The following is a 121,896-nucleotide window of genomic DNA, read 5'->3' on the forward strand; positions in this document are numbered from 1 at the left end:
CTGCCCTCCCTGTCCTTTTCTATGACATACGCCACCTTCTTCCCTCCTGCTTAGCTCACTGAGCATTTAATCTCCAGTGAATTTAGTCGAAAGGGACTATCACTTAGAGCAGGATGGATGCAGGGTGTGAGGCGGCCCTGGAAAGCCATGAGGTTGGGGGACAGTTTTGGAGAAACATCCAGGGATTAACTTCCTCTCTGAGAGGCGGATGTGGAAAACAGGGTGAAATGAGAGTGAAGAAGGTTCCCATCTTCAGGCAGGATTCCAGACTTCCAAATGCACTGGCAAAGACCAGTGTCCTGCCATGGCCCTGGGTTGGAGACCAGAGATTCTAGCCAAACGACAAAGAATGATAGGGACAACCAACAGAGAAATCCCTCCAGTTCCTGAGAAGGCTCTTTGAACTGAATCTTAACAAATAATACCCTAAATTATTTTGGCCTTGAAACTTCAGAAGCAGCATGAGGAAAAAAGTAGAGAGGTCACTAATAGAGGGTTGATGCACATTCCATAGTAAGAGATGTACTTTCTAGTGCAGGCAAAGTTTAACACAGCACAGGAAATCTGGAAAAAGCTCTGAATCACTTAAAAACGTTGATGAATTCTTACCAAAAATAGCTTACCTGGTTCTCCAGATCTGAAACTACTCTGGGGAGAAAGCCAAACAAATTCAAAATGCAAAAGCATATGGGAATGAATAAATTGAACAGACTCGAAGGTGTACTATCAATGTTCTTCAATATGGTTCCTTTATTTTTATTTTCTTCCAATTTTATTGAGATATAATTGACAACACTATTTAAGGTGTACGGCGTAATTATTTGACATTCCTACATGTTATGAAATGATTGCCACAATGTTTAGTCAACATCTATCACCTCATCCAGTTATAAATAAAATTTTTGCCTTTGTGATGAGAACTTTGGTGGTCTACTCTCAAAGTACCACACTGCATAGTGTTAACTGTAGTCATGTTGTAGATTATATCCCCAGTACTTATCTGTCTTATAGCTGGAGGCTTGTACTTATGACCACTTTCACCCAACTCTCCTGTACCCTGCCTCCAGTAACCACAAATTTGATCTCTTATTCTATGAGTTTGGGTTTTTTTTTAAGATTCCACATAGAAGTGAGATCATATGGTATTTGTCTTTCCCTGACTTAGTTTACATACTGTAATGCCCTCACGGTCCATCCATGTTGCCACAAATGGGAGCATTTCCCTTTTTATGGCTGCATAATATTCCATCATACATATATCACATTTGTTTTCTCATTCATCCGGCAATGGACGCTTAGGTTGCTTCCAAGTCTTGGCTGTTGTGAATAATGCTTCAGTGAACAATGGGTGTAGATATCTCTTCAACATAGTGACTTCCTTTTCTTCAGATGCATATCCACAGGTGGAATTGTTGGATCACATGTAGTTTTATTTTTAATGTTTTAAGGAAACTCCATATTGTTTTCCATAGTGGTTTAAATTCTTTAAAGGCAGCTATGGAGTCCAACGAGAATACCTGCTGTCTGACGACATCAGCTCATATGGACACGAGGACCGTGGAGTGTGGAAAGCGAAAGGCTACTTTCAGAAAGAACTAAGAAAGGAGTTAAGTCCTACATGGGAACAATTCCTACGTCTGCAATACAGCATCTCTCAGCCACTTGAAGACGTCATGTCCTACATACCAAGAGTGGCCGCTATTGTGGGGCTCATAGATGAGGATGGAGAAGAGGGAAGAAGGTATCCCATTGAGAAAAGGGTATTCTGATGCTAACAAGTTTCCCTTAAGCAAATCTGGATATGGCAGGCAGTAAATATGAAATGCTCCCCCAGATTTTTACTAATCCATGAGGTGGCCTAATTGGATAAATTATGGGGCCTTTCATGAATATAGGGACTAGAAGAAGAAGGAGAAGAAGAAGAAGAAGAAGAGGAAGAGGAGGAGTTTTGTGGAGAAAAATAAATTCTATTTTAGACTTACTGAATTCACTTATGATAGGCATCAGCAACTTTTTTTCTGCAGAGGGCCAGATAGTAAACATTTTAGCCTTTGTGGGCTGTAGATGGTCTCTGTCACGTGTGTGTGTGTGTGTGTGTGTGTGTGTGTGTGTGTGTGTGTTTACAACCCTTTAAAATTGTAAAAAAAAAAAATTTTAAGTGTTCTTAACCTGAGGGCTATACAAAAATAGACAGAAGACTGGATTGGGGCCACAAGGTATAGTTTGCTAGCTCCCAACTTATGATTACTCCAGGTGAGGATGGCCAGTAATCTATTGAAAGAATTTCTTGAGTCTGAGGTAAACATTTTCAGGCAGATTGACAGATAGAGAGGGAGACAGATAGATAATTAGTTAGATGGATAGATGATAGATAGATAGATAGATAGATAGATAGATGATAGACGATTGAGATGTAAATATGTATATAAATATCTGTGTATCCATATATTTTTACACATGCATCTTTATTTATAAAGATACATATTTATACATCTCCCTGTCTTTCTGTCTACACACATACACTCTTAGTTATCATCAATAGTTCAGTTAGAATGATAATGATAGGTAGGTAATTCCACACAAAAAAATGCCTTCAATCTAAACACTATATTTCCAAGTTTGCTCAGCAAGCCTGGTTCTACTGGATGGGAGCTCAGAAAGAAACACAGACTGTAAGCTAACTCTCCTCATTTGGGCAGGCTTTGTCTTTACCGCCTCTCTCTGGGAGCACCTTCTTAACCAACTCACCCCCTCAACTCTTAGCAACTTTGGAGTCTACAATACAGTGTTGTTGACTATAATCACAATGCTGGGCATTAGGTCTCCAGAATATATTTTTTGACTTGGCTGCAGGTCTGTACCCTTAAACAACACCTCCCCACTCCCTCCACCCCTCCAGCCTCTGGTAAACACCATTCCACTCTCTGCTTTTATGAGTTCAGCTTTCTTAGATTCCACATATAAATGAGTTCATACAGTATTGGTCTTCCTCTCTTTATTTCACTTAGCACAGATGCCCTGAAGGCCCACCAATGTTGTCACAAATGGTGACATTTCTTTCTGTCTTATGGCTGAATAATATTCCACTGCGTGTGTGTGCACGCGTGCATGCACGTGTGCACATCACGTTTTCTTTATCCATTCATTGACAATGGACACTTAGGTTGTTTCTGTATCTTGCCTACTATGAATAATACTGCAATGAACATAGGTGTGCAGATATCTCTTGGAGACCCTGATTTTGATTCCTTCAGATATACATCCGGAAGTAGGATACCTGGGTCACATGGTCATTCAATTTTTAACTTTCTGAGGAAGCTTCATGCTGTTCTCCACAGTGACTGCACCAACTTACATGCGAGTAAGTGAACCGTGCAGTTTAGCTCAAGAGACTCTCTGCTCATAAGCCTCACAATCAAACGAGTGAGGTTTAAAAGTCTGACAGACCTGGACTTGCCTCCTTGGGCCTGTTGCGTGAGCATGCCGAGTCTTTTTTCATTCATCTGGGAAATGGCCATCTCTCACATGGCGGTCAAAGGCAGTAAACTGGCGCTACAAAGCCCTGAGCAAAGCTTCTCCGTCAGTACCAGCTAGTGGTGGTGTTACTGGGGCCACAGTCCTCCTGAAGCCGCACAAGTGCAGCGGTCACTTAGATTTCTAGTTCTCTGACTGCTACACTGTGGGTCCTCCCTCCATTAAATTTTCCTCCACCTCAAACTTCCTTACATGTGCTTCCTCCAAAGTGCTTCCTCCAAAGCATGCCGTTCCAGTTGAGTTCCCCCATCAGAAAGATCAAAGCTCTCCTGCTGAAGTCTCCCCTTCCCCCAGCAGGAAACCAGCAGGGCTGAAGTCAGCTGTGCTCACCAGGATACACTTCCACGCCCTATTTGCAAGTACAAAGGCACCCGTCAGCAGCAGCACCCAGCGACTCGTCCTCAGCAACCTGTGGCCGACAAGTTTGGTTGCACGTTGCTCCAAAAGCCCATCCTTAAGATTCGAGTTTTGAATGGAAAGGAATATGAGCTTTATTCTGTTGGCTGGGGGAGAAGGTGGACTCTTGCCCCCCAAAGGCCAACTCCACGGTTTCTGCCTGGCCCAGAGATTTATAAAGGGGGTTAGGGCAGCTACATCAGTTAAGGGAGTGCAGTGGTCTGTAACATCTCTTGATGACGTGCAGGCACCATGGTGCCAGCCACAGATGTCATTTCGGTGCTTAGAAGTTTCGACAGAGGGTCTGGTTCCTTGGTGCCAGTGGGGGTGGGGAGGGGGAGAAGGGGGCGGGTGGCCCGGGGCAGGTTCAGAAGCTCTGGTGAGAGGCAGAAACGCTCTATTCTTTCTATCAAGAATGCATGACCTATTGCTATAGGAAGAAAGGTTTAGTTAATCAATCATGCAGGCTAGGAGGGTTTGCTAAAGACTCCTAGGTTGGCCAGAGGAGCGGAGGCCAACGTCTAAGCAGTAAATCTGCCGTTGCCAGAACACTGCAGGAGAGATGGGCAGCACTCAGCCTCCAACCATGAGGTATAGGTTTTTTTCTTGCATTGATGTCTTGAAATTGTGCCTAGTGTCTCTGAAAATCTCAAGATGGATTTTTCTTAAGTGCCAGATTTCGGTGTTTGCTTAAATATTTAATATACCTTAAATCTTGATAATAATTGTTTCAGGCATCTTAAATTTTGCAGCACTTTCAGACACACACAGGCTCTCCCCAGGGGAAGACTTTAGAAATCCTAAGCAAGAAGTAGCTAGAGCCTGGAGCGGGGAAGAAAAGGTACAGAAGGCTTTGGGGGAAGGGGGCAGGGTAAAGGTATTTCATTCTGTGGCTGGTGAATTTTCATCAGTGAGGGATGCGGACCAGATGGAAATGTTCTTACAAGCTTTTGTTTTTCTGTTTTTCATTTGAGAGGAAAAATCAGGAGCTTGGGGTTTTTTGATTTTATCATTTTTAAGGGAAGCACACTCTTTATAAGCTCAGCACTGGATGTCCTAATAAAGGATGGGCTGAATTTAATGAATTCTTTCCTGAAGAACCACAGTTGGGTACTAAACCAGAATCCACATCTCTGAGGTTCCCCGGAGCCTCCAGAGAAATTGGCCTTGATCCATCTGGTACCCAAGCTTTCTTTTTCTGTTTGGCTTGTGGTCTTTGGCTTGTGGTCTCGGTGGTCTTAAAAAAACAAACAAACTGGGGTGCCTGGGTGGCTCAGTCGGTTAAGCGTCTGACTTCAGCTCGGGTCACTATCTTGCACTCCGTGAGTTCCAGCCCCGCGTCGGGCTCTGGACTGATGGCCCAGAGCCTGGAGCCTACTTCCGATTCTGTGTCTCCCTCTCTCTCTGCCCCTCCCCCGTTCATGCTCTGTCTCTCTCTGTCTCAAAAATAAATAAACGTTAAAAAATTTTTAAAACAAACAAACAAACAAACAAAACCAACTAGAATCATGAAGGACTTTTTTCAGGGTAGAGATACTGTGAACATACTAAAGAACTTTGGGAAAATGCCAGTTAGTCTAAGGGAAAAAATTCAATCTTATACCACCTAACCAAGCAGAAATAAAATACTTCAACACTGGATATATATGTACTTTATTAACAGATTTGGGGGAAAATCTTTTCAAAGTTTCATCTTACCTTTTCACTTAGCACTATATTGTGTTATTACTATTAAAACAATTTCACTATCATGAGTATTGAGGCTTTCAAATAATGCTGCAAAATATAGATGTATCATGATTTCTTCCTTGTTTTCCTTGGTTCTTTCTTCCCTCCTTCCATCCCTCCTTCCTTCCAGATTCCTTACTTTATAATCAAATTTATGCATTCACACCATTTAAATAGTCACCGTGATCTACAAGGAGGGAGGAAGAGCAGTCCCCACCCCCACCATCCCACCTTATTCCCACACCTCAGAGGCAACCAGTAATTATTTCAGTAACAACTGTGCTATTTATCGCCATATACTTAAATAATATGCTTCCACTGGAAGTTCCCGATTTTTTAAATTTTAGTCATTTTCTATGTTTTCCACCATAGATTCCCCCCCAACACCAACACACACACACACACACACACACACACACACACACACACACACACCTACACACCTTTCCTCTCATCCATTCTCCCATCCCAATATCACTTTGTGACTTGGGTTAGACTGATCTTCAGTATTTGGATTATCACAACCACATAAACCCTGTTCACAAATGAGCCATGTCTTGTTCTGCAGTGCCCTCTCTTTTTCCTGTTTTTTGGTTCATTTTTTCTGAAGTTAAAGGAAACAAAACAAACAAAAGTTGTTTCGTTCTTTGTTTCTTTTACTTTGGTTTCTAAGTACTTACCACCATCTCAGCCCCAAGTTCCATTCTAGTTGAATAAACTTCCTCTCCATATTTTCAAACCTTAGGCAAGCTCTCATTGTCACATTTCTGTGGAAATCACTCACACGACCTTTGACCTGCTCCTGTCTACCCTGGCGGTGAAGTATAGAGATTTCCCTTCCCCCACATCGGGGTTTTCCCTTCACCTCCCTCTTATGGAAGACCTTCTCTTACATCGGGTCCTGTGTTTCCTAAATCCCATTTCTTTGTTTACTACCTGGATTTACTCCTAATTGTGATGAGGCATCTCCTCCCAGCTTCCCGAGGAACAGTGTCTGTAACATAAATTTCTTGTTGCCAGGTGTGGAAGGGTCATCACACTTTCTTCACATTTAAATGATTATTTGGCTAAGTTTAGAATTCTAAATTTAAAATTATTTTCTCACAGTTGTTGGAAGGCATGTCTCCATTGCCTTCCAGCTGTTCGTGCCATCACGGCCTGGTTTCCATGCTTGAGGAAAGAAACAAAAAACCCTCACTACATGTTACAACTCACCTCCCATACCATTCTCCAATTGCATTTCTACAGAGAAATCCCCTCCTTCGCCATAGGGGCTCCAGGACCTCTGTGCACATGCTTCTCTAACACAAATGGAAGTGGGGTGTCCCTTTTTTCTGGGCCATCCCTTCATCTTCATCCATTGAGCGGCTATGACAAAATACCACAGATTGGGTAGCTTATCAACAATAGAAATTCGTTCTCACATTTCTGGAGACTGGAAGCCCGAGATCAGAGTGCCAGCCTTGTCTGGGCATTCCACTCAGACGTGGTCAAGTAGCCAGGCCCTAAACCTGTTGCTGTGTACATCTGTTCGCTCACATCCCCCAAATGTTTGCTTTTCTTCCCTGACAGTGAAATCACCAAACCTTCTTCGGAAAATACCTTACTACAACTGAAATACCATTTCACCTGGAATTCATGTGACAAAGTGTGTTCCTTAGATGATTTGGAAAACAGAGTGTGTGATCATCTACAGTTTCTAAACCAAGAATTCAAAACAATCTGTTTGTCTATGTTAAATACCTCAGAGGCCAGCACAAGGAGGTTCCGGAATACTCACAGCAAGCAGAAGGGACAGGCCCGCCAAAGCAAAATCAGAAGTCTGCTCACCTGGGGAAACTATGCCTGGGTCTATTATCACATGAGCAGGCTTCCAGAAACTCCGTCTTATGTTGACAAAGTGGGAAATGGCTCTGCAGTCCATGCCAAACAATGTCTATCAACATCTGCAGATTGGATGCCACTACAGGGCAAAAAGCAGACAAACACAGAGGTCAAGGAAGTATACCAGGAGCTAGATAAGAGGAGCTGCGGGGGGTGAAGCGTCCTGCGTCACTTTAAGAAAGTTGTGAGTTGAATATCAACCTTCCTCAAGCCTGCTCGGACCTTGTCTGCCTCTCTGGCATAACGGGGCAGGACAATAAGGCAGAGTATTACTTCCAGAAGGAATTCAGCAAGGATCTGCCTCCAGCTGAGAGACAAGTACTCCACCTGTGCTACAGAAACTTCTGGCAATACCAGAGGATGCCCGAGGATGACGCCATCCACCACCACCTGGATGGCTTGAACATCAACGGGACCTCGACCAAGAAGGAAAAGCTGATCATGAACCTAAGAAAAATGGCCAAAAAAACCAACTCTCTGAAAACACCTCTGACGCCGTGGGTTGGCAACTGTCCAGATTCATCCGTGAGCTGAACGGAAAGCGGCGCCCGCTGGTCGGTCCACCCTCGGACCCTGGCAGATCAGTGCCCCCTGGTCCTTGGGCTGAGAAGAGCAGTAAGGAAATGCCAGAGGAGCAGAAGGCCCTAGAGAGAGTCCATGACTGGGCCTCAGGCCTTCAGATAGAGAAGACAGAGAGCAAGAGGGGAGGGGGATAGGAGGCCTGCTTAGGTGGTCACGCAGGGGAGGGGAACGGGGACACAGGGAGACACAAGAGCTGCAGCTCGTGGGAGCCCGGCCCGATGGCTGGGCCTCTTCATTTTGCTCTTTTGCAAATGGGGTCTCCCAAATTCTCCCATCCAGACCTGGAAATTCAGAATCACCTTGCCTCTGTCCTATGGATATTTTGAGCAAAAACTTCTTTGAGGGCAAGTGCTTGCTTTGAGACTGTGGGATTCTGGTTTATTCTCAGTTTGCCCCACCCAAGTTCCCCAGCTCTTGCCCAGCACTTTGCACACGGCCTCGCATACAGTAGGCACTCAACATTGCTGAGGGAAGGAGTAAAGACAACATCATTGAGGCCTGGTCTTCTTTCCTCACTCGTTAAGCTCCAAAATGAATTCCATACAGGTCACAGTTTTAAATGTTTAAAAAATAGAAATCACACAATTTCTACAGGAATTCTCAAGAGGATGTTTTAAATCTCAGGGTCTGGAAGTGGTAAGTATGCAACAAAACACAAAAGGCAAAAAATATTAAGAAATTCAACCATATTAAAAACATGTTTCATAGAAGAAAGGCCTTCAGAAAGTCAAAATCAATGATAGACTTAAAAAATACTGTTTTAGGGGCACCTGGGTGGCTCAGATGGCTAAGCATCCAACTTCACTCAGGTCATGGTCTCGTGGTTCATGAGTCTGAGCCCCACGTCGGGCTCTGTGCTGACAGCTCAGAGCCTGGAGCTGCTGCAGATTCTGTGTCTCCCTCTCTCTCTGCCCCTCCGCCACTCACACTCTGTCTCTCTCTCAAAAAATAAACATTAAAAAAAATTTTAAATACTGTTTCAATACATTACCAAGTAAAGAATTTCCTTCCCTAATGTTAAAATAACTCCCGTTGATCAATAAGGAAAAATCAACTCATTGTGAAAATAAGCAAAGGTCAGGATATTAAAATGACTTCAATAACGTGAAATGATTGCCAATGGCACTCTTATTAAGAGCAAAGCAAACCAACACTATGCAAGAGACCATCTCAGGTCAACCGAAGAAACACCTTTTGTAAGAAGGTGCTAACATGGATGTGGGCAACCGGCTCCATCATGCATCACCGCTGAGATTCTAAATTGCATTGGTGGAGAGAATTTGCTGACGGCAGTTAAGCATACGTGAATCTTCACCCCAGCAATTCCCCCCATTAATTTATCCTGTATTTGCACATGCATGCAAAGACATATATACATAGATACTCAGGAAGCTGTGTTTATAATAATAAAGGACTGACCGCGACCCATCACTAGGGACTCATTAATTCAATTTCAATATTTCATATACGGAACAGCATGCAGCTATTATGAAAAATAAGGCAGTTCTAAATGTAAAAATATAGAACACTATCTGAGATATATTAAAAAATAGAAAAATAAAAGTTCAGAAGAGGCGTACAGTGTGCTAACATTGTTCAAAGGAAGGAAGGAGGGGTTGGAGGGAAAAAGGAAAAACTGCATATCACATTGTGCATAGAATATTTGGGAAAGGGTATATTTTGTGTAGGGTAGCTGCTAGAGAGGGAACGGGTTGTCTGGGAGTCTGTGTGGGAGGAAGACTTACTTGCAACTATATATATTTTTAAATTTTGAATTTGATACCCAGAGCATGTATCACTTAGCCAAATAAAGTATGCAACAAAACAAAAGATGGTCATGCCAGAGTGCCATGACCACCCCACTGGTGTCCATTCTGCAAACCATTCTTACTGAGTACAAGCCACACTGATCAATGTTTGAAAATCTCTGCACATAATCGACTGGTCTCTGTTTCCAGGTTTTCCTCCACGTCTTCATCTCTACTCCCACCACCCACCACTCACCCCACCGCCAACAACTACAGCGTGTTCTGTAGCTCTCCTCACCAATCCGTCATGGCGTCCATCACAACCAATCTTTGAGAGCGTAACCATCTCCTGGACGTTTGCTCGGGCTGCTCTCCTCCACCTGTCCCTCTCTGCTGTCCCTTTCATCATCAAGTGTCCAGGAATGTACTTTTCATGCAACGAACTCTTCTCGAGCTCCCAAAAGGCATCAAGTAACGTGATGAATGAGAATGCACCGAGAGGAAAGGCGCGGCTCCTCGGCAGTTCACGCTGCTGCACCCGTGCCTCTGTCACCGCCCGCACCCCCGCAGTTGTCCTTCCGGGTAAAGCAGGAAGAGCTTCATCCAAGCCGCGTGCTTTTCCGCATTGCGGCTTTCCCCTCTCTGCCACTAGAGGGACGAACTTCAACCTGTGATAGGATGGTCAACCCCAGAAAGGCGGTGGCCAGGGTTCATGTGAGGCTGTCCTGACACGGAGCGGCAATTTTAGCCTGTGTCGCTCGGCCTTGCGTGTTACGGGCATCTCTGCCTGTGGCCCTTTAGTAAGCGCAGGAGGAGTCCGAAGGATGGTGCAGAGTCTGGTTGGAAACCTTGAAGTAGCCACAGGCTTTGCTTCCAAGAGACCCAGCAGAGCAGCCGGCCAGAGACATGGCAAAGCTCCCCTGCTGCTAATTTGCGAAAAGAACCAGAAATCGATACACACGCAGAGAAGCATTTCCACACGTTTCCTCCGATGGCGCCTGCTGCCCCCTATACCTTCGTGTGGCCTTTTCATCTCTCTTTTCACCTACCAATGCTTCCACGAAAATCGACTTTTAAAACTTCTTATTCTCAGAACCAGACCCTGACAGATATTTGAGGCATTCTTTGAAGGCATTGTGGCTTTGGATAAATGCTCTCCTTCGAGGGATACTATGGGGGATAAGCTTAGGAATCCCCGGGGCCTACAGCAATGGGTTAACAAGGCATAAACACAAAGTCATAAAATGCTCACACCCGAGTTTGGGTAACCAGATTGGCACTCCAAGAATAGGGAGGCACAAAGGTGCTGAGAATAGGGAGGTGCAAAGGCACCCCAAAATAGGGAGGGGGTGCTGAACCCCCCAAAATAGAGAGAGGCAAAGGCCTGAAATAGAATCGGCGCCAAGGTGCCCAACACACAGGAATAACGAGATTAGAGATTCAGGGTGAAAGCACCCCAAGTTTGGTACTACAGCAGAAAGCTGCTTTCATAGGAGAATAAGGCCAGGTCAGGTAAATTGGTGAGTTGGACTTTGGACCACTGCGCTGCAGGCAAAGCAGCCCGGAGTGGAGATGGTTAACAAAAGAAAAGGTGTCTTGTCAACCCTGAGGTTATTCCCTGTCTGTCTCATCCCCTAGGCTGGCAAAGATAAACAGGCACGGTGCCTCCTGTCTGCTGTTAACAGCCATCTACCCATCTGCCCGGCGCCTGGATTTTGTTTTATAATGACCCAAACCCCAAACACTGTATATCTTCAAAATCCCCTTTTCCCCCTCACATCCACAAGTTAATGTTCCTAGGTTCTTTGTCTCTTTGTACACACCCATCACGTTTGCAAGCCTTCTGATCTGAATAAATATGGGGCAAGGACCCTTATTCGGGGCTCTTGTCTTTTTCCTGGACATTAGCCATCTCTCTTTTTAATCCTGTGTCTGCTCTTTTGCTAGACAAGAGAGAACTTTAGACTTAGAGTCTACGACAGGATACCATCTGCAAAGGTTCCACTTGAGCACAGGAGTCTCTGGAGCCAACAAGGTGAAAACAGAACCCTAGCCCATGGCAGAGGACGTGGGGACAAAAGAGTTAATGTCACCAAGAGCCTCCCAGGGGGTGGAGCCAGGGATATGGAGAATGATGGTAAGGATCCCATCAGGGAGCAGAATCTGGGGCTGAGGAAGAAACTGCCACCATTTTCAGTTTAGAGAACCTCCCAAGTGCCTGTCCAGCAGACTTACGTCATTGCTTCTGACTCGTCACCTCTAGGCTTACTTCGTGTTCCCTTTCTTCAATTGGGACTGTTTACCAAGGCTATCGGGCCCCATCATTTGCACACAGCACACAGGAGTTATATAATCTTTTTTTCTAATTTTTTAAACTGTTCATTTATTTATTTTTGAGAGACAGAAAGACAGAGTGTGAGCTGGGGAGGTGTGAGAGAGAGGGAGACACAGATTCCGAAGCAGGCTCCAGGCTCTGAACTGTCAGCACAGAGCCCAATGCGGGACTCGAACTCACGAACCATAAGATCATGACCTGAGCCAAAGTTGGACGCTTAACTGACTGAGCTCCCCAGGCGCCCAGGAGTTATCTAATCTTATCTAGTCCTTTAGGTTTTTTTCTCACCAGACCACAGGAAGTCACATCCCATCCATTGAGAGCAATGGTGCATCACTGAGAGATCCCTGAGTATAGCTGGGCGCAGTGGTTGCCTTGTCTCTGGGCTGACTCTCTTGGGAAAGGCCTGAGAATGTTCTGTGTTTGGGAAGAAGGGTACATTGTGGATATTCGGGGTGTGAAGAGTCCTCTAGCAGTCCTCTGTTGAACTAGCTACCACCTCTTCTAGGTGGACAAAACTTAAACATTCTCTACAGAGACATAGAATGAAAAAGAGGGCCTTTTTTTCTTTTTTTTTAAATCTCAAGAAAAACCTATAGAGTTTGCCTTATGGAATTAAAAAGTATTTTTAGTATTTTTACTTACAGTCAAAACAGTATGTAGTTCTCAGACTTTAGCATGAATTAGAACTATCTGGAAGGTTTACTAGCTCGGAGATTGCTTGGCCCCACTCCCAGAATTTGTGATGCGTTTTGTCCAAGATGGAGCCTGCGAATTTGCATTTGTGGCACATCCCAGGGTGATGCTGATACTTTTTTTTTAGTTTCTTTTTTTTTTTTTTTTATTGGTTTCAAGAGTAGAATTTAGTGATTCAGCATTTACATATAACACCCAGTGCTCATCCCAACAAGTGCCCTCTGTAATGGCCATCCCCCATTCAGCCCATCTGCCATCCACCTCCCCTCAACAATCCTCAGTTTGTTCTTTGTGTTTAAGAGTGTCTTATGGCTTGCCTCCCTCTCTGTTTTTATCTTATTTTGTTTTTCCTCTCTTCCCCTACGTTCATCTGTTGTGTTTCTTAAATTCCACATATGAGTGAAATCATATGGTATTTGTCTTTCTCTGACTTATTTCGCTTAGCATAATACCCTCTAGTTCCATCCATGTCATTGCCAAGATTCCATTCTTTTTGATGGCCGGATGCTGGTACTTCTTGTGTCTGATGGCAACATGGGAACTAGAGTATTATACCACTTTGCACTTGATGTAGCCACTCAGGTGGCCCTCCCCGCTCTCAGAATGGCAAACAAGGACTCTCTCTTAGTCTAGGCTGAGACAGGGACAGCCCTGACCCTGTATTCTGGACACAGACACATCAATAGTTGTAAGAGCCAGAATAATCGCAACTCTCAGGGAGTTCAGTTTCATTTTTCTCAAAATAGAAATATTACCAGGAGAGAGTTGGGTTTTCTTTTTCAGTTTCTATTTTGCATCCACACTGCATATTCTGACACTACCCCGGCTGCCAGAGCAGCTGGTACATCGTGTCATGAACCCATTATACAAAGCCACTGGCCGGATAGATTTCCAAAGAGTAGAACAATAGTTCCGGGCATTTCACAACACAGCTATAGCCTGCTTGCCCCCAACCTGCTACCTGTATAATAAGATTTAAACACTTCTGTCCAATAGTTTTCTTGAATGCAGATTCAGTACAAACAACAAACTCTACAATGTTCCTAGTTTCCTTCTGCAGTGGTTCCTGTACATCTAACATGCATTTCTATAAATACGTACTAGAACTGGTAACTCCTGAATGACACCTAAAAGTAAGGGTTTCCAACTGGGATAGCTTTGGCTGTGTGTCCCGATAAAAGGGCAGAGGATTGTCAACGAACCTAGCTGTTGCTTGCACCCACCCCTATGAATACAAAGCCTACCATAAATAATGCCATCTCCAGGATGGAACTACCTGTCGTGGAGAATAGGTTTCACTCGTGCTGTGTGTAATTTCCCGGCCTCAGCGACGCCCGGTGCTGTTACCTCTTGTCCTCTTGGGTCTAGGCACACGGTAACCCCTTTGCGATCAAGGGTTTGAATAAGGAAAAGGCAAAGAAAGTAGCTGTCCTCCATCGTCACGAACCTCCGTGGCTGCGCATTGCAATGTGCGGGTGCTGGATACCGGGGCGACCTGAGGGATTTTAAATGTTGCAGTGCTCGGGGAAGCCCACAACTTGCACGGGTTTGGCTTAGGTTAGTGATCATGATGGGCGGATGGTGGATGGACAGAGGAGCTAAAGCTCCAGAAAAGGCAACATCAAAGATTTCCCTTCTGGTCTCTTTGGTTAATGATTTCAGCTCTCGAGTATGATAAAAAACTAGTGTGTACTTATCACGTGCCAGGCGTTATTCTGAGGACATCTCATGCTTTCACCCATTTGATGCTCACAACACCATTACGAGTTGGTAGGAGTAGTGGGACCCCATTTCACAGGAGAACAAACTAATGCACAGGAAAACGTTCAACAATTTCCAGCATCACGGCATATACGTGGAGCCCGGGTTCAAATCCAGACAGGTGACATCAGAGCCCACAGTTCCAATCATTTAGTCATTCGTTCAGCCTCTACCCTTTGAATGCCTGCCACGTGCTGGGTATTATTGCAGGGACTGGAGATTCGGTGGTGAAGAAAACCAACACAAACCCCAACCCTTACAGGGGTCTGTGGGCCGCACTGGTGATAAGGGCGGGCAGAGTGAGGATGGGTTAACATTACAGTAATGAAGCAGGGTGCTTGGTGCTTGATACGTGTAGGCATCCTTCTCCACGCTGGGCTGCCTTGATGTCAGCTGATCTAGGACATCACAACAGTCACAAAGAGGAAGTTCTGACTCACTGCAGGGTGGGGCCGCGGGGGTGCTATAGGCTTGGCCCTTACTCAAGGTTCATTTTCCCTAGGAGTCTTGCCAGTTTCACTTTCCAGTTTCAGTTTCTCTTTCCTCAAGCCAACTGCGGGAGAAAGCGAGGTAAAGGAACCAGGTGATGCTTCCATATATAGGTCTCCTTAGCATCTCTCTGGGGCAGAGGAGGAAGATTTCTGGAGAGCACAGTGGCCTGAGCTGCAGCCTTTCAGAACAGTTGAGAAGTGCCCCGTGATCATGAGGTAAAGATTCGCCTGCTCTGATCGTGTTGAAAATGTCCAATCAATCTCGTTGTGGAATGCAAATCCTATACAGCCATGCTCCTGAAACACGAGTTCCCGATTTGTTTTGCTTTAGTGTTGCCTGTAGCCTTGCTGCGCACCTGTCTGTAGTCGTGTGTTTGTCTTACCGAAGCTGGCTGGCTTATTTCTGTTATTTTCTGCCCCATGCAGTCAAGCTTTGTTAGGGCGTCTCTCCCAGGGAAGCTGACAGCTGAGGTCCGGAGGAGGGAGGGAGTGGGGGAAAGGCAGAGAGAGAGAGAGGCTTTATCAGGCAGGTGCTCATGTAAAGATGGATCTGGGGGAATTGCTCCTGTAGACTCTCTTTTGTTTTGAAAGGATTAACTGGGGGCTTTTAATAGGGTTCTTATTTAACGAACAATCTCTTTTGGGCAGATATTGTTAAAATGTACTCTGGGTAGCAACCCCAGCTCATGCGAAGCTAGATTTTACTTTTAATGTGCTCATTCATCTCAGATTTGTATTAGGGCTGGTAAAATGTATTCATTCACTCAATAGAAATATATTTTACCTCCAAATGCTACTGATTAGCTAGAGTCCTTCTCTCTGAAATATGAATTGGAGGCAGGGTGCTTGGAGAAAATAGCCCCCACCTCAAAAATGCTCTCACACCTCAGAAACATAAGATTTCCCGGGAAGGAAGAAGGGTAGGAAGGGAGATTTCTGTTTTCTCCAGTGTGAGGGTGGGGTGAACAGACTAGATGCCTATGCCTCAGGCCTGGGAGCTCCAGAATCTGGAGACACCCACCCCGGCACTTACTTCCTAGGGGATACATTGCCCTCCTTCTATAAGTTTCCTGCTCTCTCTTCTTGAAATGATATTTTTTCTGCTCCTCTACATGTGTGTCTGATAAGAAAGAGAAAGATTTGATCTATTTCCAGATGTCTGTTTGAGAGTAACTCAGAATATTTAGAAATATTTCTTATGGGGCGCCTGGGTGGCGCAGTCGGTTAAGCGTCCGACTTCAGCCAGGTCACGATCTCGCGGTCCGTGAGTTCGAGCCCCGTGTCGGGCTCTGGGCTGATGGCTCGGAGCCTGGAGCCTGTTTCCGATTCTGTGTCTCCCTCTCTCTCTGCCCCTCCCCCGTTCATGCTCTGTCTCTCTCTGTCCCAAAAATAAATAAACATTGAAAAAAAATTAAAAAAAAAAAAAGAAATATTTCTTAGAACTTCAGCGTGGTCTCTCTTAGAGTCTTCCCCTTAAGAACACAGACCTATCAGTATCTCTCCTAATTGTCTTTGGTCCCTTAGCTATGGGCACTGTCACCAGCACTGGCCCTGCACTCTAAGGTAGTGGTTCTTTAATTTGAGCATGCATGAGATCTAATTGGAGGGCTTGCTGAAGACCATTCCTGGGCTCAAGCCCCCACTTCAGATTCGGATTTGGTAATCCTAGGTTGAGGTCCAAGGATGTCCATTTCTAACTGCTCTAAGACACTGGTAACGGCATTGGCTCTGAGCCCAGTAAACAACCATCACCATGGCTTTCATCCAGACCAGAAGCAGGGGAAGAAAGTGTTGTGTGTATACAGTTGGTGCTTCTAGAGGTATCAGGAGCATAATTTTCACAAGTCTGAATCCAGGAAGCAAGTGTCTGGAACCAGCTTCTGATTCACTGGTAGAAATAAAAGCCCATAATCACACAGTGAAATTGGATGCTTTTGAATGGCTGCTCAAAGGGATTTTACCTAAGTGTGTATAGTAAGTGCCTCTCTCCTGCAAATGCACAATTGACCGTATGTTTTATATGTTGGCAATAATTTCAACTGTATTCACTCTGTTTCTTTTATAGAATGAGAAAGCTGCTAAAGAGCTTACGTGCTAAGGGAATCTTCCTGAAACCTTATTGAGAAGGAAAATAGATCAGGTCGGATGTGAACTTTTCAAGGGGAGGCTGCTGTCATTACAGTGACAGAAACCACACCAGGCACTCTCCTGGGCTCACACATATATACATGTGTGCGTGCGCGCGCGCGCGCGCACACACACACACACACACACACACACACACACACACACACACCAACCCCCATATTACATCAAGAGGCTCAGACATCCTGGCTTTTCACTAAGACCTATCCAGGGCTTTGAAAGGACAGAGGGTTCTTCCCCAAGCAGGAACTCCTACCCATTTTCCTTCATCTCTTCTGTTTATTCTACCTGGGGTAGTTGAGTCTCCATCTGATTCAAGTAACAGAAATGAACAGGGACTGATTTATTTTTTTATTTTTAATTTTTTTTTTCAACGTTTTTTTATTTATTTTTGGGACAGAGAGAGACAGAGCATGAACGGGGGAGGGGCAGAGAGAGAGGGAGACACAGAATCGGAAACAGGCTCCAGGCTCTGAGCCATCAGCCCAGAGCCTGACGCGGGGCTCGAACTCACGGACCGCGAGACCGCGAGATCGTGACCTGGCTGAAGTCGGACGCTTAACCGACTGCGCCACCCAGGCGCCCCGAACAAGGACTGATTTAAAGTTCCTGGAAGGGCTCACAGGACCCACACACATGACTAGAGCCAGCCACTGTTCTAGAGGGCCAGAACAGGACAAAGGAGAGCTTGGGAGCCCCGGAGTCTCTGTCCTGTGCACGTGTATCCAGTCACAGCCACTCCATTGTGTGCTGCAGATCGTGGACGCCATGACACCTCCAGTGTGCACGGTGCTCTCTTTGACTCCGGAAAACCAGCTCCCTTGCACTTCCATTTCCAGCTTCCACTTGAGTTTGGGTGCCCAGCCCTGATCTAGTCATCAAATTGGGGGGTGGGGGTGGGGGAGGGTATCAAAAGTGAAAGATAGGGGACAGGAAGAAAATGGAGGAATATAATCTTCCATTTGGACAACATTTCAACAGCGGTATTTGCCACATTATGTAACTTCCCAGATATCTACTGCTTGTCTATGTCAGAATTGATAACATTTAGAATATCAGCTCCTCATAAAAGGGTTAATTAACATACACCCTGAAGAAAAAAATTTTTTTAAGTGAGAAAGAGCAACATTTCAGGGACTCCAATACATAGGCAATGCAGAGAAACGATTTGGGGCAGTTGATGATTTTTAACCTTCTTATCGCTGAAGTTATCTAAGATGGGGTTTTGGGGTGGAGAGTTTTTATTTTATTTTATATTTTATTTTATTCCATTCTATTCCATTCCATTCCATTTGAAAGAACTAACACTGAAGCGAATGGAAAATTCTTCCAGAAGAGTTTCAAGAGTACCTTAAGGGAAAAGGAGCATTTCCCATAACAGAAGATGCTAGCTGTCTTCTTAGCCTCCTCCCAGAGCTGCACTTCTAACACCATGAGTGAAAGCAAACCACAGGAGAGGACAAATAAAATTTCCAAAGATAATTAAAGCCACAAATGCAAAATTTTTAATAGACCAACACAATGGGAGATGTTAAGAACAGAAATCTCCAGACTAAGAAATAGAGGTGGGGGTGGAGGGGAGAAAAAAATGATTATAATTTATTCCAAAATAAAAGTTTAAAACATTGCTAGCATATATAATAAAATTAAGGGGTAGAATAATACAAAAGCAGAAGAAGTAAGAATTTAGAATTATTGAAATACAATTTAAATGGTTAAAATGTAAAAGTGCAGAGAAAATGAGGACAGAGAATGCTGAATTAATAAAAAGACAAGACAGGGGCACCTGGGTGGCTCAGTTTGTCAAGCATCTGACTTCAGCTCAGGTCATGATCTCACAGTTTGTGAGTTTGAGCCCTGTGTCGGGCTCTGTGCTGACAGCTCAGAGCCTGGAGCCTGCTTCGGATTCTGTGTGTCTCCCTCTCTCTCTGCCCCTCCCCTGCTCATGCTCTGTCTCTCTCTTTCAAAAATAAACATTAAAAAAATTGTAATAATAGTAATAATAATAGTAATATAATAAAATAAAAAGACAAGACAAAGCCAATGGGATTAAAAAAAAAGTTTGGATAAACAAAGAAAATCAATTAAGGATATATGGAAAACTTAAATAATAAGATAGGCTATAGAAAGGAATAACGCTAAAAAGGACAGACGAAGAACTAAGGAACTAAAACTACAGGGGACAAAATGCAGCTGAACTTCAGAGGGATAATAAGATAAAAATCAAGCCGGCAAAACATTAAAAGAATAGTCCATTCTAAAGCTAACATCTTCAAAACACGGAAGTAAATGCTAGGTAAGATGAACAGAAACATAAAGTAATCAAATAGCCTTTCTTCAAAACCGCATCAGGTCCACCGTGGGCTGGAATCCCTTCCCCCAGGCTTGACCCAGCACTACCTGATGGAAACCACCTTGTTCAGGGAAACCCAGCCCCGGGCTCAGAGCATCCCTCCCCCAACTCCACCACTGCCCTCTCCCTAATTCCTCTGCCGCCCAGTCACCCAATCCCTGAGTCTCTGTGCATTTAATGCATAGGCCAAAATATAGAAAGAAACAAACAGGAAATATTGTTCTCTTTCGAACGGGGTGAACACCCTTGAGGAGGAGAGGAGTTGTGTCTGCCCTGCTCCTGGAGAATCCGTGCTGTGTCTCAAAGTGTCCATCTCTCTGTTTCGCCCTCCAGTGAGACCACCAGAAACACCTTGGAGAGTTGTCTGCGGCAACTTAAATGCCATTTCACGTGGAACTTGGTGGAGGGAGGAAAGTCCTTGGATGACTTTGAAGACGAGGTATGTAACACGACGGAGTTCCAGAACAACGAATTCAAGGCCACGGTGTTCAACATACTGGCCTACATAAAACACCGCAGAGGCCACGATGAGGCTGCCCTGGAGTGCCTACAGAGGGCTGAGGAGCTGATCCAGCAGGAGCACGCGGAGCAGGCAGACATCAGAAGGCTGGTCACCTGGGGAAACTACGCCTGGGTCTACTACCACCTGGGCAGACCCGCAGACGCTCAGATGTACGTGGACAAGGTGCGACGGGTATGCGAGAAGTTCCGCAGCCCCTACAGAATCGAGAGTGCTGAGATGGACTGTGAGGAGGGGTGGGCCCGGCTACAGTGTGGAGGAAAGCACAACGAGAGGGCCAAGGTGTGCTTCGAGAAGGCTCTGGAAAGGAATCCCCAGAACGCAGAGTTCAGCTCTGGCCTGGCCATCGCGAGCTACCGTCTGGACACCTGGCCGCTGCCTCAGGATCCCGTCGACCCTCTGAGGCGGGCCATTCAGCTGAATCCTGACAACCGGTATGCGAAAGTGCTCTTGGCTCTGAAACTTCAGGGGATGAAGGAAGAAGGTGAAGGAGAGAGGCTTGTGGAGGAAGCTTTGGAGGGGGCCCCGTGTGCAACTGACGTGCTTTGTGGAGCAGCAAAGCTGTTTAAAAGAAAAGGAGCCCTAGACAAAGCTATCGAACTGCTTCTAAAGGCTCTAGAAGGCATGCCCAACAATGCCTACCTGCATTACTACACTGGGTGCTGCTACAGGGCAAAAGTCCTCGATATCCTACAGGACGCAGGAAAGAATGGCATGTCCTGGAGAAGAGAAAAGTTACAGGAAGCCATTGCGCAAGCTGTGTATCATTTGAAGAGAGTGGAGGAGGCCGATGCAAACCACCCCTGTGTCTGCTCCTATCTGGCCTGCCTCTATGCACAAGCAGGTCAGTACGACGAAGCAGAGTGCTACTTCCAAAAGGAATTCTGCAAAGAGCTTTCTCCCGTAGCCAAACAAGTCCTCCACCTGCGCTATGGCAACTTCCAGCTCTACCAGCTGAAGAGCGAGGACAGAGCCATCCACCATTTCATACAGGGTGTGAAAATAAAGCAGGACTCAAAGGAGACAGAAAAGATGAAAAATAAGCTGCAAAAAATTGCCAGTGTCAGGCTTTCTAAAAACGGGGTGGATTCTGTCGCTTTGCACCTCTTGGAGTTTCTTCAGGAGCTGGGTACAGAGATGCGGCCAGCAGAGGAAAAGTCTGAGAGGCATTTGGATTCTGGAAGCTTCCTCCCTTCAGCATCTTCCCCTGAGGAATGAGGAATCAGGATATGGTGCCCATGGGATGGTGACGGGAAGGGAAGCAGAAACCCCTCCACCAAGTAGTTTGTGTTCAAGATACTTCTCAACTGGTATGGCGTAGGCCTGGACCGAGCCACTGGCCACCAGTCTGGACCAGGTTTACAGAGGAACCCACTGCGTAGAGTGTTTACACATGGATCACTCAGGCTTTTCTGAGACAGGGACTAGATTGGAGTAGGGGGGGTGGCCCTGGGACTTGGTAAGAGGGCTACTTCCGAATTGACCTCCTGGGAGCACTATGCATTGTGACATTCCCTTAATAATCCTCCCTGGGTGATGCTTTGGGTTTGTCTTTATGTTTATATAAAGCAGCCAGATTCCTCACATCTGTAACACTGTGGTCCATTTTTTGTAATGTTTTTCCACCCTTAGATCCTATACGGTTTGGCCCTGCATAGACACCAAAGTGCTGTTTCCATTCAAAGGCTGGGGCACCAAAGCCTACATAGGGCTGGGCGTGTCTTCTCCCCCACTTCTGCCTCCTCCCCCCAGACAGTCTTCCATCTAGACTGTCCTATACAACCTGAGTTCAACTGTCCCATTAACTGAATTGGGAATGTAGTTTGAAGAAAAGAGAGCAGAGAACAGGGTGAATTTAGAAGGAACACACCCAGGACAAGCCATGGGATCAGGCAATCACAGTACAAGGGTTTTGGGAGGCACGTGGGGAGGTTTTGCCTCCATTCCACCCTCCCTGTAACACAGCACGTGAAGAATAAAAAAGGGGATTGTGCTCAAATGCTAGAAACCAAAATAATACATTTCTCTAAAACATGTGGAAAAATAAATATCACACCAGTAGGGACAGGGATCGAGTAGGCAAAAGAGAGAAAGAGAGAATGCTGGTTTGTCACTGTAGACCGTAATCCTATGGAGAAAATTTTCATTTTCTTGGCCATTATTTGGAAAATGTCCTTGTAAGATGAAGACGTGCTTCGTTCAAAAGTGCCTGGATAAGCCCAGGTTCAAGGTGATGGGAAAGTAGCAGAACAGAAGGTTCCTTTGGAAGCCAAGGACCTAGAGAAAGGTCTTGTCAGATGACATCAATAATGGAGGGGTTTTCCCCCGACTAGACGTTTTTATATTAGGTGATATAAAACTGCTTTTCACCCTGAAAATCTTCAGGGAAACCACAAAATTCATGATTTGCTTGGGGTGACTGGGGTTTTCTAGGTAAATACTGAATGCCCCATGACATCAGGGTCCATGTGAACCAAAACAAAGTCGGTTGACCCAGCCTGAGACCATCAGTCACCCTCTGGGTTGGAAAAGATTTGCCTGCTCCAATTAATTTAAATTTAAATGGCAGTTACCAGGGGTTGGGGGTTGGGGGAATAGGAGAGATGTTTAAGGGTACAAACTTACAACTGATTAATAAGAAAGTACTGGAGATCTAATGTGTAGAATAGTGACTATAGATAACAATATCGTATTATAATCATCAAACTTGCTAAGAGGCTAGATCTTGATTACTCATACCACAGAAAAGAAATGATAAATATATGACATGATAGAGGTAGTAACTATTGCTACAATCATATTATGGTATATAAATGTGTCAAATCAACCTTAAAGCTGCAGTGTTATATGTCAAGTATATTTCAATAGATTTAAGTATATTTAACATTTTTACTAAGAAATGAAAACATTATATAAACCTCAAGGTTTTTTTAAATGAAAAATTACAACTTTGGGTGATGGGCATTGAGGAGGGCACTCGTTGGGATGAGCACTGGGTGTTGTAGGTAAGCAATGAATCACGGGAATCTAGAGCACGCTCTATACACTGTATGTTAGCCAATCTGACAATAAATTATATTTTAAAAAATTGCAACTATATAACAACACTTTTCATGTTTTCTTTGCATTAAACACAGTGTTGTGGGGGCACCTAGGTGGCTTAGTTAGGCATCCAACTCTTGATTTCAGCTCAGGTCATGATCTCACAGTCGTGGGATTGAGCCCCGTGTCGGGCTCCGAGCTGAGCACGCAGCCTGCTTGGGATTCTCTCTCTCTCTCCCTTTCTCTCTCTGTCCCTCCCCCGCTAATGCTCGCTCACGAGCTCTCTCTCTCTCTCAAAATAAATAAATAAATTTAAAAAACAATAGTGTTGTGTGCACTTGAGATCACTGGTATGCAGAGCATCGATTCTTGAATAAAGCAATAGACTTAATTAATAAATAGCTTAGAGGTGATGGAATATAAAGGGGGGGCGGTTTCTGGGTTTTTTTCGAAATTTGCTGCACCTTAAGACTTCCAGACCCAGCTACTGATTAACGGAATGTCATGCGGGTTACGAACTATATATAACCCAGATTGGTCTAACATTCTAACCACTGAATAGTACAGGCTTTTTTCCCCTCCACCTTAAGAATCCAGGACTTCAGCTTACACCCTGACCCCCACCACCATGCACCCTCATGCACACAAACACCCCAACCCCACACTCTGCCAGACGGTGGGCTCCCTCTCTTCTTTCCGTTATATCTTGTTAACACCACGTGCTGCCATCCGCATTCTCTCTCCTCTTCTGACCTCCGATACGGGAAGTGACTGTCGCCCATTCTCTTTTATGCCCCATCCTGGAGGCAATCTAAATGCCTGTTGGAGAGGTTTTCCTATTAATTAAAGAATAGAAAGAGACAAAAGGCCCCGAAGTCTCTTGTTTTCCAAGAGGCCTCTAGTGGAAAATACAACTCACACCAGCTGCAACGGTAAACTCATTCCACTGGACTGAATTGAACAAGCATACATCTCAGGGAAAGGTTTAGCTTCCTTATTATTGGATCTGGTGCTTGGGGAGGAAGGGCAGGGGTGCTCTGAGCGGAAGGTAAGATGGGCAGGTAGGCCAACCTTGAGAGAGAACCACTGGCATCTGTGGAGTGCCAAAGAAGGTATACGGGGTGCACACCATCTTGTCCAGGCAAGTGACGCCAGCAAAACCAGTGCTTGGATCCTTTCAGGATCCTGAAAGGACACAGGTGGAAAGAACAGGGAAGAGATATAACGAGTTATACTCAATTTTTATTTGAGGACTTAACGCTGACAGAAATGATTAGAAAACAATAGACAAAATTATGTTGGGCGCTCATGTTTCCTGAAATCTCGCTATCCAGGGACAACAAATGGAGCCATGTTATTTGGAATGAGTCAAAACTCCCTGACTCTTAACCACATTTCTCAGTGCAGGGCATGTGACTCCCCTCGGATACCCACCCAGCTAATTCGAGGAGGCATCTCACGGGTGTCGAGGAACAAGCCTGACAGAATTTTCTAATCACATCTGTTATTCATATTGTTCCCACCTACATGCACTAACGTCCTCTGCTCATAAAACTGCCTCGATATATCGCCTCTGGTTGCCACCTTGAGAGCTTCCTGATACCCTGCCAAAGATGTTCTCACCTGTGTTAGTGCCCGTGAAGGAGTAAGGAGAATTCCTCTCATCCGTCTGGGTGTTAAGCAATACTGAGTATTTGCCAGCATTTGAGTCTTCAGTGGAAGGTTCGTGAGCTTCTGCTCACAGCCGCTTTTTCCATAGAGCTGAGAGACAGCCCCCAGGGGCAGCAGACCTTGAGTCATGCTCCATTTTTATCTTCCTTCCTACCTCATGTCAACAGATTTTCACAACCTGCATCCAGTGCAATTAGAAACATTGGAAGGGTCCAAATACTGAAGATAAACTCAGGTAAGGGTGTAAGGTCCCTACTGTGTGCACAATCGACCTTGGACGCCAACCTGGGAAATGTGGATTCCACCCAGAGACGATATGCTCCTCTCTCCCCCCTTCCTCTACCATTTCCCTCATCACTTAGTTTTAGGAAGGGAGTAATTAGGATTGACAAGTAAGTATGATTTACAGTGTAATTGTTCATTGCTGGTGACCTGTAGCTTCTTGGGAGGCTGTGACACACTAAGGGTGTCTGGGTGGCTCAGTCGGTTAAGCAGCTGACTCTGGATCTCAGCTCAGGTCTCGATCTCAGGGTCTTGAGTTCAAGCCCTGTGTTGGGCTCCACACTGGGTGTGGAGCTTACGTGAAAAAAGAAAAAAAGAAAAGAAAAGAGAAAAAGAAAGAAAAAAGGGAAACTAACTAAAATCCTTAGTATAAAACAGTACAGCGACTCGGACAAACAGTTCCACAGTTCCTCAAATGGTTAAACATAGACTTAGCATACAGCCCAGTGATTCCATTCCTATATACCCAAGAGAAATGAAAACACATTCACATAAACTTGGACGTGAATGTTCATGGCAGCATTATGCATAATAGCCAAAAAGTAGATTCATCAAGTGATAAATTGGCATATTAAATATGGTATATCCCTACAGTGGATTATTACTCGGCAATAAAAAGTGTGGTACTTATTACAATTATTGCAAATAAATGTAGTACTGATACATGCTCCAACATAGATGAACCATGAAAATATTATGGTAAGTGAAAGAAGCCAATCACCAAAGGTGTATTAATATGAAATGTTCACAGAAGGAAAATCTATAGAGCTAGAACGTGGATAGTGGCTGCCTAGGGCTGGGGTGAATGGCAGAATCACAGGTGACAGCAAAGGGGCATGGACTTTTCTTTTGCAGGGAATGAGAATCTTCTAAAATTTACTGTGGGGATGGTTGCACAGCTCTGTGAAATGGTGAAAGCTTTTGAACTGTACCCTCTAAGTGGGTCAGTTGTACAGTATATGGATTATGTTTCAATATAACTGTTAAAAATTTCATAATAGCCAAAAAGTAGATTCCTTAACTGATGAATTGACTCTTGTTCCAAATGAATAGAAAGAAAGCAAGCTTTTCTTTCATTGTGTTCTATTTTTAGCCACTAGGTTTGTTTTCATTGTATTGTACCCTTCGTATGACTAGCACTTTAAATACTGTTGCTGCCTCACTGCTTTTGTACTCCACAGATATGTTGGGAGAAATCCTCCAGCCTATTGTCTGAGTAGAGTATGAAAATCTAGTCTTTATCATTTTAATATTTCTTTCTTTATTTGTTTATTTATTTAGAAAGAGAGCATGAGTGGGGGGCCAGAGCAGAGGGAGAGATTGGATCCCAAGCAGGCTGCATGCTGATGGTGCAGAGCCTGATGCAGGACTTGATCCCACCAACTGTGAGATCCTGACCTGAGCCGAAATCAAGAGTCAGATGCTCAACAGACTGAGCCACCCAGGTGTCTTTATTTATTTATTTATTTATTTATTTATTTATTTTTTTTTTTGGAAAGTATTTTACATTGTTTTTAAGTTTATTTTATTTTGAGACAGAGAGAGACAGAGCGCGAGCGGGTGAGGGGCAGAGAGAGGGGGAGAGAGAGAAACCCAAGCAGCCTCCATGCTGTCAGTGCAGAGCCTGAGGTGGGGCTCAAACTCATGAACCGTGAGATCATGACCTGAGCCAAAATCAAGAGTCAGACGCTTAACCGAGTGAGCCACCCAGGTGCCCCAGAGACCATTTTACTTTAAAACACCTGTGCCAAACAACCATTCATGGGCAAACTGGCACAAAAGAAGGGTCCAAATGGAGAAGGCAATTTGACTTGGTGTAGAAATCTAGGTCTACATGGGTACAGATTTAAGAGGACTGTGATTTTCTTAATATGCAGGATGTTATTCAACCATATGCGATGGGTACAAATACTGTACTGCTTCATAAGTACTTCTTGAGCCGGGAATTAGAATAAGAAAGAGAAGAAGAAGGTAGGCAGCCGGCACCACTGTACTTGGAAAATAACTCTTTCTTAGATAAGAGTCTATTGTATTCAAGCTGACAGGAAGGCTTTGCCCAGAAAAGGAAAAGTTGCCTTTTCCCTAATCTAACCACTTCATTGCTCAGCCCCTCCCAGCCCCTCCACACCCATGTGCGGCTCTCAAGTCAGCACCCTCACAACACGGAAACTTGCACCGTACAACCTCCCTTCTCTTTCAGCAAAGAAGGTAAGACACAGAGACCCGTTGCTCCTGGGCTGGATGCTTAGGGTGTACAACCCTAAGCCAGGGTTAAGATCTGCCAGGGTTAAGCACCACATTCTGAGCAACAGAGATGCTATGTGTTCTCTTAAAAATTTACATTTTTGGGGGCGCCTGGGTGGCTCAGTCGGTTAAGCGTCCGACTTCAGCTCAGGCCATGATCTTGCGGTCCGTGAGTTCAGGCCCCACGTTGGGCTCTGTGCTGACAGCTCAGAGCCTGGAGCCTGTTTCAGATTCTGTGTCTCCCTCTCTCTGACCCTCCCCCGTTCATGCTCTGTCTCTCTGTCTCAAAAATAAATAAATGTTAAAAAAAAAAAATTTAAAAAAAATTTACATTTTTGTTTGTCTATGACATGTGAGGCCCTCTAAGGCACAGGGCTGAAGCCAAGGGCCCCTTCTACCTGGGTGTAAGGGTATGACACCTCTTATCGTATCACAAGTATTTGTACCATTTATAAAGGTATGCCACTTTATTACTACCAGGATAACAGATTGTTAAGGAAGACAACCAATCAGAATTACAGACTTTTCCAAGTTGCAGGTTACTTTCCCTAGATACAACAATAATCTCTGGGCTCGAGATATCTCCTGATATGCCTGCTGTTGGAAAAACCGTATGCCAGCTTTGTTACGCAAGCATCTCTTCTTTCTGTAGTTGCAGAATGGAGGGAGCCTTTCTCCTATCCAACTGACCATTCTTTCATCAAATCAGCCATAAGAACTATGGTCCCTAGGTTTTTATGTATATACACATCATGACCAAGAAATTTTAGAAAAACTTTTTTAAAATCTCTCAGGATAATATCACTCCTTCAAGACTTGAAGCATAAATACACGAACTTATCAGACAGCCATGACACATTATTACATGGGTCACTATTCCCATTTTACAGCTGAGAAAACTAAAGGATTGCCTGAGATCTCAGAGAGCTAAACTGCACTCCCAGGCGTGGCTTCCTGTATTTCGCGTGGGGCAAGAAGGAAATTCAGACTCAGTGATTTGACTAATGGATAATCAATCCCACAGCTAGTAAACTGAACACACAAAATTAACCCAGGTCTCCAGTTGCAAATTGTCTCCCAGGAGTAAATTTACTGGAAGAAACTACTTTTCACAGAATATTTCTGGATAGTCTTTAGCATCATGTGGTCCCAGAAATCCCTACATCAGAATCTCCTGCACACTGCTACTAAAAATGCAGTTTCTGGGAATTCTGGTCCAAGATGGCAACGTAGGAAAACCCCGAACTGGCTTCTTCTACCAGGGCACACCAAATCACACCCATCAATAGAACAATTTTCCCCGGAAGTACTGAGGGCTGACTGAACAGCTACTGAACAACCAAAGATAGAGAAAATGGCCAGAGAGACGGAGACATCATTAGGAAGGGAACCCTGACCACCAACGCTGCCAATGGCAGTGGGGAGGGAATGTACCGAAGGACTGAGAACAGATCCCCCTGTCCTGGGGCTTAGTCTCTTAACATATAAGAGACAACACAAGAAGACTGCCAAGTAGGGGAGGAGCTGCAGGAACACTCTCCAGGTAAGAGGGACTGGATAACGACACGGTCTATGTTCCCATCCACCTTAAAAGCCCAGATCAGAGTATGGACACCATAACAGGCAGGTCCAGTGGTCACAGGGAGTTTGCAACCTCAGCAAGCACAGGATCCACAAGCCCACACCAGCCCTGGTCTCACTGGGGCAGAAAATAAGCCAGAGGTGAGAAAGGCCAAGTTGGTTAAGCGTCCGACTCTTGATCTTGGTTCAGGTCACGATCGCATGGTTCGTGGGTTTGAGCCCCACATCAGGTTCTGTGCTGATAGCACAGAGCCTGCCTGGGGTTCTCTCTCTCCCTCTCCCTCTCCCTCTGCCCCTACTCCGCTCGTGCTCTCTCTCTCTCTCTCTTAAAAACAAACAAACAATAGATAAAAAGGCTGAGCAGCTGTGGGGATGCTCCCTCCCCTCCACCTTACAAGCCCAGAGTGGAACAGAGTCTGGAAAGCATAAGTGGTGTGTCCAGTCATCACAGAGAGCTTGTGACCTCAGCAACCCCAGTGTCCACAAGCCCACATCAACCTCTGTGGTGCTGGGAGACAGAAAATAAACCATGCTGTATTTTTTTAAATTTTGTTTTGGTTTTAATTAATTTTTATTTTCTTATTTTTTATTTTTTTTAAATTTGTCCCATTTTGTTTTAATTTTGTTCTTTCTGGTTTTGTTTTTTCCTTCTCATTCATTTTTTTCTTTTCTGCTTTTTTCTCTATTTTGTTTTCCTTTCTTTTATTTTATCTTTCCATTATCATCATCATCATCATCATCATCATCATCAATCATCATTATTACTATCATTACTTTCTTCTTTCTGTAAAAAGCCACTGTTTAAAAGAATAACTAGCATTTACAGCCACAGCGCCAGCCAGCCAGCAGTCACCACATACACAATCTACACAGGGAATACCTTTCACAAGACAAATTTAGGAGAAGTAGCCATTCAACCTAATCCACAGAAATAAACACAGAAAGCCAACCAAAAGGGGGAGCCTGAGGAATATGCTGCAAAAGAAAAAACAAAAGGAGAACAAGAAAAAATATCAGAAAAATAATTAGATGAAACAGAGATAAGAAATATGCCCGATAAAGAATTTAAAGTAATGATCATAAAGATGCCCACTGGGCTGGAGAAAAGAGTGGCAAAACTCAGTAAGACCTTCAGTAAAGAGATGGAAGATATTAAAAAGAACCAGTCAGAGCTGACGAATACAAGAACTGAAATAAAACACACATGAAAACACTAGAGGGAATCAGCAGTAGATTAGAGGAGGCAGGAGAGTGTATCAGCCATCTGGAAGACAGGGTAATGGAGAACACAGGGGCTGAACAGCAAAAAGAAAAAAGAATTTTAAAAACAAGGAATCAATTAAGAGATCTCTTGGACAACATCAAGTAAACAAACATTCACAGTATAGGGTTCCCAGAAGAAAAGAGAGAGAAAAGTGTAGAAAATTTACTTGAAGAAATAATAACTGAAAACTTCCCTAACCTAAAGATGGAAATAGACATCCAAATCCAGGAATCACAGAGAGTTCCAAGCAAGAGAAACCCAAGAAGGTCCACATCACCATATGTAATAATTAACACATCAAAGATTGAAGATAAAGAGAGACTCCTAAAAGCAGCTAGAGAGAAAAAGGTACCTACAAGGGATAAACTATAAGGCTATTAACTGATTTTTCAGTAGAAATTTTGTAGGCCAGAAGGGAGTGGCATTATATATTCAAAGTACTGAAAGAAAAAAACCCCTACAACCAAGAATACTCGGGGCGCCTGGGTGGCGCAGTCGGTTAAGCGTCCGACTTCAGCCAGGTCACAATCTCGCGGTCCGTGAGTTCGAGCCCCGCGTCAGGCTCTGGGCTGATGGCTCAGAGCCTGGAGCCTGTTTCCGATTCTGTGTCTCCCTCTCTCTCTGCCCCTCCCCCGTTCATGCTCTGTCTCTCTCTGTCCCAAAAATAAATAAACGTTGGAAAAAAAAATTTTTTTTAAAGAATACTCAAGGTTATCATTCAGATTTGAAAGTGAGATAAAGAGTTTCCCAGACAAACAAAAGATAAAGGAGTGTATCACCACTAAACCATCCTAAGAGGCAATGTTAAAGGGACTTCTTTAAGTGGAAAAGAAATGGGGGCACCTGGGCGGCTCTCAGTTGGTTAAGTGTCTGACTCTTGGTTTCAGCTCAAGTCATGATCTCCTGGTTCATGAGTTCAAGCCCTACAGTGGGATCTGTGCTGACAGTGCATAACCACCTTAGGATTCTCTCTCTGCCTCTTCCTCATCTCTCTCTCTCTCAAAATAAATAAATAAGCTTTTTTTTTTTAAGTGGAAAAGAAATGGTCATAATTAGACATTAGAAAATTCTGATTAAAAGAGGTAAAACATGACAACATATACATAAAATGTGGAAAAGGGAATAAAAGAGGAAGAGAAGGTAAAATAGAAAAAGAAAGTTTTTTTTTCAGAATGTGTTTGAATTTAAATGACCATCAAATTAATATAAAATGTTATTTACTTAGGATGTTATACATGAACTTCATGGTAACCAGAACCCCAAAACCTGTGACAGATATGGAAAAAATAAAGATAAACATAGCACAATAGAAACTCATCATCCACAAAAAAAGAGATCAAGATAAGAAGAAAGGTAAAAAGCAAATCTACAAAAACACCCAGAATACAAATTTTAATATGGCAATAAGTAAAGACCTGTCAATAATTTTTTTAAATGGAAATGGCTGAGGGGCACCTCTCTGGCTTAGTCAGTGTGACTAAGCATGTGATTCTTGATCTCAGGGCTGTGAGTTCAAGCCCCATGTTGGGTATAGAAATTACTTGAGTGTAAATGGCCTAAATGCTCCAATCATAAGACATGGGATGGGAGAATGGATAAAAAAAAATAAAAAACAAAAACAAAAAAAAAAAACAAAACAAAAAACAAGACCCATCTATGCTGCCTATAAGAGACTCACCTCAGACCTAAAAACACATACAGACTGGGGCGCCTGGGTGGCGCAGTCGGTTAAGCGTCCGACTTCAGCCAGGTCACGATCTCGCGGTCCGGGAGTTCGAGCCCCGCGTCGGGCTCTGGGCTGATGGCTCAGAGCCTGGAGCCTGTTTCCGATTCTGTGTCTCCCTCTCTCTCTGCCCCTCCCCTGTTCATGCTCTGTCTCTCTCTCTGTCCCAAAAATAAATAAACGTTGAAAAAAAAAAAATTAAAAAAAAAAAAAAAACACATACAGACTGAAAGGGAAGGGATGGGAAAACATTCACCTTGCAAATGGAAGAAAAAAAAAAGCTGAGGTAGCAATACTTCTATCAGACAAAACAGACTTTAAAACAAAGACCATAACAAGACAAAGAAGGGTATTACATAATGATAAAGGGATCAATCCAACAAGAGGATACAATAACTGTAAATATCTACACACCCAACACTGGAACACCTAAATACATTAAGCAAATATTAATGGACATGAAGAGAGAAATTGATGGTAATAAAGTAACAGTAGGGGACTTTAGTAACCCATTTACATCAAAGGATAGAACATCCAGACAGAAAACCAATAAGGAAACAATGTCTTTGAATGACACATTGGACCAGATGGACATAACACATATATAGAAGGTATTCCAACCAGAAACAACAGAATATACATTCTTTTCAAGTGTACTTGGAACATTCTCCAGAATAGATTACATATAAGGCCATAAAACCAGCTTTAATCAGTTTAAGAAGACTGAAATCATACCATGAATCTTTTCCAACCACAACGGTATGAGACTAGAAATTAATCACAAGAAAAATACAGGAAAAAACACAAACATGTGGAAACTAAATAATATGACACTAGACAATGAATGGGTGAGCAAAGAAATTTTAAAAAGAGATAAAAAAAAATACATGGAGACAAATGAAAGTGAAAACACAATGGTCCAAAATCTTTGGGCCAAAATGAAAGCAGTTCTAAGAGAGAAGTATATAGAAATACAGGCCTACCTCAAAATATAAGAAAAAAAACAAACAAACAATCTAACCTTAGACCCAAAGGAACTGGAAAAGGTGAGTAGAAGAAAGGGAATAATAGAGATCAGAGAAGAAATAAATGACACAAAAGCTAAAACAATAATAGAGAAAATCAATGAAACTGAATAGTTGGTTCTTCGAAAAGATAAACAAAATTGACAAACCCTTAGCCAGACTCATCAAGAAAAAAAGAGAAAGGACCCAAATAAATAAAAACAGAAATGAGAGAGGAGAAGTAACAACTAACACCGCAGAAATACCAAGGATTGTAATAGAAGAGTACAAAAAATTATATGCCAACAAACTGGACAACCTAGAAAAAATGGATAAGTTGAATTGGTAATCAGAAAACTACAAAAAGATAAAAGTCCAGGACCAGATGGATTCACAGGGGAATTCTAACAGACATTTAACAAATGTTATTATTCTTATTCTCCTCAAATTATTCCAAAAAATAGAAGAGAAAGGAAAGCTTCCAAATACATTCTATGAAGGCAGCATTACATTGATACCAAAAACAGACAAAGACACCACAAAAAAAGAAAACTACAGGCCAACATCACTCATGAACACAGAAGCAAAAATCCTCAACAAAATATTAGCAAACTGCCTACAATAATAAATTAAAAAGATCGTTCACCATGATCAGGTGGCATTTATTCCAGGAATGTACGGATGCTTCAATATTCACAAATAAATTAGCACCATACACCACATCAACAAAATGAAGAACAAAAATCATCTGACCATCTCAACAGGAACAAGACAGGGATGTCCACTCTCCCCAGTTTTGTTCAACATAGTACTGGAAGTCCTAGCCACAGCAAATAGACAAGTAAAAGAAATAAGAGGCATCCATGTTGGTAAAGAAGTTAAACTGTCACTATTTGCAGACAACATGATACTATACACAGAAAATCCTAAAGACTTCACCAAAAAACTACTAGAAGCAATAAACAAATTCAGTAAAGTGGCAGGATACAAAATTATTACTCAGAAATGGGTAGCTTTTCTATACACTAATAACAAAGTAGCAGAAAGGGAAATTAAAAAACAAAACAAAACATCTACAGTTGCACCAAAAATAATAAAATACCAAGGAATAAGCTTAACCAAAGAGGTGAAAGACCCATACTCCAAAAACTATAAAACACTGATGAAAGAAATTGAAGATGACACAAACAAATGGAAAAATATCCCATGCTCATGGATTGGAAGAATTAATATTGTTAAAATGTCCATATTACCCAAAGCAATCTACAGATTCAATGCATTCCCTATCAAAATATCAACAGCACTGTTCACAAAACTAAAACAAATATTATATTATAGAACCACAAAAAGACTCCAAATAACCAAAGCAATCCTGAGAACGAACAAAGCGGGAGGTAGCACAATACCAGGTTTCAAGATCTAGTACAAATCTGTAGTAATCAAAAGAGTATGGTACTGGCACAAAAATAGACACGCAGATCAGTGGAACAGGCTAGGGAGCCCAGAAATAAGGCCCCAATTTTATGGTCAATTACTCTATAACAAAGGAGGCAAAATATACAATATATAAAGACAATCTCTTCAACAAATGGTGCTGGGAAAACTGGATGGCTACTTGTAAAATAATAAAACTGAATCACTTTCTTATACCATACACAAAAATAAACTCAAAATGGATTAAAGTCCTAAATGTGAGACCATAAACCATAAAAATCCTAGAAGAGAGCAAAGGCAGTAATTTTTCTGACATTGTCATAGCAACATTATTTCTAGCTATGTCTCCTACTACAACGGAGACAAAAGCAAAAATAAACTGTTGGGACTACAACAAAGTTAAAAGCTTTTTCACGGCAAGGGAAACCATCAACAAAACAAAAGACAACATACTGAATGGGAGAAGATAGCAGCAAATGATATATCTAATAATGGGTTAATACCCAAAATATATAAAGCACTTATAGAACTCAATACCAAAAAAACACACAATCCAATTAAAAAAATGGGCAGAAGACCTGAACAGTTTTCCAAAGAAGATGTAACAGATGGCCAAGACACACATGAAAAAAGGCTCAACATCACTAATTACTGAAATGCAGATCAAAACCACAAAGAGATATCAACTTACACTAGTTAGAATGGCTAAAACCAAAATGACAAGAAATAACAAGTATTGGAGAGGATGTGGTGTGGAGAAGAAGGAACCTGCGCACTGTTGCTGGGAATCTAAACTGGTGCAGCCACCATGGAAACAGTATGGAGCTTCCCCCCCAAATTAAAAATAGAAATACTATGAGATCCAATAATTCCACTAGTGGGTATTTACCGAAAGAAAATAAAAACACTAATTTGAAGGGCGCCTGGGTAGCTCAATCAATTGAGTGTCTGATTTCGGCTCAGGTCATGAACTTGTGGTTCGTGAGTTCGAGCCCCACGTCGGGCTCTTTGCTGACAGCTGGGAGCCCGGAGCCTGCTGGGATTATCTGTCTGTCTGTCTGTCTGTCTGTCTCTCTCTGCCCCTCCATCACTTGTGTTGTCTATCTCAAAAATAAATATTAAAAAAAAATTTAAGTTGTTTTGTTTTCAAACAAGAATAATAAAATATTCACTTGCAATTTAAAAAAAAAAAAAAAAAAGCTCTTTCCTGGGACTCGCCCTGGACTGATGGTCAGATTCCTGCGAGCGCCTTCACGTTCTCTCAAAGCATCGTTAAAGGATGCTTCCACTGAGTTACCAGAGATTTCGACCCTCAGTCTTCTTTTCCTGGAATTTGATCAGTTTCACTTTCCAGTTCCCTTCCCTTTCACGGAGGCACTGGCCCGGAAGCAGGGAGAAAACATCAGCTGACGCGTCCCCCGCCCTCACGCCCCTTATATAGCTCCTTCAGCAGGGACTCGGGGCACACTCGGGACGTTTCCCAAGAACGGATCAGCTTGGGGACCAGATTTTCAGAACGGAAGAGGAGCAGGTTGCAGACATGAGGTCAGTGACATAGAAATACGTAAGCGCCCCTCCCCTGACCTTGAATGCAAATTGTAAACGGAGCTGCTCCTGTGTTGTCCCGCGGCTTTTGGATGAACCGTGCGTTTATCGGTGTGGGCGCTTTTTATTTCCGGGTCTTTTCCCCGGTGTACACACACTGAGGCTTCCGGAGCTTCTAGAACTGCTCCTCTAGCTGGGAGCCCAGAGGAGGGAAGGGCTCAGCAGGAGTGTTAGACCCACTCAAGCACAGTTTGTGGATTCCAAGTTGGACCTGGGAGGAGTGATGGAATTACTCTTTATGGGCTTTTTTGTTGTTGTTGTTTTCTTTGCAGCGACTGAGAGGCTTTTTTTCTTGTCGTTTTAAAAAGAAGCATTTCTTTTCAGCAGATATTATTAAAGATGGAATTAGTAGTACAAACTCCACTCGTGTGTTGAGGAATTTTGCCCTGAAACGTTGGGTCAGTTCGAGGTGGGAAGTGGAAGAAATAATTCTTCCAGATGGGCATTTTTCCATTTCTTATATCAAAACAAAACCAGAAGCATAGAGTGTGTTTTTATTTCTGTGATGAGAGCTGGGGAGCAGCAAACAATTTGCTCTTCAAAACAGAATGACCTAATCTCTTTTTTAGTGACAATCTAATCTCTAGTGATGGAAAGCAGGTCGGTGGCTGCCTGGGATGGTGGAGGGGGCTGGGGCTGGGTAGAAAGCAGAGTGGGGAATCTTTGCGAATGGTGTCAATAGTCTGTAGGGAGATAGTGGTGCTCGTTGCTTGTCAAAGCTCAAAGCTCATCAAACTCTACACTTAAAATGTGTGCATCTTATTGTATGTAAAGTATAATCTTGGCAAATTTGGGTTTTTGTTGGTTTTTTTGTTAAAGCATGTGAACATGCTTCAGTTCTGCCATTAGAGCCTCGGGAAAGATAGAGTTGAGAGAAGGAGAAGCCATTTTCACTCAAACACCATGGGGAGGGAGGATCCCAGTGACCACACCCTGGGAAAGTCCCCAGGGCTCCTATTTGGGAATGGGCCGGGTAAGAGGAAGTCACTGCCAAGTGCCTCAGGTTACCCTTTGCTATGTAACAGGTTCCAAGTTATATATGTGTCTCCATGAGTGGGGTTAACCAGAAAGCCTGGCCCTGCCCAGCGCCCTGTTAGCCAGTTTGCCCCAAGAGGTTTTCCAGTGGCCTGTGCTTAGGTGTGTCCAGAGTCACTGACTTGAGGAAGTCTGGGGGGCGGGGGTGGTAAGGGGTTCTCTGGACTCTGCTGGACGGGTGCCCATATCAAGTTGCCCTGTTCCCAGAGGCTATATAGGGCCAGGGCCAGGTGGGTCTGCTCCTCCCTGGCAGGGCTAAAAATTGCCAAAGGGGAAAAACCACCTGGGGAAACACCTACTATCTTCGGGCTGGCTGATGGGCGCCCTCCTCTGCCCCACTCACTGAGGAACTCTGTTGCTGCCCCGTGCACTAAAACTTCTTTTAAAATTGTAACACTAATAGACCAGCGATTGTGAGGGTAACTCTTTCTGCGTGGTCAGCAGTTGGTAGTACGCTCTGTTGAGGGCTTTCCGTGCGTTATTTCATATCACCTTCCCAATAGCCCTACGAAGGAAGAACTGTGATTTTTATCAGCCTCATTTTCTATTGTTTGTGAATACAATTTATTGTCAAATTGACTTACATACAACACCCAGGGCTCCTCCCAACAAGTGCCCTCCTCAATGCCCATCACCCATTTTCCCCTCTCCTCCATCCCCCATCAACCCTCAGTTTGTTCTCTGTATTTAAGAGTCTCTTGTGCTTTGCCTCCCTCCCTCTCTGTAACTATTTCTTCCCCCTCCCTTCCCCCATGGTCTTCTGTTAAGTTTCTCAAGATCCACATCTTGAGTGGAACATATAAAACATATAAAATCTGTCTTTCTCTGCCTGACTTATTTCACTTAGCACAATACCCTCCAGTTCCATCCACATTGCTGCAAATGGCATGATTTCATCCTTTCTCATTGCCAAGTAGTATTCCATTGTATATATAAACCACATCTTCTTTATCCATTCATCAGTTCGTGGACATTTAGGCTCTTTCCATAATTTGGCTATTGTTGGAAGTGCTGTTGTAAAAATTGGGGTACACGTGCCCCTATGCATCAGCACTCCTGTATCCCTTGGGTAAATTCCTAGTAGTGCTATGGCTGGGTCATAAGGTAGTTCTATTTTTAACTTTTTGAGGAACCTTCACACTGTTTTCTAGAGTGGCTGCACCAGTTTGCATTCCCACCAACAAACAGGACAACCTGGAAGAAATGGACAAAATCCTACACACCCACACACTACCAAAACTCAAACAGGAAGAAATAGAAAATTTGAACAGACCCATAACTAGTGAAGAAATTGAATCAGTTATAAAAAGTCTCCCAACAAATAAGAGTCCTGGGCCAGATGGCTTCCCAGGGAAATTCTACCAGACATTTAAAGCAGAGTTAATACCTATCCTTCTCAAGCTGTTCCAAAAAATAGAAATGGAAAGAAAACTTCCAGACTTAGTCTCACTTTCTAGATGAGGAAAATGAGGCTCAGCAGGCAAGAGAGTAGGTGTCAGAGCAGAGTCATTAGTGAGGTACCAAACTCTAGGGCCGAGCATCTTCTAATTCTGTGGACCAAATCCAAGAGGGTGGAGGGTCTTAATGCTTTTAATTGTGCTCACACTAGAGACAAGGGGCAGGAGTTAAAGGACTGGGCCTTCGAGATCCCTATTTGGAGAATGAGGACCACTCTCTTTGATGGAAACTCTTGGAGTGCACAGAGCCACACATTAGAGGAAGGTAGAAGCAGACCTCCCCAAGGCATAGTTTCCTACAATTTGGATGGAAGGAAAAAGGAAGATCATTCAGGACCATTTCCTCATAAGGAAATGAGGCTAAATAATGTGATTCCAGAAATATTCCAGACTAGGTCAAAGAGGTAACAGAACTCCAGGTATCTTGTGGTCATTTTCCCCTCTTCTAGATGGTCTGCCTCGCTCTTTGATATGCTACATTATCTCTGACAAGTAAGTGGGAAACTGCTTTTCAAAATCCCTCTAGAATAGTGCTTCTCAAAATGCGGGACAGGGGCTCCTCCAGGTACACAATTTCCCTGGTGCTTGTATGAATGCAGATTCCTGAGCCCGAGCCCACACCCAGATTTCAACAGAAGCTCTGAGAATAGGGCCTATATATATATGTATAATGCCTTTTTCCAAACCCCCAATGTGTGTGGAACCCTGTTCCCGGTGGGAATGACCTCAGCTCTGACAATTAGGTTTCAGTTTCTCCTCAGTGGGAATCCTGATAGCATTGTATTGGTCTCATTGTCCTTTTCTGTTTGATAAAAGCATAGATCTCAGGGCTAGCTGGCATCCTGGTTGGAAGGCCCTTCAGCAGTTGCTTCTGATCCACAAGCAGAAAATAAAATCAGCCTGGACCCCAGCTTTTCAGAATTGAGGGAAATAGCCATCATGAGGTAAATGTTCCCTACTTTTCTGATAGGAAGTTGAGAATTTCCCACAAATCTTCAGCCTTGCATGCAACTTCCCGAAGTATGTTGGTGCAGTGCTTGCTTATACATGAAATACACAATTATCTAATTCGATCATAAATCTCTCTTAGTTTTGTGGCCATTTCTGATTTACAGACACCAAGGGAAGTGCTTCCAGGAGAGCCGGGGGGGGGGGGGGGGGGCGGGGTGGGAGGAGAAGAGACTGGCAGGTGGAAAGGGGCAGAGGGCCTGGAGGGCACCACTGTCCCCCAGGAGAGTTCTGGAGGTCCCGGTCCCTCTTTTGTTTCTTTTGTGAAAAGACTAAGTCAGTGAATTTTGTTGTGGTTGTTGTGGGTTATTTCAAAAGTGTGGTTACTTCTTTGCTAATGACTAAGCCAGCACTGCATTTCATAATGAGATTGCTCTTACCCAAAGTTTGCTCTTTCAGAACTGAGAAATATAGTGAAGGGACAGAAAATACGCCACCCCAAAATGTGCCGCTTTGGCACGTGGGTTATTTTGAGCCGAAGGCAACTGAGACCCAACAGACTCAAGAAAACGTTTACCTCTCTGTTAACTGCCTGAAAGAATTTAGATACGGGGCCTGACCCCAAGGGGAGCTGTTACCAGAGATAACTTTTTATCTGAAAGACTTACATGCACGGCAGGGCAAAGGGCTGAGAATCAACCGTCTACACTCATCTTTTTGGGAATTGCTCTCCACCACTTTGAAATTTCAGGACCCAATCCACTAGTTAGCTGAAGATAGCATTTGAGCCTCAACTGCCTGACTGCCTTTGGGCCTCATGCTTTTATGGGGCTCCTACACCTACAAAATTAAATTTTTCTTCCCTGTTCATCTGTCTTATGTCAACTTAATTATTAGACTGGCCGAAGAACCTAGAACAGTGGAAGGAAATTTTTCTAAGCTGACAATGTCTACCTGACACGCCCTCTTACTGACCTGCTAGGCGCCCCCTGTGGACTACGAACTGTCACAAACTGTAGCAAATGTCCTATATCACAACTAACCTGAGTGCCCAGTTAGAATGCAAATTAGCAGGCCCTGCATTCAGAAATCCAGATTGAATAGATCAGAAATAAGGCCTAAACTTCATACATATACATATAAAGAGTGTTTAGAGCAACTTTCACAAACATATACAAGCTAAATTAGTAAGTGAGGAAGCCATGGCATATGGGGTATTGGTTTTTAAAAAGGGAATTGTATTTTTTATATGTTTTAATCAGAATTATCTTCAAATGTTTTATTTTGATCTACTCAGTTAATGATGTTAACATTATCATAAATATGTAATTACAGTGACATGTGTAAATATGTGAATTAACATATAAAAATATGTAATAAAAATCCAAAGAGGGGAGTGAGGAACAGAGTGTTTCATGTACCTAAACTACACAGAAGAAAAGGGATAAGAATTGCTAAAGTAATTCTATTCTTTTCTTTCAGCTTTATTGGGGAATAATTGGCACATAAAATTCTAAGATATTTAAAAATTTTTTTTTTCAACGTTTTATTTATTTTTGGGACAGAGAGAGACAGAGCATGAACGGGGGAGGGGCAGAGAGAGAGGGAGACACAGAATCAGAAACAGGCTCCAGGCTCTGAGCCATCAGCCCAGAGCCTGACGCGGGGCTCGAACTCACGGACCGTGAGATCGTGACCTGGCTGAAGTCGGACGCTTAACCGACTGCGCCACCCAGGCGCCCCTAAAATTCTAAGATATTTAAAGGATACATCATAGTGATTCAATATACAAACACACTGTGAAAGGGCTCCCTTTTTCCATTAGGTCAGTTATCACCTCACATACTTGTGTTGCTTGTTTGTTTATTTTTGGTGAGAATATTGATGTTCTACTCTCTCCACAAATCCCAATTATATACACAATACCATGTTATTAATTATAATCACTATGTCATACATTAGATCTTCAGACCTTATTTACCTTACATCTGAAAGTTTGTACTTTTGGCAACCTCTACCTATTTCCACACTCCACCCCCCACAACCACTTTTCTACTGTTTCTATGAGTTTGACTTTTTTTTCCTTTTTTTTTTTTTTGTTTTTTTTTTTTTGTTTGTTTGTTTTTAAGAATCCACAGATAAGTGACATCATGCAGTATTTGTCTTTCTCTGTCTGGTTTATTTCACTTAGCAAGATCTCCTCATATTCCTTCCATGTTGATGCAAATGGCAGGATTTCTGTGTTTGTTTGTTTGTTTGTTTGTTTGTTTATGATTGAGTGATACTGATCAGAAAAGATGCCTGATATGATTTGAGTCTCCTTAAATTTTAAGATTTTTTTTGTGGCCTAACATATGATCTGTCCTAGAGAATGTTCCATGTGCACTTCAGAGGACTGTGTATTTTGTGCTGTTGGATGGAATGTTCTGTAAATGTCTAAGTTCACCTGGCTAAAGTGTTGTTTAAGTTTGATGTTTTCTTATTCATTTTCTGTCTGGATGATCTATCCACTGTTGAAAAGGGATAGAGAAGTCCCTTATTATTACTGTATTACTCTGTATCTCCCTTCAGGTCTATTAATATTTGCTTTATATATTTAGATGCTGGTGTGTTGGGTGCATAAACATTTATAAACATTATATCCTATTGTTGGATTGACCACTTTGTTGTTAAGTAATGACTTTCTTTCCCTCTTTAACTTGAAGTCTATTTTGTCTAGTATAAGTATAGCTGCCCCTGCTTTCTTTGGCTTTCATGGAATATCTTTTCCATCCCCTCACTTTCATCTATGTGTGTCCTAAAAGCTGAAGGCAGCATGTGTTAGGTCTTCTTTTACATCCATTCAGCCATTCTGTGTCTTTTGATTGGAGAATATAGTCCATTTATATTTAAAGCAATTGTGGATAGTTATAGACTTATAGCCTATAGACTATAGACTATTGCCATCTTGTTCATTGTTTTCTGGCTGTTTTACAATTCCTTTATTTCCTTCCTTTTCTCTTGCTCTCTTTCTTTGTGATTTAATGCTTTTCTGTAGTAGTGGTGTGCTTCTTTTCTCTTTACCTTTTATGTATCTGGTACAGGTTTTTTCTTTGTGTTTACCATGAGGCTGAAATAAAACATCTTATATTTATAACAGACCATTTTAAGTATATAACTTAAAAGTTTGAATGCATACCTTTTTTACTCCTCCCTCCCCCTACATTTTATGTTTCAGATGTCACAATTTATATCTTTTTAACTTGTCTATACATTAACAGATTATGGTGGTTATAGTTATTTTTAAAAAAAAAAAAACTTTTGTTTTTAATCATTATACTGGATTTATAAGCAATTTACCTATCAAGGCAATAGTGTTTTAAAGCAAATCTCCTGGTCTCTAGTTCCAAGTTTCATGTTTCTTCTTATCAAGATATCAGGACTCATGGTCCAATATACTTTTCTCCAAATCTTACTTCAAGGGGGTATCAGGTGTCAAATATATAATCAAATTGGAAATGTACAGAGGAAACCTTATGAAAAGTCAACAGAACTTAATTAAAATTTTCAATAAGTCTTATAATCATGAAGCCACTTACACAGTTGGCTCTCTTCCTGAACAAACTGCCCTTTGTTAGCATACATTCCTTAGCATGGCTAGCTCTAGCATTTGGTGAGGTGGTGGTAGGGATGGAGTATCCCTAAGTGTTCCATCTTTGGGGCTGTCTCTCAGGTTCAGGAATATAGAGGGAGCTTTTCTACTTGCCCTACACTTCATGAGCCACTGACATCTCCCAAAGCTTATGTATAACAGGATTGGAATGTGTTTCATCTTGGAGAGTTGATGGAATATGTTTCATCTTTATCAATAAGTGCCTAAAATTTTAGTCTGGTAAGATCTCTCTGGTTTACTAATATTTCAGCCTGTGTCATCACCACGGGAAAAAAAGATAGCGAGATAGTGTTATCAAGCTGGTGTTATAGCAAAAACAACCAAAGTCACCTGCTATTCTGCAGGCTCACTGAGAAGTTGGATGAATACACTCTATGGCTGATAGAGTGTTCACCTATTATTTCCAGGCACCTATATCGACAGATACATTCTACCGATCTGAAACTCGTGCCTTCCTCCAATGCCCTAATTGGGAAGTCAGCAAAGTTAACTAATGCTGAAACACAGAAATGCCTTTATTATGCCTTAGTTGCATAACAGTTATAAACATATTTGTTCAGTGATCATCTTTACAACTTGCTCTTAATGTTTACTTTCTAATACTTGCTACCTTGAGTTATGATCTGTGTAGTCCTTCAAACAGGGCAGCTAGAATCACCACATGAAGCCAAGCTGGAAAACCCTAGAATGGAGATAAAAGACACTGGCATTGTGGTGCTCTAGCCAGGGACCTAGAGAATGATAAAGATGGCCAGGAATAGAGGTATGCACATAAAAGGGTATCTAGATAGACAGCAACTTCCCCCTTTTTCCTTGTCTTGGGGCAATTGCCTTGCCTCTGTGTCTTTCACTATAAGGCATTTCACATGTGATCACATTGGGTCCAGAAATGGCCTAGATGAGCATTGCTGGAGAGACAGAAACTAGAGCAGCAGCAGTAGTGTGTGGACTGGTGCTGGTCCTTGGGAAAGTACAAATAAAGTCAGTGGCTCCTCAGTGAGCAAAATGTATTTTGACAAGTTAAAGAGCTTCCCTTTATTCTCATTATATCTTTCTTATTTCTTCAGGGATAAAAATGCTTCTTTCTTTTTGTTTTTTAATCCAGTGTTGGCAAGCATAGGTGGTTGGTGTCTTTTGGAATACATTTTCTCCCATTGTCATGATTTTGCCAAATTTAAGTTGGCAGCCCTATTTGACTCAACTTCTTTATGAAGTTGTGCTAGTCTGTGAAACCCAAAACTATGGACAACAACTGGGTTTAATGATTTCTGGAGGTTCTTAACTATCTTGTGGTGTCAAGAATCTACTGGTAGAAAAGGGGAGCACAAATTCAGTGAAACATCCTCCGAGTCCCGGGCAAATAGTGATAGGAGAACACTTTGAGAACCGGGTAGTTTATCCAACTGAATAAGGCCAGTGATCTCCCTTGGCATCCTCCATCTACAAAACTCAGATTTGTTGATTTTGCTTGTTTGTTCCTCAAAATTAATTCATTCTGTCTGGGGATCTGGCCTGTGACGGGAAAAATGCCCCAATCAGACTGAAAGTGAGCGCCCATGGGTCTGTGTGAGTGACTGTAGGGAGACGGTGAAGATGAAGGGAAAGGGCTCAGTCTCCACAGCATGGTGTAAAACACCCCTGGGCTTCCGTCTCTTTATGTGGCTCCTTCTAACCAGTCTGTGGGCTTCTAGGCCAGAGAGAGCAAGGATAACTGACTTTACTTTGTCTTGGCACCCTTCAAAACTAACAAAGTGACACAAAGGAGTAGCCCTGTAAAGGGTCATTGGATCCAGCTTGCCCAGCATGTGAGGACGGAGCCCTGACTTCTAATGGAGCAGGACAAGAGATCCAGGTCTTCTCTCTGCAGTGCTCTCCTCCCACCTGCCCACCTCACCTTGCAGATCTGCCCACACAGTGGGAGGGACGTGCTCCATGGGCTCTTGCACAGAGCACAGCTACAGGCGGGTGAAGCTAGGGAGCGTGAGGAAGGTACCTCCTCTTCCGTCGAGGACAACATAGGGTGTGCATTAGTCAGGGCTCTCCAGACAAACAGGACCACTAGGAGATACATGTATGTCCATGTAAGCTGCTGGGAGATGTCAGGCCCCACCCACCAACGCTGGGAAGAGGCAGCAGGCATTTGCTAAAGGCAGTTGTTCCAGGCTCTTCCGTGCGTTTGCTGACCAAGAAGTCAACCGTTCAGAGCACCACAATAGAGGAAACTCGGGCAGCCAACTATGGAGCTCAGACTGCACGAAGGGCTTTTTCTTCAGCTTCTACGTGAAGGTTAGGGCAGGATGGACTCCTGGATGGGGGACTCTTGGCTGTCCCACCATCAACTCTGCCCTGAACTGTAGTCATCGACTTCGCTCAGATCATGAGTAGGCTCAAGTAGTGGACTCACAACGTTTGAACTCAACTATTTTTTCTGTTACTTTGTCCATTTGCCAACAGCGAAAACAAACTGGATCTTCAGCTTTATCCCCATTTCTTGAAAGGGAAGAGCCTTTATACAACCGGACATATTTTTTTGGTTTTCCTCACTGAGAATTTTAACCCTCTTTTTTCTTCTTTCTACAACAACTTCTGAACATGCTTATTTTTACCTACTCTTTTCTCTACTTTCAGTAAAATAAAGATTAAAGATTCTTACCTACTGCTGGTTTAAAATATATATGTGTGTATGTATATATTTATATATACATATATACAAAATATATGTGTATATATATTTATAGATACATACCATATTATAAATATATATTACAAATATAGTATTTATATATAGCATACTATACATACACACACACACACACACACACAAAATGAAAGAGATTTATTCTCAGGAATTGGCTCACATGATCATGGAGGCCGAGGACCATAATCACAGGTCACTCACTGTCCACAAGCTGCAGACCCAGGAGAGCCAATGCTATAATTCCAGTCTGGGCCAAAGGCCTGAGGGCTAGAGGGACAATGCCATAGGCTGAGGTCCAAGTCTGAGGGCCCGAGAACCAGGAAGGCCGATGTACAGGCTCCAGTCCAAGGGGAGGAGAAGACACATGTCCAGCTCACACAGCCAGGCAGACAGAATTCACACTCCCTCTGCCTTCTTGTTGTACTCAGACCCTCACCAGACCGGGTGGTGGCCAGCCAACACTGGGGAAGACAGTCTGCTTTACCCCGCCTCCTGAGTCAGATGCTGGTCACAGACACACCCAGAACTGATGTTAGACTCGAAGCCTGGGCCTCCCACAGCCCGGGCAGGTTGACACACAAACTTAACCTGTAACTGCATCCCAGGACGCGGTGCCTGGCAGGTCCACATCACAGTGACCGTGTCTATTTTCTCCACAGTGAGGTCAACAAGAATTCTCTGGAAAAAATCCTCCCACAGCTGAAATGCCATTTCACATGGAACTTACTTAAAAAAGATGGTGTCTCGCGTGATCTAGAAGACAGAGTGTGTAACCAGATTGAATTCGTAAACGCTGAGTTCAAAGCTACAATGTACAACTTTTTGGCCTACATAAAACACTTAAATGGTCACAACGAGGCCGCCCTGGAGTGCCTACAGCAAGCTGAGGAGCTGGTCCAGCGAGAACACTCTGATCAAGCAGAAATCAGAAGGCTGGTCACCTGGGGAAACTATGCCTGGGTCTACTACCACCTGGGCAGACTCACAGATGCTCAGATGTATGTGGACAAGGTGAAACAAGTATGCGGGAAGTTTTCAAATCCATACAGTATGGAGTGCCCTGAGCTTGACTGTGAAGAAGGGTGGACACTGCTAAAGTGTGGAGGAAAGCACAACGAAAGGGCCAAGGTATGTTTCGAGAAGGCTCTGGAAGAGAAGCCCAACAACCCAGAATTCTCTTCTGGACTGGCCATTGCAACATACCGTCTGGATAATAAACCACAGAAGCCATTCTCTGTCGGTGATCTGAAGCAGGCCCTTGAGCTGAATCCCGACGATCAGTATGTCAAAGTACTCTTGGCCCTGAAGTTGCAGAAGATGAATGAAGAATCCGAAGGGGAGCGGTTGGTCCTAGAGGCCGTGGAGAACACTCCTTGCCCAGCAGATGTCCTTCGCAATGCAGCCACATTTTACAAAAATAAAGGTGATCTAGACAAAGCTATTGAACTGTTTCTAAGGGCATCGAAATCCATTCCAAACAGTGGTTACCTGTATCACCAGATTGCGTGCTGCTATAGGGCAAAAGTCAAACAGATTCAGAGTGCGGGAGAATCTGAAGCTGGCAAGAATGGAGAGAAGATTGAAGAACTAAAAAAACATGCTATTGACTATGTGATCAAAGCTATTGAGAAAGGAGTAGACCCACTGTATGCATATTCTGATGTCACCGACCTCCTGGAAAGAGAAGACTGTTTTCAGACAGCTTTCAGTAAGGAGCTCCCCAACACTGGGAGGCTACAACCCCACCAGCACTATTGCGACTTTGAGGGGCATCACGGGAAGTCTGAAGACACTTGTGTCCAACGTGATTTAGAGGGTGTGCCCACAAGCACAAAACCAGCTGAGAAGGGAAAGATGAAGTGCCCACCACAGAACATAGCTGGAAATCAGCTTCCACAAAATGCACCCAATTCTTGGTATCTCCAAGGATTAATCCACAAGCTGAACGGAGAGCTGCTTCAGGCAGCCGAATGTTATGAGAAGGAACTGGGCTACCTCTTAAGGAACAGCCCTACCGGCATAGGCAGCTTTTTCCTGCCGTCCCCTGAGCTTGAACAAGGCAGCGAGGAAGCAGGCCAGGGCCCACACAGCCCCGTTCTCAGAGCTCCCCCAACCCTGAGCTGAAACACAGAGGAGGGACGGGAGCACAGTCAGGGAGCGTGGGGTGCTGGTCTCGCTTATTGCTTTAGGGCACATCTGAGGAGTTGTTTCCTCGTGTCTGTCTCCCCTGTGCATATCAGCCACACACACTTCCCTAGTCCGCAGGTCTTATAACAAAATTAGCAGTGGAAACAGTGCTTCAGGCCTGCATGCTGCTGAGTAATTCTGCTTGCACTCGGTTCACCAGATAGCCCCCATTTCTGCCCTTCTTGCCAAGAGTCTTAGCTCGCCGCTGCCTGCTCCCAGGTCTCCCGCCCTCTGCCCCACTGCTATCTAGCCTTCTGGACCCCCGGAAAGACCACCTTTTGACTAATCCTGGAACATTCCTTCTGTCTGACTCTTGGCTTCAGCCACGTATATATATTCCTGATTGTGATACTACAATAAATATGTATTCTTGATAGCGATGCTACAATAAACCTTAAAATTTTGACTCAGGATAAAGCAGTTGTGTGCTTTGCGTGTGTGACTGAGAGTAATATTAATTCCCAAAGTTTCTCTTCGGGACACTGTCTAGGGACAGTGGGTAACTGCTACAGCCATACCATACTACTGTCAACGTGCCCTTGTTAGCTAACACTCCCCTGTAGCCGGCCTGCCCGTGGCCATGGGAACTCTCTCTCTTATTCCAGTCCAGGGGCCCCAGCGGAGTGCAGTGCCCAGCCAGCAGCTTCTGCAGGGTTCCTGTGCACCCAGCAATGCCTGGACAGTTGCCCTCCTGACGGCGTGTAAGAGGTGCCAGTACTAGGCTGGCTATAGAGACAGAGATCTTCACCCGCCCGACGGTATGAAAATATTCAAGTAGTCCCTCCCAGCTGCAGAGACCCACAGGCTTGTGCACCATGCAGCTAGGAGATGTGCCGAGGACCCTGTCCACCTCTCCTCAACCCATTACAAGGCCTGCGTCCGTATGCTTCTCTAGTGGTATCATCTGATTGTCTGGGGTGCAGAGGAAGATTGTTAGGCACCAGATCCCAGACAAGACAGAGGGACTGGCAATCCCACCTCCTTTGTGAGTGGGCAGTCAGAAATTTGACTCTTTCCTTGTGCAGAAGGGGAGTTCTGGGAAGGAGTTTCATAAGCCACATTGGCTGTAAAAGCAGCAGACTTCAGTGAGGCTGCCCCCCACCCCTGAATTATCTGTTGGCTCCAGCAAGGCTGGGAGAGCCTCCAAGTGCCCAGCAGTGAATTGCTGCCTCCTGGCCAGCCTTGGCCTGGAGCAGCCCGTTCCAGAGGGGTTGCTGGGCCCAGGTAAAGAATATTAGCATGGAAACCAACATTGAAAGCGTGGAAGAGCATGGAAGGGTGGATGGGGGTAAGGTGGAGACTGGCAACAGGTACAGCTCTGGGGTAGGTGAGGAATTGCCCATCTATATGCAAACACACATGCTCAAGAACACAAAGATTTTGAATACTGGTGGTGAAGGAGGACATTGGAAGTTTCTCCAACAGGGGTACCTGGTCCCATTCCCGGAAATTACACACAGCTGATTGACACAAGGATCGTGGCCACCTACCTACCCTGTCCCTCCATGCTCAGGGTCCCATCCACCTTCCAGATGGTGCTAAGGCTCCTAGAATTGCTGTTGATCTGTCCTGACCTGCATACCTAGGCTTTGATTTATTTTGCTGCCTGGACAATTTTATGGAAAAGATGCCTCTGCACCCACAATCTACTGTTGTCTGAGGGAACATCCACGATCTGCACTTCCTTGTGTGTGCCCCTGATCTCACACAGCCCCGCCTCTGGAGACCCAGAGGGAATAAGAAATCGCTGGTTTTTCACAGACATCCACTCCTTACCACCTGGGGCCATACCCAACCCTACCCAACTAGTAACTCGGTGGGGACTTAGAACTTCTCGACCAGTGCCATTTTACCACCTAGGCTGTGGGGCAGGCTTGACTGGTGGCCACATAGCATGTCTTAGCAGATTCTAGGGCTGTCCACAGAAGAGACAACTGGAGGAACGGGAGTCTGTCTCCACAGGGGAAACCATGGACTCCTCCCCTCAGGCTTATCGGCTCCAGGGAAGCATGGACTCTGTCTCCTTTGCTCACAACTATATGCCCATTCCAGCAGTGCCTGGAATGAACTGAGCTCTCAAAAAATTTTGAACACATTGTCTCCATTGACGGCTATGACATTGCCATTACCACCAGCTCAGTGGCTCACTGTGTGAGCTCACCTCTTCTAAAACAACTTCTCTGAATCCTAGGGGAGGGTGCTGGGAAAATAAAAGAGTAAGTGTCCCAAACTACAAAACAGTAACAATAAAAGCATGGCAGGTTTCTGTACTGGCCTCTGAACTATGTTCTAGGATCTGTGCTAAGCCCATTGCTAGCATCTAAAACCAGTGTGGAAGGTACGAGGCTCAGAAAGGTTTGGTAACTCGTCCAAGGCCACACAGCTAGAAAGAGGTGTCGCTGGGACTCAAGTCCATAGCTGTGTGACACCAAGACGCTCTGCTCACATGCATTTGTGTACTTTCTCACATGCTGTGTCCTCAGTCTGTTGGCACAACCAAGAGGTTTCAGGCTCTACCGTGAGGGTAGACCCCTGACTTGTGTCTCTTCCTATCAGTTCCTCCACTTAATCCAAACCCCCCTCCCCCACACTCCCGTGTGTGATTCCGGAATCTCCTGGCTTTCCATTTTACTCCTCTTTCCCACTGTCTTTTGTAATCCAGTGTCAGATTTTTTAAATTCACCCTGATACGGCAAATTCACAGGACCTTGACAGTGGTAATGCTCCTCAAGCTACATGCAAAGGAATTTAGAATTACGTCCACGCAGGGCTGCACCGGCCTCTCCAGAACCACCAGCAGCTGACACAGTGAGCTCCGTTTTGTAAAAGTTGGGCCTGGACAACCAGGATCTCTTAAATGCACGGGGAATACTTTCCTTGGACTTTAAGATTTTCCTCTGCAGTCCATTTTTTATTCACTCTCAGGAAATTGGGAAGGGTGGAGAGAGAGCCACACTCAGCAAGTCTTGGCCTGTCCTTCTTCCCCCTTGCTCCACTAGATGGAGTGACTGTTCCCTAACTGCCTGCTGTATTGTGTTCTCCAATGAGAATTCTAGGAAGTTGGCATCAGAGTCCCCAAGATACCATCTGGGTCCGGTGATTCACTAGAAGGACTCACAGGACGCAACATACAGTCCTATTCATGGATTAGACTTATTACAACAAAAGGATACAACAAAAGCAAAATCAGCACAGGGAAGGAGTGCATGGGGTGAAGGTCAAAGAAACCAGGCACAAATCTCCCAGATTCTGTCCCAGTAGAATCAAACAGGATGTGCTTAATTCCTCCAGTATCGAATGTCACACATCTGAAGCTAGTTGGAGCCTCAGTGCCCAAGGGTTGTATCGGGGACCAGCCACACAGGCACCCCCTGCTTAGCACATATCAAAATTCCAGACTCCCTGAAGGAAAGCAGGTGTCAGCATTAACCAGATTGTTTGCACAAACCATTTAGGCACAGCAAACCAGCCTGATCAGTGAGAGAATGGTGGGAGCATTCCAAAAATCCAAGTTCCCAGATGTCAGCCAAGGACAAACCTTGCAAGCAGGTCTTTCTAAGGATCATAGTCTAAGGCCTGATATGTTAACCCTTTTCTGTACAGTTTATGAGTGCCACCAATGACTCCACAGGCACCAGGCACCCCAGGTATCTATCCCTTTACCCTTCATTCCCAAACAATGCTTTCACCACGTTTCAGTGAGTCAGGGTCCTTCAAGCATGCAGTGAGGGGACCCCTGGCCACCCTCAGGTTTGCCCATATGTTAAAAGGACTCCCAGACTCAGCATGCAGCCATAATTACAGGTAAGTTATATTATAGTGTAAGGGAAGAAAACAAATCTTTTCCCCCTACAGTACTCCCAGGTTCTCCAGCAGGGGCCCTGCAAATTAGACTGACGACAGATTTGCAAGAGAAAAATAGCTGCTTATTAACTGGTCTATCCACACACATGGGGGAACTCAGGGATGCATAACTCAAAGGGGTGGATAGAACTAGAGCTTCTATAGTGCAGGGGAGGAAAAATCTTTCTCCCTCTACCCTCCTATATTCAACGGCTGGGCTCATGAGTCAGTTAGACAAGAGCCAGGTTAGTAAGAGAAAAAATAGGTTTAATTACATACATACACACAGGAGTTCACAAGGAAAGCATGGCTTCCAGAGGTGCCAGATGACTGAGGCTTATATACCATCATGCAGGGTTGATAAGTCATTGGCAGACCTAATTCCCTTCAGCTCATATTCAAACCTGACATAATGAATTTGCTGACATCATGTCAATGAATTTTTCCTTTTATTAAATTTTTTTAATGCTTATTTATTCTTTTTTGAGAGAGACAGAGACACAGAGCATGAGTGGGGAAGGGGCAGAGAGAGGGAGACACAGAATCCGAAGCAGGCTCCAGGCTCTGAGCCGTCAGCACAGAACCTGATGTGGGGCTTGAACTCATGGACCATGAGATCATGACCTGAGAGGAAGTCGGACACTTTACCGACTGAGCCACCCAGGCGTCCCATCAATGAAGTTTTCTAAGACTCCATGGCCTCTAAGACTTCTGTCTCCATGAACATGTGGAGCCCAGAGGGGACAGAGGTCACTGAAGTGGGATGCTGTAGGGGCTGCACCAAGCACAGGACAGCCTGGAATGATGTTGACAATGCTGAACTTTACCTGAGCCCTGTGCTTCTAGACAAAAGCCACGGTCAAAAAATCTGCCCACCCCCAACTTTGGTGTCTGAGAATGTGGGGAGTTTAGCTAAGCTACTCCATGTTATTGCTGTCTCGGTATCCATTTTGTTTGGCCAAGGAGCCTGAGTGGGGCGTTGAACTAACATTAGTCTTCGTGTGCAAGTACACGCCCTAGATAGCAGCCTGCAGAATTACAAGCAAATGTAGGTTCCTGATATGATATCTCCCAGCAGCCTGTCTGAGCAACAACCTTCCTGGCCTCCCAGGGCCTTCCCCTTCTGCCCTCCTCCCCTTAGAGAAGCCCCTGTGGAGCTGACCGAAACCCCACTCTTTTGAGTTTGAAGGGACCGTTCCGAACCTACGCCCAGAACCCCAAAGCATTTCACTCACAGCCCATGATAAACGCTTCCTCTCTGCCTGCAGCCTGCCTTGACATCCCTATCACGTGGCGTCAGGACCTGTGAGGAATAAACCTGTCCAGTTCAACTTCTCTTGTGGTCTTCTGTGAAACTGCAGAGAAACACCCTTTTCCGTATTACTTAGATAAAACTTGGGATGGGACCCCTGTCTCCCTCTGTTGAGGCCACAGACTCTCCAGATTCTCATTATGCTTCTCCTAAATGATCATCTGAATTATTTGTTCCCATGATCAATCAGAACAAAGTGCCTGTACATTTAATCAGACTGACTAGAGGTTTATCAATTTTGTTAATTCTTCCAAAGAACCAGCTCCTGGTTTCAATGATCTGTTCTATTGGGGTATTTTCATTTTTGTTTTGTTTTGTTTTGGTTTGGTTTGGTTTGGATAGCTTTGATTTCGGCTCTAATCTTTATTATTTCCCCTCTTCTGATGGTTTTGGGTTTTACTTGTTCTTTTTCCAGCTCTTTAAGGTGTAAGGTTAGATTGTGTATCTGAGACCTTTCTTCTTTCTTTAGGAAGGTCTGCATTGCTATATACTTCCCTCTTATGACCGCCTTTGCTGCATCCCAGAGGTCTGGGGCTGTGGCGTTATCATTTTCATTGGCTTCCATGTACTTTTTAATTTCCTCTTTAACTTCTTGGTTAACCCATTAATTCTTTAGGAGGATGTTCTTTAATCTCCAAGTATTTGTTGTCTTTCCAAATTTTTTTATTACGGTTCATTTAGAGTTTTGCTATGAAACCCTTTATTGTGGTCTGAAAATATGCACAGTATGATCTCAGTCTGTTTGTACCTTTTGAGGGCTGATTTGTATCCCAGTATGTGATCTATTCTAGAAAATGTTCCATATACACATGAGAAGAATGTGTATTCTGCTGCTTTAGGATGAAATGTTCTGAATATATCTGTTAAGTCCATCCGGTCCAGTGTGTCATTCAAAGCCATTGCTTCCTTGTTGATTTTCTGCTTAGATGTTCTGCCCACTGCTGTAAGTCAAAATGCCTATAAACTTAACTTGGCCAAATCTCTCTCTCTTTCCCCACGAGACCCTTAAATTTGACTCACCCCAAGGCTAAACAAGTATTGGAAGGCCAGACAATCCCTCTCAAAGCTTGGCTAACAACAAGGAAAGAGATTTCCTGATCTCTCCACCCTCTCCCTTCTTCCCTGACACCCAGTTTCTAGAAGTTTCTAGAACACCCAGTTTCTAGCCTTGTTTGCACCTCTGTGTAAAGGAAAAGCCCTCTTCTGACTAAACTTTTCACACATCAGCAGATCTTAAGATCAGAACTGTCTCCCTCCCTTATTGCAAGTCTTCTTCTTTTTTTTTTTTTTTTTCACTTAATAAACTCAATTTCTTAGAGCCCTTTTGGGCATATAGAAAAATGTGCAGGAAATACAGAGTTCTAATATACCTCCCTCCTCCACACCCTCACCCCTCCTACAGTTTCCCCTATTATCAACACTTTGCATTTGTGTGTATATTAGCTCCAACTGATGAACCAATATTGATACTTTATTCCCAACTGAAGCCCACAGTTTACATTAGGGCTCACTCTTTGTATTGAGCACATCACCCATCTACCATTGCTCTATCATCAGAAGAATTACATCGCCCTAAAAACGCCCTGTGCTCCAACAATACCACTTCCCCTAAAGCCTTGGCAAACACTGATCTTTTTACTATTCCTATTGTTTGGTTCTTTCCACAATGTCATGAAGTTGGATGTACAGGGTATAGCCTTTTTAGGATGCTTTTTCACATAGCAATGTGCATTTAATGTTCCTTCATGTCTCCTTTAGCTTAAGAGCTCATTTGTTTTCACTGATGAATAGCATTCCATTCTGTGGCTGTACCACAGTTTGTTTATCCCCTCACCTGCTGAAGAACATCTTGATTACTTCTAATTTTTGCCACCAACAGGAGTACCAAATAAGCCAACTCACTGAGAGGAAATGGGTATAATCCAGCTCTGCACCTCTGCTTCTTTGAGTCCGATCCCCAGGTGGTATCTTGCCTGTCCTAGGAAAAGTGAGGGGCTAGATCTCACCTACAGACCATGGAACAACTGATGACGTTCAGGGGGTATAAGTGCCAAGCCACCTGAAACAAACTCATGCCTGACCGGACAGTAAGGGCAGAATCCACACAGCGAGGCCCCTGTCATGTAAAATGTCCCATTTCCAGAGTCCCAATCTGGTGGTCAGCTGGCACTTTCACAGTTACATATTCCTCTTATCTGCTTCTGCACATTTACTGTGACTTGAGATACAAGTGCTGGTTTGGCGATCCTTCTGGAAGCCTTAGCATGTGCAGCTAGCATCACTGCACCTTGGCATAAGTAGCCTCAAAACCGCCAGAGCCTGGCCTGGCCACTGCATATCTTCTTAGGAGTATTCTCTAAGTGGGGAGCCAGCAGGACTATGATTCTTCAAAATACTTCAGCTGAAAGATTAAGAGTTAACCCAAGAAGGTGTTTTCAAGAAGAGAGAAAGAATCCTTCCTCTGTGATTATAAAGCAACCAACATCTACTGCTTTTGTTAAAATTAAATGCTCATGGATCTGTCTCCCACCTAGATGGCAAGTCACCTGAGAAGAGGAAATCTGTCATATCCATGTCCCAACAGAGCGCCTGACATGTAACTAATGGTCATTCATGGCTTGCAGACTTTAGAAATGGGTAAGGAAGGAGCTCATGGCAACGAAGGCCGCCTTGGACATGCCAACAGCTCTGGGCTGAAGCAATAATATAGAAGCTCTCTGAACAGAAAGAAAGAGACCCACACAGCCTGACACTATCAGCAAGGCCCCAGTGCTGCTGGACAGCGCCCCACAGCCAGGACCCTGTTCCCCTGTCCCACATGCATATTACATCAACATCAGACAAGGCCACCCTGACACCATGAGAGACCAAAACAAAAACAAGGCCACTCCATAAAACATGTCTGAACACAGACAAAAAAGATGAATGCTGTCCAGATGGGTCCTACACTGACCCAACACCAGGTGAAGTTCTCCCCACATTTCCTCTGACAGCACTAGTGGTGCGCTGCAACGTTGAGGAGAGAAGGGTTTTGCAGTGCTGAGGGTGGGGCTAAAATTGTTTTGACATTAGCAGAATTAATCCCTTTCAGGTTGCCTTTTAGACTACATGTAACCTACCTGTTGGCGCCATAAAGCGATGAGCGTTTCCTCAGGGTTTTTAGGCCAACCTGCTCTTTGTCCTAATGACGCGACCACAGAACCCAGGGAGGCAACAGATAGGGGGAGGCAAGGACACTGGAAGGTATCATTTGACCATTCAAGTGCTGGCTCCATTCCTATTAGACTGAATTCTCCTAAAAATACAAATAATTGTTGTCTACTTTTTACAGTGACGAATCAAACGGGAATCCCATTGAAGATAGCCTGGTTCAGCTGAGATGCCACTTCACCTGGGAGCTGCTAGTTGAAGACACTGAGATGCCCGATTTAGAGAACAGGATCTTGGATGAGATTGAGTTCCTAGACACCAAATACAACGCGGGCATACACAACCTGCTGGCCTACGTCCAACACCTGAAAGGCCAGACTCGGGAAGCCCTGGGGAGCCTGAAGGAAGCCGAAGACCTGATCCAGCAGGAACACGGCGACCGATCGGCTGTGAGAAGCCTGGTCACCTGGGGCAACTACGCCTGGCTGTATCACCACATGGGCAGGCTGGCGGAGGCCCGGACTTACCTGGACAGGGTGGCGAACACTTGCGAGAGGTTTGCAGCCCCCTCCTGCTACAGGCTGGACTGTCCTCAGATGGACTGTGAGGAAGGGTGGGCCTTGCTGAAGTGTGGAGGAAAGAACTACGAGCGGGCCAAGGCCTGCTTCGAAAAGGCTCTGGCAGCGGAGCCTGAGAACCCTGAATTCAGCACTGGGTATGCAATCACCATCTACCGCCTGGACGGCTTCAACAAAGCGACCCAGGTCAGCGACGCATTTTGTCTGCAGCCTCTAAAAGAGGCCATCAGGCTAAACCCAGAAGACGCGTATATCAAGGCTCTGCTCGCCCTGAAGCTTCAGGACGTGGGCCAAGAAGCCGAAGGAGAAAAGTACGTCGAAGAGGCACTGACCAACATGTCCTCGCAGACCTACGTCTTTCGATACGCGGCCAAGTTTTACCGCAGGAAAGGCGCTCTGGATAAAGCTCTTCAGCTCTTAAAGAGGGCCCTGCGGGCCACGCCCTCCTCCGCTTTCCTGCATCACCAGATGGGGCTTTGTTACAAGGCACGCATGATCCAAATCAAGAGAGCGGCAAACTGGCAGCCCAGAGGACAGGATAGAGACAATGTCCACAGATTGGTTCGCTTGGCTATATGTGAAATTCAAAAGACTCTGATGCTAAGGCCCACATTTGAGTTGGCTTACGTTGAGCTGGCTTACATGTATGCAGAAATAGGCCAACACACAAAGGCTGAGGACGCCTTTCAGAAAGTGTTGCACATGAAGAACATCAACGATCATCTGCAACAAGAGATTCATTACTGCTATGGCCATTTCCAAGAACTTCACAAGATATCTGTGGATAAAGCAATCACCCATTATTTAAAAGGTCTCAAAATAAGAAGCATCTCCCGCACCAGGGAAAAAATTCTCAGCGCCCTAGAGAAGTTAGCTAAAAGACATATTCATCAGAATGTACGTGTGGTGGAAAGTTTCAGCATCCTCGGGCTCATCCACAAATTGAAAGGGGAAGTGAGTGAGGCCCTGGTGTGTTATGAGAAGGCTCTCAGGCTGGCTGCTGACTCCAACACCATGGTCTGAAACAGAGGTCACCATTACTTGTTTAATGTCATAACTAAATATAGCCAACACCTTCCTGATCGTTGCTTTCAGGAACATGTGACATGCTGAAATACAAGAGTTGATACAACACAGGCTGTGCTGCCTGCTGAGCGCCGCCCCCCCCCCCACCATTTTCTTTCCCCTCCTGTCCATGTGTAACACATCCCTGTACTCACTTGCCAAGGTCGGTTGATGCTTTTGGGGGCACCTATCACCTGCTAGGCCAACGGAAGCTCTTTTCCCTATGGCTTTGCATGGGGAAAGGGTGCATGGGTGGCTTCCGTCCTCCATCTGCCTGGTCTCCGAAACAGAGGAGTCTTAAACAGGGAAGATTTCAGCCCCTCCTGGGCCCAGCACACTGGTCACATGCCAGTGTAGCTCTGTGCACACACCCCTGTCTCTGCAGGAGCACACACACAGGACGTCCGTGCCTTGGTCCAAAGACACTTCCGCTGGTTGGCTCACACACTCAAAGCATGAATTCCTGGAGACAGTCATCCTGAGCCAAGAGCATGGGCTGCTCATATACACATGCACCACGTGTATCTCTCTCCACACACACTGATTCTAGAGCTCACACAGGCCCATTCCTGCGGACTTGTGCACATACACATTCTGTATTTGGAAAATTCCTGACACTGTAACCCAGTCAGAAGTTTAAAAAAAAAATTAAAAAAAAAAAAAAAAAAAAAGATTTACTTTTCATGTGGCCGGGCGTGCTGACCTACCAGATCTAAAAGCAAAGCAAATGAACAAAGATGAAAGAGAAAAGAGAAGGGACTTCAGGAGGTCACTAGAGTGTTCCAGTCCTGGTGTCCATCTCCCAAGGCCTTCCCACAGCCAAGAACTGCTGGCCAGGAAGCCAAGTCTATAACCTCATAGGAAACTCAAACATTTCGGGACACGTTTGTCCAGCCACTGGCAATCGCAAAGAATCTGTGCATTCCAAACACGTCGCTGGACGTGTACTCACCCCTAAGAAAAATTAAAATGTACTGGGGAAAGACAAATAAAGGAAAAGCCCGTTTAGGAGGTGCAAGCCAAAAGTGACAAATACATTAATGCAGTTTTTAGGTGCTGGCCCTTGGGGTACATCATATAATCTTCTTTTTCCCTAAGATATTTTCCCCAAAAGCATTCAGTAAAGTTAGCAACTTGGTAAGCTAACAAAGTCTTTGAGTGAGTTTTATTAGTGAGATTTTTAAAAGGTATATATTCCAGGGGCACCTGGATGGCTCAGTCAGTTAAGCATCCGACTTCTGCTTAGGTCATGATATTGGGCTCATGGGTTCAGGCCCCGCGTCCAGCTCTGTGCTGACAGCTGGGAACCTGCTTAGGATTCTGTGTCTCCCTTTTTGCCCCTCCCCTGCTTGCACTGTCTCTCTCTCTCTCTTTCTCAAAAATAAACGTTAAAAAAAATTCTTTTTTAAAAAAAAGATGTGTATTCTTGGGGCACCTGGGTGGCTCAGTCAGTTAAGCATCCAACTCTGGATTTCAATTCAGGTCATGATCCATCGATTTGTGAGTTCAAGCCCCGCATCAGTCTCCGTGCTGACAACGCAGAGCCTGCTTGGGATTCTTTCTTCCTCCTTTTCTTTCTCCCTCCCCGGCTCAAGCTCATGCTCTCTCTCAAAATAAATAAATAAACTTAAGAAAAACATATATTCTATGTTTGGATGGAAGTAGAAAAACACAGAAGCGACTTCTATAAGCAATAGAAGGTCTGAGGCAGAAGCTTCGGGAATATAAACACTACCAAGAATTTTTTCAAGTATTGGGTAGGGCTTTACTTTTGCGGGCCACGGAACTGCAAGATTGGTTTTTCCCTGAGGGCTGGAACTGACCTATGGGGGCGGAGGGTGGCGGTCACTCAGATGATACCCGGGGAAAACAATTAATAACAATAATTAGCACCAAAATTACTGCCCTTTCCAACTTTGTCGCTCCTAAACCAAGAATGGATTTATTATATTGAAGCAACAAAAAAAACCTACTGTCTTTTTCTTGTAAACAAGATGTGACTGAAGTCATCACAGTATGCATGCCGACACATTTCATCAGCGAATTGCCTTCTTACACAACAAAAACTAAGGTAAATAAATGGATGGAGACTTGATGGATGAATAGATTTGCAGTTAAGCAAATGTGTAAAATGTTACTGTAGGATCTAGGTAGTTGAGTATATTAGTGTTCATTGTAAAATCCTCTCAACTTTTCTCTGATGTTAAGGACAAAACTGTCAGGATAAAAAGGTCAAAAAGCCATATCTGAAAGGTAAACCAAAATGAGGCAAATGAGCCAAAATATATACGGGCTAGAAGATAAAACCACACAGGATGAGAAAATATTCTAAGTGATTTGTTTGAAGCACCAGGTATCTATGTTCCCCTGACGTGGGACTTTGAACACCACGGGACTTTGAACACCACGGGCACAGCCCCTCTGAGGGGAGGACGGGGCTTCCTTGCAGCCCGTGGCCTCATGGCACGAGACAGGAGAAACAGGCTTGTCTCTCCTGCTCTCACTAAGGACTGAGGGGACCCATGAGTGACTCCACCCCCTCCACCTCTCAGCCGGGGAGAAGCCACCTTGGTGACACGTTCTGTCCTAACCATTCCAGTAGGCGGAGAAGGAGAGGCCCGGCCCCAGCATTACAGGGTGAGGTGTACATGGTAAAAAAGGGGCACGGTTTGGATTAGGCCATGGGCTGCCTCCATCCGGAAGCGTGCGCAGCGTTGGGGGGGCGGTGGAGAGCGCAGTGATTGGGCCTCTGCCCCACCTTGTCCCTGGCCGAGCAGGCAGAGTAGGGGACATGGATGGGGTACACTGCGTGTCACTGGTGATGTCCCCCAGTTTGGCCCCACAGCAGGCTGGCTTGCTGGCTCCTTGCCGGCTGCCCCAGCCACAGGACCTGAGAAATAAACAGGATGCTCCGAGCCACTGCATCAGCGTTAGACGCAAGCCATCCCCAGAGCTTGGTGTACTTCCTGGGTCCGTTGGGGCAGTGCGGTCTTGCCAGTCCTGACGGCCCACATGGGCTCAGAGGCCCGGACGACCTTGCTCTGGTCCTTCGCGTTATCCACAGTGACCTTCTCGGTGACGCCAGCTTCCCTCTCATGTAGCTCCTCCCCAGTGCAGGCGATCACTCCCAGTCCCTCTGCAAGGCTGTGGGCCACTTTCTGTTCCATCAGCTCACCTGACTCGCCCAGGACAGCCCACGTGGCTCATGCCAGGACTGATCACCCTCTGCAGCAGCTCTGTGCAGCCACAGCAGTCTTGGGATCCCTGCCAGGGGCAAAGTCCGTGTGACAGTGGGGGGTGCACAGACCACCTCAGTGTCTGCCCCAGTTTCAGAGTGAGGATGAGTTCCCCTAGCCTCTTCTTACAGTGCTCCCCACAACAAAGAACTTCCTGAGGGCGCCAAGGCACTGGAACCCACACACCGAAGGTCAGCATCACCCCCCACCTCCCAGAGATTTTAGCGTATTGTAATTTGACTCTACAGTTTTAGAAGAATAGATCTTATGGACAAAAAGAACAAAAAAAAAAAATCTTAAACTCTACTCAGCAATCATTTTGAAGGTTGTTTTGTGGATTTTGTTACTCTGAGGCTGTTGTTACCCAGCCTCATATGAATAGAGCATATGAATATGGGTATCAGATACTCCATTCAGGAGAAGAGATACACAATTAGGTTGAGTAAAACTCCTATAAGCCTGAATCAATAAGATGAATTCGTGATATATTTTGTCTTTAAAACATACACACAGTGCCAGTGTCACTTTCCTGGTTTCGATACTGTATTACAGCTATGTAGGAAGTAGCCACTCAGGGGTGGGGGTCAGGGGGGAGTTGTATGAAAGGCATACAAGACCCCTCTTGCTACCTCCTGTGAGTCTGTAACTATTTCAAAATAAGCTTGAAATGTAAAAAAGGGAAATCATAAAAATTCAGTTCGTACTTGAATATGTTGCAGTGGGCTAAATGGGGGGTCAAGGTGGCCTGAGAGGGTGCGGGAAGTACCCGAGATGTGAAATTCATCAAACCATTCACAACAAAGGATTCCTGGTGTCTCTGAGTCCTTCCCCACGCATATGATTGCAAGTATTTGGGGAAAATCCCAAAAGCCAAGAAGATCCTTTTATAGAAGGGTCCAAACATTCAAAATTCCATTCTTTTTCCATGCCATCTTGTGGGGTCAGTAAGAGGTGGAGGAGTTAACTGTCCATTATGCAGGTGGGGAAATGAGGCTCCGAGTAACGAAGACACTGAATGTGAGCCACACAGAACGGCGAGTAGGTCCAGGGTTGGTGTCTCAGACCACTCAGTCAAAGAATTTCAGTTTTACAGTAGATTCCAGGGGTCATCTAGGCCCTGGTTCCTCCCCAGGTGTACATAAAAATCACCTGAGGATTTCTTTTTAATACAGAGATGGGAGGGGGGCATTCCCAGACATGTATTTGACTGGCCTAGGATCGGGCCTAGTTAGCATTATTCTTAAAACCTCCCTAGATGCTTCTAGGGTACAGTAAGGGTTGAGATCTAATAATCTATCCCAAGTCACTTGTTTATCACCTGAGGAAACTGAGGTCATCGAGGTGAAGTGGCTTATATCAGCTGGTCAGTCACTCAGGGAGCTGGTCATAGACTCCCAGAAATGAACTCATAGTCTAGTGCTGAAATTTCATTTTCTGTAAGTTTTGTTTTCTCCAGCTCTTGATTTCTTTCCTAACTGAACACACACATACACAGACACACACACACACACACACACACACACACACACACACGCACACAGAGGTACGCATGCGTGTGTACTTTATTGGCTATTTCCTCTCTGCTTTGTCTAGTGTCACTCATGGGCAAGATTCTGAATTACCTATTCACTCTGAGTCGGCGCTCATTCGAACTGGAACCATTGCCAAATTCACAGTGATCACAAGATACACATTCTTTCTGCTTGTCTACAATCTATTTAGTGCATTTGGAAAACTATAAACGAATTGCTTTTCTCCACAAGAACTCCAAAGACACTTTTGTACCCCCAAAAAGAGAGCTTTTCTAATGCATGTAGTTCAGCGTTTGCTTACGGCCTGAGCATTTATCAGAACACATGGATAAATGTGTCTTATGTATTGAGAAATTTTTACTTGTGCAGAACTTTCTGGCTAGTTCAGGATGCCTCCATGGAGGCTTATATTACTGGTGAGAGCTGAGATGGGAGATGAGCTGGGCACTCTGTTGTCAAACCACAAAATCTTTCTCTTACCTCCTGTCCAAGTGATCAGGGATTAAGAGGCGTTCTTGGTATTTGGTCCATTTCCTTCATTCGTGAACCAGGTGGCTTGTTTATTTCTGTCAGGCTGAAACCAATAGTAACCACCAGAATCCTGATCACTTCAAAATAAGAGTAGGTTTTTATATTTTACAGTAGATTCCTTCTATATTTAGGAGGCTAATTGAAACTGGGGCTACTACCTCCCTCAATTCTTCCAGAATCCAGCTACCAACCTCCATGACAGGCAACGATGGCCTGAAGCTCTCCTTTAGGGTACAAGACAGATCTGGTTCCAGACACTGCTGCTAAGTGTTTGCACCACTAGGAACACCCCTCAGTAAGATCCCAGGTTCACAGCCATTGGTACTCTGATTTCATACAATTCTGTACTCACCTGCAAACTCCACAAGACCCTGCACATGGTCCTTGCCCCTTGACTCTTGATGGTAAAGCTGCGGACAAAGGACATCATCAGAACTTTCCATCTCTTACTTCAGTTCTCTATTTCTCTCATTAACCACTTGAGATTCTTCTCTTTCAATAAGCTTCTTCTGTTTTTATTTTCAGGCCACATGAAAAAACATGGCTGACAATGGTACTCAAATATATATGCTACAGGTCCAACACTTCCAAGAGCCAGCTTTCTAGGGAAGCAAGTCTAATTGTCTCCTCTTAACAAATTTCTTTTTTTTTAATTAATGATTTTATTTATTTATTTTTCTTTCTTTATTATTTCAATTTAAATCCAAGTTAGTTAACATATAGTGTAATAATGATTTTAGGAGAATTCAGTGATTCATCACTTACATATAACACCCAGTGCTCATCCCAAGTGTCCGCCTTAATGTCCATCCCCCATTTAGCCCATCCCCCTACCCACCCACCTCCCCTCCAGCAACCCTCAGTTTGTTCTCTGTATTTAAGAGTCTCTTATGGCTTCCATCCCTCTCTGTTTCTATCTGATTTTTTCCTCCCTTCCCCTATGTTCATCTGTTGTGTATCTTAAATTCCACACATGAATGAAATCATATGATATTTGTCTCTCTCTGCCTGACTCATTTTGCTTAGCATAATGGCCCCCTAGTTCCCTCCATGTTGTTGCAAATAGCAAGATTTCATTCTTTTTGATCACCAAGTGATATTGCATCATATATATATGTATATATATATATATATATATATATATATATACACACACATACACATACATATATATGTATGTGTATGTATATACATATATATACATACATACATACACACCACACCTTCTTTATCCATTCATCAGTCGATTAACATTGGGCTCTTTCCATAATTTGGCTATTGTCAATAGTGCTGCTCTAAACATTGGGGTGCATGTGCCCCTTGGAATCAGCATTTTTGTAACCTTTGGATAAATACCTAATAGTGCTTTTTCTGGGTTGAAGGGTAGTTCTATTTTTAGTTTTTTGAGGAACCTCCATACTGTTTTCCAGAGTGGCTGCACCAGTTTGCATTCCCACCAACAGTGCAAAAGTGTTCCCCTTTCTGTGAATTCTTGCCAACATCTGTTGTTTCCTGAGTTGTTCATTTTAGCCACTCTGACCTGTGTGAGATGGTATCTCATTGTGGTTTTGATTCGTATTTCCCTGATGATGAGTGGTATTGAGTGTCTTTTCATGTGTCTGTTAGCCATCTAGATGTCTTCTTTGGAAAAGTGTCTACTCACATCTTTTGCCCATTTCTTTGCTAGATAGATTATTTGCTTTTTGGGTGTTGAGTTTGATAAGTTCTTTATAGATTTTGGATACTAACCCTTTATCTGATATGTCATTTACAAATCTCTTCTCCCATTCCATTGGCTGCCTTTTAGTTTTGCTGATTGTTTCCTTCGCTGTGCAGAAACTTTATATTTTGATGAAGTTCCAATGGTTCATTTCTGCTTTTGTTTCCCTTGCCTCCAGAGACGTGTCAAGTAAGAAGTTGCTATAGCCGAAGTTCCTCTTAACAAATTTCAAGCTGAGGCTGCAAAACAAAACCAAAAAAAAAAAAAGTTCCATTTCCCTAATGGAGCTCCATTTTGTGAGCCTTAGCAATCATAACTCCATTTTATAACTCTGTTCACATCTCCTCCTTTTGATCAAGATCTTTCTTCAGAAAGCATTGATGATCAATAAATTTTCAAAAACATGGATGAATAATTTTATGTTTTGGGTCCTTCATCGCAGGAAGGTTCATTTCTGGTATGTCATGTCCCACTGAGGAGAGAAACAGGTGTAGGCAGGAGTTGTTGACCTAAGGACAATGGCTACATTTGAGCAACAGGGAGCCTCAGGGAAATGGATCTTAGGCATTGTCCTTCGTCATATCTGTCAGTTGAGGAAAGATGTCAGGAGGGAAGGTTTGGTCAATCATTTCTAGTCTCTGAGCTATCGTCACAACATTTTAGGAAGAAACAACAAAAAGAAAGAAGAAATGCTGGGAATGCAAGCTGGTGCAGCCACTCTGGCTGCTATTTTGTCTATAGCTTATCACTTGGAAAAATTATCAAAAGGCTTTGTTCAACCTACTTTTTAAATTCATTCCCTTGCCTGACCCTCACTTACAAGCATGTGGACAAGTTGATAAAGGTTGGAATAGCCAGGCTCCTAGGTCTGACCGACTACATGGAATTCTTTCACAAATCTTAGCGGGTCTTCAAAGGCATGGGGAAAGTCCTCGGTAATGGCTTACAGTTCTGTCTTAGTCCGAGGAGCGTAGGGAACTGATGAAGTCTCAGAGCCTCCTTCCTTAGATCTAACTGGGAAAGGATGCCTGCAGGATCTACATGAACGCCCAGGCTGTCATTATAGAAGGGCAGTCCAACTCATCTAGGATGTGTACATGGAGAGTAGGAGACAGAGGGTGGGAAGAAGGGGTGGGGAAGGGGTGGGAACAGCAGGGGTGGGGGCAGAACAGAGGAGGAGAGGCAAGGGGTTGAGAGGCATCAGCGATTTCTTCTATTCTTGAGAGCCTCTTAGAAGGGTCTGAATTAACTGCTGGGAATGTAGACTTAGCTCCTGAAGGGAAGCAAACTTTCCAGTGTTTCTTTTGGAATCTCCATTTAAAATAAGCCCCCCACTCATTTTGTTCGGTTTTATAACTCCTTTTCAGTTTATGCATGCAAGTAACCTCAGTTTGGACTATCAGAAGTGCCCCATGTTGGCCAATAAGGCTTTAAATCATCGTGGGGAATGCGAGTCTAACAGGCAAACATTTTTCAGCAAGAAGAGCCGTCTTCCTTACACATAAATCCTGCAGGAGCTCCGGCAGGGGGCTGGTTATCAAGAGTCCCCTTAGGAGAATGATCTCCCCAAACAGAGGATTCATCAACAAGCTGAAACCCAACTCTTCCACTCAAAATGAGTGAAAACAGAATCCTCTCTTCAGAAATGAGAGAGGACAGAAGCCAGCAGCAGAGGACACCCAAACAAGGGAGGTTTGGGCCCAGGAGGACTTACCACCAAGAACAAGGTTGCCAGGGGAGACGGTGGAAAACAATGGCGTCCTGCAGGTACTTCACAGGTGCCCACTGCGGCTTGGAACAGAAGGCAGTTGCTCCGGACCCCACTTCTCTGACACCATGGAATGTCAACGGATCTCAGACTGTGTCTGTAAAAACAAGCAATGCATTTATTTGGGGTCTTGGGGATTGCGGTTTGGAAGATAGATTCGAGAGGGATCAAACAACTGGGGGAAGAAATTAGGAGTTTCTAAAGGCAAAAACCACAAGTTGTTTTAAAAGAATAATGATGGATTCTGACAACACGTGCGCTATCTGATACATAGAAATGTTCCAGAAATGGTTCTGTGGTTAAGGCCCAGGTTCTAGAGTTCAGTCTCCATCCAGGGGCAGACATGCACAAACTCCATTTTCCTAAAGATCTCCCAGCTCCCTTTTGGGATCCCCAGCAATTCTCCAAGTCCATCTTGGGACTCCCTGTTCACACTCATCTCAACATGGAGCTTTCCCAGGACTAAATGAACTGTGTCTGGGGATAAATTTGCTTTGCGGGAGCGGCTGGAGAACCCCCACTCTATGACGTGTATCGGGAGGGTGGGACAGTTTCCAGTGAAAGGTAGAAAGAAACAGGGACTTGGCAGACAGCACCAACAGGAGCCTCACCCCCAGTTTCAGCACTTTTCTCGTCTCCCTGTTATCACAGACACCCTGAGCACAGAAAGTGACGTGGGCCAGGATGAGGGATGCCAAGCCTGGTGCCGTGGGCGCCTCCAGAACTGGACAGGGCCCTGAGCAGCTATGAGAGTCACGTCTGCTGAGTAAGGACACTTTAGACGACTACCGTAGAGGGTATTAAAAATACTGTCATTAAGGCCTAACGTGTTCTGTCTGAAGTCTCAAGATGCTAGCACATACGCTTTCTCCGTTCTAATGAACAAGGAAGAGGTTACAAGCTCTTACTGCCATTGGCCATTCTCAGGAAGGGTATGCAAAAAACAAAGCAGAGAACTGGTAAAACACAGCCTCTCAGACAACAGTGGCAGATTTGGGTCAAAACTCCAGCTTGGAGAGATGCAGAATTTTATGCCACGAAAGGGAGGATTTCTATTTCCAGATGAGCAAACGAAGGCACAGATCTGGGGCAAGAGTGTGGCAAGGTCCCGCAGCCAACTTCCCCAGGCCTCCCTGGCTCCAGGGTCCGCGGACCCTATGTGCCTGGCACTCTACACTCCCAGCTCTGCACAAGGCCATGCGGAGCCTGAGAAAAGAGTTAGCACATCGGTGAAACTGCTTTTCCTCGGCCTCTTCTCAGTTTCCAGACAGACCAAAGAAAGCAATCCTGGTTTTGTTTTCCCCAAGCAGCAACTCTGCTCACTAGTTTCACTTTCCACTTTCAGTTTCTATCTCGGTTTCCAGTCTACATCGTCAACAACACGCCCACAGTTATGTCATGAACTGTTCATCTTTCTTATATGGCCCAGGATGTGGCTCACATCCTGAAACCCCAGTCTCCTGGCTGGATCTCAGAAGAGCCCACAGCTAAACAAGACCCTGCAGAACTGGCAGCCATGAGGTAAGGACTTCTCTGCTTCTCTGCCTGTCAGTCTGAAGTTCTGGGAAAAAAGGCTAATCAATACTGTCTCAAAAGACTTGATTTCAGTGATGTCGGGTTTCCTTACTCTTCCAGGTGAGCGTCTGCTTGGAGACTGAGTGTCCTTAATTCAGGCTTTTTCTTTTCTTTTCTTTTCTTTTTTTTTTTTTTTAGCATCACCCCGAGGAAGCTTACCTCATAACAAAGCCCAAAGAAGCAGAGGGATGTGGGAAAAGAGTTTTGCGGGGAGGGAGAAAATGATCCACGTCTCTGAAATTCTCTTCCCCAAACTCCCTTCTGTCTGACCGAGGGAGGGAATGGACAGTTTGTCTGGAAAGGGACGCTGCTCTCTGCTGGCTCCTCACCTGGGGAAAAGGACCCCCACAGCCGTGTGAGCCACAGTCCTGGGCTCTCCCCAGATGTCTTGAGGAAAATATTGTGGGCAAATGGTGGCAGAAGCTCACTGTCTAGGGAACAAGGCCCTCCTCTGTAGACTTCTGGTCTCACTCTCTGTGCTGTTGGGCTCCTACGTCAGGCCTTCTCAACGTCCCTGCATTTAAGATTAGCAGATGACCCTCTCCCCTGGGGAAGCCTCTGGTCTGCAGATACCCTCCTGTCGGTGGGGCTGGACTGCAGTTGTGGCCTCATGTGGGAATTTCTATGCTGTCCAAACTGAATCTTGAGTTAAGTAACCCTTAATATCAACAGATTTTTAAAAAAGTAATTGATATTGACTTGCAAATTTCCCCTCGGTGCTCCAGTGGGCAAAATTTTCAAGGGGCAAAAGTTCCAGAAAGTGCATAATTACAGGCCTATGATCAACCCTCCTCCCACGTCCATTGACAGAGGGGGTTGTCACTGACAGGGAAAATAATAATGATAATAAAGTAGCTATCGCTTCCTGAATGCTTATAAAGTGCCAGCCTGCTTCTAAAATTATTATGTAAATTATGGGGCACCTGGGTGGTTCAGTCAGTTAAGCATCCCACTCTTGGTTTTGGCTCAGGTCATGATCTCACAGCTTGGTGGGTTTGAGTCCCACGTCAGGCTCTGTGCTGACAATGCGAAGCCTGCTTGGGATTCTCTCCCCAACCCCCTCACTCTCTGCCCCTCCACCACTTGTGCTGTCTCTGTGTCTCTCAAAATAAGAAAACTTTAAACAATTTAAATTATGATGTAAATTATATTTAATTATTTAAAAAACCCTCCAAAGACACCTACGAAGCAGGTACTCATATCACCCTGATTTTGCAATAATGAATCTTAGATTTAGAAACATTAAGATCACACAGATAGTAAGTGATAGAGCTGGGACATGAGCCAGAGTCTCTATTCAGTGATACCCAATTTGACCTCTACACCCATGCTTCTTAAAGTGTACCAGTGGAAGGTTTGTGAGACTATGTCAGATGGCACTCCAATTGGTGTTTATGTTTTAATGTTTTGGTTTTTTTTTTTTTGTTTTTGTTTTTGTTTTAAAAATTTTTTTTTTTTCAACGTTTATTTTTGGGACAGAGAGAGACAGAGCATGAACGGGGGAGGGGCAGAGAGAGAGGGAGACATAGAATCGGAAACAGGCTCCAGGCTCTGAGCCATCAGCCCGGAGCCTGACGCGGGGCTCGAACTCACGGACCGCGAGATCGTGACCTGGCTGAAGTCGGACGCTTAACCGACTGCGCCACCCAGGCGCCCCTGTTTTGTTTATTTCAACATGTACTAACGAAAAATACATACGTCATTTGAAGAATTTCTGTTCAGGTTACTAGTACAATGTTTCATTGTGATAAGATACATGTATGATAAAATTAGCCAGTATCCACTTCAAGAACATCTTCCTCACCTGAGGGGAAATCCCGTACCCCTTAAGCAGTCACTCTCCACTCATCCTTCGCCCCAGGCCCTGGCAACCATTAATCTGCTTTCTATGTCTTTGCCCCCTGTGGATATTTCTCTTTTTTTTTTTTTTTTTTTTTTTTTGGTAAGATTTAAAATTTTTTAATGTTTATTTATTTGGGGTGGGGGGGAGAGCACGGGGGGAGGGGCCGAGAGACAGAGGGAGACACAGAATCCAAAGCAGACTCCAGGCTCTGAGCTGTCAGCACAGAGCCCTATGCGGGGCTCGAACCCGCAAACAGGGAGATCATGACCTGAGCAGAAGTCAGATGCTTAACCCACTGAGGCACCCAGGCACCCCCCCCCCATTGTGGATATTTCACAAACAAAGAAGCATACAATAAGTGGCTCTTTGTGACTGCCTTATTTCACTTAGCACAATGTCTTCAAGGTTTACCCATGTTGTAGCAGGTGACAGAATATCCTTCCCTTTTAAGGCTGAATAATACACCACTGTATGTATTTACCACTTTGTTTAGCGGTTCATCCGTCTATGGACATTTAGGATGCTTCCACCTTTTGACTATTGTGAACAATGCCTGCTAGGAATAGAAGTATGCAAATCGTCTGTTTGAGTCTCTGCTTTTACTTATTTTGGGTACATACCCAGAAGTGATACTGCTGAATCACACGGCCGTTCTGTTTCATTTTCTGAGGAATCATCACCATTTTCCACAGCAACTGTCCCATTTTACATTCCCACTAGTAATTCCTCCACATCCTCGCCAACACGTGGTTTTTGTTTTCTGTTTTGTTGAGGGTAGCCATCCTAATGGGTGTGAAGTGGTGTCTTGTGTTTTCGATTTGCATCTCACTAATGATGGGTGATGTTGAGCATCTTTTCATGTGCTTCCTGGCCATCTGTGTGTCTCCTTTGGAGAAATATCTGTTTTAAGTCCTTTGGCCATTTTGTAGTCACCTGTTTTTTTGTTGTTGTTGAGTCATGAGAGTTGTTTATATAGTCTGGATATTAATCTCTTATCAGATATGTGATTTGCACATAATCTCTCCCATTTTAGGAGTTGCCTTTTCATTCTGTCAGTAGTGCCCTTTGATGCAGAAACGTTTCTAATTTTGATGAAAATCCAATTTACCTCTGTTTACTTATGTTGCCTACACTTTCAGTGTCCTATCCAAGACTGCCAAATCCAATGTCATAAAGTTTTTTCCTATTTTCTTCTAAGATTTTTGTAATTTTGATCCATCTTGAGTTCATTTTTTATATGCATACAGTGTAAGATAAGGGCCCACTTTCATTCTTTTGCAAGTGGATATCCAGCTCTCCTGGCACCATTTGTTGAAACATGTTTCCCCATTAAATGGTCTTGGTACATGTTTCAAAACTCATTTGGCCATTGTTATGACCATTGTTATGGCCATGTTATGGAATTGTGAACCCCTACCATCTCCCCAGATTTATATGTTGAAGCCCTGACCCCCAGTGTGACTGTATTGAGAGATAGGGCCTGTAAGGAAGCACTAAGGGTTAAATAAGGCCATAAGGGTGGGCCCTTCATCTGAAAGGGCTGATATCCTTGACAGAAGAAGTGCGTGTAGACGAAAGGTCACATGTGGACTCCAGTAACAGAGCCCTTCCCAGGAAACAAGTCAGTGGGCACCTTGATTTGGGACTCCCAGCCTCCAAAACTCGGAGAAAAGAAATATCTGCAATATCTGTTGGTTAAGCCACCCCGTCTGTGGTACCTCATCATGATAGCCTGAAATGACCATTGCAACCATATATGTAAGTGTTTATTTCTGGGCCCTCCATTTTGTTCCACTGCTCTAGGTGTCTGCTTTTATGCCCATCCCACACTGTTTGGATTGGGGTAGCTTTGTAGTAAGTTTAGAAATCCGAAAGTGTGAGACCTCCAATTTTGTTCTTTTTCAAGATCATTTTGGTTCTTCGAGATCTCTTGAGATTCCATATAAATTTTAGGATGGATTTTTCTATTTCTGTAAAAAACATGTCATTGGGATTTTGATAGGGATTGCACTGAATCTGTAGATTGCTTTCGGTGGTACTGACATCTGAACAACATTAAAGCTTCCAGGCTGTGAACACAGGATGCCTCTTCCTTTCTTTGTGTCTTCTTAATTTCTTTCAGCAATCTTTTGTAATTTTTAGTGGACAAGTCTTTCGCCTCTTTGGTTGACTTTATTCCTAAGTATTTGATTCTTTATGATACTATTGAAAAAGAATTGTTTTCTTTTTTTTTTTAATTTTTAATTGTTTTATTTTATTTTTGAGAGAAAGAGAAACAGAGTATGAGAGGGAGAAGGGCAGAGAGAGAGGGAGACACAGAATCCAAAGCAGGCTCCAGGCTCCCAGCTGTCAGCACAGAGCCTGACGTGGGGCCTGAACCCATGAACCATGAGATTGTGACCTGAGCCGGAGTCAGACACTCAACTGACTGAGTCACCCAGGCACCCCAGGAAAAGAACTTTCAACCCAGAATCCTATGCCCCACAAAAATATCCTTCTAGAATGAAGATTAAATCAAGACGTTCTCAGATGAGGTGCGTCTTGCCGGCTCAGTCAGTGGGGTGTGTGACTTTTCATCTCAGGGTTGGGAGTTCTAGCCCCACACTGGGTGTAGAGATTACTTAAAAAGAAAATCTTTTAAAGTGAAAGTGAAAAAGGTGAGTGAAAAAAAGGCAGTCTCAAAATGCTGTATAACTCCATCATATGACATTCTTGAAGTGACAGAGTGATAGAGATGAAACAAATTACCAGAGGCTAGGGATGTTTGGAGAGTGGGGAGCGAACAGGTGTCACTGAAGGGACAGTGTGCGGGAGATATGTGCGATGATAAAATAGTTCTGTATCTTGATTGGGTGCGTGGATTTACTCACGTGATGAAACGACACAGGACTTACACACATTGTACCAATGTTGGTGTCTTCATTTTGTTACTGTATGGTACTTGTGTAAGGTATTGGAAGAAACCAGGCGAAGGGTACACTGGAGCTCCGTACTCTCTTTGCAAATTTCAGTGATTCTCTAATTATTTCCAAATTATAAGTGGAAAAAAAAATTGGTCGAATATTCTCTTTCAGGTGGTCTAAATTTGTGGCATAATCTACAGACTAAGGTCCTGAAGTGAATACTGTTTTATAAGCCTCTACGTTTCTCTTTTTTCTTTCTTTTTTTTTTTTTCTTTCTTTTGAGAGAGAGTGTGTGTAAGCGGGGGAGGCACAGAGAGGGGGACAGAGGATCGAAAGCAGGCTCTGCGCCGACAGCAGCAAGCTCAATTCAGGGCTCAAACTCACAAACTGCGAGATCATGACCTGAGCCGAAGTCGGATGCTCAACTGACTGAGCCACCCAGGCTCTATGTTTCTAACTGGTTTCTGTCCTGAATGTAGGAATAGGAAAATAGGAAACTCTCATTATAGCATGTAATATGTGCTCTAAGTACTTAACACACATACAGGCTTATTAATTTTCACCCAACTTCAGACTCAAGTGTGCTGAGTCTATTCCTATCCCCATTTTACAAACGAGACTCTGAAACAGAGAGAGGTTACTTGGTAAAAAGTGGCGGAGCCAGTGTCTGAGACCAAGCAAACTACATTCAAGGTCTGTGCGGATCTTAGGAACGTAGGGATTCTAAGGAAAATCAAAGCAGGCGTGCCCTTTCCAAGGCTAAGTCCTAAAGATGAGCTGTTTTATCTGGCTTCTTTCTAGCGACCGTTCCTCACTTAACAAAGAAAACTTGTTTTTCTCTTTTGCAGTAAGAACGCTGATGAGGTCAAAGGTAAGCTGCTTCAGCTGAGATGCCACTTCACCTGGGAGCTGCTAGTTGAAGACACTGAGATGCCCGATTTAGAGAACAGGATCTTGGATGAGATTGAGTTCCTAGACACCAAATACAACGCGGGCATACACAACCTGCTGGCCTACGTCCAACACCTGAAAGGCCAGACTCGGGAGGCCCTGGGGAGCCTGAAGGAAGCCGAAGACCTGATCCAGCAGGAACACGGCGACCGATCGGCTGTGAGAAGCCTGGTCACCTGGGGCAACTACGCCTGGCTGTATCACCACATGGGCAGGCTGGCGGAGGCCCGGACTTACCTGGACAGGGTGGCGAACACTTGCGAGAGGTTTGCAGCCCCCTCCTGCTACAGGCTGGACTGTCCTCAGATGGACTGTGAGGAAGGGTGGGCCTTGCTGAAGTGTGGAGGAAAGAACTACGAGCGGGCCAAGGCCTGCTTCGAAAAGGCTCTGGCAGCGGAGCCTGAGAACCCTGAATTCAGCACTGGGTATGCAATCACCATCTATCGCCTGGACGGCTTCAACAAAGCGACCCAGGTCAGCGACGCATTTTGTCTGCAGCCTCTAAAAGAGGCCATCAGGCTAAACCCAGAAGACGCGTATATCAAGGCTCTGCTCGCCCTGAAGCTTCAGGACGTGGGCCAAGAAGCCGAAGGAGAAAAGTACGTCGAAGAGGCACTGACCAACATGTCCTCGCAGACCTACGTCTTTCGATACGCGGCCAAGTTTTACCGCAGGAAAGGCGCTCTGGATAAAGCTCTTCAGCTCTTAAAGAGGGCCCTGCGGGCCACGCCCTCCTCCGCTTTCCTGCATCACCAGATGGGGCTTTGTTACAAGGCACACATGATCCAAATCAAGAGAGCGGCAAACTGGCAGCCCAGAGGACAGGATAGAGACAATGTCGACAAAATGGTAAGGTTAGCCATAGCTCATTTTCAATTTGCTCTGGAACAAAAGCCCACATTTGACGTTGCTTATATACACCTGGCCGGTATGTACATAGAAGCTGGCAACCACAGAAAAGCTGAAGACATTTACCAAAAATTGTTATGTTTGACGTCCCTCGACGAAGAAAAACAGCAAAAGGTACATTTCCACTATGGTCAATTTCAGGAATTTCAAAAGAAATCTGAAGTCAATGCAATTATCCATTATTTAAAAGCACTAAAAACAGAAAAGGTGTCACTGACAAGAGATAAATGTATTAATTCTTTGGAGAAACTGACTTTAAGAAGACTTTCCAGAAATGCATCAGACATAGAAAGCTTGAGCATTCTTGGGTTTATCTACAAAGTCAAAGGCGAAATGAATAAAGCCCTGGAGTACTATGAGCAGGCCCTGCGGCTGGCTGTGGACTCTGGGAACTCTGGCACCTGATCCTGGGTGTGGAAATATGAACCACATTCACATTTTATTTGATTTTAGGTAAACATGTTAACTCTAACCATTGTTTCTGCTTGCTACTTTCAGAAACATATTAAGCAATCCACTGCAGTGATGCAAGTTTTTAACCATTACCCAAACCTGGTAAAATATTGGTTCTATTCAGAAAATACTGAAACAGAATATATACATCTCTGTTATGTGAGAGAGGAACCATTTCTCTGTGAATGTTATATAGTCGAAAAACCATTTGTCGAGTAGATTCGTAGCAAATAAAGGCCTGGATTTACATAAAACAAAAATGTTTCATTCATTCATTTTATCAACAAATAGTTTTTGGTGTTAGATACCAAATATGGTGATGTAGCGGAGGAAAAAATCTTTTTACGCTACCCGTTTTAGGTTCATTGGCCAGGATTCCATAATTAGAATGACAAGCACAGATTAACAAGAGATAAACAAACAGAGATTTATGAATACATGCACCACACACACACACACACGGGAGCACCCAGTGATGAGTAACTCAAAAGGGTGGCTAGAACATAGCATCCTGGCAAACGAACAATGCATTTTTAGAGAAGGGATAAGAAATTTTAGAGAAGGGAAAAGAACCTTGAGTTTCTAGGGTGACAAACTGTAGGAATGTAAATATTTGGGGGAGATTAATGGAAAACAAGGGCTAGTTGAGAAGGTTTGTTATGGGGGCCTGGGTGGCTCAGTTAGTTGAGCGTCCAACTTCGGCTCAGGTCATGATCTCACAGTTGGTGAGTTCGAGCCCTGCGTCGGGCTCTGTGCTGACAGCTCAGAGCCCCAAGCCTGCTTCGGATTCTGTGTCTCCCTCTCTCTCTGTCCCTCCCCTGCTCACTCTCTCCCTCTCTCAAAAATAAATAAAGATTTTTAAAAATTAGGAAAAAAAAGAAAAAAAAAAAAGAAGAAGGTTTGTTATGTAGATTCCTCCAGCAGTGACTCTGGGCTGATAAGGGTCTACACTTGTGTCAGGCAATCAACTTCTCACCTTCCTGGTGGAGAGGGTAAGGGGACACCACTACAAAGTTCTGTACTGCTTGTAGGCAGGTAGGGGGAGTGTGCAGAGCGTTTCTTGTACCCTGCTTCTTCTCAACTGCCCTCAGTTCAAAATAATCCCTACACCAACACGGCATATTTTGGGGCGGCATACTCTGCTCCCCTTCAGCAAAGAAAGCAGACATCTCCCCAAACCTCCTGAAGTTTACGATCTAGTGAGTAACAAGTACACAGTCAATTACTTGTTTGCTGTTTGATGTTTATTGTTCCAAAGCAGGTTCTCTTCTTTCATGCCACATGTAGCACTGTTTATTCAGTCATTTTCTGGTATTGATTGATCAAAAACACAGGAAAAGGATGCTAAATGATCTGAGAGACCATCAGTAACAACCACCTTTGTGACATTTTATTAAAAGGGGTTGCACACCAAGCAATATTTTTAAAAGGAAGAAATAAGGAAACAATGTGTCTTTTCTCATCCAATAGTTTTAAAAGGAAGAGATAAGGAAACAGTGTGACTGCTTTTTTCCTCCATGTATTTTTTTAGGGGGAGGATGTATTAATTTCCCACTGTGGCTGTTAACGAATGACCACAAACTTGGTGGCTTAAAACCGCAAAAACTTATGATCTTACAGTTCTGAAGGTCAGAAATCTGAAATGGGTGTCACTGGATGGAAATCCAGTGGCAACGGCCACAGAGGTATTGGCAACTGCCTCCAGAGGTCCTAGGGGACAATCCTTTTTTGTACCTTTTCCAACTACTAGAGGCTGCCTGCATTTCTTGGTGGGGATCCGTAATCCACAAGAACACAAATCCTCAAGGAATTCATACACAGATTGCGAAAGCCTTTTGATTTCTACTAAAATTCGTTAGGAATCGAAGGGAGCAAACTTCATCATTGAAGGCTAGACATCAGAGCCACACAGATCCGATCTTCTCAACATACTTGTAACTAAAACAAAAGACTTGTTAGATTTAACAAAAATGGTGTCTTACAGTGCTTGAGTTTGGGGAGGAGGCCCAAAGTGACACTGTGGCACTAAAGTGAGTCTAACCGCTGGGAACTCTTCCAGAGAGAGAAACATGAAAGGTAAATACTGGTCGGATGACTGGTTAATCTACTAGGCAGCTCTTCCCAGGTATTGCTATACATCACTTGCAGCCGGAAAGCAGAGCTCATTCATGCAACATCAATCTCTGGATTATGGATGTGTTTGTGTGAGGGGTGCTTGACGACCCAGAGGTCACAGTCATCAGAGTGTCTTATAATCTAACACCATCTCTCTATCCCCTCGCGTCCCCTCCTCTGGAAGAGGTGTCTGCACGCTCGGAAGCTCTAATGTGTGGAACAGCCTGGACGCTTGCAGGGCAAAACAGCAAGCAGCAAATCCAGAAAAACTGACTTACATGTATTTCTTAAAAGCATTACTTAATTTTCGGTTTCCCAAGAAGATTTTAGATCAATTGCCATGTTTCACTTTCTGTTTCCCTTTGTTGCTAGTTGCTGCGTCCTGCATGTTGACTAGAGTACGTTCAAAAGACAACACACTACTGGTTTTACCAAGAATCCACCCAATCCAACAGTCTGTGAAAAAAGATCAATATTCAAATTCCATCTACTAATTCTGGCACGTTCAACACCCACTCAACAGCCAGACGTTTGTTTCTTCTCAATCCTGAAAATGTATATTCCTTTAAATTTTTCACAGATGGTTTTTGCCTTTCTGAATTTGAATTCCTAAACAATATAAGTAGATAGGCAGGATTTCCTTTCCCTTTAATGTTCACTTCTGGTTGCTTAGTTGCTATCGGTCTAAACCTTAATAAGCAAAGACGACCTTTTGGCCTGGATACGGTTAAGAGAAAGGAAGGGAGAGAAGCAGGAACAAGGAAGGAAACATAATCCATGCACTGAAAATTTTTTCAAACACTGGAGCGCCATTAAATTTTTCTACATCCTTGGTAAGGAGGGTATTCTGGCTTTATTCTTCCACCCACAGCAAACTGCTCGGTACCTTTTCTAAAATGCAGCTTCCTTGAGGTACCTGGGTGGCTCAGTCAGTTGACTGTCACTCTGTCTCGGCTCAGGTCATGATCTCACTGATCGTGGGATCGAACCCCACTTGGGATTCTCTGTCTGCCTCTCTCACTCTTTCTCTCAAAATAAATAAACATTTTTAAAAAACAAAATAAAGGATGCCTGGGTGGCTCAGTTGGTTAAGTGTCAGACTCTTGATTTCGGTTCAGGTCATGATCTCAGGGTTCGTGAGATCAAGCTCCACATCACTCTCCATGTTGACAGCACAGAGCCTGCTTGGGATTCTCTTTCTCACTCTGTCCCTCCCCTGCTCGCTCTCACTCTCTCTCTCAAAAATACATACATACATACATACATACATACATACACACATACGTACATAATAAATAAAATTAAAAAAAATAAAATGCAGCTTCCTGCCTAAGTTAAACATTACAGTAGCCTTCAGGCCCATGCCATTCTTCCTCTGATCTCATTTCTTAAGACCTCCCCCCTACCCTTACTGCTCCAGCCACACCATCCATTCATGGCAAATACGTTCCCACCTCCCTGGGGTTTGTACCTACTGCTTCCCCTGCCTGAACCATTCTTCCCTGGCCCCATAACCTCTCTCTCCTTCACCTGCTTCAGATCTTTACTCAAATGTCACTAACCCAGTGAAATCTTTCTTCCCCACCATATTTATAACGGTGAAACGCCCTGCACTGTAACCCTCTCCATGCTTTTTCTCCATAGTACCATCTCACACACAATACTTCATTTGTTCTTTATTATCTTTATCTCCCACACTAGGAATGAAGTACGCGAAGGTAGATCCTTTGTCTGTTTTTTTCATTGCTGCATTGCCTGTGTCTTGCACAACGTCTGCCTCTTAGCAGTTGTTCAATGCAGTTCACTGAATCCACGAAAGAATGACTGAAGTCACAGGGGGACAAAAATTTTAGTGTGTGGGTATTTGGCATTTTCGGCTCAGATTCCCGATACCAACCTGATCTTTATTAGAAGTTGTTAGGCGTGGGGCGCCTGGGTGGCGCAGTCGGTTAAGCGTCCGACTTCAGCCAGGTCACGATCTCGTAGTCCGTGAGTTCGAGCCCCACGTCGGGCTCTGGGCTGATGGCTCAGAACCTGGAGCCTGTTTCCGATTCTGTGTTTCCCTGTCTCTGCCCCTCCCCCGTTCACGCTCTGTCTCTCTCTGTCCCAAAAAATAAATAAACGTTGAAAAAAAAATTAAAAAAAGAAGTTGTTAGGCGAAGCACCGTTGGCAAGGGCACAGAAGGCAAGCACTGTCCTACAACTCCAGGGAGGGGTGTATAAATCTCTCCGCAAAGTTATTAAGCAATAGCTATCAAATTTTAAAATGTGTACGCATTTTGACTCCCAAGTTTCTCTAACTTTACCCAATGGGTAGTGCACCTGTGTTGTTTGTTGAATCAAGACGAGAAGCAGAGACTTCTTTCCGCTTAGGATGCAGAAAGACGAAAAGAGCATCGCTGCCACCCTCGCAACAGAAATAACGCGGACCAATCTCCTGTCACTTTATTTAAAAAGGGGGGGGGGGGGGACGCGGACTCGGCAAGGCAGGCGAGAGCCCAGACCAAAGCCAGAGGCCCCGCTGCAAATACCACACCGAACCGCCCGGAGCCTCGCAAACCTCTCCCCGGCCCCACTCAGCTCTTGCAGAAGTTTCCGTTTCTTGGAGCTGGACTCCGCCGGGTCGGGAAGCTGAGACACCATCTACGTTCCATTTCCCGTTCGGATGCCGCCTTTACAAAAGCCAACTCTAGCCTCAGAGAGCGCGCAGCTGACGCCCGGAGGGAAGCGCACTCCCGCGCCGCCGGCACTTCCGCGCTCCCGTCTGCGCGCACTCCGCGCCCTCCCGCCTGCACGCGCACACGCACCCGCGCACTCCGCGCTCCCCCGTCCGCACGCCCGCGCCCCCGCGCCCCCGCGCACTCCGCGCAACTCCCGCCCGCACTCCCGCGCCTGCCGGCGCCCCGGAGCGCGCGCTCCGCAGCCGGGGCTCCACTTCTAGAGCAGAAAGCCCAAGGGGACTGCCGCCTGCCGGGACGGTCCGCAACCACCACGAGGTGAGGGTTTTCTCCGCTTCTGCTCCCAAACTCCGCGTAGGCCTTGGACTCCGTGGCCCGCCCAGCGCCAGGGCCCTTCCAGGGGCCGAGCCCCCGGCGCCCCGCACGGGCGTCGGGTTTAGGTTGCCCCCGCGAGCCCGGTCCCCGCCGGCTCCCCTCCCCGTCCCGGCACTGGGGCTGCCCGTCCCTCCGCGGGGGCGGACGCGACTCGTCACCGGGTCTGCTGCTTCTGCCCTGGTGCCTTTCTGACCTCGGGGTCTGAGTTCTTCCCTTCCCGGGAACCACCGACTCCTGCTGGTCCGCCCAGTCGGCTGTTTTGCGCGGATGCCTGAGGCTGTCTCCTTTACCAGCTGACGCGCGGGGCAGGATGCTTCTCACCCGCTTTGGATCCCCAGGCTTCCGCAGCCTGCCCTGCGCCCGATCGGTGAACCTCCGCATTTAAATGAGTTGAGGGACGGGAGGCTAAAACCTTGTTCGAAGTCGTGACTCTGAACACCTCCTCGTTGGATGCCCAGAACATTTTGTAAACTCTGAGTCCGTTTCTTATTCGTAAAACTTAATGGCACCCAATCTTAGGACCGCGTAAAGAGTTCATTGCTTAGCATGAAGAGTTTTGCTAATGTTGATTACTATTACGTGAAGTAGGAGAGGAAATTGAATAAGCGCCCCACTTCCAACAAGTGTAAGAAGGCAGGGAGTTCGGGGGGGTGCCAGAAGAAACAAGAAGGAAAAGGGGGTGCACTGTATGTGGAACAGGAGCGGATCCCATTGGGGACAACGAAAGACTGCTCCTTCCTGGCTAAAACTCAAAATTGCCTAAAGATAAATGTCGCCTCTTCAGACACAAGAGCCTCTCTCTGCCAGCTTCCCAGAGACAAAGTTTAAAGGTTAAGTAGACTGGGTTTAAAAGTAAAACTTATCATGGTATCCAGTTGTGTATAAATTCCACCGAGTCTGAGCGAAGCACTTCAGTGGCTGAGTGAACATCCCTTTGACATGTCACTGTCACGGCCACATTCCTATTGCCGATGTGGTCTCCTCAGCCTCCTTGGGCTGGGCCGGTGTGTAAACCTCTGGAGCAGAAGCGGATGTGCATTTCACTCTGCCCAGGGGCAGGGGCCTGGTAAGCCCAGATCGCCATGGGTCTGGACAGGCTGTTAAGGGGAGGTCTTGCCCAAAATTTTGGTGATGTTCCACCAGAGAAAGGAACAACTAACTACCGAGGGATGATCATACCAGGTTTCCCAGTCAGGACCGTAAAAGACAGCCCAAACCCTGTATTCAAAATCCAAACACAGAGCCAGACAGAGCGCATGCCAAGATACAAAGACAAGTGGGGTGGGGAGAATTGAAGTGGGGGGTGGGAGGTAGTTTGGAGCCATCAGCAGGAAGGGAGGGACTAGCAGGAACTCCTCATCAGGTATGCAGGTGCTTTTGATGCTAAGCCCAGCCTCTGGGCTGGACACGTCAGAAGCTGCTAGTATGTGACTACACTGTCATTCATTCAACAAATATTTAGTGAGCTTCCATTATCTGCCTGGAATAATAACTAGATGCTGGGACACAGAGGTGCAAAAAGTAAGATCAAAACAAGGTCCCTATTTTCATAGGGCTTTTATTTAAATGGGGGAAATACACATACAATAGATAAATGAGTAAATAATATAATTCAGAAAGTGAACAGAGCTGTAAGGAAAATAAGCGTAATGGGCTAAGAGAGTGACCTAGAACAGAGGGGTCTATTTTAGATGGTTCTGCCTCAGGCACCCTCTGGGGTAGGGAATATTTGAGCTGAGTTACAGGAAAGAGCTAGGCATGCAAAGATTTAGAAGCAGAGCATCCCGAGTAAAAACAACAGGTATAAAAGTCCTTGAACTTGATGTGTTTGAGATAGGAAGAAAAGTCAAAATGTCTAAAATGACAGTAGGAGGGAAAAGGTCGGATGGGTAGGCAAGGCCAGGTCCTTTAGGGACTTGTAGGACCTGGCAAGGGCTGGATTAATATCTAAGGGTGTTGGGTAGCCATTGGGAGATTGTAAGTGGGAGACTTACATGATCCAGTTTACATTTTCAAAAATATACTAGGGCTAGGGGCGCCTGGGTGGCGCAGTCGGTTAAGCGTCCGACTTCAGCCAGGTCATGATCTCGCGGTCCGTGAGTTTGAGCCCCGCGTCAGGCTCTGGGCTGATGGCTCAGAGCCTGGAGCCTGCTTCCGATTCTGTGTCTCCCTCTCTCTCTGACCCTCCCCCGTTCAGGCTCTGTCTCTCTCTGTCTCAAAAATTAAAAAAATAAAATAAAATAAAAAACGTTAAAAAATATATATATATACTAGGGCTGTATTGGGGAATCAAGACCAGAAGGAAGCAGGGAGACCAGATTTTTGCCCCAGCTCAAAGGAAAGGTGATTGTGGTTCAGAGGAGGAAAACAGCAGTGGAAGTGGAGAGAAGTGGATGGATTTGAGATGTGACAGAATTAGCAGAACTTCGTACTGGAGTGGATGAGGGGTTGGGAGAGGAGGCATAGAGGGATCAAAGATTACTCCTAGGTTATTTGGCCTGTGGAACTAAGAGGTGCCAAACAAGATGGGGAAGACAGGAGGTACAGAATCAAGGCGCCCAGGTTTCTGTATGGCATGTGTGTATTTGAGATGCCACTGAACTACTTCTTTTTTATGTTGATTTATTTTTTGAGAGAGAGAGAGACAGAGAGAAACAGAACATGAGTGGGGGAGGGGCAGAGAGAGAGGAGATACAGAATCCGAAGCAGGCTCCAGGCTCTGAGCTGACAGCACAGAGCCCCACGCCGGGCTCGAGCTCACCAACTGCGAGATTATGACCTGAGCCCAAGTCAGCCACCCAATTGACCGAGCCACCCAGGTGCCCCAAGGTGAATTTTAAATACATTGCATGTATCCTATATTTTAAAGCAAACTATTCTGGGGCACCTGGGTGGCTCAGTCGGTTAAGCGTCTGACTTCGGCTCAGGTCATGATCTCTCAGTCTGTGAGTTCGAGCCCCGCGTCGGGCTCTGTGCTGATAGCTCAGAGCCTGGAGCCTGTTTCAGATTCTGTGTCTCCCTCTCTCTGACCCTCCCCCATTCATGCTCTGTCTCTCTCTGTCTCAAAAATAAATAAACGTTAAAAAAAATTTTTTTTTAAATAAAAAAAAAAATAAAGCAAACTATTCTAAAAAAAAAAAAAAAAACCACCTCCAATTTTTATGGTAAAAAGAGGTAGTTTAACAGTATTGAGCTTTGAGTCAGGCAGAGCTAGGTTTGATTCTGAGCTCAGCCACGTTAGAGCTGAGTAACCTCGGACATGTAATATAAACTCTGTCCCCTACTCCTCATCCACAAAATTGCGAAAATAATAAAATGGCATAAAAATTAAATGTAATTTGTAAGTGCCTGGCGCACTGCCTGGCGTGCAGTAAGCTAGTGATGTGTGGCAACTTCAGGTTTCCTTGTTTGTGGAGTTCTCCTCTGATTTCAGACAGTCTATTATAAATAGTGTAATATTTACACCATTGAGCCAAATCTGCAATGAGCCCAGCTGGTGTGTATAAGGTTGTTTTTTTCAAATCCATCTTTATTTGACATCTAATTTAGTTCTTCACCTTGAATAAAATGGCAGAGAATTTTAAGCTAAAGGAGAGCTCTAACCTGGTGTGTGGGAGCTCTTTTATTCCATTAAAGTCTGACAGGCCCAGTGTCTCCAGTGTCCTGTCTCACACAGGAGCCGCTGGTCATATACAGTTATTTAAATTAATTAAAAGTAAACGAAATTTAAAATCCAGTTCCTCAGGCATCCTAGCCACATTTCAAGTGATCATGGTCACTTGTGGCTAGTGTCCATCATATTGCAGAGCATGGATAAGAACATTTCCATCATGGCAAGAATTTCTGTGGGCAAGCTCTGGCTAGAACCTATAGTCACTAAAGTGTGGGACCTGTATATTGGTGTGTATGTATATACACGGAAAGTGAGAATAAACATAAAAAAATATATAAAATTGAAATTAATTGCAGATTAACTTAAATGTGTACTAAAGATAATATTAAGTCACTAAGGATTAAATTTAGTTTCTATAAAAGTTGGAAAACTGTTCATGGAATAGTATATTTGGTTGTAAATATGAAATGGTTTTATCTGTCCAATTACTACTACTCGTTGTGCCACTAATCCAGTTCTCTAACTCGTCTGTCACTTTTGGCTAATTAAGGCAGCCCCTTCACAATTCCTAAAGACTTGGTTGATTCACCGTAAAGCCTCGGTCTCTTATTTGATTCAAAGCACTCTTCTCCTGCTATGCAGGACAGGAAAATGAGAAAATACTATACTGTAGGGTGACTGGCAAGGCAGGGGTGCAGTGTTAGCTACAGTGGTCAGAGATACCCCTCTTGGAAGACCTCACATTTGAGCCAAGACCAGAATCATGAGAGTGAGTAATCCCTAGACCTCTCTTAGGAAGAGTTCAGAGACTGAGGGTGTAAAAAGCAGGTGCAAATGCCCTGAGGATACAGACCTGGCAGAGGAAGGAAACTTTTTTAAAGGCCAGTATGACTGGAGGGCAATGAAGGAGAGGAGATTGTACAAAATGAGGCTACAGAAGTAGACACAGGACAGATGAAGAAAGGCATGGCGACCACGGTTAGGAGTCTGAGTCTGGAGATAAAGATGTATTAACATTGTATAGCTTCACTTCTGCTTCATGTTCCATCTTTCTCACAGTTATCCCCACCTCCTACAAGCGTCATTTTCTCCCTTGATACTGGATCATTCCCACGGGCATATCATTAAGTCTTTAAAATTTTCATGATTAAAAATGTTTTTGACAGTTCCGCCAACCCCCCTCCAGATGTAGCTCTATTTGTCTATTCCCTTAATAGTAAAATTCCTTGAAAGGAGTGACCTCTGTTGCCCGTATCCACTATCCCACCTCCCATTGTCCACCCCCCCTGCCCAGCTAGTAATGTTTTCATCCCTACCTTTTTAGTAAAATGCTCATCAGGGTCCCCCACAGCTTTGCTCCAGCCCAGTGATCTCTTCTCTGTCCTCAATCACTCAACTTCTTAGAGTCATTGTACATATCGAACATCCATCTCTCCTTCCTGAAATAAATATTTCTTCCTTAGGCTTCCATAATATCATGGATTTTTTTTTCCTTTTTTCCTTTTCCCTTTTTTTAAATCTACTTCACCCATCCCCTCACCTACCTCCCCTCTGGCAACCACCAGTTTGTTCTCTGTATTTAAGAGTCTGGTTTTGGGGCGCCTGGGTGGCGCAGTCGGTTAAGCGTCCGACTTCAGCCAGGTCACGATCTCGCGGTCCGTGAGTTCGAGCCCCGCGTCGGGCTCTGGGCTGATGGCTCAGAGCCTGGAGCCTGTTTCCGATTCTGTGTCTTCCTCTCTCTCTGCCCCTCCCCCGTTCATGCTCTGTCTCTCTCTGTCCCAAAAATGAATAAACGTTGAAAAAAAAAAAAATTAAAAAAAAAAAAAAAAAAAGAGTCTGGTTTTGGGGGGCACCTGGGTGGCTTAGTCAGTTGAGTGTCCAACGCTTGATATTGCCTTAGATCATGATCTCGCGGTCATGGGATTGAGGCCCACATCAGGCTTCATGCTGACTGGGGAGCCTGCTTGAGATTCTCCGTCTCCTTCTCCCTTTCCCCTTCCCCCACTCGTGCATGCGTTGCTCTCTCTGTCTCTCTCAAAATAAATAAACATTTTAAAAAAGAGTCCTTTTTTTGTTCATTTGTTTCTTAAATTCCACATATGAGTGAAATCGTATGGTATTTGTCTGTCTCTGACTTATTTTACTTAGCATTATACTCTCTAGGTCCACCCATGTTGTTGCAAATGGCAAGACTGCATCCTTTTTTTATGGATGAGTAATATTCCATTGTATATGTATCCACATCTTCTTTATCCATTCATCTATCAATGGACACTTGGGCTGCTTCCATAATTTGGCTAATGTAAATGATGCTGTGATATATATATATATATATACACACACACACACACACACATATATGTATATTACATATTATATATATATGTAATATATATAATATAAATTTATTGTTTTGTTTTTTGTTTTATCTTGTTTTTTAGTAGGCTCCATGCCCAGTGCAGAGCCCAAAGGCCCAACACAGGGCCTGAACTCACAACCCTGAGATCAAGACCTGAGCTGAGATCAAGAGTTGGACGCTCAACAGGTGCCCCCAGAGGGACATCTTTTAGGCCTGTATCAAACATTATCATTTCCCTACTTAAAAATCTCCCTGTAATGGCTTCCCATTGGAATTATTGTAAAATTAATATTCCTTGTCATGGACTGCAAGCCTGCACCTTCTGTTCCTGCTACTGCCATGCCTCACCTTCCACTTAACCCTTCTTCCTTCTGTCCCCTGAACACTCCAAGTCTGTTCCCACATCAGGGCCTTTGCACTTGCTGGTCCCTCAGCCCCAACCAGGGTTTCTCAACCTCAGCATGATGGACATTTTGGGCTGGATAATTCACGCTGACTGGGACCTACCCGTGCACTGCAGGATAGTTAGCAGCATCCCCGGTCTTGACCCACCCAGTGTGGCAACCAGATTGTCTCCAGACATTACCAAATGTCTCCGGGGAGCAAAAGCACCCTGGTAGAGAAGCAGTGGCTTCGACCATTCTGCCCTCAGATCTTCTATGACTGCCTCTGTTCCACTGTTGGGATCTGATTATTTCAATTGCCCCTTTTTACAAGGGCTATTTCTTCACAATCGTAACTAAAGTACCTCCCCCCGCCTCCAACCACCACCTCTTAATACCATTACTCTGATTATTTTTTTCTTTTTAACACTTATCACTATCTGGAATTATACTTTCCGTTTGTTTCCATGTTGATTTGTTTCCATGTTTCTTTTCTTTCAACTCCTTTTGTTCCCTCTTCTTCCAGAATGAAATTGCCATGAGGAAAGGGCCTTTTTCTAACTTACTCGCTCACTACTATATCTAGGATACAACTAGGATACTGCCTGGCCTGTGTGACATGAGGTGGTCAACAAATGTTTTGATGGAAATATTACTGTAGTTCCCATAAACATTTACACAAATAGGTTTATATTTTACATACAAGAGGGTGGGGATCCCGTGTGCAACAGAAACAGAAATACACACATGTAAGCAGGGAACTTCTCTGTTTGAGAGAAGATTTAAGGAATTTTTTTTTCTGCGAATTTCTTAATTATGGCCAGTAGTAGATGTAGAATGTCTTTCTTGACTGTCTCACCACCACCATCAGCAAAACAAAGAAGTAAAACTAGGAATATTACTCAGGATTTCATCAGTTGCAGACAGTAGAAACCTAATTCAAACCAGCTTAAACAAAGGAGAGAGAGCTATGTCTTTAAGTAAACAGAAGTTCAGGGGTAGACAGGGTGATCCAGGCAAGACTCTTTAGTCACCGGCATAAGCCGTCTGTCCTTCCTCCTGTCTGAGCTCTGCTTTCTGCTGTGTTAGATCCCTTCTCAGGTAGGCTGTCCCTAAGTCTGGAAAGATGGCCACTAGCAGCTGCAAGCTTATATTCTACCAGCTTACACTTTTCAGAAGGAAGAGACCTAGTTTCAGTAAAATTATATATATATTAAAATATATATATGAACTAATATATATTAATATATATTTAAATTATATATTAATCATATATAAGTATTACAATTAATTACATTAATTATAATTACATGTTGCATATATTAATTATACTGATTAATACTAATTATATATAATACAAATTTTATATATTATTATGTTGTATTAATATTAATTACATATAATATTATATATTTAAGTTTATTTATCTATTATTGAGAGAGAAAGCGAGCACCAGCTGGCCAGGGGCAGAGAGACAGGGAGACGCAGAATCCGAAGCAGGGTCCAGGCTCCGAGCTGTCAGCACAGAGCCCAACGTGGGGCTTGACCTCACCAACTGTGAGATCATGACCTGAAGTCAGATGCTTAACAGACTAAGCTACCTAGGCACCCCTCAGCAAAATTATATTTTAACTGGACTGCCTCTGAGTGAATCACTGGGACCAGGGAATGGCTGGAATATCTTGTGCCTTCCCAGATTGGAGTGAATGGTGGACGGCCCATCTCAAATCACATGGACTGAGAGTAGAGGGAGAGCATGTTCCAGAAAGGAAAACCAAGAGAAGGGATCCTCACCAAGCCAGAGCCACAGATGTCCACAGCACTGGACTGTGTGCACTTCCTGGGTCACTTTCACAGACCTTGGTTGGAATGCTAAGCTGTAACTGACCAGTGACTTATAACCTAAGCTCTCCATGAGCAGAGCTGTGTCTCACTCAGGGTTACATCCCCATCCCCAGGGTTATTGACGAGATCTCGCACAGAGAAGGCTGTCCCTAATGAATAAGTATTTCCTAGCCCTTCCTTTCCTCTTCCTCTTCCTAGTTTCTGAGATCATGTTTCCAATGGGCTCTGCAGAGTTACACTGTGCGTTGTACGAAGGGAGCTCAGCAAATATTTATGAAGTGAATATTGAGGGAGCTGATGAGTTAATAATAGGTCTTAGTCTTTATTGTTGCCCACAACCCGAGAGGCCAGAAGGTTGTGGAATTTGACAGCAAAACCTACACATTACCCACCCTCCTTTTGTCCTTTCCCGATCTTTCTTTTTAAAAAAAAAAATTTTTTTAATGTTTATTTATTTTTGAGAGAGAGACAGAATGTGAGTAGGTTAGGGGCAAAGAGAGAGGGAGACACAGAATCTGAAGCAGGCTCCAGGCTCCAAGCTGTCAGCACAGAGCCCAACGCTGGGCTTGAACTCACAAGCTGTGAGATCATGACCTGAGCCAAAGTCGGAGGCTCAACCGACTGAGCCACCCAGGTGCCCCTCCCCATCTTTCTTGAACTCTCTGCTGCTCTCCTTGTTATCTATCTCAAATCATGCTTTCCTCATCTCTTGGTATACCTGTTCCTGTCTGTTTCTGGGCCTTTCTCTCCCTGGGGTTCCCACCCCCCCCGCCCCCCCCCCCGCTCTCCCTCGCTTTCTTCCTTCCTCCTCAAAAATGATACATTGATATGGCTTCTGGGTCTCCTCCAGTGAACTTCTTTTTCTTATTTCTCACATATTCTTCTCTCCCTTCCTACTCATAATGCAGAAATGGAATTTTTATATTCGTTACTGTTTATAGATCTATTATTTTTAATTTTCAAGTCTGTTAGACAAAACATTTAAATTCCTCTCTGATTGATTGATTGATTGATTGATTTTGAGAGAGACAGAACACGAGCAGGGGAGGGGCAGAGAGAGAGGGAGACACAGAATTTGAAGCAGGCTCCAGGCTCTGGGCTGTCACCACAGAGCCCAACACAGGGCTCAAATTTGTGAACCACAAGATCATGACCTGAGCCAAAGTCAGATGCTTAACCAACTGAGCCACCCAGGCGTCCCTAAATTTGTCTCTGTAGGGGTGCCTGAGTAGCTCAGTTGGTTGAGTGTCCAACTTCAGCTTAGTCATGATCTCATGATGTGTGAGTTTGGGCCCCAAGTCAGGCTCGCTGCTGTCAGGGCAGAGCCTGCTTCAGATCCTCTGTCTCTGTCTCTCTGTCCCTCCCCTTCTTATGCTCTCTCTCTGTCTCTCTCAAAAATAAACATTTAAAAAGTCATAATCATAAATTCCTCTCTGTAAAAATATGCCCAGTACTGACGTGTGGGTGGCTTAGTTGGTTACACATCCGACTCTCGATTTCAGCTCAGGTCATGAGTTTGAGCCCTGCGTTGGGCTCTGCACTAACAGTGCGGAGCCTGCTAGGGATTCTCTCTCCCCTCTCTCTCTGCCCCTCCCTGGCTCTTGCTCTCTCTCAAAAATAAATAAAGTTAAAAAAAAAAATAGGTGGTACCTGGGGGCTAGTGACTGCCAAAAGGAAATTGATACCCTGTGATGCAGAAAACCCTGCTGTCTTTGAGAACTGGCTTTGCAATGAGAATTTAATGAAAGATTTCTAGAATGTAACTGGACCCAGAGGAAACCAATATAAAGTTACAGGGGCCCAGTGCTTCAACTGTGAATTCCAGTAGAAGACTGGTTTGGTTGCTAAGCAGAGAACAGTGTTAGAGGTTTAAACAATGATTCAGTTCTTCAAAAATTTAAAAACGACTTTATCTTTGACAGTGAAATGCGTAAGGACCTCCTGAAGGCCATTCTGTTAGAGTTGGAATGTCACTTTACATGGAATTTACTTAAGGAAGACATTCTGTTTGATGTGGAAAATACAATCGGGCAGCAGCTTGAGTTTCTCACCACAGAATCCAGACTCACTCTTTACAACCTATTGGCCTATGTGAAACACCTAAAAGGGCAAAATGAAGATGCCCTGGCATGCTTGGAACAAGCAGAAGACATAACCTGGAGAGAACACCCAGACAAAGAAGAAATACGGCGTCTGGTCACTTGGGGAAACTATGCCTGGGTGTACTATCACATGGACCAGCTTAAGGAGGCACAGAGGCATTTAGACAAGATAGGGGCCGTCTGCAAGAAACGGTCCAGTCCTTCTGACTACAAGTTGGAGAGTCCTGAGATTGAATGTGAAAAAGGGTGGGCATTCTTGAAATTTGGAGGAAAGTATTACCAGAAGGCTAAAGTGGCTTTTGAGAAGGCTCTGGAAGCGGAACCTGACAATCCAGAATTCAGCATTGGCTACGCCATCACGGTGTATCGACTGGATGACCGTAACAGAGGAGGGCCTGCAAGGAGCTTGTCTCTGGGCCCGCTGAGGAAGGCTGTCACCCTGAACCCAGATAACGCCTACATGAAGGTTTTACTGGCGCTGAAGCTTCAAGATGTACATGCAGAAGCTGAAGGGGAAAGGTACATTGAAGAAATCCTGGACCAGATAGCTTCCCAACCTTACGTCCTTCGTTATGCAGCCAAATTCTACAGGAGAAAAAAATCCTGGGACGAAGCTCTTGGACTTTTGAAAAAGGGCTTGAAGGCGACGCCCACGTCCTCGTTCCTGCATCACCAGATGGGACTCTGCTATAGGGCACAAATGATCCAGATCAAGAAGGACACGTGCAACAGGCCTAAAGGGGAGGATAAACTGAGAGTCGACAGGCTTATTGCGATGGCTCTCTCTCATTTCAAAGCAGCTGTGGAACGAGACTCCACGTTTGCGTTTGCCTACACGGACCTGGCCAACATGTACGCTGAGGGAGGCCAGTATAGCAAGGCTGAAGACGTTTTCCAGAAAGCCCTTCACCTGGAGAACATAACTGATGATCACAGACATCAGATCCACTATTACTATGGCCGCTTTCAGGAATTTCACTGTAAATCAGAAAGTACTGCCATCCACCATTATGTAGAGGCCTTGAAGCTTAGAGACCGGTCACTCCTCCGGACCAAACTAACAAGTGCTCTGAAAAAACTGGCTGTCAAGAGACTTAGTCACGATGCTTCAGATGTGCAGAGTTTATGTGCCCTGGGGTTTGTTCACAAGCTGGAGGGAGAAAAGAGGCAAGCTGCTGAGTTCTATGCTCAGGCCCAGAGGATAGACCCAGAAAATGCAGAGTCCCTTGCTGCTCTCTGTGAGCTCAGACTTTGTATTTAAATTCACACTCTAGGAAATTACTTTGAAGATTTTCTCCTCATTGTGGGTTCAAGTATTCTTGTTCATTGTTTTAATCTATTGTTAATTGTGGAGCTGATTTTATTGAATGTTTACTGTGTAGCAGGCATCATGCTAAATATGAATCTTTCACTGTTTTTTTTCTAATGAAAATAGTGTAATCCATTTGGCAACAAAAACATCCCAGATGTTACCTTTCAAAAATGGGAGGGCTATTATGACTTTACACCTCGATCTCTGCTATTTATAATAATTTTCTGATAAATTTTTTGTCAAATTTCACATATTGCTCACTTATGCAACAAGCATAATCTTGCCGTAAGCCTTTGACCCCTAGGTCAAGAACGGACTTTCGGCAAAATGGAAAATTCTATTAGTTAAGCTCTTAACTGTGTAGCTTGCCAAAGATGGATCCTATCCAGTTCTGACTCTGAGGAAGGTATTTAACCATTAGCCCGCCAGTCACTTAAGGAATCCTTTTTGTTGAAAGAAAAAGTTCTTAACAGTAAAAAGTCTGCTGTCTGTGATGACCTCAATGAAAGGAGAAAAAAACTAGAACAGGGGAAAAAAGATTTCTTTAAATACAGAATTCCAAAATGTTCATTATGCAATTAGAAATAGTTGTGAGGAAAAAAGTGAACAATGGAAAATCCTTAGTCTCGAGTTTCTCCGGTCTTTCAACTGGAAAGTAAACCTTATCTAAATGGAATTAACTTCATTCCAACTAAAATTGCAGAATTTTTAGGTTAAAATCATTGCACAGATTGAGGAATTGTGGAAGAAATGATAATTAAATGGATACGCTAGATATCCCCATTCTACATCCATAGATTGCCAAGTTTTGGTGATTAAGTTTTGGGTCTGGGCTGGGTGGTTCTTGTTCCCCCAGTTTCCAGCCTGTGGTTAACTGTTCAAGCATTCCAAACTTACCTCTGTGTGGCTCTTTCTTTTGCCTGAAGTTTTCAGATTGACATGTTTTCCTGTAGATCGTCCAAGAGTAGTTAAGCCCTGCTTTCCGTTTGAATATCCACCTCGAAGGGTCTACTACTCAAGGACTCTGACCCCAGGGATGCTTTTTACAATGGGATGCTACTGAAAGTGGCTTCTTTTATGTTGTTTCTTTGATTATCATACACAATTGTATCTACCACCAGTGTTAGCGGAAAAGCGTGCCGTGCGATTTGATTCTCCATACTGCCACTGCCTTAAGACTGCCATGAATTTGTGTGTTATTTCTGCTTGTTACTATTTTTATTTTTTTAATTAAATTTTCTGTTATGGTTTTGATGGGTTTGATTATTATAAAAGTGGTGAATTCTCACTGTAAAATTTCAAATAAACGGAAGCATATGAATTTACAAGTAAGAGCACTTCCCTCACTCTAACCCAGTTCCACACCCCCATGGTAACCTGTTAACAATTTAGTAGGTATCCTTCCAGATATTTTTCTATGCATATTCAGACACGCATCCATACTGCAGTGTATTTCGCGAACTAAATTTTTTTAAATGTTTGTTTTACTTAAGTCTCTGCTGTGTTTATTTTGCTCATTTCATAGGTTTATTCAGGAAGGAAGAACAGGGACGGGAAGGATCTTTACTCAGGTATTTCAGAAATTCAGGACTGAAGTCCTAACCTGTCACAAGAAGCATTTGTCACACTCATCATCAAATATTTGGCAGCAAGTCATTTTCTCTCACTGGGAATAATGTTGTAATCAAGCTTATGTTCCCAAGTAGGGACTCCACATGCAATTAAATACAATTATGATATCAAAATAACAGTAAGTATCTGTATTTAAATATTAGACTTTAATGTCTATTAAATGACTTTAAAATTTACTAGATATTAGAACCTTGAAGAATTGGCTCACGTGATTACAGAGGCCGAGGACCATAATCACAGGTCACTCACTGTCCACAAGCTGCAGACCCAGGAGAGCCAATGCTCTAATTCCAGTCTGGGCCAAAGGCCTGAGGGCTGGAGGGACAATGCCATAGGCTGAGGTCCAAGTCTGAGGGCCCGAGAACCAGGAAGGCCGATGTACAGGCTCCAGTCTAAGGGGAGGAGAAGACACATGTCCAGCTCACACAGCCAGGCAGACAGAATTCACACTCCCTCTGCCTTCTTGTTGTACTCAGACCCTCACCAGACCGGGTGGTGGCCAGCCAACACTGGGGAAGACAGTCTGCTTTACCCCCGCCTCCTGAGTCAGATGCTGGTCACAGACACACCCAGAACTGATGTTAGACTCGAAGCCTGGGCCTCCCACAGCCCGGGCAGGTTGACACACAAACTTAACCTGTAACTGCATCCCAGGACGCGGTGCCTGGCAGGTGCACATCACAGTGACCGTGTCTATTTTCTCCACAGTGAGGTCAACAAGAATTCTCTGGAAAAAATCCTCCCACAGCTGAAATGCCATTTCACATGGAACTTACTTAAAAAACCAGATTGAATTTGTAAACGCTGAGTTCAAAGCTACAATGTACAACTTTTTGGCCTACATAAAACACTTAAATGGTCACAACGAGGCTGCCTGGAGTGCCTACAGCAAGCTGAGGAGCTGGTCCAGCGAGAACACTCTGATCAAGCAGAAATCAGAAGGCTGGTCACCTGGGGAAACTATGCCTGGGTCTACTACCACCTGGGCAGACTCACAGATGCTCAGATATATGTGGACAAGGTGAAACAAGTATGCGGAAAGCTTCCACATCAGTACAGTACTGAGTGGCCGCTGGGTTCTTCAGTGACCAAAGCTGCCAGGGTCCTCTGCAGAGCAGGTCACTGGGAACTGCGGATGCCACCCCATGTGTTGACACTGGTGACTCCTGCTCGTCCTTGTTCGTAGCCATCTGCGTAGGTCCCAGCTTCCCAGGCTCTGGGTGGGGCAGAACCAAAGCAGGCCCTTTGCCCGGTGCCACAAAAGGGCTCAGAAACCCAGTGTTCACTTGGCTCTTCCTTTCCCAGCTAGAACCCTTTGTGGCTGGAAGTTGCCTCTTGGCACTGGGCAGCGCCAGCTGGCGTGGGCAGGATCAGGGGCAGAAGGAAGCTGTCCTTCTGTTTTTGAAGTTATTCTCAGGGTTTTTGTTCCACTGTTGCTGAAGTTTGTTAAGTGGACTCCTGAGCTCTCCCGGAGCTGTTTTGTTCATGGATAGGTGTCTTGATGTTGAACTTAAATGGGGGAGGCGGCATCTCCTACCTCACCATCTTGGTGACATCACTCTCCAACAGAGTTTTGTGTTTCATTTTCAAATAACTCCTAATCAGCTACAAGACTGACTCATAACTGATTGATAAATATATTTAGAACTTGCTTATTTTTTTTTCCATCTTACAACAACCCCGTAAACTAGTTACTGCTGTCATTCACTTTTTAGTGAGGGAGAAACCAAGGATTTCAGTGGTCAAGTCACCTGTCTAGACTCACAAATGTGTTGAGCGGTAGAGACTGGCCTTGTATGCAGACCAGACTGACTCCAAAGTCCATGCTCTTCAACAGTGTTTCACTACACTGCTCCTATCGGACAGCCTTTAACAATCCTCCTCAGTCACATTCATGGGCCTCGTATCCTGGCATATGCAGCTGAGGAAGAGACCTTCTGGAAGCAAGGCCCATAGAGTGTACTGCATATAGGGAGCTTTCCTCACAGAAAGTAACAAAGGCGATCCCAGCTCATCCTCTGCACCATGCCATTCCTCCTCCTCTCCCCACACCCTTCCCTCCACCTTGAAAACCATGGACATCTGGCACAGCCTATCCTCAAGGGCCTTTCTTTGAAGGCAAGTCCCCAGCAGGCTCAAAACTACACACATTAATACACCCACTTGAGAAGCATTTGGAGACATCTTGAACCCTACCCACTGCAATCCAATTACAATTCTTTGTCCCTCTGACTACCAAATTCTACAGAACCCAAAGGGCACAAACTTCCTTTCCAGTTCTCTGTCTAGAACCAGGTCTCCCAAGGATAAGAGCTGGAGCCTCACGCCTCAGCCCCCTCTGGAGTCTGGAGACAACACGGAAGTGCACATGCACAGAGCCACGAGCTATGCCTTCCCTTCCCTGGGTCATCAGACGTCATTATTTACAGTTCTGGACTCAGTGCCCATTAGCCTCTATGGCCCTTCCTTTAGAGCTGCCCCAAACAATCTCTTCTCCCAGGAGGTGCTGTTTCTACAATCTCTAAGGAGAGGGTTTAGAAGTGGGCTTTAATCACAGCCTGTGTCTATACTGACATAAAACTACCACAAATAAATGTATATCACAAATATATCCATATCATTTATGATCATAAAATATTTAAGAAAAACTAAGAACAGAGGCCAACAATTTAAAAATGTCATATGCATGATCATCAAAACCTCTTAGATTGCAAAACATGTTTCTTTGGGAAAATTACACAAACATTAAACAAAATGGAAAAATTGTAAAAAGAAATATAATCCAAAAGAACACCCCCTCCTCTCAGAGTTAACTTTAAGTGCAAACCCTGACATTTTTATAAAGAGCATGATGCTTTGTGACTATCTCTTTACTGAATAGTACACAGTGAAGATCTTTATTTATTAGTAAATATATCTTAACAATATAAAATTCCTCCCTTACGTCCATGATAATATAGCCAAGAGGTTTACATGTTCAAAGAAAGAAAAGATATAGGTATAAATAAGAAATGTGCAGTCTATATGAAGGAAACTATTGAACTTTAGTGCATAATAGTTTAACAGATTTTATGTTTACCACCCATATTGTAATGAATACATACTTGTGTGTAATTGTATTTGTATGTATTCCTAATTGAAATATAAAATTTAAACTATAAAAGTTCAAAAATCATGTTTCATAATTTTAATGTTGAGAATGCATGACACCAGCTGCAGACAAAATTTATTTAAAAGTTTAAACTTACGAAATCTTGATCTCAATAATCTTTCTGTAGACAAATTTTAGAGGGCACTCCAAAAAAAATGAGAAGGGTATCATATTAATGTGGAATAATATATTATAAAATGAAAAAAGTCAGTATGTATAGTTCTCATTGTTGCTGTAAACAGAGATAAAAGATATTATTACAAAGAGCACGTAAATCAAGAAACTATTGTACTACTCTTTTATGACCGTTACAGAGTAAGCACCTCAATTAAAACGAGGCCTAGGAACCAAAGGCACTTCAGGTCCTACAGATACCAGTACCCTGAGCCCTTGGGGAGGGGGGCAGTGGGGGAAGGGTGGGCAGTCAATGGCCAAATCATTCCTCTTACCCCCCCTGCTGGCTTGCCCGTGCTGCTAAGAGGTATGAGTAAGGCCTTTGAGCTCTACTCCGGAGGATCTCTGGGCCCTGGGGTCCAGGAGCACAAGACCTCTCCCCCAAACTCAACTACTGACCACCTTCCCCACATATGGCTGCCCCAGGAACCCCAAAATATAGACCCTGGGTCCATCCGCCGCTTATCTTTTTGCACAGACCCAGCCCAATGTAAAACAGTAAAACTAGAAATTTGCAAAACAAATAATTTTTTTATGGTTCATAAAAAGTGTCCTTATGGCTAAGGACATGAGCCAACACAAAGAAAGAAATTGAAGATGGTAAGTCAATAAATAGTATTAAGTTGCTCAATGTCTCTAGAAAACCTTATATCATATAAGGCTGGGAAAAATTGTAAAAGAATAAGATCCATGGTGGGAATAGGTTTAGAAAACTCACATTTTCAAACTTTGGATGGATCTGAAATTCATACAGCCTTTCTGGAGTCAATTTCATCAGCACTGAAAATGAACTTACCTTTTAATCCAGACATTACACTCTTAGAAAGAAATTCAAAGAAGAAAACTTGGAGGAGTGTAGAAAGGTATATGCCCCAAGGTGCTCCTCCACAGGTTATTTATAATAAAAATACTGGAAACCACCTAAGCGAGTATCAATAGATTGTAGGTAAAACGGTACTGATCCATAAGACAGAATCCTGGGCAGTCATTAAACATGATCACATAAAGGCAGAAAAACATGGAAAAATGTTAATCACATATTGTGAAATGAAATGTTACATATATGTTATCCTAGTAATTGTGAGAGACAGAGAGAGAGAGAGAGAGAGAGAGAGAGGGAGTGTGTGCGTGCATATTTCCTAAAAGAACACTGAAATAGAAGGAAGCAAACCAAACACCAGAGACAAAGCCACAACCCACCTATGGATGACAAGAGAGCAGTATTATTTTTTCACTAATTTTCCCATATAAGTAAAATTGAAGAACACGTTTCAGAGAATGTAAGTCTGTGACTCCTGTGGTATATGAAAGTCATTTTATTTATGTTTTCTGAGCATACTATTTTTCTCATTACCTACTAAACTAACAGCATGCTATTTCCATAGTATTTGCTCTTCTAAAGTTACTGTGGTTCAGATGTTTTTCATCACAACCACTAACATCAGCAGTTTTAAAACTTTTGGATACATTTTATAGGAATTTTAAAATGTTTTAAACTATAATAATATAGAATATCTGCACAAATCACCAAATCATATGCAAAAAAAACTCCAAAAAACATAAATAATAGTTGTTCATCCATAGGCTATTAAAAATTACATGGTTTATTTCTCTTAAGGAGCAATTACAAAATACAGCTTGCAAATCGCTGGGCATGACAGCTTTAAAGTTGTCTAATTCCAGGCAACAACATATTATTTGGAAACGGCATATACACTTTTGCTTGCAATGTAGGATTTTAATATTTTGACAGTGTTTCTGATTTGCAAAAGTCAAATGCCCTTCAGATTCTGGTTTATTATAAATTCTGTGTAGGTAAACAAACATGGATTACAATGCATGGAAAAAGTCCTAGGACACATGCTGGACTGAAAAATGATAGTTATTTTAGGGGAGGCAACTACTTAGGAGAGGATGGGGGTGAAGGCTACTCATCTGTTACATTCCAAAGAATACTCACATCCTTTCCCCCCAACATGGGCAGATAGTAAGGACCATCAGCATAGGAGCGCCCACAACTCATGGACAGATAGGAAGTCCCACAACTCATGGACACTAGACACGGCTGCCATGCTTCTCCAAGTTCCTTTTCTAGTTTAAAGAATGTGGTCAGACACCCAATAGAGCAGGATACATCTTCACTAGGAGCTGGAGTTCAAGTAGTTCTTTTTTTTTTTTTTTTTTAGTGTTTATTCTTGGGGGGGGGGGGACAGAGCATGAGTGGGGGAGAGGCAGAGAGAGAGGGGTGAGGAGACACAGAATCTGAAGCAGGTTCCAGACTCTGAGCTGTGAGCAAAGAGCCGGACGCAGGGCTCAAAGTCCCAAACTGAGAGATCATGCAGACAACCGACTGAGCCACCCAGGCGCCCCAGAGTTCAAACAATTCTAACCTCCCCTCCTATTCTCTAAGGACTTTGGGGGGTTAGACCAGTGAGAGTTTTTGGCCGGTGTGTCACTACAAGCAAGATGAAAATGTAGTTCTTCACATGGGGAGAACTACCCCCACTTTGTATATGAGGAAACTGAATGTCAGTTTGAGTGTCAACCATCCCGACCACACACGGCGGAAGGCGCAAGACATCAAGCATCACTTTTCCACCTCCCCAAGTATCTGAGGGGACCTTGCTCCTAAAGTGGTGTCTAAGAGTAGATATTGGTCCTCGTTGTCTGGAAGGGAAGCCTGGGGATGTAGAATCTGAAAGGAGGGGCAGGCGGGGAAAAGGGAGGAAGCTGGGATCACGTCGAGTCCGGTCTCTGAGTGGCAGATGAAGATCCAGCGGAAATAACAGGAATCGGAACAGGATAAGCCCTCCCCACAGAGGCAGAGGCGGGTAGTGCAAGGGCACAGCTACAGCTGCAGCTTCCGACTGGAGCCACAAGCAGGGTGGCTGAGGGCATCTAGGACACCATGGGTTGAACCTTTCCAGAGGCTACAGCTCTACCTTTCCTTGCCAAGTACAGGCTGGACATGAAGTGATAGGGCACACCAGGCAAGGGGAGGCCAAGTTCAACACAGAAAATGGGCCCAGTTCCCAAAAGACAAGTTCTTGGGAGTTTATCAGAAAACAATTTCCAGGCACTGGAAATGTAAATTGCTTACTCATTTCAGAAAACCACACCTGTGACCCAGGAATTCCTTTTCTGAGTTTGCACTTGAGCACTGGCTTTCAAGCTCTGGGAGATGACCCATTCATTGGCTGTGAAATCGGTTTAGCATACAGCAACAAGTCTTTCTTTTAACAGAATGCAGTACAATACAAAATAAGACATCAGAATATATCACACGTAATTAGGGTGTTGTTTCAGGAAACAAAATTACAGGTATGTAAAACTGTTGGTTACACATGCACACGAATTACACACATACACGCAGCACACTCTCCCTCCCCCCAGATGACCAAATGGTTCACTCCCTCCGCTGCAGCCGTCCAAGTGAGGTCAGTCCCTCTCCACGCGATGTAGAATCAAACCATGTTTCTGACAACTTTTCCTATTTTTATTTTACTTTACAGCACTATCCCCATCAGGTTCTCCCAGGCGGACGTGTTTTCTTGATAGGACTTCTGGCAGCAACAAGGACATAAACTATCTGGTTACGGGGACTTGTCAAAAATATTCTAGGATGGGTTCTCATTGGCCTATTTTGTAACAAGTGACCATTCCTGGATCAATATAAATGTGGGGCCAGGAAGAGATGGTATCATCTGTGATAAATGTCAACTCACACATTCACAAGGACAGGTTATATTACTTGGAAGAATATAGAAAAGTTGCCTTGAGCAGACAAAAAGCAATAGTCACTACACACAATATATAGCACATGCTCAAAACGCCATTATCAAGCTGACGAGGAAAAGGGTGAATTGATCAAAAAATGCAGGGACAACGGGCTACTGATTTGGAAGAATACAGAGCTGCGTATCTCACAACACATATAACGAGAAACACCACAGAGAGATGTACGAAGAAAGCAATTCAACATACTACCCGCTTCACGCATGTCAACAGAGACATACCTGCCACAGCGCTCAGTTCCAAAGGGAATTTACTTATGACACAAAAGCACAATGGAGCAGAAATATGGAACTTTCAACTAGTAGAGTAAGTTTATTTCTAATACGGAGACTTTACATAGGAATTTACAGAAATGAAAACACACTGAGCAGCTCATCAGCCGTTAGCTCCTCCCAGACCTGCTGTCCCCTTTCTCTGCGCCCACCTCAGCTAACCCGCACGTAGCACCGGGCCGGGTACTCCAAAGGGAGGCACCAGCAATTCAGTGCCACAATTCTGGTAGTGACAGAGTCTCCTAGGAGATGGTCTCTCCTCCGTGAGAGCAGCTCTTAATGGGCTCTGGTGACACCTGTCTCCATCCTTTGCCCCTTTAGGATTTAGACTGGTCATGGCTTCTCAGTGATGCCAGCCCCTAGGTGCTTCAGTATTCCTTGTTTCTGGCCCAAACCGCTGTGAGAAGTCTGCCATCAGAATCTTAGTTGGGGTAGCATTCTGGTTTTCATCAGAACCAAGGCTGATACAAAGAGCTATCCCTGTATTAACTTGTCAAAAGAAATCATTCTTCCCCCAAATCACTGTATAGAACATAAACACTTAGAACTAAGTACGTGTCGGTACCAGCTGGAATGCTTCAGCTCTAAGTGACAGACAGCCCTAAGGATCAATAAGAAACCATTACTACTGCAGTAATGTAAAGTCCTAGCAGAAAACAGGTCCAGATGGAGTTGTGCAGCTCTATGACGTCACCTCTGAGCCAGGCTTTTTCCATTTTGTCTATTGTTCTCTTCAGGCTATTGCCCTTCAGGGCCACAAGCTATAATTTGGTACAACATACAAACATGAAAAAATCCAGCATAAGAGAGACAATCTCTCCTTGTGTCTTCTCATGCCAATATTTTATCACTGAGATCTTTCCCAGAAGTACCGCAGAGTATTTTCCAAACATCTCACTGCTCACGTGTCCATCCCAACAAAATCATTAGAATAGCATCTCCATGATTAACTTAATCTGGATTTACTCCTAAATTGCCCGGGGGTGGGGGGATGGGGGATGGGAGGAGAAACAAAACAGAGCCCAGCAAGTAAGAAGTAGAGAATGGGTGCTGGGTGGGCAGTGTCCTTGGAACTGCTGATCAGTGTGTTCCAAGGAGACACAGGAAACAGGACAAAGGAGGAAGAGACAGTATATGACATCCTATTATTTTAAATACAATTATATAGTTCCAGTTCCTGGGTCACATACAACGTATCATGCCTAAGTAGATACAACAACCAAATACCAAGAGAATGAAAGTGGCATTCTAGCGCATAGCACTACTTTTATTTGTGGAGAGTAGGGAGTATTCCTGTTCATAAGTGATGGTGACCTGTGCAAAATTCACGGGATACCATTGTTATTAACAGCTCTTACGTTACAGACTGACCCAGAGGCAGCTGAAAAAACTCAGAAAAATACTATCTGGCTTCTTTTGGGAAGTAGTAGTTCAGTAACAACAGCCCTACTCACTCATCATATACGCCAGCAATGTCACAGAAGAGGGTGGCGATGCGGTGGTGACACAGCACAGACTGGCCAAACTACAAAGAGGCTCTGGTAGTATTTACAATGAAGACTGATGTAAAGGTAGTTAAAAAAAACCTCACAAAAACAGATTTGGGGATCTTTATTGAAGACGCAGTTCAGCGATAATGGCCACAGCCATTTATTTATGGCGGGAAATGGGACCGGGGGTAAGGTATATAGTTTGTACTTTAAATTTTCCAAATATATTTTCATATATACACAGCGGTGTGCCGGTAAATATTTGACAACAGGCTGTCTGAGAAAATAAAAAAATAAAAACCCCGGTTTGTAGGGTTTGCCAATTTGCAGGGTGTAAACACTCCCACTAAAGCCAAGCTACCCTCATGACTGAGTGCAGAGGTGGGAAGGGATGGGCGGGAGCACGTGTTGTATGGTATTGTCACCATGCAGACTCGGTACTGTGAGTGACCTGAAGAACAAGGCTAATAGCAAAATATTATAAAATAATTAGGAAGCAAGGAGTGCTGAGTATTTATTACCTTTGTTTTTAATATAATTTAATTTTTAAATCATGATTATGTTCTAAGAACTGGCTCACAAAATTCCTGGGAATTTAACCATCAGCAGTACTTGCAAGCCACTGCGGGCTTACTCTAACACACGACTGCATCTGTGTGGGTGTGTGTGCATAAATACATTTACATCTACATATATACATCTATATTTACGTCAACCCGTAGACACTGGTGGTATTTAGTGTGGGAAACATTAATACAGACCCTAAGTTATTTAATGAAGGGATATTTTCTCCACAAGTTCGTCAGACTCCAATTTGCAAATCAAGCGTACATCCAATTCCTGTTATATTGCCACACCTACATTGGGCCTGCAATCGTCAGAGACTCCTCACATAAATGTTTAATGCTGCGGTGATTGAACTTTTTTTAAGGTTCAGATTCCACTGTGAGTCTGGGTATGAATGAATAATACCATCCACTGTATTTACAATAAAATTTGGTATCACATCTGGAATACGACACAACATAAATTCTAGACAAAGATTCTTACATTACTTAAGTGAATAAACTTCCCCTCAATATAAATTTTCTGATGAAAAGTTTCAGTTTTTGAGAGCTTTCACATATTCAAAATATCTGTAAGGTTTCATTCTAGTATTAATTATTTGAAGTACAACAAGATGTCGCTTTCTAGTAACATGAGGCATTCTTTGGGTCTCATTCATCTCATTTTCAAAAATGGCGTCAGACTTTGAAAGGGTGGGTGGAGACTTCTGGACATCAGGATGCTGAAAGAGCTTTCACCCTCGTGTGAATTCTCTGATGTTTCGTCAGTACTGACCTCTGACTAAAGGTTTTCCCACATCCGTTACACTCGTAGGGTTTCTCTCCTGTGTGAGTTCTCTGATGTTTAGTGAGAGCTGATTTTTCACAGAAGGTTTTCCCACACTCATTACATTTATAGGGTTTCTCCCCTGTATGAGTTCTTTGATGTACAATGAGGTTTGACTTCACACAGAAGGATTTCCCACATTCATTACATATAAAGGGTTTCTCTCCTGTGTGTGTTCTCTGATGTACAGTTAGGGCTGACCTGTGGCAGAAGGATTTCCCACAGGTATTACATTCATACGGTTTTTCCCCGGTGTGCGTTCTCTGATGTTCCGTGAGGTTTGACTTTACGCAGAACGTTTTTCCACACTGCTTACATGCGTAGGGTTTTTCTCCTGTATGTGTTCGCTGATGGTTGGTAAGGTGTGGTTTCTGACAAAACGATTTCCCACATTCAGTACATTCATAGGGTTTCTCTCCTGTGTGTGTCCTTTGATGCTGAGTGAGGTTTGACTTCTCCCAGAATGTTTTCCCACATTCACCACATTCGAAGGTTTTTTCTCCTGAGTGAGCTCTTCGAAGTTGGGTGAGATGGGACTTCTTGCTGAAGTTATTCCTATTTTCATGGTGCTCATAAGGTTTTTTGCCCATGTGTACTATCTGATGTTTAAAGAGGGCTGACTTTTCCCACGTTTTATGACTCACTTTATATTCGTGGGGAATCTTTCTTGCATAGGTTCCCTGATGGATAATGAAAGTTGAGTCATCACAGAAGGTTTGCCCATATTCGTCATATTCATAAGGAGTCTCCCCTGTAAGAGTTCTCTGGTGTCCCAATCTTAAATCGGTATAGAAGGACTTCCCACAAAGACTGCATTCATATGGCTCCATCTCCAAATGAGTTCTCTGAGATAAACTGAGTTCTAAACTGTGGATGAAGGTTCTTCCACATGCATTGTATTTACAGAGCGTCTCTCCTATCTGTATTTTCTTGTTTGTGAAAAATGCCGCTTCCTCATGGAAGGCTTGTCCATTTTCATTATACTCAGAAGGCTGATCAAAAATTGGCTGACTGAGATCGTGACTACGATGGAGCACATTCCTTTTTTGATTATATTTATAAGATTTCCCTCCAGGAGGAGTTTTCTCATGCCTGATGTCAAGGAGCAATTTCTCATATACATTAAACTCATCAGGCTTCTTTCCAGAATAGCTCTTTCTACTAATAATTAAGCCTGAAATATTTTTCAAACTCATTTCACACGAGTCACATATCTTATATGGAAAATTTCTTGAAGGAACAGAATCTGTGCCCAGATTGAAAGTTTTTCTTACTCTAGCACCACTATCTATATTTAATGTTTTGTTGGCGGTAAAAGCAAGTTGCCAAAAATGTTCGTCTTCATTGTCCTGGCTGCTCTCTATCAGGTCATCAACTTTCCAGTCTTCTAGAAATGAGAAAAATAACCACATCTTATGAATCCTAGTACATTTCTAATGGAAACGAACTCACACAAACGCCCTTTTATCTAGTTGATGCTTTTGTCTTAGGCTCGGTTTCCTGGTGTGAACTAAATCCAAGCATACGTTTTTTTATCCTTCTGCTTTCACTGGAAAATAAAGACATGAGACAGTGGAAACAGGGAAGGAACCTGGCAATGACATTTAACATTTTATTATTTTTTAATTGTTTTTTAAGTTTTATTTATTTTGAGAAAGCGAGCGAACAAGCAAGCATGAGCAGGGGAGGGGCAGAGAGAGAGAGGGGGAGAGAGAATCCCAAGCAGGCTCTGCACTGACAGTGCAGAACCCGACACATGGCTCGAACTCACAAACCATGAGCGAGATCATGACCTGAGCCGAAATCAGGAGTTGGACGCTTAACCGACTAAGCCGCCCAGGCGCCCTGACATTTAACATTTTAAACACGTAACGTTCAAAACTGGACAGGAAAGGGTGAAAATTCAAAGCACAGGGAGCCAGGAGTGGCTGATTCAGGGGAACTCAGAGAATGGGGTCAGCCCGACAGAGACACTGAACACTGCATAAAGTGACAGTGGAGATTAGCAGACAGGGCTTTCAGAGGATGAACTATGTTTGGTGGAGACAGAACAGTCCAGTCCTAAATCCCCTCAGACACAGATTTCTGGGGCAGGATTCCTGCTGCAGCATATCTTCTATTGATGCACCAACACCAACTTCCTCAGGTTCCACCAGGAGGTCCTACAGCCCAGAATCCTGTTTTTCTTTTGACTCATTTCACCAGAAATACTTATTTTTTTTAAAAAAGCTGTAAGAAGCAGGCTGGAAGTGAAATAAACTCAAGACACGGTGAGCAAGGGCTGGAGATTTTCTGAGAGGTGTCCATTTAGGAAGCAGGAAACGTAGAGAATTGGATGAGTTCAACAAGGGAGGGTTTTTTGTTTTGTTTTGTTTTGTTTTTTAGTAACAAATAAACTACAAATAGACTGTTTGAGAAACACGGCCGAGGAAGATTTCAGAGGCAGATCATGGCTGATGTCCTCACATCCTCACAGCCCGACCTCGAACTACGGTAGGATCCTCGCCTGTGTGCGTGTGGCCATTCCTTTTTTCCCCTCCGTTTGATAGATCAGCATCAGAAGACATTTCTGAAAGCACCTATTTCCTCATGTTTTGAAGGACACTGCTTCACCTCAGACTCTCGTTCTCTACCTAGCTGTGATTCACAACACCACAAATATCCAGTAGGAAATACAAAACAGATGAGGGGCGGGCCATCTCTGCAAAGGAACAGGTTCATTTTGTTTTCTCACAGCTGTTAATGAATCTGTCCTGACCGGCAAGTCACACGAGTACTCACCCCAGTCTGCTGGCTTACTTCTCCCCAAAACATTCTGTTTGAGGCAACGCTGATCTTTAAGTCTGCTTTTATATCTAAGCTTATCTTTCACATCAAGGTTTTCTGCCTTTACACCTAGCCTCATCTGTGGCTTTTACCTACTTGTGAGACTTCCTTATGGAAGGATCACTCCTCTACACGGTTCTGAGACCTTCCGCAAACTTTGTCTTACAAATTCTTGGCTGTGCTTCACTGCTGCTACCCAATGCAACAATGTTCATTCGTGTGAAAAAAAGTCTAATGCCGTCCTGAGCCCACTGCTCCAAGGACCGACTGATAACAGTTACTACACTGCAAAACAAATTAAACAAAACAAACTTTCCACCGACTGGATCCACAGTGAGTGTGCAGGCCGCCCTGTCACAAGTCCATTAACAGGACTTCCGTGCAGCTCCAGCTGGGCCTCTCATAAACCGCTCACTCCCAGAGACACACCTTTCACCTGGCCAGCTGCACTCCAGCCCCCTTCTTCCTGGAACCTGGACATCTTCCAGGAAATGCTTTCTTTAACTGAAAACAACAAACCACAAAAATAACAAGCAAAGAATGAACGCCAACGAGCACCGCGACACCCCTTCCGCCTCCAGCCTTTAGTCGCTGTCTTCAGAACAAGTTTACTGCCTGTGAAATTCACCATAGTGTAAGGAAAGTCCTTCTCTCCATGCTACACCTTTGTGAAGACCGCAGTCTGGCTCTTGGCGGGTGTCACCAAAATCCTGCTTCCTCTGACCTCACTAAAGACACAGAATATGAACGACTCTTAAAAGGAATGTGCATGTGAATCATTTCCAAACTGTTCCTGACGGGCTGGTACACATGAGGACCAAACGGCAATGTGCATTTAGGAGAAGTACCACAGAATGCATTCTGAATCGATGAAAAAGAATGATCTCTTCCAAACGTGGCTCCACAGTTAATCAACAAAGTAATTAGTAAACTGTCAGAATTAGGAAAATAAAGGGCTTTCTCTTTGGGACAACAAAATCTCAATAAAGAAAGAAACCCTAAACAAGGGTGCTATGATTAGATCTGAGTTTTGGGGATATGGCCAATCGTGGGTGAGGGTCATAAAATATGGGCCACTTAAGTGATAGGAAAAAAACTTGAGTTCTAACTTAAAATAAGTGAAATAATAACAAGCCATCACAGTGTACCGTGCAATGTCTGAAGAATTCACATGGACACTATTAAGTATCTGAAAAGGCAAAGTAAGTGAGAATAAAAGTTGTAAATAAGACAGAAAGCATTTAGAAGTGAAATTTAAGATATAGGAAAGTATGGGGTTTGGTATAAATTCTGAAGAGCAGAGAGAAAGAAATGACATAGGCAGCATAGGACCACACTGCAATAGTCAGTGAAAACAGACTTCAATTTTAATTTTATTTTTTAATAACTAGCAACTTTTCCAGGCTAGTGAAAGATAAATTGGATGCTTTAGGTAAGAAAATAAAAACCAGTTAGTAATTAGATCGAGCCAGGAATGAGAGAACACAGATGCAGTTCTGGTTTTGAGTGGGATCAGTGAGAAACCGAAGAGGCAAGACGACAGTTCTGGAAGGCAAACAACCCAGGAACATGAGGAGACCAGCAACAGGGGGAAACGGGGTTTAGCGGGCTGGTGCCGGAGCTGCCAGTGAAGGTAGAAATACGATGGCAGACTGTTCCCTGTTGGATTCCTGGGAAACCAGGCTCCAGGGTTTTCCTGTCACTCAGGCTACTCCTTCTCCAGCTCCTCTCACGATGCGATTTAACGGACTGTAAACCACCTGTAGAAGTGGAACTGTTCCAGGGCCACTGCTTTTACTTGGAAACAACCACTCTCTAGAAAAGGAGTCTGCTGGCTGAGCGGGGTCCTTGATCAATGAATGCTTTTTACATCTTTAGAGGGAAAGATAAAAGAAGCAGTAGGGAGGAGTGGAAAGGAAGAAGAGAGGCGAGAGAAGAGGAACCAGGAAGGAGGAGGAGCAGGAGGAGGGGGAGGAGGAGGAGTAAGAACAGGAGGAGAAGGGGGAGCAGGAGGAGGAGCAGGAGGAGGGGGAGGAGGAGGAGGGGGAGGAGAAGCAGGAGGAGGATGGGCAGGAGGAGGAGGAGGGGCAGGAGGATGAGGAGGAGAAGGAGAAGCAGGAGGAGCAGCAGCAGGAGGAAGAGGAGAAGGAGCACGAGCCACCACTGGAGGAGAAGGAGGAGGGGGAGGAGGAGGAGAACAAGCAGAAGGAGGAGGAGCAGGAGGAGGAAGAGGAGGAGGAGAACAAGCAGGAGCAGGAGGAGGAGCAGGAGGAGGAGGAAGAGGAGGAGGAGGAGGAGGAGGAGCTGCCACTGGAGAAGAAGGGGGAGGAGAAGGAGAACAAGCAGGAGGAGGAAGAGCAGGAAGAGGAGCAGGAGGAGGAGGAAGGGCAGGAGGAGGAGGGGCAGGAGGAGGAGGAAGAGCGGGAAGAGGAGCAGGAGGAGCAGCCGCCACCGCCCAGACCACATGTGACCCATGGAACCTAAAATATGTGCTATGGTCTTTACATAAAAGTCCGCCAACCTCCGATCTAGAAGCTCTCTCCCAGCCTCGTGCCTTCCCTGCGACCCACAGCTGACGCCTCTCGCGTGGGCACTTCTGGCTCTGGCCTCAACCACGTCCAGCACACTCGCATACATCCATACTCTCGTTCAACACACAACAGGATTCTAGCAGCTCTCTGGAGCTTCTCGTGTCCAAATTTAAACATGTCGTGATTCCCTTATAATCTCCAACGTCTCTGTCCCAGTAGAGGGCACCCTCGTTGGCCCAGTTGCTTGAGACGGAGCAGTGGAGTCAGGCTGGACTCCTGTCTCTCTTCCACGCTCTCATCCTCGAGATACGCGTACAAATCTCCTGCTCCTCAGCACTTCCAGTATCGCCTTAGCTGCTATCCTCTCCCCTCTGGAGTTCAGAATAGTCTCCTAAATGATATTCTTTCCTTACCCGCGCCCAAGCACCATCTAACCACCACGGTGTATTTACTGCATAAACAATAAATCACATCTGATGACTTAATCTGACTTACATTTACTCAAAAAAAAAAAAAAACAAAAAAAACACAAGGTTTTCTCACATCACTCAAAATAAAATTACCAAGGGCCTGGGGTGCCTGGGTGGCTCAGTTGGTTAGGCGTCCGACTTCGGCTCAGGTCATGATCTCGCGGTCTCTGAGTCTGAGCCCCACGTCAGGCTCTGTGCTGACAGCTTGGAGCCTGGAGCCTGTTTCAGATTCTGTGTCTCCCTCTCTTTCTGACCCTCCCCTGTTCATGCTCTGTCTCTCTCTGCCTCAAAAATAAATAAATGTTAAAAAAAAAAAAAAAAAACTACCAAGGGCCACACTACCTCTACAACATCATCTCCTATCAATCTTGCCCACACCTACTCACCTCCAGCCACAATGGCCCCCTTGCCATTCTTCAAACACTCTTAAACACAGCTGAGAAGTTTAGCACCAGATGTTCCCTGTGCCTGGAACAGCTCACACTTTCACCTCATTAGAGTCTCATCTCTATTGTGGACCTCATCAAAAGGTTTTCTCTGATGTCCTTACCAAATAGCACATGCCATCATTCTCCCTCCCCATCACAAACTGTATGTATGTAGTCACAAGCATGCACGCGTGCGTACACACACAGGCTCCTTGTCCCTCACTGTAATATGTGCTCCATGATAAAAGGGATGTTATTCTTTTAATTACCTAAAAACACAACCAGGTCATAGTGGGTGCCCACCACATGTTTGTTAAACAAATATCTACAAATACAGCAGGAATACACACGAACTAACACGAGGCGTCCAAAGAGAATAAAACAATTTTAAAAGATAAACTAACCAAGAAAAATTATCTGACATGAAACCAACTAAGTTTGCATCGTGGGCACAAGTAAATCACTGAAAAATGTCAAAGGACAAGGAAAGCATTTATGAGTGGAAGTGACATATGGAGGAGTATGATTAAGGTAATAGGGGGATGTGGGCCAACCGTCCTTACTCACTTCCAAAGCTCTAAGACTAAAAAAAGACATTTTTTAAGCATATTTATTTTGAAAGAGAGAGAGAGGGAGGGTGCAGGGGAGGGGAAGAGAGAGAGAGAGAAAGAGAGAGAATCCCAAGCAGGCTCCACACTCTCAGCACAGAGCCCAACACAGGGCTCGATCTCATAGACCACAGGATCATGACCTGAGCCAAAATGAGGAGTTGGATGGCTCAACTGACTGAGCCACCCAGGCGCCCCTAAAAAAAAGAAATTTCTGAAGAATGATTTCAAAAGTGATAAACCCTAAACCAATGGCCTAAGATCTCATCCCCTAGCCTTCCATCTGCCCATGAATTCACTAACTCACCTTGGTGGCAGTGGCTTGGGAATCCTGCCTCTAATATCCAGGGCTCCTCTCCTTGCTCTATCTTGAAGACCACTTCTGGCTTAGTAAAGCAATATCCTGTTAAGAAAAAATAATACAAGACAATGGTTAAAGAGCCTGGCTTCAGGAACTCTGAAAGGTACAGCTTTGGGAGCTACCCAAGGGAGATGCCCAAATGAACCAACCCCTGAGAAAACAGCATTTTTTATGGGGGCCAGAGAGAGACGGGTCATCTCATGGCCCTGAATCTCGAGTTTCAAATCAGAAAATTCCACAGGCAATTCCTATGTTTCAACAACCAGAAATGTACTGGTAGTCAGGCACAAGGGAAAAAAATTCTTACCTACTGAGACAAGGTGGCTGTAATTTTCTAGAATCACATCTCTGTATAGTATCTTCTGAGCAGGATCCAGCAGATACCACTCTTCCTGAGTGAAGTCCACACATACATCTTTGAATGACACTTGTTCCTGTAATGGTATATTCCTTTTCTATATGAAAGTGTCAGAACTACAGGACACGGAAGAGATTTAAAAGAGCTTATCTCTTTAGGATTCACTAAAAATTGACATACGGGACGCCTTCTTTTGTGCTATACTATGTAGGATAAAAGAAGTATCTTGCACAAATTGAGTTTCCACTAAGGGCCTGGAACTGTTCCCCTTGCTGCTAATACTGCTGATGAAAACATCGTTCCTGTGCTTCAAGCGCTTACGATCTGAGGAGTAGATGCATACGTTAACCTTTACTAAATTACACACTGCAGGAGCCAACGGTGTGCACACAGCACACTGGGAAGGAAGGCAAACCAAGAAAAAGTTAGCTCTTTAATATTATCATTTATGTGACAGAAGAAATAGGTAATAAAATAGAGCAGACCACGAGGAGACCCAGATATTGGAATTAATAAACAAGAACTTTAAAACAAATTATGATTAATATGGCTAATAAAACAGAGGAAAACACGAACAAAATAAAGGAACAGAGGAGGTAAGTTGACGGATACGTGGTATGGGTGCCGTGCAGAGAAGTAATAGAGCAGGCCGGAGACTGCTAGCCCCTGAAAGGTCCGCTGTGAGGCGCCCTTGACTGGCACCTGGGAACTTGGACTTCAGGAGACTCACCGTGCACTAATACGAATGGTTTGCTGAGCCTAAACTGTGTGTAAGCAATATGCTTTATGCACACACGTGCATCCTTCTGGTCTCGAAGTTTCTGTGCTAAGCAGAGAGTACCGATGTCATCAGCTCCTGGTCTCTGAGCACTGAGTCTCCTGAGCTCCCCGGGCAGACATTTCCCATTTGCTGTCACATCTCACTGCTGGGGCACTGACGGGCGTCTCGGGGGAAGACTCTTACAAGTCTGCTCCTGGCTTCCTCTCAACTCTGCTCCACGTCCTTTTCCCTTCCCTGATTCTGCTTTGTACACCTGCCCGTTAAGGAGTCAGAGCCGTAAGAAGGACTACCCGCTGAGTCACTGAACCTGGGGATGGTCTCCGGGCCCTCGGATACATGTGTCTACAGACACACAACGTACACACATCCGAACACAGATAAAATGGGCACTTTAGAGCTAAGAAACACAGCATCGGAATTAACTCATTACCTGGATTCAAGTCCTCACAGAGAACATACACATACATCTATCAAAAGAGTATCAAAATATGTACCTCAAAACTGACAGAACTGAACGGAGAAATACACAAATTTATACTCATAGTTGGGAGACTTCGACACCCCTCCGTCAATACTGACAGATCAAGGAGGCAGAAATCAGTTAAGTACATAAATGACCTGAACAGCACTATCTATCGACACGATCTAATTGGCAGTTATAGAATACTCCATCCAAAATAGTAAAACACACACTTTATCATTCTATTTTAGCTCACATGGAACCTTCACCAAGATAAAGCATAGTCTCGGCCACAAAACACACCTTAACAAATTTAAAACAACAGCTATGATACAAAATACGTTCTCAGATTACAATGGAATTAAATAGAAATCAATAATCATGAGATAGCTGGAAAATCTCCCAAACACTTGAAAATTAAACAACACACTTATAAATAACCCATAGTTCAAAGAAGCCTCAAAAGAAATTTTTAAATATTTTAAATAAAATAAAAATAAAAATAGCACTTATCAAAATTTGTGGAATGGATTGAAATACATAGAGGGAAATTTATACCATCAAATGTATATATTAGAAAAGAAAAATTTTAGGGGCACCTGGGTGGCTCAGTTGGTTAAGTGTCTGACACTTCAGCTCAGGTATGATCTCACAGTTTGTGAGTTCGAGCCCCGTGTCTGGCTCTGTGCTGACAGACAGCTCAGAGCCTGTAGCCTGCTTTGTATTGTGTCTTCATCTCTCTGCCCCTCCTCTGCTCATCTCTCTCTCTCTCCCCCCCAAAAATAAATAAACATCCAAAAAAAACAGAAAGAAAAATTTTATATCAGTAACCTGAGTTTCCATCTTAGTAAACTATAGAAGAAAGGCAAATTAAGCCAAAAGCAACCAAAATAAAGGAAACATTAGAATAAATCAATGAAATTGAAACCGTGAAAAAAAAAATCAATGAAACCAACAGCTGCTTTGAAAAGACCAATAAAGTTAATAAACTTCCAGAAAACCTAACCAAGAAAAAAAGAAAAGAAACAAATTATGAATCTCAGAAATGATCGGTCAATACTGATCCTAATGACATTAAAATAATAAGAGAATACCACAAACAATTCTATTCCTGAAAAATCAGATGAAATGGACAAATTCCTTAAAAGACACGGCTACCATTTCCTACAAAAAAATAAATAGCCTGAATAGATCTATATCTGTTAAAAAAAAAAAAAACAAAAACTTGAATTAGGGGTACCTGGGTGGCTCAGTTGGTTAGGCGTCCAACTTCAGCTCAGGTCATGATCACATGCTCCGTGGTTCGAGCCCTGCATCAGGCTGTGTGCTGACAGCTCAGAGCCTGGAACCTACTTTGGATTCTGTGTCTCCCTCTCTCTCTGACCCTCCCCACTCACTCTGTGAAAAATGAATAAACCTTAAAAAGAATTTTTTAATAAAATAAATTTTAAAAAACTTGAATAAATAATCAAATCACTCCCATAATAGAAAGCACAAAGCCCAAATGCTGTCACTGGTGAATTCTATTAAACGTTTAAGGAAAAAATACCAATTCTTCACAATCTCCTCTAGTACACAACACTTGAAAATTCATATTATGAGGCCAGCAGTATCCTAATACCAAAACCAGATAAAGACATGAGAAACTAAAGACCAATATCTCCCATTAACATAGACACAAAAATCCTCAAATACTGGCAAATCAAATCTGACAATGTATAAGATGTATTTTAAACCACGACCGGGTGGAGTTTATTCCAGGTATGGAAGGCTAGATCAATGTTTAAAAAAAAAAAAAAAAAATCAATGAATACAATCTAATACGTCAACAGGCCAAGAAGAAAATTTACATGATCCAATCAATTGATGAAGAAAAAGCATTTGCCAAAATCTAACAGCATTCATGATGAAAATTCTCAGCAAACTAGGAATAGGGGGATCTTTCTCAGCTTGATAAAGACCATCTACAAAAATCTTACAGCAATATCACAGTTAATGTTAAGAGACTGGACACTTTTCCTCTAAGGGCAGGAATAGGGCAAGGATGTCTTGTCTCAATATTCCTATTCAACTCTGTGTTGGAAGCACTCACTAGTGCAGTAAGACCCAAAAGAAACCAAAAGAAAGAAAAAAAAAATATATATATATATATACATACATACATACATACATACATACATACATACATGATTGGCTCTCTATTCTCCTCCACTGATCTATGTGTTTATTTTTGTGCCAGTACCATACTGTTTCAATTACTGTAGCTCTTTGTAGTCTATCTGGAAATCTGGGATTGTGATACCTCCAGCTTTGCTTTTCTTTCCCAAGATGGTTTTGGCTATTCAAAGTAGAACAGAACAGACAGCCCAGAAATAAACCCACAGTTATATAGTCGATTAGTCTTCAACAAAGGAGGCAAGAATATACAATGGGAAAAAGACAGTCTCTTTAACAAACGCTGCTGGGAAAAAGCTACATGCAAAAAAAATGAAACTGGACCATTTCTTACACCATACACGAAAGAGATTAAAAACCTAAATGTGAGACCTGAAACCGGAAGAAAACATAGGCAATAATTTCTTTGACATCATCTGTAGAACTATTTTTCTAGATATGTCTCCTCAGGCAAGGGAAACAAAAGCAAAATTAAACTACTGGGACTACGCCAAAACAAAAAAGCTTCTGCACAGCAAAGAAATCCATCAATAAAACAAAAATAAAACCTTGGGAGAAGATATCTGCAAATGATATATCTGTTAAGGATCTGATTTCCAAAATACATAACTTATACAACTCAGCACAGAAAAAAACAAGCTGATTAAAAACTGGATGGAGGACCTGAATAAACATTTCTCCAAGGAAGACATATAGATGGTCAAGAGACACATGAAGAGATGCTCAACATCACTCATCATCAGGGAAACTCAAATCAAAACCACGAGATATCACTTTACAACTGTCAGAATGGCTAGACTCAAAAAAGAAATGACAGGAGTTGGTGAGAATGTGAAAAAGGAGCCCTCATATACTGATGGGGGGGATATTAGGGGATAGGGGTGCAGCCACTATGGAAAACAGTATAAAGGTTCCTCCCAAAAAAAAAAAAAAAAAATAGAACTACCATATGATCCAGTAATTCCACAACTTGGTATTTACTCAAAGAAAATGAAAACACTGAATTGAAAAGATATATGCACCTCTATGTTTATATATAAATGTAACATTATTTACAATAGACAAAATACGGAGGCAAGCCAAGAGTGCATCGACAAATGGATAAAGAAGATGTGGTACACACACACACATACACACACACACACACACACACACAACCACACACGCAATGGACCATTACTCGGCCATAAAAAGAATGAAATCTTGACATCTGCAACAACATGGATAGATGTAGAGACTACAGTGCTAGGTGAAAGAAGTCAAAGAAACACAACTACCATATGGAATTTAAGAAACAAAAGAGACACAAAAAGAGACTCTTAAATATAGAGAACAAACTGGTTATTGCCAGAGGGGAGGTGGGTGGGGGAAAGAAATGAGATCACTGGGATCAAAGCAAAAATAAAACTCTCTATTTGAAGTCAATATGAGTGTCTATATAGAAAACCTCAAGAAATCTATAAAAAGAAAGAAAAAACCAACTGGAAGTAATAAGCAAATACAACAACACCACAGGATAAAAGTCAATATTAAAAAGTCAACTGTTTTCCTATATCCAAATAAAGAACTGGAATTCCACAGGGCACCTGGGTGGCTCAGTCAGTTCAGCGTCTCACTTGATTTTGCCTCAGGTCATGGTCTCACAGTATGTGGGATCAAGTCATGGTTGGGCCCTTAGCTGACAGTGTGGAGCCCACTTGGAAATCTCTCTCCTTCTCTCTGCCTCTCTCCCTGACTCGTTCTCTCTCACTTTAAATAAATAAATAAACAAACACAAATAAAATGAAGAATTGGAATTCCAAATTTTCAAATGAATGAAAAAATACCATTTACAATAGTGCCAAAAAAAAAGGTACTCAAGTATAAATATAACACAATATCTACAGGTGTTTGCAGAAAAACACAACTGATGGAAGAAATCAAAGATCTAAATAAATGGAGAAATGTTCCATATTCATCAAGAGGAAGACTCAATATGGCTAAGATACCAATTCTTTCCAACTTAATCTATAAATTCAATGTGACTCAAATAAAAACCCCAGCATTTTGGGGCACCTGGATAGCTCAGTGAGTTGAGTGTCTGACTCCTGATTTCGGCTCAGGTCATGATCCCAAGGCCACAAGATCGAGCCCCAAGCCCTGCTTGGGATTCTCTCTCTCCCTCTCTCTCTATCACTCTTCCCCTGTCTCCAGCTCACACACTATCTCCAAAATAAAACTTTAAAAAAATAATAAAATAAAAAATTTTTAAAAAACAGCTATTTTGCAGATACTAACAAAATGACTCTGAAGCTTATATAGAAAGGCAAAGGATCTAGAACAGCCAACACAATGTGGAAGAAGAAAAATGAGAATTCACATCAACTGATCTCCAGATGTAGTATAAAGCTACAAGTATCCACAACAGTATGTTATTGCTGAAAGAGACACACAGGTCAATGGAACAAATAGAGGGTCCAGGATTAGATTTACCAAAATACAGTCAAATAATTTTTGACAAAGGAACAAAGGCAATAAAAGAAGAAAAGATACTCTCAACAAATGGTGGTGGACAACTGGATACCCATGCAAAAGAAATGAACCTAGACAGAGACCCTACACCTTACACAAATATTAACTAAAGATGAATCAGAGATCTAAATGTAAGATGCAAAACCTTCTAGAAGAAAATACAGAACACAGGATATAAGAGAAAAATCTCTGTGCCCCTGGATTTGGTGATGAGCTTTTAGATACAAGAGAAAAAGCACATCCCATGGCAGGGGGTTGTGGGGAAGGGCAGGAAACACGGGCTGGGCATTATTAAAAACAAAATCTGCTCGGCAAAAGGCATTTTCTAAGAAAATGAAAGGACAAGGCACAGACTAGGAGAAAATATTTGCAACACATATATCTACTAAAGGATTTGTATCCAAAAAATACAAAAGAACTCTTAAAGCTCAGTAAGAAAACAAATGACCCATTGAAAAATGGGCAAAAGATGTGAACAAACATATCACCAAAGACATAACGATAGCAAATAAACATATGAACAAATGTTCAATATCACCCGTTAGTAGGAAAATGCAAATTAACACAAAAATAAGGGGTGCCTGGGTGGTTCAGTCGGTTTAGCGTCTGAGTCTTGATTTCGGCTTTGGTCCAATCTCACAGTTGGTGAGACTGAGCTCCGCATCGAGCTCTGAGCTGCTAGCACACAGCCTGCTTGGGATTCTCTCTCTGGCCCTCCCCTGCTCGCATGCATGCACTCTCTCTTTCTCTCTCTCTCAAAATAAATAAATAAACATTTTTCAAAAAACCACACAAAAATGAGATGTCATGACACATTAGAATGGTTAAATCCAAAATAATGGCAATACCAATTTCAGGTCCAGATGCAGAACAAGGATTCTGATTTGTAATTGGCAGGAATGGAAACGGATACAGCACCTTTGTAAAAATGGTTTGGCAGTTTCTTGCAAAGCTAAACATACATTACATAACTGACCCGGCAATTTCACACCCTAGCATCTGAAACCTTATGTCTCCTTAAAACCTACACATGAGGGGCGCCTGGGTGGCTCAGTCGGTTGAGCGTCCGACTTCGGCTCAGGTCACGATCTCGTGGTCCGTGAGTTCAAGCCCGGCATCGGGCTCTGTGCTGACTGCTCAGAGCCTGGAGCCCGCTTCGGATTCTGTGTCTCCCTCTCTCTCTGCCCCTCGCCCATGCATGCTCTGTCTCTCTCTCTGTCTCAAAAATAAATAAAACATTAAAAAAAAATTTTTTTTTAATTAAAAAAAAAAACCTACACATGAATATTTCTAGCCCCTTAATTCATAAGGGCCCCGACCTGGAAGAATCAAGAGTCCAGGGGTTAACAACTCTGAAATCATGTACATGTACATGTATGCTCAAATTGAACTATCAAGTCAATAAAATCCATTTGATGTTAGCCAGATTCTCACTGTTAGAGTGGGAGACTACACACAAGCAAGGAGAGAAGGTTAGAATGCTACATGTGGTAATGATTACAACAGGAGAAAACAGTGTGAACTAATACGTAGCCTACTGTAGATAGAGATGGTTGTATACTGAAACATTTATAGACTTGTGTATATGCATGGGTTAGTACACACATGTATTTCCTTGTTCAGTTAGCTGGGAGGGTCTACCAGCAATGATGCACCACTAGCAAAAGGCACACCTAGTCCCCCAGTCTTGGTTTCTAATACTGTGCTCCAATGAAAGGAACAAGAGCTATTTAGGAAAAATAGGGTAGAGACAGAGGGAGACACAGAATCCGAAGCAGGCTCCAGGCTCTGAGCTGTCAGCACACAGCCCGACGCGGGGCTCGAACCCACAAACTGTGAGATCATGACCTGGGCTGAAGTCGGATGCTTAACCGACTGAGCCACGCAGGTGCCCCTGAATTTGCTACTCTTGACATACTGCCCTCAATCTAATTCTTGTCCACTTCTACTTTTTCGTTTTAAAAATATGAATCCTTACAAACTTTAGACAACTCGTTTTAAAACAAAGTGGGAATACACAAACCAAAAAACTCACCTGGGATCTGTTCATTTTCCGCTCTTAGTGAAGGAGGCAGAGCTGAGGGGAACAAGGAAGAAGGAAGTTAGGAGAGACTTGGCCTATCTTGCAGTTCCTGAATTTACCTGCCTACGCAACAGCTCCACATACAAGATACTTACGTGTCCATGTGTGGCTCCGATATATGTTGAGCTTAGACATGATACTTTTCACTGAGTGAATGTAAACATTTGTTTCTTATTGATTTATTACCAATTTAGGTTCTGTGACACAGAAAAATTAAAAACATGAGAAGATGAGTTTAACATAGAACAGTAACCTAAAGGAGGAAACACTATGGGTTTGTCAAAAAAACTGATGTGGTGGGGAAAAATTAAAAACCTCAAGCCACATTGTTAATATTTTCCAGTTAACACCATTAATCCCTTGAGGTCAGATAATCCAAGAAACCTCTGGAAAAAAGAGATGGGACTGTTTAAGGCAACGTAAAAAATCTTTAATGTTTGTTCTAACCTGCTTACAACTTTCAAAAGGTCTTTTGGTAACAAACTATCTTTGACTTCACAGTGGCACAACGGGCAGTGGCCCAGCCATCTGCAGACCTAACTTTTAACCGTGGTTCTGGCACTAACAAACTGCATAATCTCAGTCAGTCAGCTCCTCAGGCTCAATTTTTGCCTTCTCACTTTTCAAATAAGGTCAAAACAGATAACCCTACAAGAGACTTGCCTGCACTACCATTCTGTACGCCTGTAAGGTCAGGAAAGCGGGAACCTCGGCATCTTTCTAGATGCCATCAACAATAGGACATTGTTTGAGGGCAGCTCGCCTCCGGAAACAGTGAACAGAAAATGAGGGGAGAAGGGAGTGTTCAGAGAGGGGTGATGACAGAACTTCCTTAGCTATGGCTGGTGAACCTTTCATTCCCGACCATGCCCTCACAAACTCTCCAAAGAGGCGACGTTTCCTGTGCAGGCTGCGTGCCCACCCCTCTCAGCTCCAGCTCACCTCGCTCTTCTTAACTCTGTCCCAGACCTTCCACCGTCACACAGCCTTCGATGGCTTCAGGATACAGTCATGCTTATACATAACAAATAACAAATGAATACATAATAAATAATAACTTGGGATCTGGGGAATGTTAGAGCCAGGAAAGGGCCTTGGTGGCTAGCTAGTCCAGCCCCTTCCCTGTTCCATTGCACAAATGAGTTAATTGAGCAATGAAGGCCCTAGAGACTTGTCCACGCTCCAGCCGCACGTATTACACACATAACAAACAAATACAATAGCAGCTAACAAAATGCGAGTGCTCAGAACAATGCAGTGCGGCAAGGATTCCGGACACCCACACTTTACAGATAAGGAGCCCGAGCCTCACGTCGGCTATTCGGTCAGAGCCCTTCATTTACATCAGAAGCCCTGCCTGGCTCACTCGTTCTCTCCTACGACCGCGCCCCTCCTTAGATAGCCAGGCGCCTATAAGACGCACGCGCACACGTCACAACGTGAAGCGCGCACGCACGTCGCGCACGCGCGTTCACTCTTTTCCGCAGCCCCACCCCCTCCCCGTGGGCCTAGCGCACACGTCACGCACGCGCACTCCCCACCCGCGGCCGCACGACGGCGCAGCCCGCTTAGCGCTGGAGCTGGACATCTGCGGACCCTGCAAGCCGGAGAGCCCACGTTCCCACGCGGGACCCCGGTCCCTTAATCTGAGACGCCCATGCCCCCCCCACACACACACACACCCCGCGTCCCTTCCACTCTGCAGGCGCCGCAGAAGCCTGGGGTCCCTCCTATGTCCGCGGGGCCCCTACCCACCACTGGGCACCGCCGCCCCCGCCGGACCCCCGAGCCGCGCGGGGCCCCCTGGGCCCTCGCACCCTCCCTCCGGGGCTCACCCGCAGCTCCCTCGCCGCGTGGACCCGGAAGCCAGGGAAGGTTTCCCACGAGGGGCTGGAGGCCGGGGAAGGACGAGCCGGGAGGAGTAGGCGGGGATGCACATGCGCAGAGGGAGGGAGCGGCGCGGCTGCGGCGGAGAGCTGGAGCTCTCTGCTCCTGGCAGCTTGGGCTGGGAAAGTGCCCGTATCCTCCTTAGAAGCGACGTCTCACTCCTAAGTTGTAAAAGCTAGTGGTAGTAGCCAGCGAACAGGGTTTTAGTGAAGCTTGGAGGCATTTGCGTTGTTAAAGCCCTTAAGATGTTGCCTAAATTGTTCAGTACCTCTCTCAAGATTCCCTTTCCCTTTCCCCTTTTCCTGATTCACCTGCCCACTCCTCGAGAAATCAGCTGGAGCGTAGCTGTCGAGTCTGCTG

General features: G+C 44.0%; 6 protein-coding genes and 1 pseudogene across 15 annotated transcripts; 5 read left to right on the forward strand and 2 right to left on the reverse strand.

Moving 5' to 3' along the window:
* The first annotated feature begins 15,168 nt into the window (after positions 1-15,168).
* Positions 15,169-21,766, forward strand: IFIT2 (interferon induced protein with tetratricopeptide repeats 2). The gene is made up of 2 exons (XM_045437221.1): positions 15,169-15,371; positions 19,987-21,766. The coding sequence occupies exons 1-2, from the start codon at positions 15,367-15,369 to the stop codon at positions 21,389-21,391; spliced, it is 1,410 nt and encodes a 469-aa protein (XP_045293177.1). The 5' UTR covers positions 15,169-15,366; the 3' UTR covers positions 21,392-21,766.
* Positions 21,767-35,849: 14,083 nt separating this feature from the next.
* Positions 35,850-48,411, forward strand: IFIT3 (interferon induced protein with tetratricopeptide repeats 3). Of its 2 annotated transcripts, XM_045437216.1 has the most exons (3): positions 35,859-35,963; positions 39,332-39,459; positions 46,473-48,411. In XM_045437216.1, the coding sequence occupies exons 2-3, from the start codon at positions 39,455-39,457 to the stop codon at positions 47,935-47,937; spliced, it is 1,470 nt and encodes a 489-aa protein (XP_045293172.1). In that variant the 5' UTR covers positions 35,859-35,963; positions 39,332-39,454; the 3' UTR covers positions 47,938-48,411. The 2 variants fall into 2 exon arrangements, with proteins under 2 accessions (XP_045293171.1, XP_045293172.1); XM_045437215.1 differs by lacking the exon at positions 39,332-39,459 and having other exon boundaries at positions 35,850-35,963.
* On the forward strand, positions 35,861-59,094 carry LOC123576408 (interferon-induced protein with tetratricopeptide repeats 1B-like). 3 transcript variants are annotated; one of them, XM_045437219.1, is made up of 3 exons: positions 35,874-35,963; positions 55,690-55,792; positions 56,487-59,094. In XM_045437219.1, the coding sequence occupies exon 3, from the start codon at positions 56,575-56,577 to the stop codon at positions 57,904-57,906; it is 1,332 nt and encodes a 443-aa protein (XP_045293175.1). In that variant the 5' UTR covers positions 35,874-35,963; positions 55,690-55,792; positions 56,487-56,574; the 3' UTR covers positions 57,907-59,094. The 3 variants fall into 3 exon arrangements, with proteins under 3 accessions (XP_045293174.1, XP_045293175.1, XP_045293176.1); XM_045437218.1 differs by lacking the exon at positions 55,690-55,792 and having other exon boundaries at positions 35,861-35,963; XM_045437220.1 differs by lacking the exons at positions 35,874-35,963; positions 55,690-55,792 and adding an exon at positions 55,833-56,118.
* LOC123576406 (interferon-induced protein with tetratricopeptide repeats 1-like) lies at positions 35,866-75,629 on the forward strand. 2 transcript variants are annotated; one of them, XM_045437214.1, is made up of 2 exons: positions 35,866-35,963; positions 73,905-75,629. In XM_045437214.1, exons 1-2 carry the CDS (start codon positions 35,959-35,961, stop codon positions 75,319-75,321), a joined length of 1,422 nt encoding a protein of 473 aa, XP_045293170.1. In that variant the 5' UTR covers positions 35,866-35,958; the 3' UTR covers positions 75,322-75,629. The 2 variants fall into 2 exon arrangements, with proteins under 2 accessions (XP_045293170.1, XP_045293169.1); XM_045437213.1 differs by lacking the exon at positions 35,866-35,963 and adding an exon at positions 66,168-68,256.
* LOC123577356 lies at positions 60,486-61,383 on the reverse strand (annotated as a pseudogene).
* A 5,053-nt stretch (positions 75,630-80,682) lies between the features above and the next one.
* LOC123576405 (interferon-induced protein with tetratricopeptide repeats 5-like) lies at positions 80,683-93,638 on the forward strand. The gene is made up of 2 exons (XM_045437212.1): positions 80,683-81,603; positions 90,660-93,638. Exons 1-2 carry the CDS (start codon positions 81,509-81,511, stop codon positions 92,098-92,100), a joined length of 1,536 nt encoding a protein of 511 aa, XP_045293168.1. The 5' UTR covers positions 80,683-81,508; the 3' UTR covers positions 92,101-93,638.
* A 7,549-nt stretch (positions 93,639-101,187) lies between these two features.
* Positions 101,188-121,598, reverse strand: ZNF248 (zinc finger protein 248). Of its 6 annotated transcripts, none has more exons than XM_045437211.1 (7): positions 121,485-121,594; positions 120,592-120,663; positions 119,745-119,846; positions 119,602-119,643; positions 111,589-111,715; positions 111,228-111,323; positions 101,188-105,441 (listed from the first exon to the last, which is right to left on the reverse strand). In XM_045437211.1, exons 4-7 carry the CDS (start codon positions 119,614-119,616, stop codon positions 103,946-103,948), a joined length of 1,734 nt encoding a protein of 577 aa, XP_045293167.1. In that variant the 5' UTR covers positions 119,617-119,643; positions 119,745-119,846; positions 120,592-120,663; positions 121,485-121,594; the 3' UTR covers positions 101,188-103,945. The 6 variants fall into 6 exon arrangements, with proteins under 6 accessions (XP_045293167.1, XP_045293162.1, XP_045293163.1 ...); XM_045437206.1 differs by having other exon boundaries at positions 101,188-105,444; XM_045437207.1 differs by lacking the exon at positions 120,592-120,663 and having other exon boundaries at positions 101,188-105,444; positions 121,485-121,598.
* Positions 121,599-121,896: the final 298 nt, after the last annotated feature.

The sequence above is a fragment of the Leopardus geoffroyi genome, chromosome D2 (genome assembly GCF_018350155.1).
Source record: "Leopardus geoffroyi isolate Oge1 chromosome D2, O.geoffroyi_Oge1_pat1.0, whole genome shotgun sequence".
Taxonomy (NCBI): Eukaryota; Metazoa; Chordata; class Mammalia; order Carnivora; family Felidae; genus Leopardus; species Leopardus geoffroyi.

Coding starts and splice junctions, on each gene's coding strand:
- LOC123576405 (XM_045437212.1), top strand. CDS start 81,509: ATGTGGTCTCCTCAGCCTCCTTGGGCTGGGCCGGTGTGTAAACCTCTG. Junction 81,604..90,659: donor TGCCCAGGGGCAGGGGCCTG/GTAAGCCCAGAT, acceptor TATCTTTGACAG/TGAAATGCGTAAGGACCTCC.
- ZNF248 (XM_045437207.1), bottom strand. Junction 111,324..111,588: donor CAGCCACCTTGTCTCAGTAG/GTAAGAATTTTT, acceptor TTTTCTTAACAG/GATATTGCTTTACTAAGCCA. Junction 105,445..111,227: donor CCCAAGCCACTGCCACCAAG/GTGAGTTAGTGA, acceptor TCTCATTTCTAG/AAGACTGGAAAGTTGATGAC.
- LOC123576406 (XM_045437213.1), top strand. CDS start 68,156: ATGGCCCAGGATGTGGCTCACATCCTGAAACCCCAGTCTCCTGGCTGG. Junction 68,257..73,904: donor GCAGAACTGGCAGCCATGAG/GTAAGGACTTCT, acceptor TCTCTTTTGCAG/TAAGAACGCTGATGAGGTCA.